At 39.3% G+C, this 124,804-nt stretch overlaps 2 protein-coding genes and 1 long non-coding RNA gene across 5 annotated transcripts in view; 2 read left to right on the top strand and 1 right to left on the bottom strand.

The window, feature by feature from the left end:
* The first annotated feature begins 9,228 nt into the window (after positions 1-9,228).
* Positions 9,229-13,203, top strand: LOC118556672. Its single transcript, XR_004927286.1, has 2 exons — positions 9,229-9,593; positions 13,048-13,203. It is a non-coding gene; the product is annotated as an uncharacterized LOC118556672 (long non-coding RNA).
* A 5,227-nt stretch (positions 13,204-18,430) lies between these two features.
* Positions 18,431-108,100, bottom strand: srgap3 (SLIT-ROBO Rho GTPase activating protein 3). Of its 2 annotated transcripts, none has more exons than XM_036124757.1 (22): positions 107,451-108,100; positions 80,959-81,154; positions 68,721-68,883; positions 60,183-60,245; positions 47,144-47,329; positions 43,270-43,398; positions 38,991-39,212; positions 37,327-37,428; positions 36,612-36,809; positions 36,345-36,429; positions 32,692-32,719; positions 29,901-30,003; positions 28,407-28,467; positions 27,757-27,834; positions 27,515-27,649; positions 25,821-25,926; positions 24,793-25,020; positions 24,596-24,669; positions 20,691-20,871; positions 20,437-20,586; positions 20,021-20,339; positions 18,431-19,173 (listed from the first exon to the last, which is right to left on the bottom strand). In XM_036124757.1, exons 1-22 carry the CDS (start codon positions 107,512-107,514, stop codon positions 18,727-18,729), a joined length of 3,318 nt encoding a protein of 1,105 aa, XP_035980650.1. In that variant the 5' UTR covers positions 107,515-108,100; the 3' UTR covers positions 18,431-18,726. The 2 variants fall into 2 exon arrangements, with proteins under 2 accessions (XP_035980650.1, XP_035980651.1); XM_036124758.1 differs by lacking the exon at positions 29,901-30,003 and adding an exon at positions 29,395-29,425 and having other exon boundaries at positions 107,451-108,097.
* An 11,129-nt stretch (positions 108,101-119,229) lies between these two features.
* thumpd3 (THUMP domain containing 3) overlaps positions 119,230-124,804 on the top strand; it is a 20,851-nt gene continuing 15,276 nt past the window's right edge. Inside the window, exons 1-4 of one of the 2 annotated variants that reach the window (XM_021317143.2) lie at positions 119,230-119,342; positions 119,637-119,941; positions 123,849-123,926; positions 124,003-124,449. In XM_021317143.2, coding sequence (XP_021172818.2) covers positions 119,702-119,941; positions 123,849-123,926; positions 124,003-124,449 — 765 coding nt within the window. In that variant the 5' untranslated portion in view covers positions 119,230-119,342; positions 119,637-119,701. Of the gene's footprint in view, positions 119,358-119,636; positions 119,942-123,848; positions 123,927-124,002; positions 124,450-124,804 lie in introns of both variants that reach the window. The other variant, XM_021317144.2, reaches the window with a different exon arrangement.

The following is a 124,804-nucleotide window of genomic DNA, read 5'->3' as shown; positions in this document are numbered from 1 at the left end:
GCTGCTGTTAGTCCACCGATTTTTATAAACCCCAAAGTCAGCGAACCACCAAGAAATTTTAGAGCACTTCCTGCTTCCCTCTGTTGCCAAGCTTCATAGAGATAATGGTTTATTTTTCCAACAGGACTTTGTACCTGCCCACACTGTCAAAAGTGCATATGACCATTCTATCACTGAGCTTGATTTGCTAGGTAACTCACCTCCCCTAAACCCCATAAAGAATATGTGATGTATTGTTGAGGGGAAGATAAAAGACAGCATATTCAGCACTGCAAACAAAGAGAAGGCTGACACTTGGGTCTCCTTAACACTTCAGCAGAACCACAGGGTGATCTTCTCCATGCCACTCTATATTGATGCAGTAATTCCTGCAAATGCAGCTCTGACCAAATGATGAGTCTGTTTGCTGTAGAGTCTGTGAAGAGATCTTTCAGTAACAGTCCTGTATTAAAAAGTCCTTTTATTGGTCTTATGTGGTATTCTTAATTTCTGAGAATCTAAATTGGGAGTTTTCATTAGCTAAAAGCTAATCAAGAGTAACAGAAGAATATGCTTTAACGAGTGTCACTTCTTGAATTGAGTTACAGAAATAAACTTAATTTTTCAGACATCGCAAGGTGTTGAGATGCACCAGCAAATCAGAGCATTTGCCAGAGATTATTAATAACAGATGTTTTAAAGTTTTGGTATTTATGTAGTTCTTGTGCTAAATAAACAATTGAGATCTAAAAATAATAATAGTTCTTAATTCAATACATTGATGACACAAATGCTTGTAGAAGAAAACAGCATAATTAATTGTAAGACAAGAACAACAACAAAAAAGAGCATTTGCATTGTTCTAGTGATGTAAGATTTTTCCCTGCAACTGATTTTGAGATTTAGTTTGGTTGATTGTTTTTAAAGACTTGCTGTCATTATTGACAAAAATAACAGTTTTTGCCTAGTTTCACTAAGTGGACTAAATGACCAGTATGACTACTAACTTTTTGTCACTATTTTAGCTTTATAAGTCCTTTTTTGTATGCATTGGTGCTGTTAGGGGAAAAATCAGAAAAGATGTCATCACTCAGTCCAACCAGGAAATATGAGTATGGAAATTTTGGATTCCAGAGCAACTGGCTTTGATTGTTGGCTGGACTGTGACAGCCTTCATACTCGTATTTTATTTGTTAAGGAGACAGCTGAACTGGGATGACATTAAAATGAAACAGAAGTATAAAACGTATGATAAAACAAGTTCCAAGCTGACCATCAGAAACATATTCTACTTTTGCGTGCCTTTAGGAGTTGTCTCAAGTTCTCACTGCTGAACCCGGGAAAGCCATCAGTAAATCAGCCTCACCCTTAACCTGGAATAATGTTCTAGCAAATTCAAATAAACCAACTTTTTTCCCAAAAATGAAAACTGGGCCACCAAAACTGTGCATGAGTTGTTGTTTGGACAAAGCTTTGAAGCTTTACGTCCCTTGTGTTTTCCTGTTAGGTGCATACAATCCGATCACTCTTTTTTAGACATATTGGGCAGGGAGCTTGGAGTTCATTTCCTCTGGTAATTCATGCTACTTTTTGATGGGTACTGGGCTCAGCCTTATTCACAAATTCTATCCAAAACTTTTATGAACAAAAGTCTTGGAACAGCAGGTGGTGGAGGGTTGAGTTTGGACGTCCTTGGATTTCAGCTTTGCTTTTTGCAGATTTTCTGTCCTTCTCCATCTGGAGAACAGGTGAAGCACTTTTCCCTCAGCAATGCAAAGCTGTTGTGTTTAAAATTATTAGTTTCCTTAAGGAAGCGAGGCTTTACTACAACATACAGCACAGGTATGCAAGCTCTAGCTAGTGATGCCTATGAAACAGCAACATGCAGTCATTTGTCCACTTAGCTGTCCTATAAATTTGTTGCCAGTTTGATTTTGACTCTGTGGTGGCCTCAGCCCTCCTCCCTGCTGTCGTCTGCTGGACCCCAGGCATCGCAGAGCGGGACAGAAAGCGGCTAAATAAGCTGGTGAGGAAGGCCACTTCTGTCCTGGGTTGCACTCTGGACTCGGTGGAGGAAGTGGCGGAGAGGAGGGTGTTGTCCAAGTTCACATCCATCATGGACAACACCTTCCACCCCCTGCACCAGACTGTAGAGGAGCTGATCAGCTCCTTCAGTGACAGACTTAGACAACCTGTTTGGAAAAAGGAGCTCTACCACAGGTCATTCATCCCTGCTGCTATCAGACTTTACAATGCTGCACTATAACTGCAATAACCTGTGCAATAACTAATGTGCAATTACTATTTAATACCCTGTTCAATAACCTGTGCAATAATCCTGTTAAATAAGTGACTTCAGCTGTTATAGTTATCTCACTACCTCACTGTTGTTCTTTACCTGGTGCCACTTTAATGTACAACGTCAAATCCATATGTATATAAGTAACCTTAAATGTATATAAGTCACCTTAAATCTCTCCTTTATTTCTTTTTTTTCCCGATCCACTGTATATATGTGGACGCACTGTATATACCTCGTGCACCTTTTCCTCCTGTTGGCACATTCTTTTGATTATAAGAGCCGATGTGACATGTAAATTTCTCCACTGTGAGATCAATAAAGTCTATCTTATCTTATCTTGTCTTATCTTATCTTATCTTATCTTATCTTATCTTATCTTATCTTATCTTATCTTATCTTATCTTATCTTATCTAACACTGCACACATGGTGCATAGATTATTATAGTTCCTGCTGGATGAATTAGTGAAAAGATGCTTTTACAGATTCACCAATTAATGTATGAATAGATGCATGGAGAGAGGCGTTTAGAAATCTGTGGATAGATGCTTTGATAGATTTCCTGACGGATCATGGACATTGATAGATGCATGCACAGATGTACGGTTATATGGATAGATCACTGGATAGATACTTTAAGAGATCTATTAACCAATGTCTGTATTAATCCAAAGATAAAAATGTGGATAGATCAACTGAGAGATCATTTGATAGTTCACCACCTGGATAGATGTTTTGATGGAAGTATGAATTAAATAATTAATGAATTGTCTAACTAGATAGCTAAGTAAAGTCTATGTTTAAAATGGATATACATATCACATCAGGGTTTAGGCTAAGTTTACAGCTCCTGATGGTTTAGTCTAAAACTTTATATTTATTTATCCAAGTGCAGCACTGGAAGACATGATCAAATTATTTCCACAAAAGTAATCACACTTTTAAGATAGCATTAAGTGGAGTTTGCAGAGGAGTCGGGTTAAAAGTTTATTGCTTTGTAAGTACGAAGCCATCAGATAAAATGCTGACCTTGACAGTGAAACTCCAGCATTGGTTCATTGACTTCACCAATTAGCTGCGAGGAAAAAAGAGCTGATGTAGTTCAACTGCTTACTGACACTTTTTAGCTTGTGTAGGCCTTACAGACTCCAGTTCCATTGATCGTGTATCTTTAATAAGGCACTTAGACTTTCTCTGTTTGATTTCTGGGGTCCACTGCTCTCAAGAGATAGCTGATATGTTGGACTTAAGATGTTTTTTTTATTCTCTCTGTGTCATTAAGGAGTAAAATTTAAAGGAATATGCATCGCCTTTAAAACATGCCATCAGTGGTAGTTGACCAGATTGTATTTTAATGTTTGCATCCTTCTGTCTGTAAGCTAAGCATAGTTTTGTGTTGTGAAGACACGCATCAGAATGCAAAATTATAAGAGCTGACCTAAATCAAAGCATTTGGTTTTGCAGCTACAGCTATCTATAAAAACTTAAAACTAGAGTTTGTGTTATTATTATGTTTATATAAAGAGATTATTAAAACACTTCACATTAATAACTATACATAAAGATAATGTAGATCTGGAATTATAGATCTCATGTTACCTTCCAGGGTTAAAATGAAGTAATAAATACACAAAACATGACTAGACATTAGGATGTATATATCTTCATATATGTCTGTCACGTTTCATGATGGGAAGCATTCTTTCAATCAGGCAGAAGTAATTCATACGCAGAACTTCACTGTCTCTGCTATGCTGGCAGCACTGCGCCTGCAGCAACACAACCAATTATTTAGCCTTCAAGGAGAAGCACTGAATCAGATATTCACTGATCGTTTGTAAAATCATTTGGCATTTATCAGAGCAAATGGGACTGAAAATAGTAAATGCAAGCAAACCGTTGTCATTCGTCTTTTTCTAAATGTACATTTAGTTATTGTATTAGTAGACATTATTTTCATTATGTACAATGTTAGTCCCACAGTAAAGCAAGAATGCAAAGAAATTTCAAAACACTGTGTAATTACGACCTTTTATATTAAGTTGTCTTAGCCTTTATGGACTGAAAACAGTGCTGTTTATTACATCCTACCAATTTAGGCAAAATAGGTTTTTCATGTTTTAATTTCAGTTAAGTTTTAGCTTGTTATTTGCCTATATTTTGTCACTTAAAATGTTTTTTTTTTCTTTATTTGATAAGGTCATAATTTATGTTCCTTTACAAGATGTTTTGTGTGTGTAAAGTGTAAGACATGTTATAAGGAGGACATATCATGCAAAATTCCCTTTTTAAACCTGCTTTTGTGTCTATAATTTGGACCCTCTGCATGTAAAATTTTGAAAGGATTTAGAGTAGTTTATATGAACTCATCCATATTCAGGTGAGTCATATGTAATGAACAAAAAGGCTAATTTGCTTTAGTGGTTTTAGCTGGAGTCTGACCAACAGCTGTCCATTTTCAGCAGTCTATAGAGACACACCGATGGGACAACAGGAGTGTTTATCCATTGGTTTATGCTAGCTAGATGGCATAATGCATTAGATGCCTGTGTGTTTAGACTCCAGGTTTCAGATTTACTGGTATTGTGTTAAATATTAAACCAATTTCCAGGTATTATTTGTTGAATCGGCTCCTTCCAGAGTTTCCAAACCATTTTTAAAGCACCAACCCTCTGTGTTTACCAGTTCTTGATGGTTCATTAAATGTTGTCTTGTATATTTTTACTGGAGTCAACCAGTGACTGGTTTTCTGAATATTTTTTTTGTCAGTTTTCTACTTTTGCAAATGGAAAAAAAGATTACCATGATACGGATCAGTGGTGGTCTGGTTGGACTTTCCAAAAAACAGTAGAGTGAAATCCTTTTTGATGTATTTGAAGCATAATCCTGACAGCTGCCATAGTATTTAATCTGGTCTGGATCGATGTGATTTACTTTCTTTCTATTTTATTTCACTAAATGTGTGGTGGTTTAATGCATTTTGTTTGGATGATGCCATACTATAGGCAAAATTAATAAAATAAAATCAATGTGTGTGAGATATGTTTTTGTACACAAAGAAAACATTCATATATGAATAGATCTAGATTTTGTGTGTACTTTGATTTAAATATTCAATTAATTATTCATTATTAACTCTCTTTAAAAAGGACAGTTTTAATCACAAGAAATACTATAAGAAATTACAATAACAAAATCATAACAAATGATTAAGGATTCAAAACGTATTTTTAATTTCAGAATATTTCTCATATTGTTGACAAAGGACGTGCCTAAATCTTTTTACCACTTTCATTTCAGAAGATTAGTATTGGAGTTTTCCAAATTTCAGTAGCTATATGAGAAAAGACGAGACGACAGATGGCGAGTAAAGACAACCATTTATTCCCAAAGCACTGTGCATATTTATAGACATTCAGTAGTTTTGTACCTGATGCATACAGGTTCATATCAAGAGGCACCTGTGGTTAATGCTTGTGTCTTATTTCTTTGAACATATCTATAGACATGGCTGAGATATAAATAAGAAATCTTGTTAAGCTTTTTCCACATCCACAACGCAGCAAGAACCATTCATAAGAATTATACAACGCAGAGCGTTGTCTGCAAGAAGAAATGTTTTTGCACCACTTTTGTTTTCTGTTTTTACCTAACCATGTAGTTGCTGTGCAACAGCATTTGATTTTCAGATATGGGAAAGTAGGTCTGTTGAATCCAAACACAAGCAGCAAAATGTTGAGAATGTATAATATCTACTTATATGGTTGCTGAAATCTGAAATATGGGCTCGTCACGCTTCATTTGCAGACCATAATTTACTAGTTGAGTTTGCTTGACAAAGTGTCACAGTGCTGTACTTTGCTTGGCCTTATCAGTGATATGCTGTTGTTTCTTCCAGGCTGGTGTGTCTGTAGCTAATGAGACCCTTAGCACTGAGTCATCTAGCCCCGTGTTGCCCAGTGCACGAGGCCAAACCTGCCCGGCATCTTAACGACGGTGGCCGCTGTGGAGAATTACAGAAAACAGAGGAAGCCAGGGCTCAGAAATACCAGCATTGCATTCTTGTATCCAAAGATCCTTAGAAATGAAAACTGCTTGAGCTTTTTTTCTCTCTCCTTCATTTTCGTCAGGGTATATGGCTTTTTAATTATAATCATATTCAATTAATTAAAATATGTGTTCCCATAAGGCTCGTTTGTCAGATTAAAAGTCCCTTTTGAAAATAACCTTTTAACAAGCTATTTAACATACTTTTCATTAAACCCACTTTTGTTTATAAAAATGTTTTTATTGGTCTGATAAAATATTCTAATTTAAGAAATTAAATGTTGTGTTTTTATTGGTCTTAAGCAGCAAACCATCCTAATTAACAGCAACAAAGGCTTGAAAACGCCAGTCTGTGTGTAATTGATCTGTATAATGTGTTTCGCTTAGCGAATTGAGTTCTCAAATAAATTAACTTTTAAAAAATTTTATTATAATTTTTCTAAAGTTTGTCTTTGTTTCTATATTGATCTGTCTGAATTCTGGTTATGTGACGTAAAGTTTACTACCTGTTTTAATTTGTTAATATTTGTGCCTTCTACAATTAGATACATCAATTTCCCTTTCTTGCAGCTTGTTGGAAAATGTTATGTATGTGCTCATTTGATCCTATGATAACTAAGTATTGTTGGAGACAGACAGAGTAATATGGGCTCTGTGGGTGTGGAAACTTTCCTGAGAAGTCTGGAACCCCACATAGCAAAGTTTGAGCATCTTGACTAAAAGGCTGGGATCAGAACCCCAGATTAGAAGGAAAACTGAGCAACTAACAACGAGAACAGGACAGTTTACTGGAACATTTATTAACTTTTGGGATTTTACATAACCACATAAATACAAAATCCTCTCCAATAATGTTGTTAAACATAAAATCCTTTAATAAGTTAAATCAATTTGACTAGCTTATCTCAGAACATTTAAAGTGAATAGTAATAGAACAGAGCTCGTTTAGCACTTAATACTGTTATGCCCATCTATCCATCCATTTTCTGACCCGCTTAATCCCTCATGGGGTCGCGGGGGTTGCTGGTGCCTATCTCCAGCATTCACTGTGCGAGAGGCGGGGTACAGGACAAACAACCATTCAGGCACACACTCACACCTAAGGACAATTTCGAGGAGCCAATTAACCTAATAGTCATGTTTTTGGACTGTGGGAGGAAGCTGGAGTACCTGGAGAGAACCCACGCACGCACAGGGAGAACATGCAAACTCCATGCAGAAAGACCCAGAACCTTCTTGCTGCAAGGCAACAGTGCTACCCACTGCACCACTGTGCAGCTACTGTTATGTTATCCTCCAAAATACCTCCATTTACTCTACTATGGGTCAATTAATAGCTACAAGAAAAGCATCAGAGCATCGTATGGAAAAATGTGGTCTGAATGAACCCATACATAAGTCTTCAGGGGCCAAATCTTGTAGCAAACATGGGCGTGTACATTTTGCATTGAAAGGATCTTTTCAGAAGCTAATCAGTTTTTTATTTTAATTTTCTTTATGCACAATTTCTGCCCATAATCTAAAGGTAAGGAAAGTAAGAACATTTCAAGTATATAGCAAAAGTTGCAATAAGATTTTATGGAAAACTGCTAATAAACAGCCTACAATCTTTAATCATGTGACAATGATCATCATGTTTTGGGCATTTCTTAAACCTGCACAACCATTTTACTGACTCACAAAGTCACATATTTATTTATTTTTCACTGTATATCCACCATGCATATGTTCCATGCAGTTTGTGCCTAATCTCCATTAATATGTGTGCTCATTTTGTGGTGCATGTAGGATATCGTTTATTCTTTGCTGTGACTAAAAGTTTGCTCAACAGTGACAAAAACGGGCCTGCTCATCTGTGACTCAGTATCCCCAAGCTTCATTTATTATGCATGCAGTATGGACAGTACCCTGTTGCACTCCTGCACTTCAAAGAGGCAGGCATGGCAGGAAATGTCAGAATATGGAGCTTTTGCGGTTCTGCTTTGACCTTGAAGGCTACTGAAGGATTTCAGTTAAATCTATCACCATAAAGCAATTTTATTCATACATGTGCAAACCCAGATTTTCTTTCTTTCTTTATTTATTAATATTTTAGGTTTAAGAGCTTAGTAAAAAAAATAAAAAGGCCTAACATATGAACACATCAAAGTTATGTTTACTGATCTCCTTAGCTCATTTGATGGATTGAATTTGCACTCCGATCTTTGTCTGATACCGCGAGACTGCAAAATATGAAAAAAGACCTGATGTTGATGTTTTCACAGAAATGCATCTTGACCTGGTCTAGACTATCATCTGGAGAGTCTCTGCTTTGATCCCACAATGCCAAATATTCTCTAACACTAATCCAATGAAAGCAAGTAATTTCCGTCCGAACCCTGAAAGAAACCAGAAGTTTGACAGAGACCCGATTGCAATAAAGTAACTCTGACTAGTTATATATATATATATATATATATATATATATATATATATATATATATATATATATATATATATATATATATATATAATCTAAGGTTCATCACCAGTACTCCAGAGGCTTACACTGGAGAGTGTTTTACTGTTCATTATTCTGATGTGGATTAGATGAACAAAGAGGTGCAGAAGGCTCAACCTAGAAATAATGATAATTTAGCTGTACTTTGACTCTTGGAAAGCAGTAGCGTGTTATTGATGTGCTGGCCTTCATTTGTGCGTTAATTATAATGAAATATACTCGCAATTAAGTCACCAGAGAGGACTTATGTAACTTTTTTTCCACAGCTGCATCTGAACTTGATGAGGCATATTTCATTCCAGACAAGCAGAAAACTAGTATGTCTTTGAAATTACACAGAGATGTGTTTCTTGGTTGTTGATTGTTTTTTTTTTAAATAATCTTTTTTCCTTACTGCTGCCTTTTTTTATATAAAAAGGAAGTGTTGAATTATTTTTTTAAATAGTTCTGAAATTAATCTGTTATTTTAGAGTCAACATCTCACATTTAAAACAAGAAAACCCCAAAAATCTTGAAAGATGGGAAACATAAATGTATCAGTCCTTCTATTGTTTGTCAAAGCTGTATGTTTGTTTGCTTAAAAATTCATCTATGCAGGAATTGTGGATGAGCTCAGGGGAAGTAAACACGAGTAGGAAGAACTGATTTCTGGTTCCCCACCAAAAACAATCTTTCTGTTGGAGGCACTTCTATACCCGGGGCTGTGAAACAGTTTAAACCTTGGATATAGGAACCAGAACAACACAAAGCTAAAGGACTTACCACGGTAAGCTAATGCAAAAAAGCCACCAAGTCCACCAAGTATTGTTTGTGTGCAAAAAGTTAAACAAGTAAAAAAGACGCTTTCTTCAGCAGTGGTTTTTACTTTTTGAGTCTCCTAAGTACAAAATGTCTGTTGATGTCCACAGTTTACATTAATAAATAATTATTTAACTGCTCTCCACAAATGTTCCTACAGCATGTTTACCTATAATAATAAGAGGCAGTAGCAGCTATTTCTTTCTCTGTTTCAGGCAAATGAAGGAGGCGCTTGCAGCTGGCGTCAGAGTTTTTCTTATTTCTCTCTCATTCATGACATGTGTAGCTCTAGCTTGTGGTGACCTTTTAGGGGCAACAACATGTTGTGGAGAAACAACTGCAGACAATATTAATGGCACGATGCACGGTGTCCTCAGAATACAATTTGGACAGCTACAGCAGCTGTAGAGCACTGATTATGTGTAAAAGCGACTTTCACAATCACTCATTTTTATTTTGGCAATACAGTTGTTGGTAGAAATTGGGGAGCCTACATCCGTGCTCTTCAGATTAACAATTGACAAAGAACAGGCACATATATTGCAATGTCCATCTGAACTCTGGCAAATCTTTTGTTTTTTTGCTTTACTTTTACTTTTTCTGTCACACTTCTTAACCCTTCTCTCTGTTTTGCTCATAGAAATCTATTTAATTATCGCCTTGCTTTACGTGTATTTAATACCCATGTACACAGATGTTTTGATAATATGACGGAGGAAGATCCCTTTTAACTTGTCTGCCAGTGAAATACCTTCCAGCATGATGAAAAATGTGAACACAGCTGCTTGTTTTACATGTTCCTGTTGAGCAGGGGTTTCTCAGGTGGAACAAATTGAATTTTGTTTGTGCCGTGCTCTGCTGGCGAGGGGGCTCTCATCCAATGGACCAGAAAGCCAAATCCGCACAGAGATGTAATCAGCTGATTTATGCAAACTCTGTTGCAAAACTCAGGGTGTAGCCGTAGCCACCTAACATTTCACTAAACTTCAAGGAGCAAATTATGATTGTCAGCAGTTTAATGCTGACGTTCATAAACACTTTCTCTGTTGCGGTTTCTCCATCGTGTGGCGAAGGGATGAACTGCACAATGTTTTTTTTAGCATCAATTTAATGTGAATTGTTGAGAAATGAATCTCAGTATGACTGAACAGCAAACATGCATCCTCCTCAAACTTATCCCCGAGGATGAGAACACGAATGGCTAAAATATCTAAAAACAATTACAATGTCCTTTGATTGTCCTCTAAGCCAAAGTTAAAATTACATCTGATAAGAATGAAAAAGCACACAAAGCTTTTCTTTTACTAAAGGAAAGCCATAAAGCGCTATAGGCAACATGAAAAAAATACACTTTACTGAAGAATTTTCAATAAGCTGCTTGTAATCACATGTGCAATTAAACTGATAAGTTTGTGCGCTGTGGAGATGCCCCTCTATTGAAGTTATATAAACATTGGTTGCGGCTCTTTTCATTAAAGAATGCAGGGTGTGAGCTATCTTAAGCTTTAATGTGTACTCACTTAGGAGTAGCACAAAGCTGGAAAATGGAGACCAAAAAGCATTTTAAATGAGGGCTTATCAATGCTTAATAAGAGAAAGAAGAAAATATGGTTGTGTTGCTAGACTTAGACGGGAGATCCTGCAGATATCAGACCCAGAGTGCAAAACGTTACCCTGAATGGCTAAAAGCCTTCCCCGTGAGTCTAAAACACACAGAGGACTAAATGAAAAGCATGTGCATCCTGAGAAAATTGAAAAAGTCTGTTTGGATACTATACCAAACACCTGGTGCAACTTTGCTATTCTTCAAGGATAATGTCTACACCGTCAATGCCAAGACTCAGTTTAAAGAACAGCGAGGGCAACCACATGTTGTAAGTCTGCTTGGAAACTCAGTCTAATATTGTTGAGTTTGAAAATGCCCACAAAATTGTCCAAAGAGATGTCAACAATTTTTAATTTAGGAGAGGTGAGTGAATGATGTTAAAAGCTCTTAAAAACATTTACATTTAACTTCCATTAAATGTAGCTTTTATTCAGTGGATTTTCCATAATCAAAATGTTAGTGCTGCAAGGGATAAAAACTAAACTTTAAGGTATAATAGAATAAAATAATAATAATAATAATAATAATAATAATATATATATATATATATATATATATATATATATATATATATATATATATATATATATATATATTACAGTGATTCAATTTAATAATTCAATTCAAAAGGTGAAACCATATATGTAGATTCATTACACACTGAGAAATACTGTATATTCTGTTCATTTTTCTTACGTAATATTTTGATAAGGGTGGCTTGCAGCAAATAAAAACCCAAAATTCAGTTTCTGAACTAATGTAAATATTGTCAATCTGATATACAGTATGTACATGTAATAGAGTTATCTCAAGACATGTATCACACTCAACTTTCAAATATAATGCTTGGATACAGAACTCGTCAGCTTCTTAAGCAATAACCTTCTTGTGTCTTACCCAACTTTTTATTTATCATTAGTCCTGTATAATATACAGTTTTGGACAAACTGAACTTTGATTTTTCTAAGCAGTAAGATAAGAAAAAAAATTTGTTCTGTAAACAAAAGCTTAAGATAATTGCACAGTAGTTACTGTGGGCATGAGTGTATCATTGAAGAACCTTTAGTGATTAATTCATGCAACAACACAGTAATCCATATCGTTCGCAAAGGGACTAATATCGGATTTTTTGGACTCAGATAGCCTAGACTTCCTGAGACTAAAGCTTCTCAGGAAGTCTGTTTGTCAGTGCAATCAACTGACTCTATCTATCTATCTATCTATCTATCTATCTATCTATCTATCTATCTATCTATCTCCCTCTCTCTCTCTTTCTATATATATATATATATATATATATATATATATATATATATATATATATATATATATATATATATATATATATATATATATATATAAATATAAAGTGTGAAAATATCATGTCTGTTGTGCCTGCGTGTTATATGTCGTCCGTGAACATCCTGAACCAGTGTGTGTTTCAAAAAGAAAGTCACCATGTGAACACACATGGTGACAATAGTGTCTTTAGTCTTAATAATCAAAATGAATAGAGATTAAAAAAAAACCTCAATCAGGCTGTGTGTAGTGACTCTATGAATTTCCTTTTTCAAATGATCAAGTGAAAAGAAAAGAAATTCACCACTGCTAGCCATGTCAATTGTTTTTCTTAGGTGTCTAAAAATGTATAATTTTAACATGTAGATAAAAAGAAATTAATTAAGTTTTAACAACTGAAAATATTTTTTTATGGTAAATACTAGGTCTGTTATGAATAATCTTTTCCCCCACAATCTTCACGTTTAGCGTCCTCATTGTTTAGTAAATAATATCATGGTGGAAATTTGTCTTACAGGTTGGATTCTCAGTCAGGAAGCAGAGATCACAGAGCTTTACGGTTTTATTTCGACACAGGAGTTTTAAACATCCGGTCAGTGGGATCAAGTACACTACATCACAGGTTTCAACCAACCAGACACTCATCAACAAACAGCATCACCAGACAAACAGGTAAAGGAGAAGGTAAAACAGTGCGACAGTAATTCACCCACCGGTCCTAGAGAGGGCCTCGCTCTTTGCATATAATCGCTCTTTTTGAACCACAAGTACATCACGTCACATGTATAGGGAAAATTAGAGCGCACCGGGTGCCTTGTAGCTAACACACAACAGAAGTCTGAATCAGTTCAGCTGTTGCCAACAACACCACAACAACTTATCTTTAAAATGAGCTAAAGGCTCAACCACAGCACAGCCATATCACAGAGAAAATAATAATGATAAAGAAATATTCTGAGATGAAGCTATTCAATTTTACTTGTAGTTCATGTTTACAGCAGTTATCATCTTCAGTTTCCCCTGGGTTTACACAAGTCTAGATGAGCATTTTAATGAGTCCTCAATGATTCATTGTGGCATGATAGCTGAATAGCCATAGAAAGTAGGACAAAAAGGAAACATCTCTTTGAACTAACATGACAAACAATAGGCAATGTATTACAGTATAAAAGTAAAAAAAAGAACAAAAAGCAGAATTCTAATAAAAATTGATTTTGTGCACAAAAGGCACTCAAATGTTGTGTTCTAATAGCACATAAATAAAGACAATGTGTTAAATATGCTTCATTGTATCTAATTATGTTCTTTATGAAACTCTTTCCCCTTTGTAGATTTAAAAAGATCAAAAAATAGCATATTAAATGAAGACAGTAAGGAGATGTTGGATCAGTTCAAGCATTATAACAAATTCAGGTCATTCCCATCATTCCCTGAAAAGATCACTTGACAGCTGTTTTCCTACATGATGATGTGATTCCAGCAAAAACCAGAAGAGGGCACAAATGCTCTGTATGTCTTTAAAATGCAGTGTCGATTTTGCCTTTAGAAGATCACTCTTCTGAACAATCACCCCACAGAAACACGGATACATCCAATAATGAGCGTTAGAAAGTGAAGAAAACATCCAGCAAATACTTTCAGTCTGCGTGGTGTATCTGTGGTCAAACTGTGAAATCAGTACCCAGTTTAGGATCTGAGTCAGGTGTGAGCAACTTGCCACCCAAACTATGGAAGTCCAAAAGTGCCACAATTCAGCAAATCATTTGTCAAATAAATATGTATGTATGTATGTATGTATGTATGTATGTATGTATGTATGTATGTATGTATGTATGTATTGTATGTATGTATGTATGTATGTATGTATGTATGTATGTATGTATGTATGTATGTATGTATGTATGTATGAATATTTTTAAATACACAACTTTGATGGGTAAGAAAATAAATTCACAGTGTTCTGCCAAACAGAACTACAAAAAACTAAAATATGCCTGAAATAATAATCTGAGCTTAAAATGTCTTACTTAAGTATTTACAAAGTTAATCATTTATTATAAATTCATCAAGACTTATCTATCAAAGCATTAACTTCTAATTTGATGGAAATTATTACATTGATAAATATTCATTTTATGATGTACTTACTGAATTGTGGCACATTTAGCACAATTTCCCATTCACTAATGCACTACAAAAAACATTTTGTTTCACTGAGTGTTTTCAACCCTGTGAAAAGAGGACATTTTTAGTCCTGACGGACTCAATCTGTGCATCTCACCATGTCAGAGCACCACAACGCAGCCTCCGAGTCTGATATCATGAACCCCACATTACAGCGCAAAACATGCAGAACTGAGCAGGCTCTTTGGGTTGCAGGTTACAAGGTCTCTGGACTAAATGTGTCGAAAGACAAGAGGTACAGCAGATATAAATGCTGACATATTCTAATGTGGTTTAAATCCAGCAGCAACAAATATTGAAGGGCGTACACTCTGAGCATTAGAGTATTAATCATATAATAAACACAAGGCTCAATGTAAGTAGGATAGCCTGATAACAGTCTGTTAAAATAAAAAAAATAAAAAAAACTCTCACATTACACAGGATTATGGGGACCTGAAATGCCATGATGTAGTAAATAAATAAATCTTTATTTATTATTTTTTCTTTTGTAATATATAAGTGATAACTGAAAATAAAATTGGAAATGAACAATAGAAAAATAGTTGTGCCTATAAATATGTAAATGTAACTGATCAAATACCTAATTAACATTAAAATGAAAACTGAAATTCATAGATAGATAGATAGATAGATAGATAGATAGATAGATAGATAGATAGATAGATAGATAGATAGATAGATAGATAGATAGATAGATAGATAGATAATTAGATGTAATTACTTTACTATTAGTAAGATGTTTTCAAGGCACCTTTGCTACAGTGCACCCAAAAATAATTTAAACTTCCCAATGTGGTTTGTCAAATAGATGCCCACATATGATTGGTTAACCTGCACAGTACATCAGCTTCAGTTAGTTCGTTGGGAGCCATGTCAGCCCTGAACACCTGCACTGGATGGGTAAAGGCCCCCACAAACTTGCGCGGACACAAGTCTGCAGATACTCAAGGCAGAGCTCAATTTTTACAGCAGCGCACGCAGAGTCACACTATAAACTACTCGGTGGGAAGAAGTCTTCACATTAAACTGTTTTATATGTAACACCGAGCTTGATACACAGAGCTGCTCTAAGCAGGTGGTCTCAAGGATGCACACCATCACAGTCCCTCTCTGTTCACCCTGACATGTGTGCAGTGGGTGCCTGCTGGAAAAGAAAAGGCTCTAGGCACTCAACTATCTAATCAAACATTTTACCATCAAATTTAGGAATTTGTCACAAGAAATGTAGGCAATAGGTACACTCGACTATAAAGGGTAAAAAGTCCTCAGAGAGTCTGCATGGCTCACAGTATGCACAGTACGCCCAAGTATGTGGGAGCCTTAAGACTGACAGATAAAATAAATTCATAATGTATTACAGTACACAATTGTGCAAAAAAATTTAATAGTTATGATTCTACTAAAAAATACATTTTCCAGACATACCTAATTAAATATGTCTAATAAGTTATCGATGAAGTTTAAATTTTTTCTTGAAAAAAATTAAATAACCATTCAGTGATTTATTTATTTAGTCAATTTTGGCATGTTCAGACCTCCATACTGACATGTAGAGCAATGTTAACTAGAAAAAGATTATTTCTAAAAAATAATTCAAATCTGATTTTAACATGAAACCCTCCAGATGAGAATTATGTCAAGATTGAAAACATTTCAAGCAACACAAAAGAAAAAAAATAATCATTTATTCAGCCTTTGCTCTTTAAATGCTATTTCCAAACACACTAATTACAGAGTACATGGTAGAAGACCTAAACTGTATTTTTCTGTCAAATAATTTCCTTGTAATTTAATGAAGAGAATAAACAGGTGTTTTAAAATCTAAGCGCAGGTCACCCCAACTCTGCATTACTTTGTTTTAGCCTGTACACGATTAAACACTTACAGATTACCAACTCTACATTCTGTACAAGTTTCCTACAGGATTCCGTTGTTCGGTGGTTTGTTAATTTTCTGCATACACAGCACATGAGAACAAACCATGGACAGGGCCGTGGTCGGTTAGCACACTGTCCAACCATGCATTACGGTGGGAAAATATTTTGTTGGAGTACTGTGGCACTGATTAGTAAAGTCTCTTCATGCCAAGATGCTTCATCTGCTGCAGTGCTGCCACACTCATGCCAATTTTTAAATCCAACAATGGAAGATAACAAGGCTTTCTATTTCAGGAATTTTGGATACTTTAAGCTTGTCACATTTTTTCCATCATTTTGAGTCATATATAAAGTTTTCTTTTTTTTTTTTACAATGGTTAACAAGCACCATCCACAGTTTTCCCTTGTTCCTTCTATCCAGGCATGCAGAAATGCATGTCACTATGGCATCACATTGTTCTTATAGTAAAACTAGAAAACATAGTGACATTAGGTAGGTTTTTAAAGGTGCAGCTCAATAAATTAGAACATCATTGAAAGGTACATTTATTAAGGTAACCAAATTCAGAAAAATGAAACTCGACAGAGATTCATTACACACAAAGTTGGACATTTCAAATGTTTAGTTTTATTTTGACGATTATGGTTTATAGCTGATGAAAAGCTACATTTCAGTTTCTCAAAAAAAATTTAATAATCCGTAAGACCAATAAGAAATATCCTACATCCTACAGAATCACGGCGATTATTGCTGACTAGACATTTTTGCGAGTCAGTCACTGACAGCCTACAGAAAGAGGATAAGCAACAAAATGTCATTGCCACAGAAGGCAAATGCATCCAAGCTTGCTATTCAAAAGTTATTTGGGAGGAAAAGCTACTAGAGGCAAATGTACTAAGTTGCTTGAGGCCAGTATGTACAGAACAGTACAGCTCTGCAAATTCCTACTGGAAAAATTCCTACTATCCCCCCCACCACCACCACCACCAAAACTGCACACCATGGGCGACAAAAGGACAGATTTTACAACGTCTAAATTAATTTTTGATTTTACAGTTTTTGGTTAGTGCTATACTCTGCAGTTGCAAAATGTAAGGTGCATTGCAAACTCAATAAATAATTGTTAATATACTATGAGCTGTCCAGTTGTGATGATAAGGGGAGCAATGCCATCTGCTGGCGTCTGTCCGCTCCGTTTTACTCAGTCCAAAGCCAGCCCAACCATCTACCAAATTTTAGAGCCCCTTATCCTGAGAAACTTTATTGAGATGCTGATTTAAATTTCAAGCAGGACTTGACACCTGTCCACGCTGCCAAAAGTAGTAATACCTGCTTTAATGATCTTGGTGTCAGTGTGCTTGATAAGCCCGCAAGTTCTTTTGCCCCAAACACCACAGAGAATATACGAAGCACAGAGAAGAGAAGGATGAGGGACCCAAGACTGATATATGCAAACTTTATCATAGGCTGACATCTCTGTATTAAAAGCCTTTTATTTCCAATGTAATATTCTGCGAGAAACTGAGCAGTAAGCCACAATCATGTTAAATAATTAACAGAAACAAAGACCTGAAACACACACCCCTCTCCGTGTAATGAATGAACGAGTTTCACTTTTTGAATTGAGTTACTGATATAAATGACCTCTTGCAATGATGCTTATTTATGGAGATGCAGCAGTGTGTAGATCCATGAGGCCTGCGCCCTGCGTGGTAAACAGAGGATGTGTTGAAGAGGTTTTTATGCTCGTCCATGTGAAGTGTTTTCAGACAGGAGAGATGGAAAAACATCAGCTGGACTGAATGTTACGAGTGGGAATCAGAACTTTTTTATAATTTTTTTTGACATGGGTATATTGCTTCCCTGGCCCTCAAGGAATCTCTGAAACGAGATATGGCCACAGATTTGTGTTGAAGCTGAGGTATAGCTGAAGTCTGCGTAGTCTCATACACAGTAGGTCAAGTTTCAAAGAGCCGTACGGCGTCAAACCCGTACAGCGCCGCCTGATGCTTTGTCACCACGGTGACCTGGAGATCCCTGTACAGTGACAACCATATTTTTCTCTACTTTCAGGAATACTTTATTTTTTTTTGATCAGCTTTTCTCCATTTTAGAACAGATCCCACCTCTGCTACATGCTGGCAGTCTTATCCCCGCCATCACCTGAAACATTCACATTAGACCCTGAAGCGGAGCTGTTACCAGGAAACAGTTTTTCAGTGGGAGTCACGGCGGGGCTGCCAACCCCCGAAGAGCTGGAGCTGCTGGAGCGGTGCTGCGTCGGAGCGGGGCGGGCCGGCCTCATGGTCGGGGGGCGCAGCTGAGCCCCAGCCAGCCGGGCAGAGAGGGCAGGTTTGAAAGTGGTCATCATCTCAGACGTGGAGCTGCTGCTGCGCCGCATGGCAGCGTCCGGGTCACGGATCATGATGGTGTGAAGCGGGCTGCCGGGCTCTGAGCTCGCTGGGTTCTTCATTGGCTCTAAGGTGTCCAGCACCACATCGGGGGCCTGCTTCACGGCGTTCTGTCGCTCCAGCTCCCGTAGCTCGTGGAGCGCAGTACTCATGGTCTTCTCTATGTCCTGAAGAACGAGAGAAACAGGACAGGATGTTCAAGACTCTTAAAATAGCTTGAAATTATAAGTACTTTTATCGACAGCAATTCAAAATTTTAAACTACACTCTAACAGTATTACGGTACTCTAAAAGGTATTCATACCCCTTAAACCTTTTCACATCATGCTTTGTAGAACCAGCTTTTACTGCAGTTATAGAAGCATTATGAATATAGAAGTATTTTGAATGTCGTTATTACCATCTTTGCACATCTACACACATTTTCCCCATTTTTCTTTACAGAATAGCTCAAGCTCAGTCAGATAAGGGGATTTTGAGAACAGACGTTTTCAAGTTTTTCCACGGATTCAGAATTGTTTTTAGATCTGGACTTTGACTAGGCCATTGTAACACATAAATATGATTTGATCAACTGTTCCACTGCAGCTCAGGCTGGGTGTTTTGGGTCATCATCCTACTGGACGTCTCCTCCCGCCTTTGCTTTGGATCTCTGCAGATTGACCATTGGCTGCTTCTCTGATGAATGCTCCCCTCGTCCAGCCTGCTGGTTTAGGTGGACATCCAAGTCTTGGTAGATTTGCAGTTGGTCTTCATGATGCTGTTTGTTCACTGATGTTTTCTAACAAACCTCTGAGGTCTTCACAGAACAGCTGAATTCATTAAGTTACATGCTGACAACTTTTTTCTATTTATCAGATAACTTTTAAAGAGGCTTATTTAGGGGGTATCAGAGTCAAGAGGACTGCATTCAGATGCATGATATCCTTCCAGATTTTGATTTGTAAAAAGCACATACAAATCCAAATAAAACCCTTGTTGTAAAGTAAAGAATGTGTTATTAAAAAGTCTTACCTCAGCCAGAGCCTCAGTCTCCAGTGTTTTGTGGTCCCCCAGGCTGCTGTGGCGAGTGGCCCCCGCCAGTGGTCTCAGTGGGTGGCCCTCAGGGTATGCCTTCCTTTCCGAATAGTTAATACTGCCTGCACTCCCAAAAGTGCCAAGTCGCCTTTTTTCCGGGCTCTCCATGCGAGCCTTGCTGATGGATATCTTGTGGGGACTGCTTGGACAGGCTGCGGCCCGCGGTGGAGTGTCAGGCACTCTGGTTGGGCTGTGGGTCTCCGCGCCGCCGCTGCGACGCCGCGGGACCGCAGCTCCGTCGGATCGTAGCCTGACCCTGGAGAGAAGAGGGGCCGAACAAACCAATCAGGAAAAAATGTCAAAGATTTCAGACCATTATGATGTAACATGTGCTTGTTTTTCTTTGTAGTCACCTCCCCATGACTCCTCCAAAGTTGTAATCTGGTGACTGCTCGCACGGAGACGGGATGTCATTTTTGGAAGAACCCTTCTCTTCGAGTAACGGTCCACTGCTGGCTTCACTGTCTGCTTTCTGGCTGAGGTTGTCAGAGAAGGCATCATCCCTAAAACAGCACAATCAGCAACGTTCAGTGGTCCTTCATAAAAGCTATGCAGAGACAGACTCTCTTTGCACACAAATGCTGAAAGTGGCGGCATTGTTACGTACAAATCCTGCACAACAATGTACTGATGAGGGATGAGGCCGTCCACGCCATTGTGTCGGCCCTCCCACCAGTCCTCAGAGGCCCTGTGATACAGAAGCAGAGACGCTCCCTTCTTGAAGGACAGCTCCCTGGGACTGCGCCCCGTGTAGTCGAACTTGGCGATGGCTTCAATCTGCTCGACCTCTGAAATCACACACAAGCAAAATGACATGGAAATATATGCCAGAAAATTAAGCTATAGAGCTAATAGAGCACTAGCCAAAATAACATACAAGAGACACAAGGGAAAATCCAAAGAGAACGGGAATGTTCAAAAATCCCTCTTAATATTGTCAAATTTAATTAAAATGAGAAAACAATGTCATCCTGAAACTGATGATGCTATGGAAGAATTTAAACACATTGGTATTAATGAAGAGAACTTGTTTTGACAAAAGTTGAGATGACTGCAACAAAACACCGAAGAAAAAAAGTGATGCCACAATGATCTGGGTGATATCTCGTCTATTAAGTGTTTTGGATATTCTTTATATAAACCAAGAGACCGTGTGGTTAAATAGCTTTTAAAGAAAAAAAAATTACATTGGTAAAAAGTATTGTGCAAAAAAATGTCAGTAAATCAGAGGATTCCTCAAACAGTGATCTTTTGTCTTGCAAAAAGAAGCCCTAGGTTTGAATCTCAGCCAGAGGCTTTTTTAAGGGAAGCTTACGTTTCTGCTCATGCATTTGAGGGTTCTCTCTGGGTACTCTGGCTTCCTCTCACCATCCAAAACATGTATGTTAGCCCTTTTGGCCACTCTAAATAGCCCATAGGCTATAACCGCAAATTAATTGTTATTGCAATCTCACTACATTGAAATTAAAATTGCAAAAAAGCTGTCTGGTCTGTAGTAAGTACTAATTATTTGTATATGCAACATGCATTCAAGCTTGCTATGCCTATAGTATATCTAGTGATGTTTTTTTTTTTTTAATGAAGCAGAACATGTCTCAGGAAGACACTATGATGTCTTTATTTTCCAAGACAATGGACGTAGTCGACAGTTTCAGTAAAATGAATTTGCTGAAATGGAGCCAGATAGGATGCTCACTATATGAGGTCTGTGTCCAAAGCAGGCAGACAGAAGACATTAACACCGTTTAGAGAAGTATTTGCTTTTTTTATGGCTGCCATATTACAGTCAACAAAATTATGGCATGTCTTCCTAGTATTGTGCAGCTCTACCAAGGTGGCTTAGTGCACAAGCATGGCTTTCTGTTCTGTGTGTCCCTACGCTGCTCTGTGATGGACTTGTGGCCGATCCTGCCTCTATGCCTGCCTTAAGTGGTTTTAGAAAAAGGATGCATGGATGTACTCTTCTGAATGCCTCTTTGATTGGACACATTTCATTACTGTCCTTGCACTCTCGTTCATGCACAGACTGGTGGGCAGTTTGGGGTTAAGCTGAAATCAAACTCATAGCTTTATGGTTGCAGGACAACTACTAGCTACAGTCGCCCCTAAAACCCACTGGTCTTGACCTAGAACCTTGAAACTTGCTGAGCTTGCCTTGTTTCTACTCTGGATAGGCTCACAAAGAAAAGCTTAAAGGCGTTTAAAAATCCAAATGTGTTTGTGTTAATTTCTTGTCGTTATCATGTGTCACAATTTTCTTTGAGTCACATTTTATGAAAAGATTGCCACAAACGCTTCCTGGATCTATGAGTGTCGTCCACAGCTGAAGAAGTGAAGGAGAATTTAGCTCATTATCCCAAAAGGGAAGAATCCATGTCAGCGTGAGGTACATTCATTGTAATGGTTACACATCTTGAAAAGGACTGATCAATACCGACATTTCTTTACACTTCAGTTTGTGTGCAAAATGTAATTATCAGATGACAATTACTGGACATGACGTTTTGCAATATTGTACATTTCTGTGTTTGTTTGATCTATAATATCTGTTCATATTTGTGTGGAAAAAAGGGACAATTTACTTTAATTGTAGATTTTAGGATATATTTTTTTCTATTTATTGCACATCTATATATATATATATATATATATATTACCATATTTAATTAATTTCTTGTTTTTGTCCTTACTGTACTTAATATGTGTAACTTACTGTATTCTATTGTGACCTTGCTGATGATACACTGTGAATTTCCCCACTGAGGGGAAAATAGATTATTCTATTCTATTTTTATTATATGTACTACGTTCATTGTTACTTTTAATGTGTTGTTATTCCGTCTGATTAATAGTGTCCTTTAGGGTTCTGAAAGCCGCTTTTAAATACAATGTATCGTTATTGTTGTTATTAATTAAAAGGCAACTAGACTGATCCTATGGTAAAGCTTTCTATAGCGAGTGGTTGTCTTCATTTACAGTAGGCACACATTATATATAAAAATTTAACAAATCTAGACGTGAAATTGATTTGTTATAAACATTTCAAATGCTGTCTGGCTCCATTTTTCAATATCATTTTCAATACTTAAGAAGTAGATGAATTAGGGTTTAAATGCATATTTTTGCAGCAGCTAAGGTTTTTCTTTCAGTGCCCTGCAGTTTCACCCACCAGGCCAGCAGGGGTCAGTCAGAGCTAACTGTTCAACAGCGGTCACGTGTGAGCAGGAAAAAACACAATTTAAAAGGAAAACGCCCTGAAAGTTAAAGCCTAAACCCACCAGGGCTGGATGTTTGAGCTGCATTTTGAGGCACAATGGAACAGAGCCATAGATCAATTGCAATCTAAATGAAGAGACAGAGGCTGCCCTCATCACGGCAGGGGGATACGCTCCCAATTAACACGAGTCTGTTGTGCTTTCATGAAAAATGAGCCACTACCAGAGGACACTAACAACTCTTATGTATAAAAGGGAAACCAAAAGGTTCCCTTCCTTTTCCCAGTGAGAACAAGAAGAAAAAAATGCTCAGGTCAGCACTTTTTAACCGACAAAGCCATCTACAAAGCAGAAATTTAAAGAGGTCTTCACTGACAGCGCAGGAGATATCATTCGGTGTATAACCAACACTTTGGCTCCTGTGCCTGCCCCCGTTATGTATTCAAAGCTGAGAGGATGAGCGGGGAAACACTATACAAAGGAGAAAGTCCCGAGAGAATCGCTGAATAACACAGAACAAAGAGCGAGCGGGGAGACGGGGGGGAGCACGCGCTCACATACACACAGCAACACGGATCAAAGAGGCTACACTGCATGCCAGCACTGTTTACTCAAGTTGCCTTCAGCTTCAAACCATCACATAAGCCCTTTTGCCTTCAGAAGCCCGCCGCAGCTCATGCTTCACGTACTCAAAACTGAGAAAAAAAATCTTTAATACAACAGGCCAGTTTACACTTTAAGGTATTCTGCACCAAAAAGGCTCAAAACATGTTCTCTTGACTGAAATCAATGTTGCACAGTGCTCTCCATACTCAGCGGCACCCCTGGTAAAGACGTGTAAAGAGCCTGAGAACAAACCCGTCTATTATTACAGTAGCATAACCTCACACCGGAAGAATTTGAGTACATTTATTCCATGGGGAAAACATTTCTAAATTTTTCTTTGTTTTGTTATTTACAAAATCACCAGACACACCCCTGGTGTTTATCACTTGTACAAGCCCTTTTTGCAAAAGAACATCACCCAGCGTTCTTGTACAGCCTTTCACAAGGTTTTAGCAGACAGAGAGAGGGATCTATAGCAACGTTCTCCCCCCGGGGCCTTCTCTTATTCTTCTCTTCAGCTCACTTCTATAGGATTTAGGTACTGGCACTGAGATGGGAGGAAGGCTCAGTTTTTGTTTCTACCCACTGTAGGGGCTTTCCAAATTGTTTCAACATGATAAAAGCTAAAAACATGCACTGATAATGATGCATCTTCCTAGTAAACAGTGTTGGAAGTTAACTGGGTGTTTACCTTCATCACTGGTGTGTGGCTCGGTGCCATTATCAGCTTCATCAATGGTGCCCGGTTCACTGTGGGGGCTGTCACTGCACAAAGAAGCGTAATGTGAAATTTCATAGTTAATATGTTATTCAGCAAAAACTATTCTAAATAATAAAATTTAACATAGTAGAATGTCAAGCCGATACCCTGATTAAGCCACTACTCACCAGTACTCTTCCCCGCCTGTCATGCACTTCTCATAGACCGGTCCATCCAGCTCGCGCTGATTTGGGAAGATGGCTTCGTGGTTGACGATGATGGTCTTGATGACTTCGTTGACGTGCGCCTGACACGCCACGGGGTCCTGTCCGTCCGGGATGGGCATCAGCGTCGGACCGAAGCAGATGGCCAAATTGTACGGATCCATCATGTTTTCGTCGCTGTACTGGGAAAGACTGAGGAACAGGAAAGCAGAGGTGCGCTTGTTGTCGAAGAGACCGGCAATTTATTTATGAAAGTCTGATTGGAAAGGTTAAAAGGCTGTTGTGAAGATCTGCTGAAAGTGATATATATTTCTCTCAATGGAGGATAAGGTTTTAATTTGGGAGAGATCAGAGCAGTTCTCTGAAAGGAACAGTGTTGCAAAGTAAAAGAGAGTGACATTTTTTCAAAGGAACCCAGTTTCAAGTGCTTCATTTCACAGCCGTGACGTTCGCTTTAAAAGCATTGCAATCGTCCGACATATTGAAATCCACTTATCCAGTATGCGCCACAGAGTAACCCTGCTTTGTAACCAAATCTTTCAGTGGTGTAACAGGAAACCATAATCAATCTTTGCACATTATTAACAGGCTAAGTCTGGGGAGAAGCTGTGCAGCTGGAGTAGCTCCAACTGTGGAGAACATAAAGTCAGTGCCTTTGTTCTGCAGGAGGCAAGCAATGGTAGCATTAATAACATCTCTTTTATTAGAGGAATATTATACTGCTGCAGAGGGATATGAGTTTCCAGACCTGTGCATAACATCCTTAGACAAACGTAGCATTGCATATCTTGTAGTTTGAGTCTCATCCCTTTACCTGCAATCTATTTGGTGTTTGCTCAACACGGAAGAGAATCACATTTGCATGCAAAGTAAGGTGCGAGATTCAATGTCATATCCTCCGTAGGGATTATGCAAAGCAGAAACTCGTGTCTTGCACGTCGTTTGTTACAGAGCAGCATGTGTAACTTCAGTTGTAAAAGACTAAAACTCACTGATTGAGAAATGCAAAGAGGTATCTCATGACGATAATGACGGTCCGAGGGAGAGTCACGATAATCTGCTGGATGTGATGTGCTCTCTCCGCTTCTGACTCCAGCTCTGAAACACAGGAAGCAAACGATGGTAAACATCCCTTTAAAATGAAGTATTTTCACTTTAACATATCCTGAGAACAAAAGCAATTTTTTCAGGAACACAGGATTCCTACAGATGCTTGTTCTACAATTGCACTTTTTGCTTTTTCACAGTTATTATTCAGGTAAACGGGCAGAAACACGGATGAATGGTGGGGCAAAACGGCCAGACGGGTGGAGAGAAAGATGGACGAATAGAACAGACAGATGAATGGATGGATGGATGGATGGATGGATGGATGGATGGATGGATGGATGGATGGATGGATGGATGGACGGACGGATGAATGAATGAATGAATGAATGAATGAACAGAACAATGATGGATGGATGGATGGCTGGATGGGTGGATGGATAAACAGAGAAATGACGGATGGATGGATGGATGGATGGATGATGGATGCAACGATAGATGGATGAATGGATGGATGGATGCAACGATAGATGGATGGATGGATGGATGGATGGATGGATGGATGGATGGATGGATGGATAAACAGAGAAATGATGGATAAATGTAATTTCTTGATAATGGGATAGGACACTGAGAATATTTTTTCCATGTTTGTTTTCTTTTTTCATACTTGTCCAGACCTTGAAAATAAGTCAAGTTTTATTTGTACAGCACATTTCAGCAGCAAGGCGGTTACTTAAATTCAAATCCATTATCTTCCAGACCGTGCATGGACCCTGGAAACAGCCAGAAACCTATTCTCTGGTAACCTGCACACAGCAAGTTGACGTGGATCAAACCATTCGTATCAGTCCTGTCATGATTTGGGTTTGGTTATAGTTTTTGTTTGTATTGGATCAATTACTTCACTCTCCTGCCTTAAGTTCAGTTTCTATTTTTGGTTCTGTCTTAGTGTTTGATTTTGTTTTAGGTTATAAGTTTATCCGGCCTGCTCAGACCATTTCTGTCACCAGTCTAAAGTTCAGTTCACCTGCCAGCATTCTTTTGTCTTCCTGTCACTCCCCTTCACCAGTCACCATCCAATCCGCTTCAGTTTACTCCCAAGCACTTCCCTGTTCCCGATTAGCTCCACCCATGTCAGTAATTAGTTTCACGCCATTCACCTGATCAGTCCCTTACTTATACCTGCCTCTGCCCCCTGCAATCTGCCACATCATTGTTTGTTTTTGGTGCCAAGTGGTGAGTCTAGTCCAGCTTTCTTTGCCTGTTTATCTGACCCTGTTTGTCTCTGGATTTCTAAGTTAGCCTGTCCCCTGTTTTTGTCAATAGTTTTGTCAGTGACTGTTTTTTGTTATTTTGGGTTATTGGATGCAGTCTTCCTGTTTTTGGCTTGATGCCCTTTTTGGTTTTTGGATTTTGTAAATAAATGTTCTTTCACCTAACCTCTGCTTGTCTGGTTGAATACTGGGTCCACCTGTCTCTGGTTCGTGACAAGTCCGGCTCTTTGAAACCCATCAAACTCTAGATGCTGATGGTACCATGAAGATTATGTGCGCGGCCTTATTTCTGAGAAAACATAAGATGTGCATTTTCCCGTTTGATCTTGTCACATCCCATCTTGTCTTTTCTGTCGACTCACTGATGGTGGAGATGAAATCCAGGAAATGCTCCTTTGGGAAGAGGGGGTTTTCCAGCCCTCTGAAGTACAGCTTCAGGACCCCTGCCACTGAGTTAATGTCGTGATCATTCTGGTCGTCAATCAGGGGATCTTCGCCTAAAAGAAAAACATCTGTTGAGCCAAACTATTGGCTAAATTTGTTTATCCTCTTTAAATGATTTGGAAAGCAAAAAACAAAATGAAAACATGGAGTATGGACTCACCTCTCTCAAATGAGTTTTTGATGTCGTTGACTTCCACCTGTGATCCTGGCACACGAAACATCCCCTGCTGCTGCAACCCTAGGAGAAATCCAAACCAGATTTCACTGATTTGGATCTACGCTAGCTGTCACTATCTTGAAACCACATCCCCGGCTTCATGACAGAGCTTTGGAAACATATAACACAGGGCAGGAAATGTAATCTAGTCATAAAGAGAGAGATGCGTATTTTTTCCAGGCGAGGGCCCCTCAGTGAGCCGGCAGCATGTGGTTTTAGTTAGAGGCTCCTAATCAGTTTTCTGTAGTTTCATTAGGTCCAGATCCAGAGCAAAGGCCTGCAGGCCACAGCAACGAGCCCAAGACAGATGTGAAGGTAGACGGGGAGGAAGTGTAAAGAGGTTAGGGGGCGGACCGAGCCCGGCTGAACAAAGACCAGTTGGAGTCTGAAAACTCTGTGTGTGATCTGTCGTCAGATTAAAGTTAGGCAGCCAAGAGCTTCAGGGGATGGACGTCAAGTCAGTCTGCACTTCTGAGCATTTTCTTCTCAATTCTTCAGGTTAAAGAGGAACGTGATAAACGTTTTTGGCTGATTCTTTTTACTGCCTTTTTGGCTCTGAACTAACAGTGAGAAAAGCCCAAAGTGAGACTTACCGTACAGATTGATGTATCTGATACAGCTTTCGACAACAAGCGGAATTGGTTGACCTGAATCCTGAAATAATGTGAGACAAAACGTAAACACCAGCCATGTTTTATCAAACAAGCAATGCATATCTTAATTGTCAATAATGTTTTATGTTGAATGTACGGTGCAGAGCCAAGAATTCACACCCCTTGAAAAACACAAAGTAGTGAATGGTGGGGAAGCAGGAGAAAAGAAAACAAGGTTTTAATTTGCTTTAGAAAAAAAACTGCAAAGAGTGGCATGCAGAGGTATTCAAACTCTTTCTACTTTCAAAATACAGAATGGACGGTGCTCCGTTAGATGTTCCAAGCTTTTACAGCCTGACCTTCATCTAAACCTCCCAACGAGTTTATCGCTAACCTATATAATGAGTTTTGTGCTCTTCACGATGCTGTTTGTTCGCTAATGTTCTCTAAAAAGGCCTTTTAATAATTATTTGACTTCTAAAATTAACTGGTTGCACTGGATTTTATTTAGGAATCATAGTGTAAGAGGGGCTCTGTTCAAATGCATGTGAGGCTCTAAATGTTTATTTGTGAAGAAATTAGAAAACCATGTTGTTTTTCCCCCAATATTTGTACCACTTTGTGTTGTTTAACCACATATAATCTGATCAAAATCAATAAAAGTTTGTGATTGTTGCATAAAAACTGTAAAAGATTTCAACAGGGTATGAGAGAGATATGAAAACCCAGGCAAGCACCGTAACTGAACTGGCTAGCATGCATTATCAGTCTTAAAGTGTGACAAGCACAAGTATTAAAACATGCTCGGTTAGATGACTGAGGAAAGTGTAAAAAAACAACAACAACTAAAGTCGCACAAAATATTTTACAAGTTCAGCACAGCAGAGGAAAGTAAGTAATGTAAGCACGCACAATCTAAGCACGTAATGTGAACACATTAGTCTGTTTTTTTCTATGCAGCCAGCTCTACATTCAACAACAGTGATACCTGAATGCGTGTACGGGCATTCCTTCTTCCTCTGGGGTAGAAAGCAGCAAAGCACAGGGAAGCAGAGGAAGAAGGGACAGAGAAACCACAGAGTTAGAAAAAAAAAGCCCAGATTGTTATTGACCCTTCTGGGGGTTAAGGGCGGTTAAACACAGGGACAGTCTGGACCGGGTGCAGAAAGGGACAGAGCAGAGACACTGTTCTCTCCTGTATCTCAGTCCTCATAGAGTGACTGGGTCGAGAGAGGAAGCCGGACATGCTAAATCGTTCTGCAGGGGAAATAAAGGGACGGTTGACAGCCACTCTCTGTCTGTCTATGCCAGCAGGACGATGGAAGGAAGGAGAATTAGAGGTTAAATTAAGGCGTTATATCAACACCAAAAAGGCAGCTGGAAAAGGGAGGAGCGGAAAACTAAAGCGCGGAAAGAGAACAACAGTGAAGGCTCTGGCCGCCTGCCATCCGTATCCTCAAGGGATGCTCATACGTCACCACCACCAGGGGGTACCTTGATGAAGGTCTCCATGTTGCCGTTAAACAGCTTATGGTTATACATGGAGCGTGGCCTAGGTTTCCGCATTTTCTGTGGTTTAGGGGGAAGGGTGGGCGGCCTGGGAATGATTGAGAAGGGGGACAAAAATACCACAATGTGAAAAGGTGTAAACCAAAATAAAACACATGCAGACATAGTCGCTAATCCCAAGCTATGCATAAACAAACAACTGTACTCAAAATTGACAGTAATAATGTAATAATGATGATAGCTGAAACAAGCGAGATTTAAGCTCCAGGTTTATGCTAAGAAATTGAAAAGGAAAGCTAAGAAAAAGGATTTATTACATTTTTGAGTTAAAGGCCCAGTTCCACCGGCTCGTACTGGCCGTGCACCGCACGGCTCCGCTCACTTTCAAGTGTTTCAGGGCCTTTTTTTTTTCAGAGCCAGTCTGGGTTCCTTCGGCTCTGCTGAAGAGCAGGAACCTTGCTGACTTGAGAGGAATTTTGAGCGAACACCCCTCTTTTCAGAGATTGGCCGTGGCGCGAAGACAAATGTTTTCTCAGAGGAAGTCCAGAAAAACGTGATGACATTAATATTAAGGACCACTATAAACAGAGTGGGCCAAACCGCAATATAAGTTTATTATTTTCAAACCATGAACCACGCCTGATGGGTAAAAAAAAAAGGACACTTTAGGTTTCTGTTCCTAGATGCGCTGTATCAGATCCGTGGATTTATCATGTTTTTTTATTTTCTCGTTTTACACTGAAAGTTGTTAAGTTTTGTCTCTGAAGTTACCATCCAGCCACGTCATGCAGTACAAGGCAGCGCCTGTTAGCCTTTCCCTGCTGCCCACCCGTCTTTCTATAATAAGCACCCAGGGGATCAGCGGGGTGCTTTCACAGTGGGGGCCAATGAAAGGAGCTCTAGCTCAGTCAAGCCTCACCCTCCCTACGCTGACAGCACCTAATCTAACCCCTAAAAAAATATTTCATTGCGGTTAAAAATCGTTTAAATTATTAACGCGTTCTCACTCCCGCCATGGCTGAGACAAAAGATCTAATGTAGAGCTTTAAATTGTAACCCCCGTATTTTTCGGATTATAACTCGCACTTTTTTTTATAGTTTGGCCGATCCTGCGATTTATATTTAGGTGCGACTTATATATCACATTTAAATGGTAATTCATCTTGACCAGCATAAATCAAGGAGTAAACATTACTGTAAAAAGCTTAGAGCAACGACAGGTATTTACCCCGTCCTGCCGCTGTCCCAACGTAGTGGAAGAGCTGAGTTGAACGCGCCTTACCCGCCCCGTCGACATTGCAATCATGCAAAACAAACCAACCCCCCGACAAAGCTTATCAACAAAATTAGAGACATCCCCAGTTTTCGTTAGAGAAATCTGGTCACCTTAACTTAAAAATGTATTTAAACATTAACTTATGTACAACAAAGACTGACAACATGTTTGGATGTTGTTTCGTTGTTTCAGTCTGCATTCATGCAGCAGAGCATTGCGTGGTGCAGCTCGATGGACCCAGACTGAGACAGAACCTGTTATTGGGCTGTCAGTGAAGCTAATAACAGCTAGCGCTAGCTTACAGGTCTGTTGTCAGGGTGGGTTGCAACTTCACTGATGCTGATGCGTACAGTCCAGTGCGACGTATAGTTTGGTGCGACATATATATGTTTTTTTTTCCCTCTTTATGATGCATTTTTTGAGCGTTGGCCACTCCAGAGAAGCCCGAGCTGGAGGAGGTCTGACAGCTCGCACCGCTGAGACAGCTGGGGGAGTAAGCCCGTGATTAAAAATTGTATTTATGTTTGATTTATAATGCTGTATTTTTAGCATTTCTCGCATATTTCTTTAAAGTGTCAACAGGAGTGGGGGATGGGGACGGGGACGGGGGGGGGACAGAAAGACAGGAGTGTATGGGGTCTAAAGCAACGTCCGTCTTCCAAGCTTTTCTAGGCTGGTGGAATCACTAAACCGGGCGAAGATAATCCGAGTAGAGAAAAGTCGAGTAGGGTGGGCAAAAATGGGCTGGCCAATGGAACTGCGCCTCAAGAAATTTATCTTTATTTTCCTTTTTAGAAATCAAACTTCAAGTCATAAAATTACAAGGTTCATAGATATTACTGTGTCAAACATTTATGCCTTTCTAGAGTCAAATGTCTAGAGTTCTCAGTGCCTTCTGGCCTTATGAAATGAGTTTTACAAGTTTTCTACATTGATCAGATTTTAAATAAATTTTAAAAAACCTGGAAACTGTAAAGAAGAAGCAGGAAGAGAGGACTGATGGATGGATGGATGGATGGATGGATGGATGGATGGATGCATGGATGCATGGATGGATGGATGGATGCATGGATGGATGGATGGATGCATGGATGGATGGATGGATGGATGGATGGATGGTAGGAAAGCTTTTCAGAGAAGGGGATAGGTTTGAAAAAGTCATATAAGCTTGTTTTGAAAAACAATTAAATACAGTTCCATACTTTTCCAGACTGTGTAGGAACTGTGACCTCATAAATAAATGTGCAAAAAGCTTGAATGCTCAAACTTTTTAAAAAATTATTTAGTCAGATACAGAAAAGAATTGAATGTATGACTCTCAACAATTAAAAATAAAAGTTACTGATGAAAATATTTTGAGGAAAATAATTGTGTTTAAACACACTGTTTTATTGTTTTTTTGTCACAGTGTATTTCCATCGTTTATATCCTCCTCACACTGAATGGAGTGAGCAGATGCTTTCGATGGCGGTAAAGCTGGAATCAGAAACAAGATCTTACCTCGTGGTTCCACACTCAGCTCTTTCCCCTGAGGAAAAAACACAAGAGGGTCTAGTCATATTCTTTTGTCTTTACGCTACACATTATTCAGAGTCCAGTCAGTGTCCTGTCCCGTTTAAGGGCTTCACAACAGACAACATCACTGCCGAAGACAAGATGAATAGAGCTGTGCTAACACAATTCAAGGGACAAAAGCAGTAAGCAGTCATCAGGCCCCAGGGGACACCGGAGGCCCCCTGAAAGGTCTCAGACCTTCGCTCAGAGCAAATGAAACAGGGGTGTGCATTTGCTGCAGCGGGTGCTGGTTGTGGAGGGAGGGGTCTGTCTGTGGTGAGACTGAAGGATGCCAGTACCGGTTCACTGAGCCTTTTGTTGTGGCTTTCCAACAACACATGTGCTGATTGCTTTTATACAGATGTGAAAAAAAAACGTGGTACATCACATTAAATAGTCACTTCTTTCAAAAGAAATCTTTATTTAGTCACGTCTAACTGTTTGTTAAAAAATATCTGTAACAGAAAGCAATCTAATTACAGGTAAGTGCTAATACTTAACCTTGTTTTTTTTCTTTAAACTAAAAAAATAATGAAAAAAAGTTTTATGAGTAAAAAAAATGTTAGCACACCCTACCCCTTATAGCTATTTATGCCCTTTAGGCTAAAAAAACGTTTGTGAAACGCTTATTTTAGCCATCTACTAGACTCTGACATGGTCTAAAGAAAAGTTTTTCCTGCCCCTCATTTTCAGCTGTGATGTGTTAAGCTTGGTTTATGCTTGACACGGCATATACAGTAAATGCTGCAAAAGTTGTAGGCTTGATTCAGTGCGTCTCATTTCTACAGAGCATATGCATATGCATATGCCAAGCTTAAGAGGTTCCTTGCATTCACATGTCAAAACAAATGAAGCAGAACTGGACTCTACAACAGGACAATGATCCAATAAAAGTATTAAATCCAGAAGAAAATGGCCAGTTAAGCTATGCTTTAACGTTTTTACAGATTCCTTCTTACTTACCTGGTATTAAACTTTAATCTAATTTTCAAATCTACAGTCCTGTATTGACACCTTAGGGTTTTTGGAAACTTCTCTTCTTTGCTTCTTTTCTCACAGTCTGCTTTCAGGGTGAACTTGTTTATAAGGGTCGCAAGTCTCTGTAGCCTTCAAAACTCCACATTTTCACATTAGAAGATACACCAAGAGAAAGCCCTTTCTACGTTTGACCCACCTGCCTTAAAAATCAAAGATGCTTTCAAGCTTTAGAAATAATCAGCTAATTTTATAACAAAACATCCCTGTTCCTATAAAGACCTAAAGTGACACAAAAAGACAAAATATTCACCCTAAATGGTGTGTATTATATATATATATATATATATATATATATATATATATATATATATATATATATATATATATATATATATATATATATAAAAGCTTGATATGTTCGTTAGCACCGGCCCACTTGGTGCCAAACCTTGATATTATGTTTTTATTATTAACACACAGCAAGATGCAAACACCATGTGGCACTAGCCAGTTTCATCCCGTTCCCTCTGTCATCCTTACGCCACCCACGCACATGCACAAACACCCTGTTTTGAGTGTGAGGCGGCCAGCTAATGAGCACGACTGAACCGTGATTTATCAACTAAATAATTAAACATGGTTGGTACCTTTTGGGTACCATATGGTCCCCTCCGGCGCTCTCTCAGCTGCTCCGCTGTGGACACTTGACCACAGAATAAAGTGTTTCTGGGTGTAACAAAACTTAGATTTTTTTTTTTTTTTTTGCTGGCTTGGAAGCAATCAAAAGGGCAACTTGACGTAATAATGAATGTGTCCTGTGTTTGAAATATACCAAAACATGCTGAGTTCATGGGAGCAGCTCAAGGTCTCAGCTGGACGTTTTCATATTGGGTGAAACCCTGATGGAGGAGCAGCTGCAGGAATGGGCCCTGGTTTGATCCAGCTGATTGATTGGGCGTAAAGCTGTTCATCACAACTGAGGTGACAAGGAGGCCCCTTGGGAAAAAGGTGGAGCCAAGGTAATCCCATTCCTTCCAGCCTGTAAATGGAAACCCTCCTGGAGACTACCGAGCATAGGCACTAAACAGATAACACCTCTAACCAGCCTTGATAAGCACAACAAGGAATGAACACCTCGACGTAAATCAGGTCTGTTTCCAGTGTGATAGCACTCCCTTTGAAATTCACTTCTGTTTTCTTATACTGCTGCCTTTCAAAAATGTATATTGTGTAAATACAGATGCAAACTAATGTGTTGGCAACCCCATTAAAGAACAATAAAAAGCCTTAAAGGGGCCATATCATGCAAAATCCCATTTTTAAGCTCTTATATACATTTTATTGTGCACCTGGCGTCTCTAGGAGTGGAAAAAAGTTGATTGTAGTCTGTCCAAGAGCTGCATAGATATCTATATTTCCTATTGTTTTCTATTACATTTTTTGAACAATTACGTCACGGTATTTTCTGCAGAGCTGCTAAATAAGGTCATGGACTTCTGGCTTACCAATTTCACGAATCTGCCATTTTTATAGATTTATTTTGTGGTCCAAGCAGAAGGATGCCGAGGCTACAAGGCTACGAGTGGGTAAATGAATTTTTTTTTTTTTACTACACCATCCCCCAGCATACTACAAAAATGGCTGAAAGAGGTGAAGTGGAACACTCTGCTACCTGGAGGGGGTGGGGTATAAAGTAGTGTCTCCTTTGGATTTAAAGGTATATAGCCACGTTATATGGTATATAGCCACGTTACAAGCTTTAAAAAGACCAAAAATGTTTTAAAATGATAAAATAAGGTCATAATCACCAAGCCTTCATCCTGATAATGTTTTGTGGATAAAAAATAGCCCCAGCACCGGGCGCGATTAGCAGATATAAACAGATGTGGCACCATCTAGCGACAGTATCGCAGAACTACCATAATGCCGGTTTGCTTAATTAATAAATCTAAATTAGACAATGCCTCACAGTAAAGCTGCAGCTCAGCGTGATCAAAGATTAATCGTTGTTAATTAAATACACTGATCTAACAGCCACTTTTAGAGCCTCATATCAAAACATTTACTCATGTCAATCAACTCTGTGGTCACATCTGAGCGAACAACAGGCCTAGCGTCCGCTTCAGTGAACACCAACGTTTATACTGTTTCCCCGGTGACATTCCGGTGTTTTACCTCTTGCAATCATATTTTTTTCCACTACATCTTGGACCATTCTTCATTATTTTGCTGGGAGATGTTAATAGCCATTAGCCGCTCCTTTGTTTTAACCCCCGCTGAGCAGTATGTGCTTCCGATAAAATCGTAAATAAACAAACAGACTGACACGTAATGATTTCAATGGGAAAGGGAAGGCATTAAAAAGCATGATATGCCACCTTTAAAATAAATTAATCAGTTTATTCTCACACCAACGTTTTTTGTAAAGTCTATCTCTTAATGTAACCATATTCATGCGTTAAGAAAAAACAACTTGGGCTAAGAAATAATATTTTAACTAAATCACCAGTGGTATAATTATCGGTGACCCTAACAATGCTGTTAAAAGAAATGTAACTGAAGCCTGTTTGACCTGTTTAAAAAAAACATCTGGAACGAGTAAAAATGAAGTCTTTTTTCACCTTCTCCCAGCGTCTGCTTCAGTAAGTCATGCTTCGCCTGCAGTTTGATGATGAGGTTACTCCCATTCAGGTACTCTTTAAATTTCTAGGAGGGGGAGAAGGACGTAAGAGTGAGTCAAAAGGAGCTAATCCATCACTACATTAGCTCAGTCAAACAGTGCAAAGTCAAAGAATAGGCAGAAATGAAATTTTGAGTACGGCTCAAGCTCACAGCAGGCCGTCGCTCATCAAGAGTCTCGGATCGCAGACCGGTCGACACAGACTTACCGAAAAGTAGAAGGTTTCAGTCTCTTGCTGGTTTGCTCTCCTTTTGGCTACATTGAGCTTGCTCATGTATGACTCAGAGGCCACCGACTTGATGGATTCAGTGGAGCGGCTGTGCTGAAAGGCATCCGACACGTCAAAGTCCTCCACTGTCAGCATGTCCTGGAGGGTTTGCATGGTAGCATCCAAGGTCTTCCTCACCTGGATACGGGCAGGGTGTGGAACGGAGTGAAGATAACAAAATTGTTGTTTTACCAGTAGTTCAAGTAACCGTATTCAGTTCTGACAGGGTGATGGTAATAATAGGTGCATCAGAATATAATCAAGGAATAAATTGAGAGCAGCCTGCAGGTCTAATATAAACCACAATGTTTTTGACATGACTATGAGGCTCTTTGATTTATAAATGCCATTCCCTGTAATAGCACAGCAGTTCAATTTTCCCTGTTAACACAACACAGGAATGGAGGGCTACAGAGTCATTACCACCTCTGTTTACATGTGTCTGCTCTTTATAAGAGAAAGCCTTGGCTTCAAGACAAAACAGCCAATCTCAGGGACATACAGGGTTTGGCTCCTGCGGAGCTGGGGGGATTGGGGAGTAATTGCAATGAGAACAGATGGTCATGTGGATATTTTGCTTTGTGTTTTGCCCTTCGGCGGCATGATAGCTCTAGGGAAAACGAGGAGCCGGCAGAAAAAGCTCATAAATCCTTACTTCTTCATTCTCGATCTTTAGTGTTGCTAACCGAGACTGCAGTTGGTGGTAACGCATCAGGAGCTCAGTTTGCACCGGCTGCTGGGCGCTGACCTGGCACACCTAAGGAGGATAAACAGGCCGGGTTAGACAAAACAACCTGAAGAAGTGTTTAAAGTTACTTTGTAACAAATAAAGATCCAGGAGAGTAGTGAGGGAACAGAACATATCAGATCTGACCTATAAAAACTGCATTTTTCCACAGTCCCTCTAAAATATATTTGACAGTATTTTATATGATACTTTCAGCCCTGATATGTTATCTTCAAAGGAAGTCTTCTCTGAATGTTTAGCGATTTGTAAATTATGTCTTATTTTGCTGACGCAGAATAGCTTTTTAATAATATCATTGATGATAATAATAACGATTTTAAATAAAGGCACATTTCAAATACCCAAGGTCACCTAACGGAGAAAAAAAATTATAATAAAACAATTGAAAAAATTTAACATTTTAAGTAGACTGTCTCTTTATTCCTGAAAAAGATTACATATTTGAAACCTTGAATGTGAAGGAATTCTAAACCAAGATAGTTCATCTACAGAGTTAGTTTATTAACATTATGGGTTTCTCTCCTTTTTAAAGAAGGAGGTAGGAAATTGTTTCAGAGTCCAGTAGAATTTGCTTTTGGCAGACTATCACAAAATAGCCCCACGCAGTTCAACGTCAAGGTCGAATTGGCTGATCAAGCCCTCATGATGGCTCCTTTTTACAGAGGCTACAGGCTTTCAAGGCAGAGAAGGAAATAACTACAACGTTAGCAAGTTGTGTTACTCAGCCAAATCAGAAACTAACCCTTTTTAAAATGTGGTTAATTTGCTCAGTTTGTTTAGTGTAATTTTTCCTGCAAAGATTATTTTTGTTTTCTCTCCACCGCTCTCAATGTCCCTCAATCACTTCCTTTAAGAGCCTTTTTTTTAGTTTTATTTTCTGCCCACTTTTGATCTAAAGTGAAACAAAGACAACCCAGCTGCTACTTCCTTTCAACAGAGCAACCCTAAGGCCACTTTAAAGAGCTGCTGTGCTATGGTTTGGTTTTCTGGCACCGGCACAATTGACATCTCGCAAACTATAAATCATCACTCTTCTTTTTTCCTTTTGAAACTCTCCTCCTTAACACTAGGATTTAGAAACTTGTGATTCTAGGTCTTGGAATCCTTTCTTTAAACTCCTTACACTGATAAACATTTCATTAAAATGAAACATTTAATCAGCTTAGGCAACATTATGAGCGCTCAATTTCTAATTCATAAACTCCCCCTCTTTTCTGTAGCAGCAGTCTAGGTTTAGTCTTAGTGTCTTTGGTTAATTTAGTTTTTTGTTGTTTTTTTAACCTGTTTTTATCATTAGAAAAAAGCCTTAGTGGGATTAACAGCAAATGCAATCTTTGATCTCAGATTATTAACTTGATTGATGTTAAATAAATCCGACAAATCCACAGAATTAACCTACTTCTGTATGTGTTATAACAATTTCTTACTGGGGAGGAAAGAATTGATTCTTCAGACACAACCATAATCGATCCCTGGACGGATTATATTTATGATTTGCATACATTAATATATTAACAACGTTTATCCACCGCTATAGCCGAAAGAAAAAGAAAGCATTTAGGTCCTCTCACCTCATCTCCCATGTGTGGCAGGTATTCAAAGCGCATCGGAGGACAGAACACCTGGTTATGCATATCCATGATCTTGTGCTTGTCACTGCGAGAGTCCAGGTTGTCCACCGCATTCTCAATGATATCCAGTCCCTCGTGGCGCGACGTCTCCAGGTTGTACTCTGCAGACAAGTACGTCCTGAAGGTGCGCGCCAAGCTGGCATGGTAGCCCAGATCACAGCACTTGGACGAAAAAAATAAAGGACAAATGACAATTTGAAAAAATTATAATTAGGTACCAATAAGAGGGACATCAAAAGGGGGGGGAAAGGTCACTGAAATGTTCTGGTGATTAACAGCTTCTTTAAAGAGTTTCAACAAGGCGAGAAGTTAAAAAAAAAAAACTAAACTGTGGCTTCAGTTTATTTAGAGGGTCTGCGACAAGAATGGATTGGTCCCCATTATTATGGTAACCAAAAGGTTTGAAGAGGTACATTTTCAAAATCGCAAACATTTTCTGTGATAATGTTTCCTATATGTTTTTGTACCATAATGAGATCGTAAAAAAGTGCAAATTCACTTGGAATAGGCCAGTGCCATTACTAAGGTGCACCAAGGTTTATTTTTAAGGTTGCAACGTTTCAATAATTAAAATCAATTTGCTGAAATAAAACATTACTGTTAGGTTAATTGGTCTCTCTAAATTCTCCTTAGGTGTGCGTGAATGGTTGTTTGTCCTGTCTGTCTCTGTGTTGCCCTGCGACAGACTGGCGACCTGTCCAGGGTGTACCCTGCCTCTCGCCCAGTGAACGATGCGACCCCATGAGGGATTAAGCGGGTCAGAAAATGGATGGATGGATGGATGGAACAGAAAAATGGCCTCAGTGTCTGAAGTTTTCTCTGGCTCCCGTTGCTGCACACTGCCAGTCAGATGACTGAAAGTAAGCCATTAAACTTAATTTGCTTAAGAAAACACAAATTCAGCTGTTTAGAAATATTGCAAAAACAGATGGTAATGGTGTGGCAGCTGAAGTAGCATCAAGTAGCATCACTGCTATTAATGTAATACCATTTTAAAACTACAATTGGTCAGCTACATGCAGCATGTGTATTTTGCAGCTGACTGCAGGCTGGCTTGAGCAGATAGACGAACCAGAACATCAGCATGTTAAAACTATGTTATTCCATAAAGAGCATAACAGCAAAACGTGATTATATTGTGTTTAATAAGGACTTCAAAACAGCTATTAAATATAGTGAGCATATATTTTATATTTTGCTATTAAAATACCCAAAGCACGTCACTGATAAAGTTACTAAAACTGTAGCATACATTATCTTACATAATTACTGGCAACAGAAGGCACAGCTACTGATTTTCTGTTTAACTAAATCATACAATAATTATTTTCTGAAATTGTGATACCATGACAAACCTTCTACTGATCCCTGTCTATTCTGCAAATAAAAATGTAAGCATTCCTCTCTGTCATAATAGAGAAGGTCCTTGATCAGTACTGTACATTATTTAAAGCACCTTAGAGGGCATGTTAGCACAATTTTAATCGACTAAATACCTAATCATGTCCTGCTACATGTTAATGTCTGAAGATAGAAGTTGGTGCTCATAGAATTACAGGAGCTGGCACAGCGCGGCACCAGTGATAATTACAGAGTCTTATCACACAGAGCTGTATGAAGTAACCTAATTAGGCAGAGGATGCTACTGATGAAGTTTAAAGGGAGCTGGGGGCAGCTGACAGCACTGTAAATCACCAAGTAAACACTCTTTAAAACTCTTTAGCGCCGAGGAAGTTGTCTCACCCCCTTCTGCACAAGCGTCATTTCGACTCTCTGTCAAGTCGGCTCAGCAGACCCAAGTCTAAAGGGAGTAAATTGGCCTTTTTTTAAAACAAGCACACACAGCGAGGATGTGTGCATACAAATCCGGAAGCAGCTGGGTGTAGAAGATGAGTGGAGCAGCTTTAATCCAAGCCCTGTCGGTGTCTCTCCTTCTCTTTGATTCTTTACATACAAATCAGCTTAAGCTAATTTCATCTACATCAGATTAGTTTTCAAGATATTTTGATATCAACATTACAGCTTGACACTACTAAGTAAACACCCACTGAGGTCTCAATTTATTTTCCTTCTTGCAGCAGTAGTAAAAGCATTGCAAAGGGTGTTATTCTCATGTCTTTTCGTTGAGTTTAGTTCTCTGTCTCCATGAGGGGAAGAACCATAAACCTTTGCAGGTGGGGTCAAAAAATGTTATAGTTTGAGTCCTAGTGCAAAGTGGACATCTGGTGTTAATCAGACATGACAAACAATGTGTTTTTTCCCCTATTGCTACCTTCCAGTGGTGAAAAGATCAGCAAGGATTACAGTTCAAGTAGCTGCAGCGCAGCAGGATTTGCGATGACACGGACCATTAAGTGTCCAGAAACCGGATCCACAACAGCGGCCCAACAACAAGGCAAAGAGGCGAATGTTCTCAAAACTTTCATCTATCATCCTCATATTATTAAGTGACAGCAAATAGCTTGCGGCAAGTCTTTTAATAAGCCGTGTTCACTGAATTATGACAATGTTTCATTACTGACTGAGCTCTAGACTGACTTGAAGCAAAAGGAGCTCCAGTACTGTGAAAAAAGTATTTGCCGAATTTAATTTTTTTATTTTTTCTTACTTTTGATACATTTAAATGTTTCAGATCATCAGATCAAATTTTAACATCAGACAAAGACACCAGAGTAAAAGCATAAAAAGCAGGGTCAAAGTTAAGTGGTTAATCAGAGTTAATTTCTGATTTTACAAGAGGAGCAGACCCAGATGGATTTGGATCGCTTTCTTACCTTAATAAATTAAATCAGCTTTTAAAGACTGCTTTTTGTGTTTGCTCCAGTTACTGTCTGATTAGAATTTTTTTTTTGATGATCTGAAATATTTAAGTGTGTTAGAAAGGCAAAAACAAACTACTATCTCAGGAATTACATACTTTTTCACAGAATATCAACATGGCTTTTTATGGGCAATATACACGTTTAATGTGGGGGGGAAAAGAACAATATTAGTATGAATTTTCTGATAAACTTCCCAAAGTAAACCTGTAGGAGCACTGAATGTAAAATGGAGTATTGGCCTTAACATTGCATCTAATAAATAACTGGTAACAACTATTATATGAGATCAAATTAATTATTTTTTCCACCCATAATCTTTAAAGTTTCCAGTCAGCTCTGCTGCTGCTTGTTCGTCATTCTGTGATCTGTCACTTCTGCTATACCAGTATTTATACAGTTTATAAACAAGCTTTTCCTGCTTTCAGCTTACATTTTCTTTTTCACTCTGATGCCACATATATCTGAGAGCAAGCACTGAAATGGACATTTTCTTGCAGAAGCTAAAATGAAAATTGGTTAAACAGAATGTCCATTGCATGGCGTATCATACAATAGAAAAAGGTGTAGGAAAATAAGTTAGAATTCAGTGTCAGTAATGATTTCCATTTATTATGACTGTAGTTAAACGAATTAGGCTGTGGCAGAATGGCCACATAGTCTGTAAATTAAGGGGAAACTTTGATGAGAATTTAAATAATGAAACAATGTCGTACCTCCCTGAAAAAGGTGTGCTGTGTAGATAGACAATAACTTAAGAATGATTTTTTAAAAGGGAATGTTTTCTTTTTTTAAATCCTTTATTAATCTTCTGTTTTCGGTAGGTCGACAGGCAGCGCGTCCCTTTGTGCTGAGCAACCAGAGCCGAACAGTTAAGCCTGAATTTAGAAAGCCCTTACACACAAAACACCGCAAACTAGTTTATGGCATTGCTGCTACTCTAAACTTTAAATACCACTGCCTCCTGTGAATTTTTCCGTACCTCTCGGCATTCGCCTCAGCAGCAAACCCAATAGCAACTAATGTGCGAGAACGAGACAGAGACAGACAGAGCAGACTTCATCTTGTCAACACTGATGAAGCCTCTTTAAATCATCGTGGAGAAATATGCTTTACATGGTGGCGTGCTGAAGCAAGGACAAATCTGTCCCGCCAAAAAGCCGACCGTCACCAAAAGTCTGTGTCAAGCTTTATTACGCAGCAATTAATAATGAATAAATGGCAGCATCTATGTTTACCGAGGCCAATGGAGCAGCTTGAAAACAAACAGCGAACAGGCTGAGAGGGAATGAGACATGAGAACAGATGGCGAGAAAAGTGACAGTGCTGCAGAGTTAAATCAACACAAGAGGTCCCAGCCGAGAGATACAAACAAACACATGCTCCGAGCGCATACTTACATCAATCATGTCGGAGACGTCGTGAATATAATATTTTGCCACCACTGCATTGGTTGCTGCCAGGTTCAACAAATAGTCATTCCGGGCTTTTGTGCACTTCAGCTTATTCTCTGAATACTTGGCTTGCCTCTGAGGAGGAGAGAAGAGAACAGGAGAAGTAGATAAAGGGAAAGTGCAGCTAAACTGAGCAACGGATGACTTTCCCTGTACACAACAGAAGCCTGTCTCTGGATGTTGAGACAGGAAGGGATGGCCAAGAAAGTTTGAAGAACAGCTCCAGAGAATCTGCCTCTAGACAGCAGGGCGTGCGAAAAACACAGCAGGAATTTGCATTTTGTTAATATTATTCCACTCTGAAGATTTTCCGCTGATGGGGTTCTCGGTAGTTTACCAAAAAGTCACATCAAATGGCTTTTAAATGTCACCTCTATTATGTCCCATTCTCCTTACGGAATATTTAACTTTTCCATAGATGACTGCAGAGCATCAAGTCACTGATGGTGTATCAGTGTGAACACATTGCAATGCCAACTTGTATTTTGGAACACTGAAAGGAGCAACAAGCGTGGGATAGAAATGCTGTGTTGAGCAGGATCCACAAACCCCAGCTGGTGAAAAGACCCAGAAATCCTAATAATCAGAGTTGCAAATGTTAGACATTGGTAATTTCGCTCCTTTCCATATCGTACTGCTGCCGTTTTGGTATTTTTGTGCCCTGCCGTTTCGAGTATGGTTGAAGAAAAATAGAGTAATTTGCCTCACAGGTTTTGTGTAAACCTGTTTTTTTTCAAACAACAATTACATTTTCTTTTTTCATATTTCACTGTGATAGCCAGCTGTAAGGTAAAATGTGGTAATCTAACTCCAACAGGTATCATCTACCAGCCAGTGGTTACTAAGGCTACGTTCACACTGCAGGTGTTAATGCTCAATTCCAATTTTTTTGTGAAATCAGATTTTTTTGCGTGGTCGTTCACATTTCCAAATATATGCAACTTGTATGCAAACGAAATTTCGTTCTGTATGCACTTTGTGCATACAAAATGACAAATAAAGATGTCTAAGTCTAAGTCTATCTCTTGTGTGAACTGAATGCGTTTAACCTAAGTGTCCTGCATGCGCACTCGAGGACGCGATGACGTCACACGTAGCAAGCGTCCTCAGTGTTTGCAGAAGTAAACATGGATTATAATGCTGGTGCGCATTTTGCGGTCATTAATTTATTTTCTAACCGGAGCTTTCTCTCCATTGACTGCTCTTCTCATTGTAGTCCCCCATGGGTGTCATCTCTCTTCCCGCTTCTGCATAGCAGGACGCAGAATAGTGACATTTGTCGAGTATCGGTGACGTATAAATGCGACCCGGCCGTACAGACACCGGTCGAATTTGAAAAGATCAGATACGTATCGGATTCAGGACCACATATCCAAGTGGCCTGGGTCGCATTTGAAAATATCCGATCTGTGTTGTTCAGACTGTCATAAAAAGATCAGATCCAGGTCGCATAAGGGCAAAAAAAAAAAACGGAATTGGGTCACTTCAGGCTGCAGTGTGAACGTAGCCTCAGTTAGCTGGGTTTATTCAGGGGCCCTAATCTTTCTAACTTCTTAAGAGTTAATTGGTCATTATGGAGATAAAAACCACATCCCACGGAAATATGGTGTAATTTAAAATCTTCATAAAATAGGAAAACAATTGAAATAAATTGCACACTCACCAGTCACCTACTTTTTCAAACAAATTATAATATAGGCTACTCCAGAAACTGCGGACCTAATGGAGTTTTCACACACAACTGTCTCTTGGGTTTCCAGAGAAAGATAAAAAAAAAAAAAAAGAATTTTGGACATATTTGGACATAGAAAGATTGGGAAAAGCTTGTTTCTATCTCTGAAACATTCAGACGGCAGGATAAGAATTTGGCCAGCTCAGGCTGGTGATTGCGTAATCATATGAGGAATATAGTCTCTCACTTTGGTCACATAAAAATGGTTTATGAGATCACTGTACCTCTATGGCCTCCACAGTTACCAGATCCTCATCTAAGAGACATCTTTGCTATGAGGGGAAACAGTAGATGTGCTTCTTGGATGTGAGAGAATCTGATCACATCCTGTCAATTTTGGACCTAAATCTCTGAGGAACGTTTCTGACACAAATGACACATTAACCGCCTGCTTTAAGTTGTTTTTGAATAAAGTTCTCTGCAGTGCATTCGGTATTATTTACTACAGTCCTGTTTGTTTTAAAACCACTTCTTATTCTCATACCAACTTCAGTATTTCAGCTGAGAACATTTCAGTTTGTTGATGTTTCCAACAGTCTTTGAAAAAAGAAACAGCTCTGTACTCTGAGCAGGAAAAGAGTTAGTACTAATACATGTAGCACCCAACTGTCTCTCGTAGAAACAGAATAAAATGTAACATTAGCCCTAAACCAGCACTGGAAAAACTTTAGTGGTACGTCCTCTTTATGCTGAGTAACACGATACAGTTATTAGTTTTCAATAATACTGAACAGGTTTATAAATAATTGCATGAAAGAAATATGTTGAGATATTCTTGATTGCTGTCTAACATTTAAATTAACTGAATTTGAGCCGAAGATGGAGGTGCAGGGTGACTATATCTGACAATAGAGGTAAAAAAAAACAAAACTAGAAACTCCATGTCCAAAGTTAACAGGTTTGTTTAAAATTCTGTTATGGTTTAAATATGATTTAAACTGAGGTTTAAGTTAAAAGCTGGGAGTTGTCTTTTAATTCAATTTTTCAAAGTTACAATATTTATGCTACACTGAGTTTGTAGCATAAGTTTTTTATAGTTTTCCATATATTGCCTCATTAAAAAAAATTTTTTTGATTAGGTTATTGCTAAAAGAAATTAGTTGTACTGTATTTTATTTAGGGTTATCAAAGTAAAGTGAGCTGAATACAAATGAGTAGATCAACCCATGTATCCTTTTGCTTCCACTTAATCACATAAACATAACAAATCACATGTATTGTAACAACAAGTGGGGTCTTTTTGATGGCACCACAGCTGAATATTTATTAAGTAGGCATATATGCAACAACTGCTTACCTTTTCAGCGCTTAAATTGTTTGACAGATTAAAGTTACCCGCTTTAGTTCTGCATTATTGATTTTTTACATTGCACAATGACATCGATGAGTTTTCTATTTTCTGTCTCAAAAAGCTATTGTGCCAATAGATGGAGGGAAAAGTGAGGAACTGATTCCCCCCCCCCCCCCTCCCCTTGCCTTCAACCCACTTCCACGCAGAGTAATGAGAGAAAAGCTTAGAGCTGAGTGACAGGGAAATGAGAGACGAACTCTCATTGCGACTCTGCCTTATAAATAGAGCGTTGCTACCGGGGCAGGTGGAGCCACTGAAGTTAGCAGCCTGACGATAAAGGAAAAACTCTAACATCGTCTGTGTTTTGATTTCCTGCACCTCAGAGATAATAGGAGTTTCCATTTTTGCATAAAGAAATTCAGGAGAGAGCTCGAAATATAAAATGCATGGCAGCATCTGAAGGACAGAAGGCTGCAGAGACTAAGAGCCTGGCTCGGCTGGCAGAGAAAGCTGAAATCTGCATAAGCTGGAGAGGGAGTTGGGTTATTGCTCAGTGTGCATCTGGCTGCAGACCTCAGACTGCTCCTAGGAGTGTCTGACATTATATTGCTGTCTCTCTGCAAGTCTCTTCCTCTTCAGGGTTTCCAGCTCAAACCATAAACATTTAAAATTGATGAGAAGCTCTTCAAAGTGTTTTCAAGCCTAACTCCTGAGTGGATAGGTGAGAATTTATGTAGCATGTACGAATCCCATGTTCGACGTAATTACACGACACTCCTCGTCTTACGCATGCTTACCTTTTCTTTCATCTTCTCAATTTTTCTGACAGAGCTGCGCCTCGGCTGGCGGTCTTCGTGACGTAGAAGGTTGACGTTAAGATCTCCTGACTTGCTAAACTGCTTTTCCTCCTGCTTTTCAGCATCTTTCAGCTTGCTCTCTGCGCTGATGCTCTCCGTGTGGTACATGTGGTATGTCTTCATCACCTGCGAGACGACAAAAAGACACATTTATCATTGTTTCAATCATACGAGTAGATTGTTTTCTTTATTTCTCACAGCAGCAATCTTAACTCATGTGTGTTTATGAATTTCAGAAGCGCAACTCATCAAAACACCTGATTTTTTTTTCTCAACACGTCAAACTGTCTGTCGTGAGCTAGATCTGTCAATAGAGATTAGTTCTCTCAGGAGATTAGCTGGAGTAGCACAAAACAAGACAGTTTCTGCCACCGTAAGATTAAGCCTTAAAAATGTATAGTAGTTCATATGGCAGCCATTTTCTAAAATAGCAAACCACATCACTTTTAAAAGAAAAAGTTATTTACACAGATGCGATATGTGATTTAAAAAATAAATAAATAAATTTTTCCTTTAACGTTAAGTTTTTTCATATTTGTTTAAAAAAATTATGTGACTTATTACAACCATTTAATCATTACCATTTAACTACAATTATAATTTAATTAGTTTGAAGTATGTTTTGAAAAAGCTGAATTCCTTTTGTTTAATAAGTTGGTTGTTTTACAGCAAAGTAAAACCACCCAAACAATATTGAAACAGCAACAACAACAAAAACAACTACATCTAAGGTTTTGCCATAGATTGCACCTCATACCACAGCATGCAGTGCATATAACCAAAGAGACAATAGTCAACACTAAGTAATGCAGTAGAAAAAGATGAAAAATAGTATTCAGTTGAAATATTCTTGATCTAGCACTCCTTTTAAAAGACCAACGCTCTGGCAAGCCGTTAGCTTGACTAGCTTGACTATTGATTTTTCAAACTGAAATAACTCCCCGCCTCAAGTAAGATACTGATTGTTTAAAATCCACAATCCCCAATATAAAAAAATAAGAATTTCAAATCTAATAGGGGGCACTGGTACCAGAAACAGAATATGGCCAGCACAAATCCAAGTATATTAACGAACCCTGATCTTGCTTTATGTAAAATAAAGAATTACCTTTGTACTTTAGGTTTACTGCTTAAATTCTTTTTATGTCACAATAAATTGGCAATATGTCAATGGGTTGCTCAGTCAAAACTTAGAGTAGAGAGAGCAAAGACATCATCACTGTACACAAAACTAAAAAATAAGGAAAAAACAGAGAATAGAACGAAAAACTTGTTAAACTGCTGATTAAGTATTTAGATGAAACAACATATCAGTTTAAAAGGTTATCAGCAAGAATTGTTCAACGCAAAATAAAAATAAAAACAGATTTAGCATTGTTTGAACCCCCCCCCCCCATTGAATGTGTTTTTATAGATCCAAGATATTAAAAATAGTTGAAAAACTAGTTGAAACTGAAAAAAGACAAATGTTGAAACTGAATGTCAAATATAAGATCTTAACATATTAAAAATCATAAGTGAAACAAATTTTTCTTTCATGTTTAGATTTTTTTCCTTTTTGTTTCAGTTGCAGATTTTTGTATTTTCAGATTCAAATTTTACACTTTCAAGTTTCAAGCTCAGATCTGGCGAGGGGGTCTGGGCATTGAATCAGCTGTGGGAAGATGATGGACAGCAGCCCCCACAAATGAAGTGTCATCCTGCGTCACGTTGTTTTCATGAATTATATAGGAAGTTTGAACAGTTTGCTGGTTACGTTTCAGATATTACTGTATATAAACTGTATTAGCATATCTGCCTTAGGAAACTAGCATTAAAATTTGCACTGAACTAAGCTTTGTAGTTGGTAATTGACAAAGTTTAGCAGGAAAGGATGAAAGTATCACATTTTCTTAAAAATGAAAGAAACTTTAGTAAACCTTTTATTTTAAATATATGCTTTTTTCAGAAGGCAGTTTTAATTAGGTTTGTTTCAATGATACAATAAATCTGACCATTTACTGGCTCCATATATTCTTTCTTCTCATGGTGAATATGCTGGGTAGTACATATAAACAAATACAAGCTCAAACGTGGATTAATAGATGTCACTTGAGGCCTAAAACCAAAATTGACAACACACACAGCTATGTGCTGTCTTTATTTACACACCAGCCACACTGGTGCAATGAAATGCAACAGTGTTATTGTTGGTTTGATGCCTCCTTATCTCTGCCTGCAGTGTGAATAAGAAAAAAAATCTTTAAAGAAAATGTCATCTCTCTCCCAGAGTTTACGTTTTTGAAAGTCTACTTTGATTTTTGCCTTTCCGATGATGCCTGGTGGATCTGTTTGAGATGTAACAGACCGGAAAACACAGATGATTCAACTTGAGGATTATTTAAATGGATCCAGGGTTGTTTACAGTTTAGTCTCATTTGTCAAATCTTCAATTTACCGTCTCACCCCCAGCTCTTTTCCAAGTGTTGATTTTCCATGTTTTGTGCAATTATTTTGTTACTTTGATCTCTTCTAACACACTAAAAAGATTACTTCCTCCTCAAAACATAAAAAAAGCATAATGAGACAAGAAAGAAGTCCCTTCAGTATGTCCTAACCTGTCCCAGATGCTTGTCGAGAGGCGCTCCTCTTAAATATTTAAGCCTCTAAAGGACAGTCCAGATGCGAGGAACATCTTCAAACATCTCAAGTGGAAGTAATTTTCTATAAGCACCTCAGGATGTTTGACAGTCAATATAAACAGTTACCGAACATCCAGGATACCTTTTATCTGGAAGCTGCACATAAAAGATTTCTGTTGGGTGACGCAACTACAGTTTCCCACTACTTCTTCTGTCACACTGTTTGGTATCTGCCTTTCATTTCATGAGTGTATAAAAATATTAAGTTTAAGGTCGATGACCTTTCTACACATCTGATTTCTCAGCATATATGTGGTGTGTTCAAATTATGGGGCAGCATCCGTCAAAGGCTAGATTTGTTGGTCGATTTAGACAAAGCGAGGCAATGAAGGTTCCTCCAAATATGTCCTTCTTTTCTCCAGATTTAAAGGATGGGTCCAGTGTACCCTTCGTGGCCCGTCAATTAATTATGGGATAGCCCATGATTTATTGTGAGTCCAATTGTTCAAACAGAAAGACTCTCTCTTCCACCAGAAAAGAAGGTGGAAGAGAGAGTCAAAAACTGGATTCATCCCCTTTTGTGACACAAAATGTATTTTTACAATGTTTTTAGGCATGAAAACCTCAAATACCTGCTTGGTTTATCAAGATATCACTTAAATGGCAAAGCGCTGCAGTGTTTTCAGAGACGTCCGTTCCCGCTGCGCTAATAGGCAGCTCACCTCACCTGCTGTCAGCTGACCGAGCGGTTGAGGCTCGCTATACTCAGGGAAAACGTCCGACTCCTAGCACCTTGTTTTTAAACTCCTAGTGGCAAAGCTGACCCAAAGCGCAAACAAAATAAGCCGCTGCTTAGGACCCTGGAACCAGTGGGGGTCTGACATAAATGTTTGAATTTGAACAATTACCTTGGATCTAAAACTTTTTTTTAGATCAAAAAAAAAACAAATTTTTTTATTGAGATTGACAATACTTCTAAATATCTGTTGATGGTTTCAGCAGAAATAAACTTTAATGGTATTGCTTTTTTACTATTTAAATTTAATATTTAAAGGAATTAGCTCGTTTACTTTGTAAAAGTGTAATCTTCACTCTTCAATGGTTGTGTTACCATAGCTACAGTCTGATGATGAGTTTAATCCTTTCTTTGTGACAGCACGGTTCGCTCACATATACATCTCAGCAAAGAATAACCAATTATCACTGACTGCTCAGCCAATTAAATGGGGCCCCCCTCTCCCCGATTCCACCAAATTTGTGTTGAAATGCTGTTTCATGGGGCCCCAAATCTAATTCTGCTTAAGCCACGCCCGATTCAACCTGGCTTTCAACACAGCGGGGAGGTTAAACACAGATATAATTCAGTCTGGTGATATCTAATGTTTCATGTTTGGTTTATTTCTATTCTTCATTTGTTACTGAGCAAACCTGGCTTGGCTGAGATTAAAGTTTATCTTCATCACAGGATACTTTTATTTAACTTTATTGTCATATTTGATATTTTATTTAGAAATGAATAATTCACTCATCTTTAACACATGACTGAGATGATGGCACAACTGCTGGAAATCCTCAACGATTAAATAATAAAAATGGAGCAAAGGTTTGGGCTTCATCATCAACGGCTTCACAGCTCTGTGCTTCAGGCTGTCACGGTTGCTATGCAACAGCGGTTACGCTAAAGTAAGGGCGGGAACGGCTCTGATGTATGCAGCCCCTGAATTCGGACAAAGCTATCATGTGATCTCCAGCTGTGCCAGGCTACCACAGATTTTTGGCATGTCCAAAAAGTCTCCTGGGTGAGGAGCATTACTCAGACTTACTACACATAAACAACCCTGCAAAGAAGTTTACGCAAATGCAACACAATTTTGTACAAATGGAGCAGCATGTAAATGTGGATACACTTTGGAGTCTATGCTATTTCACAGTCTGACAGTAACACATCTTCAACAGACTTGTGATGGGTGCAATGCTCCTGTAGGGTCGTGTCCTTGCTGATCTATCAGAAGCTTGTGTAACCCTTACCTGGGACTGTTTTCCCATTCCTTTTATTATGAAAGCCTCAGCTGGCATATGTTACCATTCCTCTGCGCTTGTTTAGACTGAAAGTGTTAAAGTATAGTTTCTGTTTCGAGAGTAATTTACTACTAAAGAAGTATTCAACATATTCCATGTGTGACCACTTCTTCGGGACAAAATAACTGGACGAGACACAGAGGTGTCCAACCGCTGACAGGGGCCGATAACATTTGGTGCCGAAACCCGAGCCCCGAAAGAGGAATACCACGTTTTGGTCTAGAGACCACAGAGGAGATGACATCGCAGCCCGGCCGGCCACAGAAACGGAGGCGTGCCAGAAAACAGTTGAAAAGCACTGGTATATAGGAACAAGGGTTGTGGTGTCTGAGAGATAAAGAAATATATCCTCATGGTACCAGAGCGTAGGACTCCGTGTGAGTGTGACAATGACCGACGTGTCGAAATCGAAAGAGCTCCCGGAGATTTTCTTAATGTGCAAATAGGATTACATCTGCTTATATCAGGGGTTTAAGTTATTGCTGCCCTATCAGGATGTGCAATGTTTGATCTCAAACTAATGCAAAAACCAAATAAAGCAGATGCTCCAAAACATGCATTGGTCAAGCGGGACAAAGTCATTATAAGTGGAGATCTAATAGAAAACATACAACCCCTCTCTCTACAGATATGGAAGACAATACAGGAAGGATGAAAAGATCTTCCATGTAAAAATAAAAGTATTCTATATCTTGTGGAAACAATACAATACTGGAGGTGATCTATGTTAAATATTGGGATAGAAATAAGACTTCACGCTTGTGTGGAATCCAGCAACAGATTGTATTAAATGAGGCAAAAATATATTTAGAACCACTTCAATACATGCAGCATAGAAATTCCTAGCCTGGTTATAAATACATATATATATATATATATATATATATATATATATATATATATATATATATATATATATATATATATATATATATATATATATATATATATATATATATATATATATATTTACTATAAAATCTTATCTCCAAGTCGTCTCCTGCAATTACATTACTATACCTGCATAATGAGGTGTAAAAAGCTGCGGTGGAATGATGACCTATCCTGGGAATATGCCGCCTCTCTTCTAATGGAGGCCTAATGTTCACAACATAGGAAGAAATGATGCACTATTAAATAATACGCTGCTGTAAAAATAGCCAGGCCTCCTTACAGAATTCATTTGTTTTTGCCTTTTTTCACTCTTAGGTGTGCAGGAGCCTCAAACTAATTTTTGCATCAGATATAGATATCCAAAGGTAATTAAAAAAGCAGTCGTCAAATGCTAGTTTTAGCTATTTACTAAGAGAATCTACCTAACTAAGTTAAAAATAATTTTTAAAATGGACCCTGTTCATGGAACTAGACCATACTAAGAAATCCGCATAACGGAGCTACCAGCTTTACAAAATTCATAAAATAAATAAAGTTCAATACAGCGCTAATGGGCTTATTAAGAAACAATAAATTAGTCAGAGCATGAACCAAAAAATTACAGCTGCATCAACACCCAGCACCTGCTACAGAGTCTCCAAGTCAGTGTTGATGTGGTTGTTGACAAAAGAATACCTGTAAGTGAGACTGACGCGCCGATATGAGGCACGAGGTGGTGGATCAGAGAGAGATAAGAGGAGCTCAGTCTTTATTGATCCCAGGGGGAGATGTTGTCGCCACGGCAGGAAATTAACACAGGTAGAAACCGAGAGAACAATGTTTAACTGATCCATGTTGATGACACTAGCGTCAGGAAGTGCAACTTTTCCTTCATTTTCTCATGTTATTGCCACTGCTAATATCAAGTTAAATATACCTACAACAGAACACATTAAAAAAAAAGGTAAATGGCTGCGGCAGTCAACAAGAAAGCTATAATTATGGGGCTATTTTGTGTGGAAGGCAAACACAAAGTAGTGCATAATTGGAAAATGACACAGAAATATGAAAGTGAAAGATTTGAACCACCATCCATCCATCCATCCATTTTCCAATTCCCCTCACTACTGGGGTCGTGAGGGGTGCTGGTGTCTATCTCCAGCTGTCAATGGGCGAGAGGCGGGGTACGCCCTGGATAGGTCGCCAGTCCATTGCAGGATTTGAACCACCCTTCACTATAAATGTAGTTGCACAGCTTTTTGTATTAGTATTTTGTTGTTGTTGTAGTAGTTTCATCTTTCAGCTGACCAGACTCCCTTACATGACAACACGATTCAAGTAGGGGACATGCGTTAGCTGTGTACATGTGCATGATCCCTGCCAAACTGCAAACTGAACTCCTCCAGGCTTTCTTTTAACAACAGCTATCTTTTTGTCTCCCTCCAATAAAGAATGGGTTTGTGGCATGCAAAACTAATAGCTGTCCTGTCAACAGACTCTCCAACCTGAACTGTGCATGTCTACAGCTCTTCCAAAGTTACCATGAAGCTCTCGCCTGCTTCTCTGATCAATGCTCTCCTTGCCCAGCCGGTCAGTTTATGTGGGCAGTGATGTCTTTGTCAATTTGCAGTGGTAACATTTTCAGATGACTGACAGTACACTTAGTATGTGGTTTTCTATACTAATCCTGCTTTAAACTTGGTCTCCATGAGGCTGTTTATTCATTCACATTCTCTCTGAGGCCTTTGCAGCACAACTGGATTTATATCAAGATTATGTGAATCAACTCAGATGGACTCGATTTACTAAGTGTGCCTCTTGAAGGCTAGTTTTCATCTAGGGCCAAGTATGTACTACTTTGTCGTTCACAAAAGTCCCCAACAAAATACATCGAGATTTGTGGTTATAATGTGACAAAATAGAAACAAGGGTAAGTGGTACAGATACGCCTGCAAGCCACAGAAAGTACTAACAAGAGTACAGTGAACCAATATTTTTTTTAAATATACAAACACAAACGTATCTGTCTTATAAGGTCAACCTTTATGCAAATATTTTAAAAAAATTAAGACTACTGTAACAAGCCAGACAGACGACCTGAAAATTCAACCACAAGTGAAGAGTGTTTAAACAGATTTATTTTGATTATTAAACTGCTGGGAGACAGGAAACTTGTGGAGGCACCAGCAGGAATCTCTGATAGACAGGTCAGAGGCTGAAGAAGAGTCTAGAATGGCAAAAAAAGACTCAGAAAAAAGCCACTAACCTTTTTCAGAATCCAGACAGGAAACTTGGTTCTGTTAGGTTGGGTCTGTGTTGGTAGTGACGTCACAGAAGGCTGCGACTTGGAACAAGGAGTGCTAGCTTTAAACACTGACACAGCATCATGCAGAATGGCAAAGATCAGCTCAGAATCAAGAGACAGGCGAGGGTCACACACAGGTAACCAAAGGCTGGCAGACAAATCCTAAGCTCGTAGGTCGGGGATCAGAAACAAGGTTGTGGTCCAGAGATCAGAAGCCTGGTACCCCTGTACAAGTCTGACAAGCTAAAAACAGGGAGATCCAGGAGATGGGATCAAGGTCCTAATGTTGTGATCAATCAAGGAGGTGGAACGAACGCTGGACATCCACAGGCAAAAGCTTTCGACAATCTGCTGTGGAATCAGTGGAAGTGGAGCACTTAAGTCGTGCAGGAAACAGGCGCATGGCATGAAGCCGACTTCAAGGTAGAGACATGAGGCTGATTACAGCGGAGCAGGAGGCGTGGCACAATGCAGAGGGCAGAAAAAAAATCATGACAGCTATATGGCGGCACAGTTGGTGGTCAACAAAGTCTCAGGTTTGAATCCCAATTTTGAATCTTGCTGAATATCCCTGTGCATGCGCGAGTTAATTCCAGCTTTCTCCCATAGACCAAAAACTGGACTGTTAGGTCGTGTTTGTGTAGCTGTCTGTCCTGTGTGTCTCTGTGCCACTCTGTGATGGACTGGAGACCTTTCTGTTCAGGATATGTCCTGCCCAATGACCAAAAGAGAGCCCCCCACCCCACCTCCTATGGTCAAGAGGTCATTTTTGATGGATGGATAATACAAATAATGATGCTAACTAGCTAAAAAGTTGTTTGCTGTGTAATTTCTTCAGCTAATTTGAACAAAATGGCCAAAAGCTAGAAAACACTTAAGTCCAACTGAGAGTTGGACAAAAATTAAATTAGTGAATACCTCAAAACACATTCTCTATGCACTAAATGTATGGAATGAAAACTTGATTAAGAAATATTTTTTCTGTCTTAGCTGTAAGGTTTCAAAAAACTCAATCTGTGCCATCCTAATATGGACTTTCAGCCTGATTTCTTATAAATGTATAAGGAATCAGGCTGAAAGTCCATATTAGGATGTTTAATTATCCACCAGATCTCAGCAGAGGCCAAGTTGAGTATGAGAGAAGGGACCCTCTGAGTTTTTAGGATGCTTTCTGGCGGGAGAAAATTGATTGAGTGGCCAACATGTAGAGGACAGAGCAATCGTGTACACCTAAAGCAATTAAAATGTCCTTGTTGACAGCGCAGGCACCTGATAATCCTGCTTGTTGTTGTTGTGGTATTCGAACCTACAGAGGGTTCAATCAGGGAAAGCTGCCAGGGCTGCCCCTTGGTTATTTACTATTATCACACTGTTCAGATGAATAAGTCAAAAAAGTCAGCTCTGCCCTGACTTCTGTTTCACCTCAGGGGTGCAGAAGATTGCTTAAGTTGCTTGGATCCTGTCCAGTTTTGGGCACTAAGCCTCTCACAGTAAAAACAAAAAGTGTCAGAGCAGAAAACAGCACCCTGTGCGCTTCTCCCCGAGATAAGAGTCGGCTATGGGTGGATTCCCCCACAGAAAATCCCTCTGTTTACAATCTATTTTAAAACTATACTGTATTTGAGAACAAAAGTATACAAAGCACGATCTATAATCAAAAATTACATTTTTGTTTGTGTTGTTAAATGATGACATAACACCACAGAATGCAGCTAGGCCATGAAATAAATACAACAGAAAAAAATAGGATTCCTCTTATCAACATTGAATAAATATTCTGTGCTGATGTGTTTCCGACAATAACTGCTTACAGATTATTTCAAGTTTTATGAAAACATCCTGTCAGGTTTAGATTCAGAGCAGAACCCCAAATGCACACATGCAGGCAGGAGTAGCATGGTGAAAAAAGAAAAAAAATTATGAAAAAAAATAAATTAAAAAAAATAAAATGATCAAGACAAAATCACAGAACAGACACAAGGAAAATGAGTTGTGGAACATGAGCAAAACTGACATAGTTGGGCAAGTGAAAAACAATCCAGCAATGAGGCAATAGCTAACAGGAGTTTAAGTAGTGGGGAAAACAGGTGAGTGGCATGAGAGATGATGAGCTCTAACAGGTGAAGTGAATGAGAAGGATTGCAGGGTGGCAGAGAGAGGGAAACAGAAGGAAAAAAAGATTAATAAACATGAATCAAACTGAGTAGGAAAACCCAAAGAAAATATGTAACAGAAAAAAAAAAAAAAAAAAATATATATATATATATATATATATATATATATATATATATGCAAAGAACAGTGGAAAACTGGGAAACTATAGAATAACCTAATCAGGGAAAACTCAAAACAAATGATGAGCACTGAAACGTAAAATTAAAGAAAGCAAGACTTAAAAAGTATAACAATCAGCAAGGAAATAGTCCAAACAAACAAACTGAAAATGAATCTCCAAAGACCTCAAAATCATGCAACCAATCTATTTTATGAGATCGTGAAGGAGAATCTATTCATCAATAACTCCCATGTATGTGAAGAACCCACAAGGTCGTTCGGTACTCTCGGGCACTCTGACTTTATGACAAGCATATGGGAAGTAACTGCAGGTACAAGAGAGCTGTGTGCTGCTGATAAAAGTCGAATGTGTTTACAAGTTAGACGGGCCAGATATGAAGATGCATCTAGAAACTAACTGGCAAACCGTATAAAATACTCTTCCAGGTCATGCTAGCAACAACATTCATTTGTGTGGAAATTGTTACTGAGCAGGACACTCAGATACCTATTTTCACTACCACTAAGGTCTTAAAATCAGAAGTTTCTGAAAACAAAGCTGCTATGTGAGCATGTCGGTTGTTATAGCAGGGACAACTTTGGAAAAAAAAAATATTTTTTTTTAATCTTAGGGTAAGGATGAGCTCATTGAATTCAGTGTATTCAAATGTCATATAAAACCCCAGAGCAGGGTGAGCGGACGCTGAGGCATGTAGCGTGAAGACTTTCTGCAGTCAGTTGCTACAATTCTCCAAAAAACTTTTTTTATGACTTTCACATTAGCTCGAGAAAAGTATGCAGAGAGCTTTATGTTATGAGCTTCCGTGACCAAGCAGCTTCATCCAAGCTTTATATCACCAAGTGCAGTGCGAAAGCGTCAAATGCAGTGGTGTACAGCAGGCTGCCACTGGACGCTAGACCAGAGGAGATAAGTTCTCTAGAATGATGAATCATGGCTCTCCATCTCACAATCCAATGGACAAGTATGGATTTGTTCATTGGAGAACAGCATAAAAAAGCAACTGCATTGCAGCAAGTTTTTGTGTAGTTTTGTGTTTTGTGCAGAAAGCATTCTGGTGTGGGCTGGTAGTAGGGCTCGGCTCTTCACTACCAGTCAAGGGAACTCTTAATGCTTAAGCATTGCAAGACATTTTGGTCAATTTCATGCTCCCAACTTTGTGGAAACAGTTTGGGGATGGTCCCTTCCTGCTCGAACAGGACAGCACACCAACGCACAAAACAACGTCCATCAAGATAAAAATATTTGTGGAATAAACTTGACTGGTCTACACAAAGTCAATATGTGTGTGAAAAAACGAGGAGGAAATAAGTTTTTGTACTGACCATGAATCACACAGGAAAGTGGTGGCATCTAAAAGAGCGATTTACAAAAACAGGAAAAATTATTCCAATGGGATGAAAAAACGAGACTCAGTAGATGTGTCATCCCTCTACTTCCCAAAAACAGTTCCCACTTATTATCATAAATCTAAAATTGACAGAGCTACACTCACCTTCGTTGTTGTTATCGTAAATTGTACGTCAGAATTTATTTTTTAAAACATTATCTATAAACAGAGGGCTTATTATGCTGTGCAGCAACACATGTGATACAAAAAAAGAAAAATAAACCAAATTTCAGAAACAGTTATTGTTTCTGTAGGAACTAGTAGGTTAGGAACAACTTGCTTTTGATCGCGTGTTTTTCATTGATTGAGTTCAGCAAGTGTGAGAACCTTAATAAAGTCAGATGGAAAGAAAACAACAACGATCTTAGCAGTTATTCCTGCCCTTCAGTCTTCAATTATCTATTTCTCAAAATAAGGGGTGATTTATTTATTTTTTCTTTTGCTCTTAAACAGTAATAACCCTGTGGCTTCCAAAAATATTGTTGAAGTGTCACAAATAGTATCAAATATTTTTCTTAGTATCGGTATTGAGTTTGAAATGTTAGTATTGTGACAACCCGATAAGCGAAACAACTCATCTCATTATCGCATCTCATTTACATGAGATGTAATAATGTTTCACAATATGCACTTCCATTCTTCATATTTAGACCCATGTTACATTTCCTTTAGATAAGTAATAAGATAGGAAACAGTGAAGTAGCAAGCTATGCTCGAATGCACAAAGATGTTTCTTTAGCCCTGGATCTTGAAGCTGGTATGAGCTCATAGTTTGCCCAGATGTTAAAGTGATTATAGCTCAGGAAACCACAACTTATTCCTTTTAGTCATTCACAACTACCTGATTCCTCTTCTGCAGTTCATCATCATTCATCATCAGCTCATTTTGTTGGTGTAGATTCTCAGTCATTTAGGGCGTGACAATCCTAAATGCTAAATCGAAGACAACTGGACATCTTCTCATCAACTCAGTTTTGCTAAGCCGGTATTAGACAGGTTTTAGTAAAACAAAATCAAAGCAGTGCTCCTTAGTGCATAAAAGTGTGATGACGAATCAATTAAATTTAAAACCAAAGACCTTCAACAATTTCTGCAACCAAGCAAGACAAAAGAAAAAAAAAACTAATAATTTCAGCAGTACGAGAAAATATGGCTGACTACAAAGTTAGCTTTCTTACAGCAAATCGTTTATTTGCCTTTATACCTAAATTATTGTTATCAAAAAGGCAGAAAGGACAAGATAACAAACACAATAGGTAGAACCAGAAATGTGAAAGAAGAAGGAAAAAGACAAAAATCAAATGGCAAACAGGACAAAGCGTCAGAAAGACAAAGTGAGGATGAAAAACTTTGACCGGCCTCGGCGATGAGATGAGGTGTGAGAGATAAATCTGCGGGAGATGCAGTCTATTACTCACAGTGTAGAGTTCATTTGTCACCTTCACCAGCTCCTCGTGCATCTGGATCCCAATTTCTTTGCTCTGGAAAACAACAAGGAGGGGAAAAAAATTGTTTGTCTGCAGTGACCTGATGTTACAAGCGCAGTCGATTTTGCTGACAGCAGGACTTTAGAGAGTCAAACAACAGTAACCACAGCAGGCTTGATGGTCTCCAACACCAGTTCAAAGGATTTATTTAACAGTAATACACTTGAAAAACTGCAACTTTGACTCGTCTCCCCAGGCAGTTCCCAACTTCAGACATATGACCAAGACCACTATTATGTTGACTTTGTTAGGAAGCATTTTACAAGTGACCCAAACCTGAAGGATGGTTAGGTCAGTGACTCATGCGATCTTAACGGCACCATTAGTGGGATTGTTCTGACTCCAACAAGCCTGACACTTTTAACCCGTGTTGAAAACAAGTATAGTACTGACAATAACCCAATGAGAACAACATATGGACTGCTCAACTCCACAAAGGGCAGCCAGCTGACACTGCAGCTTAAATTTGCTCTGGGGGGCAGGGGTCTGCAGGGCAGATTGCAGACCCTATTCTGCACTTGGGTATAATGGAGAAAAGGAGGTTTATCAGTTAAGAGCATGCATCGTTTTACTTTTTATGTGTGCAGCACAATTCATCAGCAGATGTCTTTGGATTACATTGTCAAATACGTCAACATCCTCTTTCTCTAAACTTTCCTTGTGCATGTTAAGGATGGTTAAGCTAGGTTTATACTCGCCGCAGTGAACAGGACGCGAGGGTGCGCGTGGCAAAAGTGACACAATCATGCTGTCCACGCACCGAGCGCGGGCCCAGCAAGCAGATGTGCACCTCCAAGTTTTGTAACTTGGCACGAACAAGCAAGCCTCATTCAAAATGCGGGGATTCAAAGGAGCCCTTCACAAACTGGTTTGCTAGTACTGAGATCAAATGGCCCAGAAGTTTCAAGCAGCACAACTTTGTTAAATGCTATGTTGCTACTGTTAATTCTGTGACTGAAAACAGCATACACAATGTACTGGAATACTTTCAGAGGTGAGTATATTCATTGGCCAAGTTTGTGGGTACAAAGAAGAATTTTAATTTCTATTTCCATCACCAGCAGTGTAAATAAAGTCTAAAACAGCTACTCACAGTATGTAAAGCAATCAGCTTTTATTACGGACAGGCTGTATTCCCCATCTTCCTCTATTCATGTCTTTCTATATGCAACAGGTGAAAATACCATATTTCTCTAGCCCTCCATTTATTGTTGTTTAGCTGTCATAAACACATCAACGATTGTTTACAATACCACTTGTGGCCATTCAGGAAGTGTGATGTGAACGGTTTCTTTTCCTTTTCCTTCACCTGTGGAAAACATCTTTGTGTCCCAAAGAAGAATATGCTTTAGTCCGAAATGTGCAAACCAACTCAAGAACAAAAGCAAAAGATCCTTGTGAAGATGCTGGCTGAAGCTGGTAAGAGTGTGTACCCATCCATAGTGAAATGAGTACTGCACCGACATGGGCTGAAGGGCTACTCTGCCAGGAAGAAGCCATTCCTCCAAAAGAAACACATAAAAGCCAGACTACAGTTTGCAAATGCACACAAAGACAAGGAAATACATTTTTAGGGACATGTACTGTGGTCTGATGAAATTAAAACTGAACAGTTTGGCCATAATGACCATTGTTAAATTTGGAGGACGAAGGGGTAGCTTTTAAGCCTGAGATCACCATCCCAACTGTGGAGTACTGGGGGGAGTGGGGGGGGGGCAACATCATGTGGGGGGGTTGTTTTGCTGCAGTAGGGACTCGTGGACTTCACAAAATAAAATGCATCATGAGAAAATAACATGTGGAAACTCTGAAGCAACATCTCAAGACATCAGCAAGAAAGTTGAAGCTTGGGTGCAAACGGGACATCCAAATGGACAATGACCCAAAGCATAAAGCCACACTGGTTACAAAGTAGCTTAAGGATAACAAAGTCAATGTTTTGGAATGGACATCACAAGCCCTGATCTCAGTCCTATTGCATATTTATGGGCAGAGCTGAAAAGGTGTGCAAGCAAGGCGGCCTACATACTTGGGTCAGTTACACTGGTTCTGAGCCAAAGGTTCCTGTCAACTTTTGTGAGAAGCTTGTGGAAAGATATCCAAAACGTTTGACCCAAGTCATACAGTTTAGAAGCAAGGGTACCATCTATTAATAAAATGTATGTCAACTATTAAAGTGTAAGTAAAATTCTGGTTTCAGCTGTATTTACAAACTCATAATAATATCAGACAATATGAAACAGACGTTGACCTCCATCTATCAATGATCCTCAAAGAAATCTTTGATATACAAAATTCAAACTAATTCATGCTATGATCCACTTGCGAAATATAGCATCTTAAAGGTAGGGTCAGCGATTCTTCCGGAAATTTCCCCGAGTCCCTTTTTGAATAACTGCGCATGCACAAAACTGTCTTACCTGCTCTTCCGCTCCTCAGGGAGATCATGTGAAAAAAATCTCCCAAATCCACTCTGATCTTATTCTTCCTCTTCTTTTCATAAACGTGTACGCGGTTTGCTTCTTTGGACTCTCAGCCATTTTCAAAGTATACAGTGAAAGGAGCAGAGCTACAATGAATGGCTAACATCGAAGCTAACCGCTAAGCTAACCGGACACATAAACACTAGAAGTGCGCAAGCGCAGCCAGCAAATGGAAACTGACGGGGAACCTGCACGCACACTGATGTTACGTGAGCGCGTCAGAATGATCAGCATGTGGGACAACCAATAGATAAGGAACTTGAGGGACAGAGGGGAGTGAGGGAAGAACCAAAACTCCGACCAATCCCTGCCATTCGGACCAAATGGCAGGGATTGGTCAGAGTTTTTACAGGCCTGCAGCTTTCACAGAGATCTAATTGTTTAATCTCCTTATTCTGTGTTTACTACTGTCAGGATTTCACCCAGTATAACAAAAAACTATAGCTTTAAATGTGTTTTTATTCTTATTATTATGTTCAGAAACCATGTTAACCATGTTAAACCATTTTAATTTCAAGTTTGAGTCAAAAAGCAAAAGCGTAAACGTGTAAGGTTTCCAATGAGGCAATACAAGAGATGGATACGATCTGTCACATCCTTTGATAAAATACATAATTAAATGTGGGACAAATAAATTTACATGGTAAATGTTATCAGTACCGTATATACGTAGGTTTAAGGCTGGAATTCATTCCACCAAATGTCTTAATCCCCATTAGAGTCAACCTAACACAAACACTTAAACAATAACACTCTTTTCATAACTTTGAACACATGCGGCTTGACGTCTTCCCAGTAATCAAACTGCACAGCATGCTTCACATTCAAAACCCCTAAGATATATTTGTCACAGTGAAAGTAATAATTGTCTGTGTGGGAGAGGCAGAAAGCCTATCTGAAGTGTGAAAATGCACAAACAACAGCAGGAAATGTCAATGTGATGGTGTCACATAAAAAAAGCAAAAAGACAAAACACAAGTGTCACCTCTGCTAACACAGCATACTCGTTTCACATTGTCGTGACGATGATAAGGAATGTCGGCGTATGCTGATCTGATATAAATTCACTCTGTTCTTCCACACAGTTTATGTAATAATCTAATTTCTGGTCTAATGATGTTTTTAAAACCTCAACTCTCAAATCTTATTTGCATTTTCTTTTAACTTATAACCATATGGTGGAGACCTAAACATAAAAAAAACCCCAAGGAAAGAACATGAATGCTACTTGTCCATGTGACTGACCTATGAGCATTAATTTGGGCCCTTTTTTTTAATGGAATACAACTTATGTTATTTTTACACAAGGGAGGCAGGAATCTGGTGTGAAAACAGATGAGTAATACAAGCACACACCACATCCACCAACGGTTCTGAGAGAGAAGTTCGAAGGAAGGTGAAAGTCTGTCTAAACTCTGCTCGAAAACAACTAAAGCTTCTAGGTCTGAAACTAAGCCAGTCATCAATGTAAGAAAACCGGGTTTCCCTACGTGTGTTTTACGTGTGAAATCGTATTTCAACATTTATTCATCAAACCAAAAAATAATAAGGAAGCGGTTTTGGTTATAGAGATAGGAAATGTATCAGGAGTGCAAGCATTAAGTTGTGCTCAAACCAGCTTTTCTGAACTTGATAAACATGATGCGTCCTCTGAGGGGCCCCAGCAGCTGGTGAACAGCATCTGTATGCATCAGTGGCTCTGAGCTGAGACAGACTGCAGCCTGCACTGCAGAGGTTTATGAGCAGGGAGGGTTCAGCCAGCAAGGGAACAGCCGTCATGCAACACACTCTCAGAGCTGTGGCAGGTGGGATGTAACAGCCTGTAATAGTACATTTTTAGGAGCACAATCTAAAGGATGTAGAAACACAGAAGCTTCACATTGTATTTCTTTTAATATTTTTTGAAGCAAGACTAAATGAGCACATGGGTGGGAAAGGGTCCTTCATACTTACTGTAGGTAATAATGCATTTATTGTTCCTTTGTGGAGTCTTTTGATCAACCCCCAAACAGGTACAGTGAACTGTTAAAATGGGAAAATTTAATATTTCTTGGTGAATTCTCCCTCAGCTTTGGTCTCATTCAAATTATGAAGCTGCTATAAGTAAGTTTGGATCTTAACAAACCAAACTAGTCACAATAAAACAAAGACAACTGATTAAATATATGATCAACATGATACGGGGCTACAACCATTTATTACGCAACTGGAAACGATTCCTCACAAAGAAAATTCTGAAAATATATTTTTTAATGTTTTCTTGAATGAACACAACTGCAAATTACTTTGTGGTTGTATTTCAAGGGGACAATTATTAACATTGCACAAGATGTTTGCAGAGTGGTTGACCTTCATAAAGCTGTGGTCCGAATCACAAAATAACAAGCAGAAAATGTGTTTTAAAAAGCATGTGTTTAACCATGTGTGTTTTAGCACTAAAACGTAAGGTCATCAGTGATTCAGCATAATTACTTTTATGGTACAGAGGTTAGATGAAAGCCTCTCCTCACCAAAGGACACATTGCAGTCTGCTCGCATTTTTTTAAAAGCACCGTAGAGACTGTGAGTCTAGGAAAAACAGCATTGTCTGGTCTTATGAAACCAAAACATAAATGTTTGTCCAAAACCACCATGTCTGGAGATCAACAGGGACTGCTCATCACCTGGCAAACACTATTCCTACCGTGAAGCAGAGTGGTGGAGGTGTCATACAGTGGGGATGTTTTTTTCTCCGGCAAGCAATTCACAACTAGTCTGCACAGAGGGTAAAATGACGGCATTCAAATATAGATATTTTCTAAGAAACCTGCTCCTTAGTGCTCTAGAACTGAGAATAACAATTTCTCCTTCAACACAACAATAACCCAAAGCACACAGTCTAGATAGTACATCCAGTTAACATCTATAAATAATTGGCTGCCTATTGATAGAAAAATGCCCCAAAGCAGGTTGGCCAGGTTTGCAGAGACATACCCAAGAAGGTCTGAGGCTGTCACTGCTGCTTAAGGTGCTTGAACAAAATCTTAACCTGGGTTGAGCTGATATGGGTACAGCTGTTTCTGCTGGTCATTATGGGATACTGTGCAGAGATCTTTGAAAAAATTTGCAAATCTATATTTTGAAATTAGTCTGATTGAACAAACATCAGGAAAAAGTTACGTTTTGTGAATAGTGTCTGGAGGTACTGTACTTCGGCACTGATGGAAATATAAAATTGGCTCCAAATTGGTTAAGTATGTTAAATTGTTTATTGCTGTACCATGTACCTGTCAAATAAAGCTGCAGCAGAGCCACCCATTTAGCCTTCCATACATGAAAAAAGACACCCAAAAGGGGCCGCTTGCTCCGAAAAGACACATTGCCTTTTCAGGTCTGGAAAAGGTGTCGATATGCATACATCTGAGTTTTAACCTACAGGAAAGCCTGCAAGGTGAAAACTGTGTTCTGGTGTTTGGATAAGACCCAAGTTATTCCTGCTATGTGCTGACAGTCAGCCAGATGTTGCACACACTCATAGGGGATGTAGAGTTTGGGGTAATAAGAGTCTAAGCTCTATTCCCCACCAAGAGGAATGTCTTTTAAGGCTACATAGACCAAGTAACCATCAGACAGGTTACAAATATAAAACACGTGGCCTGCACTGTCAGGCTTTTTACTACATCAACAAAACCAGACAAAAACAGCTCTGTGTCTTTACAGTAATAGAAAAGCTTAACAATAAATGTCTGCAAACAAGCTTACATGTCGTTAAAAGTCACACAACTACACAATTACCATTTACTGAGTGTACAATTTAAAAATAACATTATCTCACAATAAAATGTCAGCATATTCCTGCAATAAATGGCTTTTTTTTTTAAATGTGATGCTAGATTTCTCTTCAGGGAGTAGACTTGCATTTCACTTTTCCATCCTTTTCCTGCAACATGTCTGTCACTTTTGCAGAGCGTGTATAAAACCCCCATGTAATACAATAAAATCTAAGTTTACAATACAGTTATTTGAAACAGCAAATAAAGGAACGATGTGGGGAACAAGAGGAACTGCCCTCTTCATATAAGAAGAAACTGTAAAAATCTTTGCAACATGTCACAACAGTAAGCATGTTTGTTGCTAAAACCATTTCACAACTGCAAACCATTATCCCATGAGTCTTACTAGGAGCATGAAGCATTGTAAAAAATTTAAAACTCCTGCCAGTTATCCCACTTTAACTACTTTACCCCATTTAACTAACTGGTTGACATGATGACCTGACACACTGCATGCACGGTTCTGAGCTCTTTTGCATCATGAATTGTTAGACTAAAGAAGCTAACACCAGCCTCTAGGTTTGTTCATTACATGATGCAACGCGGGGGGGGATCTTACAGAACATAAATCTGCAATGGTGTGAAGTGCTGTGCAACACGCTGCTAATGCTAGCAAGTGGCAACATTTTCAGGGTGTTGTTTCTTTAATGTATACAAGAAGAAGCACCACACTTCATTAACAATTTTAGCTGCTGTTCAAGTGAAAAGTTCTCTACTCATAGCTGAAATTAGGGGTTTTGGAGCATGTAGGATTGGTAAGAATAAAGTGCTCCAGCCATGGGTGAAATAATATTTCCACTCAAACTCTATAAATAGACATGATAACTGCTTAAACATCATCTGAGAAAACATTTTTAAGATTTCCTCTAGAAGCCCAACCTTGCGCAGGAGCTGCTGGTCATCTTCGACGCGCCCATTATTCAGTCTGTGCTATGTTGATCTGTCACTGTGTGGATAGTACAGACTGAATAGTGTATTATGTTCATGCATCACTGTGTGGTTTGGCGCCTTCACAAAACAGGATCGGTCCAAACAGCAACAAACAATCAGCTCTGCAGAGAGGAACTGACCTTCCCTTCATCCAGGACTTAACACAGGTTTAGGGTCTGGAAAAGGGCTGCTAGCTGCAGACCCAACACATCCTGGACACAAACTTATTAAACCTTTTACCCACAGAGATTGTTTACAAAAAATAAAAACATCCGCCACAGAGACGGTTTCTTCCACCACGCTGTGATGAACCTGTCAGAGTGTTCAGATCAATACTATGATTATCTGCAGCCAAAATGTTGTCACCACTTTGTGTTTTTCGTCAAAAACAACATCTCATATGTGGATGTGTCTCTGTTCTTGCATCAAGAGAACTTATTCCTTTAGACAAAATAATTATTTACAATTGAGCCCAAACATATTCATGGCCCCGGCAGATTTAAAGTTATTTTTCAATCAAGCAAGATATTTGTTTCTGATTGGAACAACTCCCAGAAAATAAGGTGACATACTGTACATGGCAATTCTGTTTTTATTTAGATTGTAATAATTTTAAAAATCAAATGTCTAAAATGATTAAAACCTCACCATTTAATGGATAAATCTTTATTAGCTTTACATTCGTCAAACCCTTCGTATAATTGTTGACTACCTTTCTGTTTATTTCCACTGGTATTTATCCTGAACTACGTTCACAGAATAAAAGGTTAAATAATACCTACAGGCGGAAGTAACAGTTAATACAGTTAAAAGATCCCTTAAAATCTAAATCTGCCAGGGATCTTAATAGTTTTGGACTTAAATGTATATTTTAGGCAAGAATATAAGACCGCTTTAAACAGTCACTGCTAACTAATGTGTTGTACATAAATAACGTTCAGCTTTGAGCTCAGGCTATTAAAATGATTAAAAGGCTCAGTGCAATGCTGCTGTGCTTTTCTACATGACGTGTGTGTTGAAAATACTTTAATACAAACAGTTGATGAATGCAGTTTTCTAGAGCGTTGATAAAACAGAAGGTCCACCAAAACACACGTAATCAGCACCACACTGAGGGCCACAGAGTCCAGCTATGAAAAGATCCAAACAGTCCGCCAAAAACTGTGCTTTATCTCTGTTTTGGTCCCTGCATTCAGACACTGCTGTGCACTTGCTAGGAGCGGTGGGGTAACAGTCGGACTGACCTTCTTGAACAGGCGGATGACGTCCTCGCTGATCTGAGCCAAGCGAAGGATGACGTTGTTGGTGTAGATGTCGCTGAGCGTGGCGTGGTCTCGGCTCTCGCGTCTCGTCTGGTTCAGCAACAGATACCAGCAGTTCACCGAGGAGAGCAAGTGCTGGTCTTTCCTGCAATGGTAACAACAGAAATACGGGCCCGTCAGAACGTTTCTAAGAATCGAACTGGGGCTAGTAAAACACTTGATATTAAAATAACTTCACCCCTCCTTTGTTCCCCGCAGTATTCATAAAACATGGTTAGCAGAGAATACATCTTTAATGCTGCTGACCGTAATAATCCAGAGAAGTATCAGCACTTACTGCTGCATAATCAGTTTAAGCTGTCTTTGCCTTGGGTGGTTTTAAATAGAAAGAGCAAAGTGCATTTATAGCTACCCAGACAGACGCAGACACAAACACGTGATCATTTCAAACCCGTCTCGAACATATCGGGGTTTTATTCAATCAACCAACATGGGGGGGAGGGCCATAGACAAAACAGGCCAAGGGGGGAAACGAGAGCAAAGGAGGAAGAGAACCAGTACAGGGTGGGGAATTGGGTTTTATTGTGAGGAGAAATGGATAAGCACCACCAACATCAAAGGCATCCTCTTCAGAGAGCTTTCAGAATGCTAATCACATTGAATGAAGCTGATAATTGGCAACTGTAATGGTTTCACTATTATTATATCCGGCAGAAAATAGATCCGAAAACCAGATCGCCCTACAAGTATCACTCTAACACAAAGGAGGATTTCCATTCTAGTGTGAATTTAATCAGTTCACTTATTTCTCACCAAAAAACTGCTCTGTACTGAGGTCCCTTTCCCTCAAATATTCCAAATATGAAAAAATAATAATTTTAAGCAACGTTCTGATAAACTGCTCCATGCTTTTGAACTCTCAGACAGCCAAGTAATTTTCAAAACAGAGGCACTGAAATAACATGACATAAACCACAAATAAAGATGAAAGCAGTGCATGATGGGTAGTTACCAAGGTCTCCTCTAACCATAGCTTTAGAAGTCCAATCCATCTGTTTTCTATACTTACTAAAGCCTCACAAAGTCACGGGGCACCTTGTGTCTACAACACTGAAGTGTGGCCTGCACATGTATTAAACGTAGTCATTTACAGACAAGATGAACCTGCTTCCATCTAAACCCTTCCATAGCAGCCCTGGCTGTATATTGTCCTGCTGGAGAGGGAACCTCTTTCCACCACCTGCTATTTTTAGTTGTTAGTCTTTTGTGGCTTCTAACAGCTTTCCTACCAGGATTTCACTTTATTAAGCGGAATCCCTCTTCCCCGTTTCCTCGAACCAGCTTACCTGTCCCTGCTGAAAAAAAAAGCATCCCCAGAGGATGATACAGCCACCAACATGATTCAGCATGTGGATCGTGCTCTCAGGGTGGTGAACAGTGTTACTTTTCCTCCACAAACCCTGTTTCACGTGTAGGCCAGAAAGTTAAAATATGGTCTCCGCGCTGACCAGAGTGTCTTTCTCTGCAAGTCCGCTGTGTCTCCCTCATGGTTCATGGCAAACTGCAAATGGGACTTCTTCTGGATGTCTTTCAACATTTGGCTTTCTTCTGGCCCTCCTCCCATAAAGGTCAGGTTTGTAGAGTGCTGAACCGCCCTGTAAACATTATCCAAGCTTGGCTTCTCAGCAGCTCCTCCAGACTTACCATGGGCTTCCAGGGTGCCTCTATGATTAATACTCTTCTTACCCGGACAATCAGTTTAGGTGAGTGGCCATATTGTTGTAATCGTGCCATTCACTTTCCATGTTTCAGATGATGAATTGCACAGTGCTCCATAAAATGTTCAAAGCTTGAGATATTGTTTGTAATCTAACCCTTTTTTTAAGCCCTTCCTGTCTGGTGTTTTCCTTGACCTTAATGATGCCGTTTCTTCGCTGTACCCTAACCTCTGAGGCCTTCACAGGACAACTGGCTTTATAATGTGATTAAAATACACACCTGCATGCTCTATTTAGTAATAAATGGAATCCTGAGGGCAAATTTTATTTGGGGTATCAGGGCTGCTCTGAAAAGAGGCACAATATGACATGGACAGGTCACCAGTCTATCACCAGTTTATTACAAGGCAAAATCAAACCTCAAGACATTTTAGATGAACCAGTTATCTTAACAATCATGTTTTGGGCTATGAGAGGAAACCAGAATATGCAGAGAGAGAGCACATGCATGCAAACTCTACAGAGAAACGCTCCTGGTAGGGGGTGAACTCAGACTTCCTTGCTGCAAAGCAGCAGTGATATATACCACATCAATGTCCAGCCTTCATTCAAAGTAGTCTTACTGAATTTCAAGGTTTATTTGAGGTCTTTCTGATGCATCTGTTTCAAGGTCTGGTTCGGTTCTCTAGAACGTTCACTTACAAACAAACGTGACACACTGGTTAAACATCCATCCATCCATGGTCTATAACCGCTTATCTCTGCAGGGTCGCAGGGAGGCGGCTGGTGCCTATCTCCAGCGGTCACTGGGCGAGAGGCGGGGTACACCCTAGACAGGTCGCCAGTCTGATTAAACATGTAATTATTAATAAAGTTTAAACAGAAGACCAAACATTGACCTATATTTGTGTTTTTTCAATAATATCTAAAGGCTAATTTAAATAAAACAACAAGCTTAAAGAAACGTCGAATTGAAAGACGATTCAATTCAGTTTTCAATTTAATTCAGTTTAATTATATACAGTAGTGCCAGTCCACAACATGTCGTCTAAAGGCACTTTCATAAGTATTGAAAATATAGCCCGACCTTGAGACCTTTTTGATGTTATCACAACACTCATTTCTATATGTTGATATCCAAATGTTGTTTAATCAATATTTTCACATTTATGCTTCCACTAATCTCAAACTTGTACAAATTATTTTTTTTAACTCTTTTATTATTGCTGCTCCTACTGCTTCACTCACTTAAACCAATACATAAGATGTGTATACCAATTACAGCCCCATCAACAGCTTATTAAAGCCGTTCAAGGTAAGCGCTCAATTACAGTAACTGGAGGCTGTGTCCAAAAGTCATGCATTTATTTAGCTTTTTGGACCACTATTTTATCAAATAAGTATTTGTGGTACTATTTAAATACATTTTTCAGCCTGACGTTACTGTGTTGTTTTAACCTTGTGATATTTCAGCAATGTACCCACTTATGAGGTATTTATAAAAAAACAACAACACTAAGTGTGCCTTGAGAGATGTGACAAATACTTAAATGAAACCAACTATTAAATTAAAGGATAAAAAATTATACGATGTGGTGTCAGGATGAGAACTAAGTTCAGGAGTGAGGAAGTCTGAAATGTGGTGAGTGCGAGTGCTTCATATGGAGGAACGAAAGCTGTGAAGACATGAAAGAAAAAGAGGACACGAAATCTGTTGTTCCCTTGCTGCTGCCCTCATTTCACAGAAATTAGGAGCAGAGGGCCGTTAATTAGGCCGGAGTGCCGTACCAGCAGCGTCTCTGGGAGCCGAGTCTGTTAACATTGTACTAATTGTAGCTCTTTGGCTTGTTTTATGGCCCTGAGACAGGCCCTTTTCTATGTCTTCAGGGGACTGTCAATCACAAAAGACAAACTGCAGGACAAATTCCCTCCTTCCTACTTTCCTCCATGTTCTCGTAGACAACCTGCAGACTGCGTGTAGTCTTGTAACCAAGATATCAGCGACAACCCAGACAGGACAGACGATGAGCTGGTCTCCGGTGACGTTTGAGAGAAAACAGGGAGTTAAGCTCAGCCTTGTTGTATCTATTGCATTATTTTCATCCAGCAAAACTGTTTTGAACTTTTTCAACTTTTGTCATATAAAAACTCGTAACTTAAATATATTGTATTGGGATTTTACAAAGCTAGACCAACACAGAGCTGTTCATAACTGGGAAGTGGAAGACAACGTAACTAATAAGAATCTGAACTCATGAAAGGCATCATGTTGTATTCAGTTTACTTTACTCTGATAACCGAAAATAATATCCAGTGCAAGCAATTGCCTTTAACAGTTACCTAATTGTGTATAATCGTATCTCAGTATAAATACAGCTGAGCTATGAAGGCTTCAGAGGTTTATTAGAGAACATTAGAGAACATCATGAAGACCAAGGAACACTGCAGACAGGTTAAGGATAAAGTTGTGGAGGAGTTTAAATCAGGGTTAGATTATGAAACAATATGCCAACCTTTGAACCTCTCACACAGCATTGTTCAGTCAATCTTTTTAAATATTACTGAGTGGACTCTGTTACTTTGGTGTCTCTGGACCGTTTCTGTAGTCTGTGGCAGGGGCCAGAAGGGGCAAAAAAAACATAATATGACACCTCATAACTCAGAGATGCTTTTGTTTGACCTGGCCCAGATGTTTAAATGTTTCAAAATGGCATTTTATGCTCCTTGCATTGCTATGGGATGCCCCAATAATATAACTAATGGACAATCTCTCCGACCCCATGCATGGAGCTGTTGCAGAGCTGGAAAGCTCTTTCAATGACTGCTGCACCCCAGATGCTCAAAGGAGCGCTTCCATAGGTCCTTCATCCAAGCTGCTGTCAAACTTTATTATCTCTGCTGCTCACAACAAACTCAATAAGTCTTTCCAATCTGATCTGATCATGAATTGTTTTCACCAGTGGTTTTCATTTCAGGTCTTCGGGACCCATTATCCTGGATGTTTTAGGTGTTTACCTACCTCAACGCACCAGTCTTAAATAAACTAGTGATGAAGAGGTGCTGCTGCTTGGGAAGTAATGCAATCACTTGATTCAGGTGTGCTGGAGCAGAGACACATCTAAAACATGTAGGACAGTGGATCCCGAGAATTGAAAATTGAAAACCACTGGTTTACACAGTCTCTCAGGTACTGAGATACACACTGAGATACTCAGCTACTCTGAGATGCTGCTGTACTATCTTACATATTGCATATTATCTCATATTGTTCTGTAATAAGGCCAGTGTTTTTCCTGTTTCCTGTTTAACTTGAATATTTAATATTTTTACCTGACTATGCCACATTATTAATAATGGTGCAATACTTACTCTGGTATTTATTTATAATTTTATTTTGGCCTATCTGATAAAGCTCATCATCTGTTGCTTTAGAACTAACTTTAGCTTTTTTTTTTTTTTACCATTACTAAAAACTGTGTGTAACTCTGTGTCACACCAAATTTCCCGATTGTGAGACAATAAAGGAATTTCTTATCTTATCTAAACCTGTTAGAGGTTGAGAGACTGAGGTAGACCTTCCACTTCTATCAGGAAACAGACGCATAAAGTGCAACTAAAGCTACAATGGAACATTTATATCAAAACACATGGATGGTCTAGTCAAAGTCAAGACGTAAGTCCAATGAAGAGTTTCATAAAACCCAAATAAAAAAAAAAGTTACAACCATGTCCAAATGTTACAACCATTTAGCCATGGTTGTAATATGACCAAATGATATGCATTCATTTGCAAGGCATTGTTTGCATGTTTTGCTTGTTTTCAGAAATATTTCCTGTACTTTACTCTTCATGAAAGGCAAACCTTTAATCAACATAGAATGATCCATAAATACCTCAACTAAGACAACATAAAAAATGTGTGCGTTTGGAGAACAACGCCTTCACACAATGATAAACAAATACGAAGCTGCCTCTATAATGCATGCAATCAGCATTAGTGTTACTGCCTTAGTTATGGTTGTACTGCATTCCCCCCATTCAATCCCTCAGAGCCTGTGATGTGTCTGAACCAGGATTTCCAGAAGGAAGTCTGTATTTATTAAACCAGGAACCAGCTCTGTGGACCCTTTAATCCCTTTCACTCTGCCTCATTTCCACTTCTCAATGAAACAAAGACAAGAAAAAAAAGGAGACAACAGCAACATGTGCAAGCTTTGAAAATAAAATGAGCTTGGACTCTTTTTTTAAGAGTTTAAGTTGCTTTAATATGCTGCAAAATTCACCATTTCAATCTTCTTTTTTGTAAAGGGAAAGTGTTTCATCATTTGACATCGCACAGCTGTAGAGGCACACAGGCCAAAGCAAGGCGGCGTATGGAGCACAATTGGTGAAAACAAGACTGAAAGAAGGATTTAAAAAGATACAGAGGGAGAACCCATAATAAGCTGCATACCAGCTGATCTATTCATTGTCTGTGAGCTGACTTCTGCCAGCTGGTCTCATCAACCTGACAAAAGCCGAGTACAGGCTTTCCTGTTCAAACAAGCAAAGCCTGGTGAGATATAGCTCAACCTCTTACCCTTTGCCCTGCAGACCACCAGAAAGGAGCCATACTTCAAGAAGATAGTTACACTCAATGGCTATATAGCTGTACAAGCCACTCGGTGTCAGTGTTTGAAGCACCATCCAACAGCAGCAAACATCATTCTGCAATATAACATTGGGAGTAAAGAGGATAACAGCACCAATAGTCTCTTCAAACCAAAGAAAGCCTCTTCATGATAAATATAATGCACACAGAGACATCAATTCAGTGGGGAAAAAGTGATTTTATACAAAAAAAAAAAATACTCATGCATGCCGGTACTGTAAAACGGCCAAATATAGTTTGATGTAGGTTTTCATCCACTCATCATGTGTATGAAAGTAACATTCATTTGGGGCTTTTAATGCACTTGGACCCTTGATTTCCTGGCTAGAATAATTATACAATTTATAACTTCAATATTTTTTAAAGCAAGCAAAAGTTTGGCTTTCTAAGGAGTCTCTCTAATGCATGCATTTAAGCTCAAAAACACAACTAGACCCCATTACTTTTCAATTAAATGTCTCCTAGCAAGCTGGATCCTAAACCAATTTATGAACCAATTCACTAAGGACCATCCATCTAAATATTATTAAGGCTGCAGGTATGTACTTGAATCTGTAAGTATACATTTGACCCCTTGTGGATTAGAGAAAAACAAGATTTGTTTTATTTTTTGAAAACAAATAAACAACAGCTGGCATTTTAACATCACTGTTGAATCAACATCATGTAGTCATTTAAGATAACTGTTCAATTTTGTTTCGATTCTGCAAATCTAATCAACTTTGAAATAGCAAACATCCTTTCTACATCAAAACTAATGTTGATTAGACATACAACTCAAAATTGTTTAATATTTTAACGCTGAATCTAATGGAGAGTTAACAACGCCATTTGAACTGTTTGGTGTTCAACGTTGTTTTGACGTTGAATGAATGTTTTTCTCAAACTGACATTATTTCAAAAGCCGAAGTTAGTATGAAAACGATGAAGAGTGTCTGAAAACCTCCAGACCAGAACTCTATATTTACTTATGTGTTGCATATTTACAATTCTCCCTGTTTTTTTCCACTGAATACCTGTGAGGATTGTATATCTGCTGTAGGAAATTTGTTGTAATTTTATAGAGTTTTAAAATAAAACATAAAATGCATAGAACATTTCCAAAAGGATGGATACTTCCTATATGGGATGTTATTTGTGGAAAATTATGTAAAACACAAAACAAACAAACAGTTTCTGACCTATAACATGAGAAATAGATGTAGATTTTTTTTTTACTGGTGCTTTTAATGTCATTCCATTGTGGAAATTAAATGCAATTTTAAAAAAAAAAAACCCTGCATTGGTTATATCTATATTCAGAAACATGAATTGGTTCTTTACCATTTTTAGACATTGTAGGAGGTCCAAAGAGCCACTTGGTGCTTCTGAATCGCAGGTTGCAGACCTGACCTAGAGAGTGCAGCACGGGGCAGCTAAGTTATCCTAAAGTATTTGGTTTCACTGTTGCAAATGAGATTGAGAGGGAAAAGCAAAATGATCCCTGGCTAGGTTTGCTGCGGCGTGGCTATAGCTGCAGTCACTGTAAATCACCAGAGGCTACAGCTTGCTAATGAATCAGCAGTGGAGGGGTTTGGCCAATACACTTTAGGCTTGTATCCAAGACATATGCAAGTCCATCCCCGGTGGGGATGATGCTGCTGTATTCTTTTGTCCCTTTGGAAATATATAATTACTGTGCATACAAGTTTAGCTACAAGCATAAATTAAGATATCATGATAGCTGCTGCACAAGTCAGGCTGCAGGCAAAAGGATAGCTCAAATTTTCCCTTATTGTACATTGAGACGAAGAAAAAAATTGAATGCTTTTCATTTCTTTACTGATGACACATAGAGCATATTTGGTCCGTCTGTCAGCTAACTGTTCTGATTGGACAAACGCAAGTAGTTTTCATGTCTGGGCTTATCTGGTGTTTTTGGTGGTTTACCATTATCCTAACTACTCCTATGTGGGAAGAAAGCTCCAGTAATGGGTGTGTCCCAGGTGATTACCAGCATCCAGGGTTGCTTTGCCACAAGGCAAGGCAGGTCTATTTGTATAGCACGTTTAAGTAACTACACAATTTAAAGTGCTTTACATGAAACAACGCATAAGAAAAATAAACACACAGAGGAAAGCATGCTGCAGTGGAATAGTAGCAGCAGGTCAAGATAAGTTGTACTACAAACTTAATCTAAATGATGTTTCCGTTAACTGCAAAAGTTTAAATAAAACATTAAAAATTAAGGCAATGTTAAACAAATTTAACTCTAAACAAGGTTTTTAACGTTGCTTCAAAGGAACTCATGGTTTCAGCACTTTTACAGCCTCCCACATAATTAGAGGATAAGAACTAAATGCTGCTTCTTCGCGTTTGGTTCCGGTTCTGGGAATGCAGAGCAGACTTGAGCCAGAAGACCTGAGTTGTCTAGAGGGTTGATACACTGAAACAACATGCCTGTGATGTATTTTGGTGCTAAGCCATTCAGTAATTTATAGACTAACTGAAGTGTTTTGAAGTCTACAAGGTATAAGATTTCCCATGCTTTTTGTCACGCTGCCAAGAGCTCATACACAATGAGTGGAAATTAACCAGTTAATTATAATGGAGGCAGGTCATTTCCCAGGAATTGAGTTGCATCCATCTTACTATCAACACGGAGCAGCTGCTCTGTCCCTTCTAAAGAAGAGCATTTCCACAGCATGATACTGCCAGCACCACTTTTCACTCTGTGCACTGTGTTCAGGGGGATCTGCGGTGTTAGCCTTTAACCACACACAAGGTTTTCACTTTGATCTCATGTGGCCAGTGCACCTTCTTCCACGGGTCACATGTGGCGAACTTTAAATAGTACATTTTACTGTTTTCCTTCAGCAATGGTTTTCTTTTTGCCTTTCTTCCATAAAGGCAAAATATGTTGAGTGCACAACTAATATTGTCCTGGAAAAGTTTTATTTAAACACGCCTTTAAGGATTATGAAGTTTAAAATTATTTTTAAGTTTTCTGACAAGTGACCCTTGCTAATTGGAAATGGTAATCCACAGATTCCAACGGTAACACTACAGCGGTGCATCAGAGGCAGGACACTTATTTCTACTATAAGTCAAGCCTTTATTCCTTAAAGCCATCTGGGATCAATTATTGCAGTACATTGCTGTGAATTTCACACAAAGAGTAGTAGTCTGCTTGTAATTTCTCTGCGCATGAGCTCATAAAGGATGGACCAAAAGTCAGCGGACAGATGTTCTGTGGTCAGATGAGCTTACATCTGCATCAGCGTGCTTTCGGCAGGAACAGATGTCAGGGTTGTGGGTGCCAAAGAGAAAACACAAGCTAATTAAAAGAGCATTAATGAGTGCATAGGATGCAGCGTTGCATGTTGCATGAGTGACATGCGAGTGTTGAAAAGTATCATTGGTGTAAAGGGGGTTATTGGATTTTCATGTATTTATTTTTTTTAGAGTACATGCGCTTCTACAATGGTTATTTTCAGCAGAACAAAATCTGTACAACTTACAACACAATAGTGCATTAGCTCGACTGGCTAGAAAATGTATCCCGCATCATGAGGAGCAGAATCAGACACCCCGACCACACACTGCTGAGTAGTTGAAAGCTTGCTTTATGCAAATGAAATGGACACAGGTTCTCCTTGCAAAACTGCAACAGTTAGTACTCTCAGTTCCCAAACTGTCGCTGGGGAAATGTGATGAAATACAGTGGTAAACACTCTTGATCTGACAGTTTCTAACAACACATTTAGGATACGTTTGTATATTTTAGACATAATATAGTTGGTTGGAGAAATTGAATGTATTTTATCGGACATTTGTCTGTTTCTAAAACGAAAGCTACAGGAGAAATTACTTATGCAAATTTACATTTTGTTGCGCTTTAGAAAACTTTTCAGCGTCTTGCCTTTAAGATTATATTCCCCTAAATCAAGTTTTGGAAATTATGCATCTGGCCGATATCAATTTAAATCTGTTTCTGTTTGGCAGTATTTAGATGTTAAAATAAAACACTACTTTCAAATCTGCTCAATTAATCTGTGACTTACTTTAACCATACTGAGAATGAATTCTGGTCAGATCAACTATGCCCCTTCCCGTTACAAATCAACTTTAAAATGGGATTTAAAAAAAAGGCAAATCATGAACACATCCATTCCTGCTTCATTTATTTATTTAGAGCATATTAATGCAGGTGCAGACTCAGGCTAGAGAACTGCTGCCAGCTCGCAGCTGGGCTGGTGCTCCCATTACCAGACGTAGTAAGCTCTCCTGCTTGCCGCAGGTATTCAATTTGGAGAGCAGTGGGTCTTAATTTCATGCCCCGCATGTGTCAGGTAGCAGTGAGTTGGAGGGAAATTTTGGCCAAATTGAGCCAAATGTCTTCACTGGCAAAAATTTAGTATGTTAAGAGCTGAACAATCTAAATGGGTCGTGCCTTAGACAATCAGATTTAAGCCGGATTGCATACAGTGTCTGTTTTTACCCACTCAAGACTTCACTTTGCTGTTTTATTTGTCTTGTATACACTAATTAATACTAAATGTAATTCCACTTTTTCTGTTTCATTTTAGCAAAAAATACTACTTCCAGTCAATAATTAAAAGGTGTCAGTATCGATAGAGTGTAAATATACAGGTGGATATTGACCTACTCACCTGTATATTTACAAGGATTGAAAGTCGGCTGTTCTTACAAGAGACGAAGTTAGGAATCGGCTGGGGACCAGAATTGGCTGATTCCCAGCTTGATCAGCCCTGTCCAGCGACCAGTCAATCAGAACCTGAAGAAATCTGATCTTTTTTTTTTTACAGGTGAATCCTTCATATCTAAGAAAAACCAGGTCAGACTGACAACCAGACTCTTCAGCATTGATGCTGATACTAAGGGGCGAAGTTAGATCATTTCAAAATAAATGAAGTCAGAGAAAGTACAAAAATGCATGAAGCAGTTTGACAGAAAACTATGTTTTCCAACAAGTGTAGGAATGTCCTGTGACAGAGCGAGACTTTCAGCTGATCACGTTAAGACTAAACAGAGTTCTCTCATTCTGGGCTTGCAGCCTCTGTCTATTACAGAACCTGCTGGATTTGGAGATGCTGGTTTCCTTTTGGAAAACTCAGAGTTAAGGTACTGATGTTAATTCTCAGGAGAATACAGAGAGAGAGAGAATGCTGTGCTAGCAGCTTGAGCCATGTTAATCAGTAATATAGGATGTTAAATATATTACGAAGTGCAAAATCTATGATAATTTTTTTCATTTTGAAATAATCGTAAAACACTTAGAGCAAGTGCTTTTAAAAAATACAGTCTTTCCTCCGCTACTATAATGATAATTGTGAACACTGACAAGCAGAATAGTTTGGAAAAAGATTTTTTGTAGAAAAAAAGCAGTTTTTTTGTCTTCTTATCATAGTTCTTAAGGAGGAATCAGAATCAGCTAAAACAGGACATCAAAGCTTTTCAAAAACCAGGAATTGTCAAGAGAAATCTTATCACTCTCTGTTATAATTATTATAATATTTTTTGTTAGCCGAAAACCTTTTGTTTTCTTATATTGATATTGCCTAACAGTCTTAAATGTTTGTCTTAAATATGATCAAAAATAATTTTTCTTAGCATTGGTATGGAGTCGGAAATGTTTATATCATGACAACCTTAAAGCCATGTGTGAGAGGCAGTGATAGTTTCTAAAACAGGCTTAATGTGTACACAGACAAAACACTGTTTCACTAAATACTGTTAAAAACAAAAAGTGACAAAGCTATGCTTTTCCGTCAAATGCACGAACAGATCTTGCTGTGATAATGCCAGCTGTAAATCAACATGTGCAGTCTGCAGGGAGGGGAAAACTCACTTAAACTGTTGGTGTTCCCTGGAGCTGCGGATCTTGGAGGAGAACCTCTCAGCCAGTTTCTCCAAGCTGCGAGAGTATTCCAGTTCGATCTCGGCTTTGCGTCGGAAGAACTCCTGCAGGTCCTGCAGCAGCTGGATGCGAGACTCTGACTGCTGCTCCAAGCATTTGAACTGCTCCACAAGCTGGTTACGGATCTCTGTCGGTTATAAAACAACAACAACAACAGAGAAATTACATTATTAAACAATTTAAACAGATAATTAGCGCAATTGCTACAGTCATCGTTAAAGAGGGAATTAGTTTCCTAAGTATAATGTAGATGACATTAAGAAGAAAAGTGAAAGACAGTTATACAATCAAACATATGCAAGTTGAAACGATCACTAAGTAGATAAAGTTTATCAATTACAGTCAGATTTCACACACACACACACACACATATATATATATATATATATATATATATATGTGTGTGTGTGTATGTGTGTGTGTGTGTGTGTGTGTATGTATGAAGAGCCACTAGTTAATTAGCTGATCCTGTTCCCCTGTGTCTCCTTATTTTGCCCATAGCTGGCACTTGTTTTCTCCATTATTTAAGTCTTCAATTTTCCTTTGTTTGTCACTGGGTTCTTTTGCTTGCCTCCTGCCTCCATGCCTGGTATTCTTGCAGACTGTAAGTTGCTCTTTATTAATTAAAAGCCTTCACGCTTCCCATGCTGCTACCAAGCCTGTGTCTGCAGGTTGGTCCAGAATTACAAACCTTGAAACACATTCCACAACCTGGAAGCAGCAGCTTTGTCTGCTTAGATATGTTAAAGATGAAGAAATATTTACAGTAATTGAAACAACAAACTGTGCAAAGTTCTAATACTGAGAAATATAAGACTTTGACGCATATTTCAAGAGTTCGTTTTGGTCTCCAGTATGAAAGACATGAATGTTTAAAAGAGTCTGCATGACGTAAAAAAAAAAGAATTGGGCTCCTTGCCAAGCCCGTCGGATGACCAGCAACAATAACTTCTCATAAATGTCCCCACTCGGGATTTACAGCGAGATCAGACCGATCTAATGAGAAGGTAATGCACTCCCACACTCGAAAAACACAAGTCACATTTCTCCTTAAGAGGACCCTGACACTACCAGGAAGAGTGAGGATCCTTCATGCCTGTGGCAGCCGTGAGCAGAACCTGATTCCGCTTTTTAGTGCTGTCCTCAGCAGCAAGACGCCTCAACTCATGAGCACAGACAGACCTATCCCACAGAGCAAAAAAAAAAGAAAAAAAAGAAAAAAAGAGAACGATGAAGGGGATCTACCAGAGAAAGAACGATGGGTTACTTCAAAGAAGGAAGGAAGCCTTGCAGGACTAATACGAGAAATGTCTCCTAATCTGATCTGAGCTTCTGCGATAAATGCAAAAATTCAAAGATGCATGCATTTCTCTTCTTTTAAATCTCCCTTTTATTGCTCAATTCACGAGGCACCAGATTCACGCAGAGATTTATTTTTTTTACATTTCCCACCTATTTTTTTTTTTTTTTGCAAAAATACTTTGTTCCTTAAACTTGTTGTTACGTTAACATCACCAATACAAACTTGAACTTTATAATGAGAGTCACAGCGTGTTACGACACCCTTCTGTTGCAACACGAGTCACTGCAAGTAATAACCTCTGAAAGAACAAGAACAGGGCGATTTTTGGCAGGCGGGAGCTGCTAGCTGAACGATAAAACCACACAGACTGTGTTGTCATGCTGTTGAGGGTGCAATTTGGTCAGAGCCAAGCCCTCATCACAGACCAGGCTCTGGGATGAGGAATCTGTGCTGTTGTGCAACAGCAGCCTCTGTGATGTCGTGCCGCCTGGCCTCGGCCCTAAACGCTGTGCTTCACTCTGTGGTTAACCATTGTTCCTGTCCTCCTCTTTATCCAGGGGCCTCCTTTTCTCCCCACCATCTCAAAGAGCTGAAAGCTCAGTTTATTGTGGAAGCTCGGAACCAGACACCACTTTGCTACTCCGGTCCTTTTAGGACTTGTGGTGCCAGACGTGCCGTTGTGTTCCCTGTCTTTTTTTTGTTCTTTTGGCAAGCATGGAGGACTGCCTGAAGAAAATGTGACACTGACGCGCATGAGTGACAGGATTTACTTCTGAAAAAAAAAATCATTCTTTCTGAAAAGGCAAATCTAAACCACAAGCTGCAGCCTCACTTTTAAAAGATGCAATTCAAGAAAGAAATAGGTCACACACACACACACACATACACACCAGAAGTGTGCCTGGCCCTCTTAGAGACCATGAGCAATTGGAGAATTATTCCCCAGCTATTCCCTGCCCTCTGACAAGCCTCATTCCCTGCAGTTTATTCAAAGAGAGCGAGCCCTCTGGGCTGTTGCTCAGTCTTTGAAGAGGAGAAAGGTTGTGAGTGTGTGTCTGTGGTCAAATTGATTATGCATGTTTGTTTTATTGAACACCATCAAAGCAGGTTCTGTCATTCTTGTTGCCCATTCACAGAAGAAAGACTTTCTTCAATGGTTCTGGTAAAGAAAATGAACGAGTAGAGTAGACTCAACAAGGCTGATGTGAATACAGCTGTCAAAATAACATTTATTGTACGGGAGGTGTGGTATTATTGTATCTATAAGATGTCTGTATATCTGCCTTAGGCGACGTCCTTCTATTTTTACCAAGGGCTGTCTTGATAAGGTTGGTTATATAAGTTTGATATTAGACTGGACTACTATAGTCAAAAAATGTAACTTAGAGATGCACCAATAAATCGTGTGCACTTGATACAGTCGACCCAAACCAAAGTTAACTTTTGATCAATGCAGAACTGAGCTTGTAGTCCTCTGTAAATATACAATTTTAGTGTCTAACAAGAAATGGACATTTTCACTTTCGAATGGCCCCAAATTTTGCCCCAACCCAACGGTCACACTCGTACTCTCTTCTGCAACGTGGATGGGAAATTGCCATCAGAAATAAAGTTAAGCTACACAGCACTGTTCTCCGTGACTGCGAGAATGTGCACAGACACATGTTGTTTATTGTAGCCAACAACAAAACATTTGTCTTTTCCAGCAACTATTGTACATCGCATAAAACCAGCTGACCAAATGTGCTCTTCTTCAAAAAATGAAGCTGCCAGAGCTATGCTGAGCCTGCTGGGTCACACCGATTGTGATGTAATAATCGGGAGGTTTATGAAACGGCTTGTTGTCCAGACACCAACAAAACATTTTCTTATTGCAAAAAATAAATAAATAAATAAATAAAAAACATCTGCATGCTTTTGTCTTTTCTTTTTTTTGAGCTTGGACTGTACCTAGAAGCAATAGAGACCCAAATGGAAATACAAAAACATGCAAAAAGTAAATTTTTCATAGTAGGTCCCCTTTAATAGCCTCGTGAGACCATCCTGATCTCGCGAGCTTTCAAGGTTTCACTCGCAGATCAGTCTGACTACTCTCCGTTAAAGAAAATTTGGAGCCGTTCACCAAACGAACGTCCAATCAGCGTTGGCTTTGAGGCGGGTTGAGGTGTGACGCAACGAGAAGCGTGACAGTTCAGTCTAAAGAACATGGCGGCTTCAGCCGATGAAACTAGCGTTAGCGTGGCTATCGAGCAAGTTTTATCAGAATTACAGAGTATTTCTTTGCTGAGCTAACGAGCCTTTACCTGCAGCAGCAAGAGTAGCTTGGCTTGTGGTTGTGTTTTCGTCGTCGCTCTGTTACGAGCGACCACAAATTTGATTGGTTTATTTGGCCCGTCTATCACCAACATAGGCCAATCAGCTAACCAGTATTTTCGCCCCTTCCCAAAATTACTTCAACGGAAGGTTTCCAGATGGATATGCGAAGCAAATCTATCTGGCGGCGTCAGGTTACCCCTTTAATAGTTTATAATGAAATTTGGACAACCATTGTTTCATGAACTCATTATTTCCTTTATGGATTAACAAAATATTTTTGAATTTCAATTTGAATTTGAATTAAGAGACGTTTGAATGACCAAAACTGTCATACCGGCAGATTTATTTTTCAATACAAAGCTATACAAAATCGGTCAGCAATTAACCACACGCTCTGATTTATGTATCACTTCTTAATATAACTTGGTTGTTTGCAGCAGCTCATGTAACATTTAAAATTTAAAAACAGAGCTTCTGATTATACTATTGAATAAGTGACAGAAAAATCCACAGACCTCCAGTTTGGAATGAGATTATCTGGGCAATCAACCAAAAACATGATTCCTCAAACTCAACATGAGTAAGTTGAGCCTTTTAATGTTACTGCTTTGTTAGTTCGTGTCATCTCCAAGCAGCGATGCAGCCATCTGCTCTGTTTTTGTGTGGGTTTCTTTTCTTTAATAGAAAAAGGGACGGATGTGACAAGAGGCTGACTGAGGGTGGAGGGAGAAGAGTATCTGAAACATGATTAACAGTCTAGCTGGCTCACACAAATGAGGGATGCATGTCTGTTTGGATAAATTTGCCTTATACAACCTTTGTAACAACCTAATTAGAATTAGCCAGCACATACGACAGAGACAGACTCTGATGATTCATTTTTGCTTGAGTAGTCGAGCGTGATTTGGATCTTTTTTGAGACAAAAGTACCTTTCTGTGTTATAAAACAACTGTTTTACATTTTATCTTGTTCTAATACTACTCAATATTCAAGTATTATTGTTACGTTGATTAAGGTCTGCAGCATCTTAATTTATATGTTTACAGTTTTAATGTATTGGTGATACTACTTTGTATTTATCATAGAAGACAGTATGATAAGTTTGCAAACAACACTGCAGAATAACAAAAAGTGCTTCTAACATTTTGTACAACAGACCATCTAATGTCATCTGCTTTTCCAAGATTAGTTTGCGGTGGACCTCAAGAGAACACCCCCCACACTGCCTCCCCTCAACATCCTCAACAATATGGATGATAGGAACCACCTATAAAATGGTCCTCACACATTAACACTGCGGCATCTCAAGAAGTACTGCAAGGAACATTATGGGGGCTTACCATCCCTCCATGCACGGACCTGCACAGGTCCATGATCAGAAAATGCACAGACCCCACACCTCCTGCACACAAACCTGTTTAGACTCTTACCTTTAGGTAACAGAGCATTATTTACTAAAACCAAACACCACAGAGACAGTTTCGTCCTTCAGGCCATCACCATGCTTATTTACACCAATCCAGGCCTCTTTTGTTAAAATGTACATAGTCATATTTACAAGAAAAATATTTCTATTTACCTTTTTTCTATATAGTACTTTAAATGTCTTCCTCGAGAACAAAGTAGAACTAAAGTCAAATTCCATGTTGTATGAAGCAAGTTGTTGATTAAAAGTTGGCTCACATGCCCAAAATACCTAAACTTACTGCTTTTGATGTAGAAAAGCAGCAGATGTATTCCATGGTGCCGCATGGATGAAGGAACTGACCCTGGAAACAAAGGGAATAATAGCATGACCTCAAAACTAGAGAAGCTGGCCATCATGTCAGTCATTCACGCTCTACTGCAAGACCCTCCAGTGCTGACTGAAGATCATAGACGACAATTGATGCCATCTGTAAAAAGATCAGATTGATTTCTACCAATAAGACTTGGGATTCTGTCAGAACCTCTCAAACGGGATCATTGAGAAGAATCGGTTGCCCCGACAGAGACCAACATCCACTGGGAATAAACTCGCCTTTGTGCCGAGAATGAGGAGACAGCTCATGCTTTCACAATATGGATGGAACAGCCTGCATAAGTGTCCCCTGCAACCCATACGCCCTCAGATCCACACCCAAAATTGCAAATAGGAGATGATTTTATGGTATAGATGAGCTTTTGCATGGAAACTGAATCGGTATTTCCCATTATAAAGGGCCTCTGAATAGACATTATAGTTTCACAGTGACCAAATAGAGAGATTCAGATCTTTAATCAATCAACGTCACTTGTTTATGTCTGCCAGTACTTCACACTTTTAATGATCGTCATTCTTATGGTGGCTCTGGTGCCTACACCTGCTCCACAAAGGGATGCCTTTATGTACATGGAAAGCACAGTCAACATATGGATCTTCATAATACAGGAACAGGAAAACCTATAAAACAGTAGTAGGATGTCAGAGAGGTGTGAATTTTGACCCTTGATAAGCAAAATTCTGCAGGGGAAACTGTGCTTTTCTGATGGAATTTCAAGCAAGTTCAGTAATTTACAAGGTTTACATTTCACAAAGCTCCTGTGAAAGTTCTGAAGAAACAGTCCTAACATAATTAAAGCTTGTGAGCAGCCATGTGAGATGGGCTGCAACAGCTAAAACTGATGCCAGACCCACATCTCCAAATGTTTGGTGTTCAGGCTTTCAAATGTGTGTTGAGCATTTTTCTTCGCAGTCTTTGTGCAGCACAGTCATCTGGTTGAGAGCATCTGCATCTGAGACTTCCTCTTGCCGATCCGCCTGACTTCCTGTTGGCTCCCCAGCAACAGAATGGCAACAAAATTATTAGCAGATGCAGTGCTTCAGCGCTTTTCAAGTTTTTTACTAGAGCTGCCTCGAGAGCAGCGTCGGCAGAAGTAGTTAGCACTCTGACTTATTGAAGGTCACAGGTTCAGGTCCCAGCACCTTTCTGCTGTGATTGTTGGGCCCTCAATCACAGCCATTAATCATGAGGAGGAACACGTTCTGACTGACCTTGACTTCCTAACAAGCCCAAATAAACCAAACAACAATTTCCCACAAGGGTTCAGTTAATCTAAAATAAAGTTAATTAAATGTGGATCAAATGCAGATTTGTGGGCCTCTGTAAATATTAATTTTACTGTCTTATCCGGCTTAGATTAGCAAAGTCGCTTTCCAGCTGCCTTATGCGAGTATTCATACAGTTTATTAAATGTTTTCACATTTTGTTGCATTACATCCACAAGCTTAAATGCTGGGATTGGAATTTTATGAGACAGATCAACACAAAGTGGACCACCACGCCTTCAATTGCTTTTCACAAATAATATATGTACAATCTGATGTTCATTTAAATGTACCACCTTTCATTTCCATTAACCATATGGTTTGTGTATATCAGCTTTGAACATCTAAAGACCAAAATCTTTGCCATTTTTTTCTTCTTTGCAAATAAGCTAAAGCTTAGTCAGATTGGATAGTCAGTCTCATAATAGCCTTTTATCTGTGTTTAGGTCTGGATTTTGATTGTCCTGGTCTAACACATGTGGTTTGATTTAAACATTCTCCATTGTAGCTCAGACTGTAAGTTTAGTATTGTTGTCTAGATTGTTGTCTCATTTTCAAACATTTTGCAACCTCTAAGTGTCTTCCACCATTGCCCTGTTTAGTTCTGATGGCTGTCTTTTAACAACAACTCTAATCCTGCCACTTAATAAAAACCAGATGTGTGGAGTACACAACTAAATATGGTCCTCTAAACAGATTATCCTATCTGAGCTGTGAATCTCTACAGCTCCTCCAGAATTATTACCATGGTCCTCTTGACCGTCACTCTAATGCGCTCCTCATCAGTGCAGATGGACAGCTCAGGGACATGAGTGGAGGGATTAACTAAACATGACCAATAACTAAGAATGAAACCAAAGCATGAGTGATAATATAACTCCAACTGCAAGGCTCCGTGACATTTATAACCTAAGAGGCTTTGATGGATGCTTTATGTCTACTCTGTTAAAATCCATTAAACTTTTTTCTCAGCGGCTTAAGTTGCTTTCTAAAGTGCAACTCCCCCTGATGTAAAAGCATAACCTCAGCCTCAAAGTAATTTTGAAAAATGGCACCAAAGTGGGCCATGCCAAGAAACCCTGAGGGTCAGGGTTTTTGTGTGGGGATGAGCGGGGGGGTGGGGCTTAAACAGAGGCGGGGGGGGCTGGTCAGGACGAGGGAAAGTAATATGTCGAAACATGAGTATCCAAGGTGACAAAGCCCCCCCCCCCCCCCAACAAGTTCACATGAAAGTGTAAAAAATGAAAGTGTAAAAAATGACACAGTAACATTAATAGCATCCTTATCGTCCAGTTTATAGTTTAAAAAAAGTTGATTATGGGGTAAGTTACACTTTAAAGAGACCATGCTGCATTTCTTTCAGAGCAATACGTCTTGTGTTTTACTGATGAATTGAACATTATTTTTGAAAATAAATAAGCATAATGGTGAAAGCATCTTTAGCTTGCAGATAATTGCAGTTGGGAGCAGGAGTCAAAGAGCCTCCTCCATGTCACCATGTTACAAGAGAAGCTCACAAAAAAAACAACTACGAGCCAAATTTCCCCGACCTAATCCCCAACTCCAGCTCTGCAGCATTTCGATTCTACGCCTCAGAGCCAAATTTGTGTGAAAAGGAGACACACAGAGGAAAGCAGCCCTCATCCGGACCTCTATTCACTCTGTCTGCCCCTTATATTTAGTCTCAGAGTACAAGTCCCAGTTGCTTAACAAATCCCCCTGCTTCTCTGTTCAGCTTTAATCCTCTACTGATTAGTGCAATTTTGGATTCGTGGGGCCATGCAGCTGATGGAGGTTCTTCGCCTGTCTCCATCTAACCCGGTCCCTGTTTAGCCCAGGCTGCTGCAGCACGTGTGCTCAGAGATAAGAGAACTTTAGCTGAGCCCAATCAATAGCTGGGTAGAGATGAACCGGTGGAGCATCTTAGAGCAAGATGTCAGCTGTCAGTTTCTGTGTTGGTCCTCCTGATTATCAGCTGCTTTATTGGATTTTCCAGTGGATGTTCTGTCTGCTAAACTAAAAATCAATCCGGACTGAGAGAAAAAAAAAAAACGACAGATTGACGTGTGCATTATTTTGAGTAGCCCCAAGCTTTCCCCTCTTTGCTTCTCTTTGTATTGAAACTATATAGTAGCAAGGCAAATGGCATTAACTGCAACAATAATCAAAAACTACACTTGCATAACAACCAGACAGCTCATTTATCACTGTAAAACCACATTGAAGAAATCAATCAATTGATGATGACAAAATAAGTCCTGTTGTTGTAAAATTAAAAAAAAATAATAATAATTTCATCACTATATGGGATAAACCGGCATGAGTTAAAGAATCCCACCCAGCTTCAATCATTTACTGCTATCCAGCTATGCAGAACCAGGTTGTGAGGTGTCTCCATGGCAACATGGGCGTAAACCAGTCTCAGGGGAGAAGCTCTGGGAGGAAGGGGTTAAATCTGGAGGACTTGGATAGGTGGCACGCTGAGTGCGGTATCGTGTGGGGTGCGTGCCGGACAAAGAAGGATGATGCCGATTTAGGTGTATCAGAACGCAGCAGCATAAGATTACAACAATAAGACAGATTTTTCTCCTATGCAGCATTAATTATGAGGAATTAAAGCAAAATACCCAGTTGCATACAGTAGAATAGAGACAGCAAACGTTTTAAGGATTTAAGTACATCTTTTTATCAGTGTGAGCCTCAGAAACAACACCTGAAGTTGAAACAAGGAGAAAAAAAGACAAAGGGGAGACAACTGTAACAACCATGCCTTGTCACGTCTTTGTAATGTCAGTTATCAGGTTTTTGTTTAGCTGGAGAGCGAGAACTTTAGCGAAGCCCAAACACACACACACACACACACACACACACACACACACACACACACACACACACACACACACACATGTACGCTGAATTAGTTAACAGGCAAAACTAAGTAGAGAAATGTTGGTCTTAACTCAAATTCAAAATGGGTTTAGCATTAAAAAAATGCAATCAATACCAAAGGTAAAGCAACATAATTCATTATTTCTTAAAAACTAAACAGTGAAACGCCACAGTTTTGCTCTTCTGAGATAATGCCACCTTTGATCCTGTTTCTATACTCAGCGGTGTACAAGAGGGACTGGAGAGCTCCAAATAGGTAGTCTGTTTAATTATCTAAAGTCTTCTGTGGGACATGCTAAGATAAAGTTAATCTAGCATTTCTGCAGCTTAAAATATTACCACTTAACTAATTGCTTCGTCAGATAGTGCGCTTTGAGAGACTTTCTACCTTTTTTGGCAGGGCCACCTTGTTTCATCTGTTGCTATGGTCACAGTGGATAAATGTTCTCTTAGAAGTTTTGAATTCGATCAAATCAGTCGTGTTGTCAAGGGCAGTTTTATTATCTTAGCAGTAGAAGGAACTAAAACTGCTTTTACTCTCAGAGCCGACATGCAGAATTGCATGTTAACATGCCACTGGCACAATTGGAAAAACTGTTCTAAGAAACAATTTCCAATGCAATCGTCTGTTGCTTTATCTTTTCACAACCTTGGGAATCTGGCAGCATGTGATGATGTAACATCTCTATTAAAAACCACTGAATACACTCAGTACAATAATTATCTGCCTCAATGACCTTCAATTTTTAAACGACTACTTTTCTGCCCCTGCTGTGCTAATGGCAGTTTGCATGTAACCAGCAACTGTAGGTGAAGATTTGGTTTAGTTGAACTTAGCTGTTAGCATCTCCCCTTGATACAAAATATAATGTTGAACAAATTAGTAGACTTCTAAAACTTCTACTCAGTGTTCTCAACACGAATTTTCCTGTGGAAACGTCTCAAGCACAGATATGTTTCTTTAGTAATTCAGAGCCTCAGAGAGCAACTTCCATTATAGTAGTCGCTAATCTCCCATTCTGAAGCAACATCAGAAGCTGTTGCTTTTCTAACTTTCTGCAGCAGCCGGCTGTGCTGCATTGCAAACGTTAGCTTGTACGTGAACAAAAACACATGAAGACTCATATTAAAATGAACTTTTGACTGAATCTGCTCTTTTAAGGGTTTTCAATTACATATTTTTGGCAGTGGACCCTGGAAATCGTGTTTTACTTTTAGATAGGGCTGGGCAATACTGCTTAAAAATAGAATCTCAGATTTCATTATACCAAATCCGATCAATGGACTTATTCCCCTCCTTTTCATTTCACAAAAATAAATTTTGTAAAAAGAAAGTTTTTAAAAACTGGCTTTTATTTCAAATATTTCATCTGGGAGTTGACCTGAATTCAAAGTGCAACTAAATACAAGCTGTGAAACATACTTGTAAAATTGTAAACAATGAAAATATATCCAAATGTTTGTGACTAGTGGTATTAAACAAGGAGCTAAGAACAGTAACTTCAAACTAACTTAAAAAAAAGTTGAGGAATAAATTCAATTATCTCATCTTATGGAAAGAAACGTTTCCTCTTTACAATATTTTGACAACATATTTTCCAAAACATATATTCAGGATTTCATGCTATTCCCTTCATGGAAGCCCACTGAGTGCAAAACAAATTCCAGATTTTCCTAAAATTAAATCTTAATAAGTTGTAAATTCAAATGAATCGATTAAATAGGTTTATCGCCCAGCCCTACTTTTACATTTAACTGCTGCCTTTTACACAGTGAGCCATAACATTCTTATCTTCAGACCGGAGCAGTGGGTGGGCATCACTAACTCAGCCTTCCAGTGGTTTTGGTCCTACCTCTCAAACAGGAGCTTCTGTGTTATGATGGAGAATTTTACCTCTACTTAGGCATTTAGTATTTAGCCATTGTGTGCCTTTTCATTTATATGGTGATGACAGCCAAGTCTATTTCCCTTTAAAACATGATTTTCTGTTCAGCTTCCTTATTTGTCTCTTTGACATCTGGGGATGGATGCACTGAATTTCCTTAGTTCTGGAGAACAAAAAGACAGAGCTTATGCTTTTTAAATCCACCAACCCCATCAATGTCCCCTCCTTCGATTTCTCCTCTTTGGCCCCTTATGAAAAACTCATCATCACTAATTTAGGTGTAAAAAGACACCCCGGTCTAAAACTTGACACATGTAAATACTGTGGTTAAGTCCTCTATCTTTCAGCTGAGGTGGATGTCAAAAATTAAGCCCTTCCTGTCTAGACGCTACCTTGACACTGTGGCCTATGCTTTTATTACCTCATGGCTGGACTATTTTTTGGACCCAAATGACATGCTTTGGGTTTTTGTACTTTTCATTCACTCTCACTCCATGGCCCACCCTTCCATGTCACCTTTCCTGCCTCCACTCAGCACTTAATCAGCTCCATCTGCCTTTGCCACTAATTATCCCCCAAGTTATTCCATGTGGTTTGCTCTCTACATATACCTGCTTCAGTCAAGGGCCAAGGCCGTAACGTCTCGCCTTGTCTCACCACCTGCAATGTGTTGTTCGCCAGCGTCTTCTCGTTGCTTTGCCTGTTTGATTCCTTGGACCTGTTCTCACCCTGCCCTTGCTAGTTTGTTAACTACTGCTTGTGCGCACCGCCTAGTAGAGGTCTCTCCTGGGATTTATGTGTTTCGCGCTGCCCACGCTGGGAAATCATCGGCGGCTTCTAGTCAAGTCTGTTACGGCCTGCACATTCTGGTCAAGCTTGATTCTGTCAGAAACACCCATCTGCACAAACTGTTCAAGTCAGTCTTTGCCCATATCATCTGGTCTCCTACCCAGTCCTGACTGCACCACCATATTTGGCACCTATTTAAAATAAACTTTTTAACACTACTCCTCTGTTGGTTTGAATATCAGGTTCGCTACATACCAGCATTGCGTATATTTTTTTTTTCATCACTTTGTTCAACTGTTATGTTGTTGTCAAAGTACTTTAGAAATAAAGTGGTATGGTATTAACAGTGTTGCCTTTAAAAAACGTTGATGCATTTAGCAGATGCTGGTGTAAAGGAACTGTTGCTGCCTTTTGAGTAAAACATGAAGCTGACTGTGTGGTATTATTGACTTTTGGGGTTTGCCTCCTCACTTCCTGTGTTAACCACTCACATTGCACAAAAAAGTAATTTGGACAATCTTTTAATGTTAGGCTACTGTAGCTCTGTGATGTGTTAATTCAATAGGTAATGATTCTATGTTTAAAAGACTCAAAGTTTCAGCTTCTCAAGAAAAAGTGCATCTGTTTACCTTTTAAGATACACTCTTTAAGTAATATTTTTCTTATCACTCACGTCCTTATCACACGAGATGTAGAAGACGAGCTAACCGCAGTTTCACAATTTTATTTTTCGGTTTTAGTATGAATTTGCTGTTGTAAAACAGAAAGATAGAAGCAGTTATCATCAGTGTTGATGGTGCAAATTTAAAACCTAATACAATTTCTCATGTGCAGTGGTGGCAATAAAAGAGAAACACAGACAAGGCAATTTAGTTTTTTACAGATCCATTATAGGTTTGAACAAAAACAAAAGTAAAACTGTAATTCATCTTTAAATTCCCAGTACACTGCAGTCCATTACTGGACAGGGGCTAAAAGTAACACTTTTAGTCGGTTAAAATTGGTTCCAAACGAATCAGACGACTAAAATGAGAAGTGAACACTTGCACTGGCTGGCACAGAAATAACCCAGATAACGAAGACGTTTGTCTGATTAAAAAGAGCCTTTGTCAACTTCATTAATGCCAACACATGAATTGAGGAACTATTCAAACGCTGTTAAATGATAAACAACACTTGACAGATCTGCTGTGTCATAAAAGGCTGATTATATCTCCAAAACTTGTCAAACGGACAGAACAAAGTATCTGTTAATCAAGCTGCAGCTGCATTCATCACACTGAGCTTCCAGAGACCAAAGAAAAGCCAGTTCTGAACTCTGAAGCAAAACTCCAAGATGACAGAGAGGGATTATGCTGTGCACAAGCATGATACGACTAAACTTTTCTTTTAAAAGGTGAAATTAGAGATTTTTAAAAAAATATTAGTTGAATTAGAGACGCTCTAATCATAATTTTCAAATCATAATTTCAATTTAACATAAGTTTTTAAAGAAGAAAAACTGTACAACCATCCAGGGGCGCCGTTTTTTGGCTTTCCACATAACATACTGCTACGTGATTTGCTCGGTAAAATTCATGTCTGCCACGGCGAGTTCACAGACAAGCGGAACCGACAAGCGGATAGAAGTCCTCCTAATTAATGATGCAGTGAAATGAGCTGGGCGAAACTTCGCTGTGTTGTCCGCACGTTGTCAGCATGAATTGTTTGCGAGATAGAGGCGAAATTTCAAGCATCTGACGACAGGCGATGAACGCAAAAAATTTCACCTTGTTCGTGTTCGGTGTGAATATACCTTTAGTTTTACAAAAAAAAATGTTTTGATATACAATTTTTACAGTTTCTTTTTCCCAGTTTATAATCTGACACACGTAATACGACTATGTGATCATTTTGTTATTTAGAATAAAAGATTTGTTTTACTAAAAATATCCCCTTGCCACAATATAAAAATCAGGCCCTAAGTGTTCTGTCCTGCTGAAAGTGTATGGAAAATCATAAGTGTCAAAGTCCAATAAATAATTATAAAATAGATATAAATACATGTGTATTTAACATTTCTGGTGTTGCAGTCCCTAATGAGCTAACTTGTAAATCACCATAGCTTCCCCAGTAGACTCTAACATCAGATTGGTAAATTAACCAATCATCTAGAGCTGTTGTAGCCCCGCCCACTCACTTTAATGGTTAAAGATGACAGACTAAATAAATATGTGATGTGTTGTAGTGCAGGACCATAAATAAAGGGATACTGAAATAGTGAAATATCTCTTTTACATGAAACTATGATTGATGATTTAATTATTTATTCATACATTTAATACATTTTAAGCACATTCTAGGATAGAATTACTTATATATTATTCAACATTATGTGTTTCCAATTGAATTAAAATTATCACAAAGCAATAAATTTGACTGAATGACATATGAATTGATCAAATAAAATGGAATAGGAAAGTTGATGAGAGCCAACAGACTGATTAGGAAATGTAGATGATAATTTGGTGCAACTAGTTGGTGTCGTATTTTGATTGCTGCAAAATTCAGTCTCTGTGAGGTGAGATCTACCTCTGAACAGTCATTAAATTTGGTATATGTTCCTGTGTTGTAAATTTATTCATCCACCATCCACTAATCTATCATATGACAGCCACTTCTTAGATAAAAACATGCAGTTCAGAAAAGTAATATAGCAAAAAAGATTTTTAAAGGAAAAAAATAGGAAATGGAGGAAGACAAAACAGATTTCACAGCGCCCTAATTAAGCTACTAATAAAGCCCTGCAGAAAATGAGTCTCCACATGAGAAAATCTAGCTAATCAATCTTTTTTATTTTATTTTAAACAAAAGAGTAAATAAGTACATTTACTAAATGCTCCTTGGTGATTAATAATAGGAAATCAACAGAAGCAATCTTCAGCTTTGTCATGTTTTAATAACACGCCGCAGTTTCACACGGACCAAAACAGCCCGGAGAGAAAGGGAATTTATTGGACCGTACAATAAACAAGCTGTCCCAGTCAAGATTAATGCCCTAACAGCAAATTAATTAAATTTCCTTCGCCAATGTTCACTTAGCCTGCAGCAGGTTTGCCCAACAAGCAGGAAGCTGGAGGATCCACCACAGTAAATGACTCAGCGTGACCAGCTCATCAGTCCTCTGTTTCTGCACAGCAACCTTCACGTTGCCTGGGAGGGTCTCAACAACTCACCAAACTAACCAAAAAAAAAAAACTACCTTTCAACTAGGATTCCACTAAACTTACCGTGCCATGCAAAAGTATTCTTACCCCGTGAACATTTTCATGTTTTCTCATGTTATGACCACAAACTTCAACACATTTTATTGGGGTTTTTATTTGACAGAACAACACAATGTAGCATATGATTGTGAAGCAGAAAGAAAATGATGTGATTTTCAAATTTTCTACAAATCTGAAGTTAAAATAAGTGCTGTTTTTTGTTTTTTTTTACAGCATACTTTACTTTGTCATCACTCTCGATGCAACACACCGTCTTCTGCCGTTGCCTCGTTAGTAAACAGAGTCCACCGGTGTGTAATTTAATCACCGTATAAATTCAGCTGCTCTGTGAAGGCCTCGGAGGTCTGTTAGAGAACATTAGTGAACAAACGGCATCATGAAGGCCAAGGAACAGAGCAGAAAGGTCAGGTAGAAAGTTGTGGAGAAGTGTAAAGCGGGGGTTGGTTAATAGCCCAATATCCCAAGATTCTCACGGAGCAATGTTCAATCCATCATGTGAAATTTAAAACAGTATAGCACAGCTGCAGACATAACAAGAATGGCCCTCCACCTAAACTCCCAGGCCAGCCAAAGAGAACATTAATCAGAGAGGCAACAAAGAAAAGCCATGGTGGCTCTGGAGGAGGTATGGAGACTCAGAGTATGCGCTCCACAAATCTTTCCTTTATGGGAGAATGGCAAGAAAACCACTATTACTGAAAGAGCTCTGTAAGAGCTCCTGTTTGAAGTTTGCCACATGCGGAAGAAGGTGCTCTGGTCAGATGAGACCAAAGCTTTTTCTGCCAACATGCAACACTCTTTTGTGTGTGCATAAATCTAACAACGCTCAGCCCACTGAATAATACATCATCCCCTCTGTAAAACATGGTGGTGGCAGGATCAGGATTTGGGAACAGGCAAGCTGGGCGGGGGGTAAACCTGAAGATGGATGTAGCTAAATGAAGGGCAGTTGTGGATGAAAACCTTTTAGAAGCCACTGTCCAGTAGCACAACAACTCTAAACACACAGCCAGAGATCAGAACTATTTGATCAGAACATATTCATGTGTTGGAATGGCCTCGTTAAAGTCAAGATTTTTGGAAAGACCTGAAAACTGAAGGTCACATCAGCTATACATCTAATCTGATATGACTGATTTTCGGTTATTTTACACAGAAGGACGGGCCAAATTTGCAGCCTCTAGATTGTATAGAAACAAACCCTGAAAGACAGGCAGCTGTAATTGAATGTAAATTGTTGATTCACAGGGCTGACTCAGACAGCTGTGGTTTCTGGGGTTTGAATACTCATGCAAGGCCCTGAAAAGTATCCTACAAATTCAACTAATTTTACCTCAGTGAACACAGTTTTCAGGTATTTTTTAAAGAAATCTCAGTCCTCTTTGACTTATTTGCTGACAGGAAACATTACAGTGGGCCGTATTTTTGCATTTATCTTCCTCTGCATTGCAGCTGCATATGGTGTGTTGCAGCAACAAAGTGACACCCCCGGGGCCTGGTGCATAAGCAAGGCATAAATCTAAAAGCCATCTGTACACATGTCCTTACTACACACAGACTGGTGTTTGCAGATAAATGATAATGATGCCATGATCATGTCTGTATGTTTTCTTTTTGTTTTAGACCAATTTAGGAGTTCACTTAGAGCTCGATATAGTGACTCTGAACCGGAAAATGATTGGTTCTATTAAAACATGACACTGTGGTAATGATTGTGTGTAAATGTGGTTCCTCTGGCAATTCTCTATTTGGGGACTTTTGCAATAAAAAACAAATCTTTCCAGATTAGTTTGATTAGCTTGTTAAGTGCGATAGTTTGCCATGAGCCTCTTACATGATCCATTTAAAACCATTAAATGAGACATATTTTCCCTGCATCCTTCAATTAAACACTAATATAACTCCATATTTAGTCTAAATGTACTTCTTTCTTGCCTTGTCTTTTTAAATCTATGAACAATGTTTTTTTTTATTAATAATAATAAGGGCAGTGTCTGCATCGATGAGTCTAGCAGGGGTGGAAAACAAGTTTGTGTATGTGCATAAAATCTAATTTATTAAAACTGCTCAAATTAATGCACAACTACATTTCTGCCTTTTATCACGGGCACTATTATATCATAAAGCCGGGTTTATACATCTGGTCTGAAATGTCTTACAACATTCTTGCCAGGACTGGAAAACGTATAACCCTTTTAAAGAATCAGAATAATGATGAGATCTATTATAGTATGCAGGTGTAATTACAGTAATTTGTAGTTCTGTTTGTAAATGTATGCATGTACTCTACAAAACAGCCCTGGACACATCAAAGGAGCCCTTAAAGTTATGCTTCCTGCTTCCTTGTAGTGTGCATGTTTGACTAGCTTGTCATTACTTTGTACATCTGGAGGAGACTGATGATTTTCCTTGAGCTGTTTCCTAAATTAATTCACCAACTCAACGCGGTTCTTTAGGATGAACAAATAGCCAAACTAGAAGAATTTCATACTTGCGTAACTTTCGTCATGTTAAAACTCATATTTTGTCATGTTACAAGCACAAACCTTCATGTATTTAAATAAAAAAATAATAATTAAACATCATTGATCTCACAATGGAGAAATTCACCTCTGTAAATTTTAACCCATCCCCTTGGGGAGCAGTGAGCTGCCACTGTGCGGCACCCGGGGAGCAATATGGGGTTAAGGGTCTTGCTTAGGGACCCAGAGTGCAGGCTGCGGGGATCGAACCGGGTACTTGCAACCTTCTCAGAGCACACTGCTCTAACCACTAGACCACCACCCCCCCCAAATGGGATTTTATATCACAGAACAACATGAGTAGCACATAATTGTTAAATTGAAAAAAAAAACGTATGTTTTCTTTTTTCTTCTTCTTTTACAAATATAAATGTGAAAGGTATGACATCCCTCCTTTACTTTAATACCCCTAAATAAAACCAAAAAACCAAAAGCTTTCAGAGGTCATCATTATACATAAATCTACAACTTGCAAAATGCTATGTGTGGTGGAAAATACTGCACATCCTTCGCACACCATCTTCTTTATCAAAATGATGGTGGCAGCATCCTGCTGTGGGGACAGGGAAGCTGTTTACAGTTAATGGCAAGATGGACAGAGCTAAATAAAGCGCAATCCTGGAAGAAACAATATTAGAGGCTGCTGGGGAATGGAGGTTCGGTATAGCTTCCAGCAAGATAACTACCCTTTAACATATAACTTTACTTTGAAGGGATTGTTAAGATCAAAGCAAAGTCATGTGTTTCAATGGCCTAGTCAAAGTCCAAATCTAAATGGAATTGAGAGTCTGTGAGAAGACTTGAAAATGAATGTTCACATACACACTAAATTGCATCCGACCGAGCTTGAGCTATTCTGGAAAGAAGGATTCCTGCCTTGAAAGGTGTAAAGCTGTTTAACACTTTTTAGAAATGTGATACCTTTATAACTTTAAAAACCATGTATAATTTTCCCTTCATTAAAAAAAGCTCATTGTGGCATTGTGTATTTGTAACATAATAAAAATGTGAAATAGCAGATATGAACCTTTTGCAAGGCACCGTAACTGATTTAAATACAGATTTAGTGTTAAAATTAAACTACCAATGAAAGAAAAAAAAAGAAACAGTCACGCCACCCTTTGCAGGTAAAACGGCATAAGAAAAACCCTATTATTTGACAACACCATGCCAGATGAAAACAGTAGGGGCGAAGCTTTACTGAACTCCTTCCAGTGGAGGGAATCGGTGATTAATTGCCGCGTGGGACTCAGGAAACACAGCCAACAGTTAATTAAGTCAATTTAAAGTGCAGCAAAAGAAAAAAGGAAAAAAAAAACAGACCCGCACACTACAGTACTGCTGAAACAAACGTTCTGCTGCTTGACTGTTCAGGAATAAAGCTTTGTGATATATCACCACCAAGCTCCAGTTCTTATCAGTTTTTTTTTTTTGTTTGTTTTGTTTTTTACTTTTTAAAGCACATATGTGTATTTAATAATGAGGGAGCATAGCTTTACGGCCACAGATTTTATCGTAAATGTCAAGCAGCTGCTGTTAGTTGAGCCCACTTCACAAGCTGCCGGTAAAACTTGGCAAAAAGGAGGCGGCAGAGCTGCAGTCCAGTAACCACATGGTGGTTAGCTACAAAACAGAGACCAAGCTCCTCAGCCAGTCTCCCTCTGTGTGTGTGTGTGTGTGTGTATGTATTCAGGGCTGGAGCCCTCCTCTATTGACATGCAAATGAAAGATCAGCCAGCTGAACAGCTTGCACAAAGTGAACACCCTCACCCAGGGTCCTTAAGAGGTCTCAGCTCTGGCAGCCGGTCTCAGGGGTCGTCAGGAATTCATCAATGGCAGAGGGTTAAGATTTTAGCACAGCAGTTTGTAGCTCTATAAGGGAGGGCTTATATTTCATGTCATCTGCAGCTAGCGCGGTCGAACAAGCTGATTATTTATCCCTGACGAATGCACTAACAGTTTTTTACACTTTGTTGTATCGCTGAAACCGGCTATATTTCTGTCACTTGTCTATTAAAGCTCATACATAATAAAGCAACCCCGGCGTCTTGTTACGACCTAATCAGTGACACTTGGATGAAATGGCCCCATCTGCCATGTTGACTGCACATTAACCATAGAGTAATAACTCACAGTGAGACAGGTGCAATTTCCAATCTGAATATCATTATGGCTCACTCACTGCCCTCTCCGGCTCGTAACGTTGCCTTTTGTGTTTGTGAGGTGTTGGCAAAAGAGAGAAAGAGCCCTCCCTGCGCCCGCCAGCTATGTGCGACACACCAGCTGTGAATGAGAAACAAGCCGCAGTCTACGTGAATCAACGTCCACAGTTTGACGGGGTGCTGCCTGACGAAAAAAAAAAAAAAGGCTGCGAGCCGAGCCCCGATCCGTGACACGGGAGCAGTTTGGCCACTACGCTGTCGGATCTGAGCTGAACAAATGATGCCTGAGTCACCAGAAGTGGCCTGGAGAAAGGTAGAGAGCGAGCAGGATTGGATGAGCGGTGACATGTTTACACAAATATCTCTCAGGAGCCTATATTTTCACCACAAAGCAAAGCGGCTCAGTTTTTCAACTCTTCCAATAGTTCCAGTGGAGGGTGAATAGGGATAGTGTAGGGATTAAGGGAAAAGCATTAGGCTGGTTTAAATCTTATCTGTCGGACAGATTCCAGTTTGTTCATGTTAATAATAAATCTTCCTCAAACTCTAGGGTCACTTGTGGAGTACCACAGGGTTCAGTCCTTGGACCAATTCTATTTACTATATATATGCTTCCGATTGGCAAAATAATCAGACAGCATGGGATTAATTTCCACTGTTATGCTGATGACACTCAGCTATATTTATCCATAAATCCTGATGAATCCAATCAGTTACTTCGACTGCAGTCATGTCTTGATGACATCAAAAGCTGGATGACTTTAAATTTCCTGCATTTAAATTCTGACAAGACAGAAGTTGTAATCTTTGGGCCAGAGTCTTCAAAAAATAAAGTTCTTAATCAATCCCTTAATCTGGATGGCATTAACTTGGCCTCTGGTAATAAAGTTAAAAATCTTGGTGTTGTTTTCGACCAAGACATGTCATTTAAATCCCATATTAAACAGGTTTCCAGAGTTTCCTTTTTTCACCTCCGGAATATCGCCAAAATTAGAAACATTCTGTCCAGGAGTGATGCTGAAAAACTAGTCCATGCATTTGTTACTTCAAGGCTGGACTATTGTAATTCTTTACTATCAGGAAGTCCACAAAATGCAGTTCGAAGTCTTCAGCTGATTCAAAATGCTGCGGCAAGAGTTCTGATGAAAATCAACAAGAGGGTTTTGTCCAATTTTAGCTTCCCTTCATTGGCTTCCTGTTAAATCAAGAATAGAATTTAAAATTCTCCTTCTAACGTATAAAGCCCTTCATAATCAAGCTCCATCATATATCAGAGCTCTGATTACCCCGTATGTTCCTAACAGAGCACTTTGCTCTCAGACTGCAGGTCTGCTGGTGGTTCCTAGAGTCTCTAAAAGTAGAATGGGAGGCAGATCCTTTAGCTATCAGGCTCCTCTCCTGTGGAACCAACTCCCAGTTTTGGTCCGTGAGGCAGACACCCTGTCTACTTTTAAGACTAATGTTAAAACTTTCCTTTTTGACAAAGCTTATAGTTAGAGTGGCTCATACCCTGAGCTATCTCTATAGTTATGCTGCTATAGGCCTAGGCTGCTGGAGGACATCAGGGTCTAATTTTCTCACTCTACTGATTTCTACTGTTCTTCAGTCTACTGTTCTCCAGTTTTGCATTGTATTACATTGAAATGACTGTCGTCATTTCAGCTTTTAACTTTTTGCTCTCTCTCTTTTTCTTCATAGTAGGTACACCTGGTCTGGCGTTCTGTTAACTGTGACATCATCCAGAGAAGACGGCTCACCCGCTACTACCATCTAATGTAGAACAGATTACTAGATCAATGTGTGCTTCTGTGCTTTTTTGTCTCTCTTGTTGTGTCTCTGTTCTGTCTTCTGTAACCCCAGTCGGTCGAGGCAGATGACCGTTCTTACTGAGCCCGGTTCTGCCGGAGGTTTTTCCTTCCCGTTAATGGGTGGTTTTTCTTCCCACTGTCGCTTCATGCTTGCTCAGTATGAGGGATTGCAGCAAAGCCATGTACAATGCAGATGACTCTTCCTGTGGCTCTACGCTTCCCCAGGAGTGAATGCTGCTTGTTGGGACTTTGATGCAATCAACTGGTTTCCTTATATAGGACATTTTTGACCAATCTGTATAATCTGACCCAATCTGTATAATATGATTGAACTTGACTTTGTAAAGTGCCTTGAGATGACATGTTTCATGATTTGGCGCTATATAAATAAAATTTAATTGAATTGAATTGAATTGAATATGAGCAGAGCCTTTAACCCCTAAAAATAGGAGGTTAAAGAGGAACACTGGCAAATAAGATGATAAACAAATATTTGTAAATAGCGTCCCATCATTCAAACCAACATTTAAAACAGAAATGTATAACACAATCTGAATGGAACAGAATATTCCAAAAGCCGCGAAACCATAAGAACATAATGAGTGCAGTTACGATAATGTAATAAAAAGGATTTATACATTGAGATTGTAGCTTATTTAACAGAACTAAGCAAAATAAATATACTAAATGTTGTTTTTTAGAGCTGATTGGAGAGAATGATAGCTTTGTAGTTTTAAAACAGTGCTGCCTTAACTAATGGGTTTTTATTTCCAGACTGTCTGTGTTGTTGAGAAACTTTGAAACTTCAAAATGGTCAAATTTGTCTCCTAGTTAGTCCAGAGAAATGTGAATAGACCTCTCATAGCCTTGCACCCCCCATGGCATCTCATTAAAATATTAGCAGTTTTAATATGAGAACTTTTCAAACAGTTACCTTCATACCAGTAATTTTCTAATATTTAGCATCAAAGTCAGTTATTGGGGATTTAAATTAAAAAAAAGTCACAGAATTATAATTTTTTAACTTTCTCAATATATCTTAAAATGTGTGGAGTGACACCACTGTGTTTTGTTTGATGTGACTTTAAGTTCTTCCTAATGGGCAAAAATAAAGTAGTGCAGTAAAACACTGTAAAATCTAGCTTCACAGACTTCAAAATAGTCTGCTATTCTCAAACAGCTTTACATATATTAGGATAGAGGTTTGTTTTGTTATGTCACAAAATATTGGTCGACTGATGTGTTCAGCTTTCACCTAAACGTCTTAACTTCTAAATTTGAAGTAGGTAAAATAACACAAGAGTCCCTAGAAGTCAGAGATCAGAGTGCGAGTCAGAGGTTTCTCTCCGTACCCGACCTCAAAAACCAATGTGGCTGCCTGGGATTTATTTGCACTTCAGACAGTTTGTATCGAATTCAACCGGTCGCCCACACAGTACCACACAACTACCTGAATGAACATGGTGCTATGGTGTTTGGAAAGGCAGAAAAATTCTATGTTATTCGCTTTTATTGCTAACAACAGTTAGCTTGGGCATTGTTAACATCAATTTACTCATCCAGCAGATTTTCAAACTTGACAGCGGAATATGATTATTCCTGTATCCAGGTTTGGATCAAAACTTAATAACAAACACAGCGTATCTGGCCAATATCACTTGTTCCTAATTTATCATTGCCCTCCACATCCCACTTACTATGTTAGTATTTACCTTGGAAATAAATCCAAATATTTCATTAAAGTACCACTAAAGGCAGCCCAATGGGGTGTTTTACCACAGTTTAGGTAACATTGATGTTGTATATTTTTATATAAGTTAATATATTATTAAAAACCCAAATACATTAATAGAACTGTTTACACAGCCTAAACGAGCATATTAAACCATGCATGCTTACATTAGACAAAGGCTATAACATACTCATGATATAATGACGTTGAGTAAAACTACCATGGTTTCAGTAACAAAATGTACACAAAACTTTAAAACAAAGTAGAACACAATTAATTTTATTTAAATATGGATATTTAGTCCTATTGCAGCTATAGTAAAATATGTATTATTAATAATATTATTATTACACTGATAATACAGTTCTTTTTGTTTTCACACAAAGACTTGAGCAAAAATACTGACTAATTTTACCGGCAGGTATGGGGGTGATCCGATCCAGTATCAGTATCGGGTTTTGATACCAATGTATTTTATGAATCTGAAAATTCTGATCCAATCCCCGCTTACTTTTCTGATCCATAAGCTAAGTCTGAAAAGTCTGCTGAAAAGTCTGCAGAGTCTCTGTCGGTTGCTCTTCTAGCTGATGGAGGCGGGTCTCATGGGGGGGCGGAGTAACACGGCTCCGTTCAGGAAATCCGCTCCACAGTTAGTAGCAAGCTAGCAGAGGCGCATTGAGCCTAGTACTTTAGCTGACCAGGTTTTAATCACACCATGTCTGCTGTGTGGAAATATTTTACACTACAATCACTGCAAAACATGACCGCAACATACATTGTTTACAAAGCCGTTGTACCAAGAGAGCGGGAAGCCATTCAGTGATTTATAGACTAACAGAAGTATATTAAAGTCTATTCTCTGGGATACAGTTTAATGACTTTAGAACTGGGGTTATGTTCTTTACTTTCTTGGTCTTAGTGAGGACGGGCAGCAGCGTTCTGGATCAGCTGCAGCTGTTTGATCCACTTTTTAGGCAGACCTGTGAAAACACCGTAGCAGTAATCAGTTCTACTGAAGATAAACGCATGGATTAGTTTTTTTCCAGATCCTGCTGAGACATTGGTCCTTTAATCCTGGAAATGTTCTTCAGGTGATAGAAAGCCGACCTTGTAATTGTCTTTAGATGCTTTTGGAGGTTCATGTCTGAGTCCATCACTACACTCAGATTTCGAGCCTGATCGGCTTTTATCTGCGGTTCCTAGCTGAAGCATCTGAAGCTGTGTGCTAACTCTTGATCACTCCACTATCGGCCTAAAAATTATTACTTCAGTTTTGTTTTTATGCAGTTGGAGAACACTTTGACACATCTATGCATTGATTTCTTCAAAGCATTTACTCAGTGCTTGAATGGGTTCATAGTCACCTGGTGACATGGTGATGTAGAGCTGTGTGTCGTCTGCGTAGTCATGATAACTGATGTTGGTTTTTATGATCTGAGCTAGAGCGAGCATGTAGATATTGAATAGAAGGGGACCAAGAATGGACCCTTGGGGAACCCCACATGTGATTTTCGTCATTTCTGATGTAAAGTTACCTACTTCCAAACACAAGTTAAACTTCCACCACACAACGTAACATTAAAGAGATTTATGTAAATGTTTAGTGTATTTGCCTTCTTTCAGCCAGGTGACCAGCATTGCACAGGAACAAGCAGGATTTGGTTTTCCATCCATCCATCCATTTTCTTACTCGCTTTATCCCTCATGGGGTCGCAAGGGGGGATTGGGTTTTTACAATTTCGGCCATTTTGATATTGCAACTTTTTAAGCCTTTATACAATTGTAACTGGCAAAGCCTAGTAGTAAGTTTTCAGTTGGCGGCTCAACAGAGATGCTATTTATATTTAACTATAACTTTATTACTATGTAATTATGAAGTTGTTTTTTTCTACGGTTTATTTTAACCAGAAATATGTCAAGCAGCCACATTTGTTGTTTTTTTTCCCAGGTAGCTGATTGGCAATGTGCAGTGACAAACTGAGTAGGGGCGGTGCTCCAAGAAGACCAGTCTCTCCAGCCCTTTATTTGGCATCTCATCGAAAGGGCTTTAAATCATGGAAACAGTAGCTATACTAGAACATTTTAGAGGTTTTGAAACAGTAACTTTTTATAACCTACCAGTGAGAACTGGTGATCTTCATGGGGGAGAACAATGTGTCAATGACTTGTGGATGTAACCATAGCAAATAAGATTTAAACCTTTAAACTGAACTATCAATCCTTGCATTGTAATAATTTGCATTTTATGCTGCTGTACGCATTTATCATCTGTTTTGCTCCACACTCACATTAACCACATCCAACCAGAACAACAAACCGAATCCAGGCTCACAGAATCAAAGAAAGCAAACCGGACCACCATCCTGCAGTGGTTTCCACTCACGGGGATCATTTCACCCAGCAACAAAGCGCGCAAAGCCACCTTCTACCCACAACCAAATGCAGCTCCACGCAGAAACCCCACCGGCTGACGGCGAATTAGTGAAAGCAGAAAGAGACACGGGAATTTTAGCTTGAAGGCGAGTTTGTGCGCTCTAAGGTGCAGGCATGCCAGCACATTGAGTGGCTGTCACGGATTACCTGTCACCTGACCGGAGCGGTCTACAGTACAAAGGTGGCGGCATTCAGCGCGTTGGAAGAAAACACCAAAGAGGACTCATCAACACCGGATTCCTCACGCACCTTTCACTTGGGTCTCATACTCCGCTATGATCTCCTTATCCTTCTTGATTCTGGTGGATGACATGGCTCCTCAGGCTTCAGGGTGAGACCACCCCGTTGATCGAGGACTCGCTTCAGCGTCGATCCTCCTTCGACTTGCAGAGCTGCAGCGCGTTTTCCTCCGTTTTTCTCTTTCCTTTTTTTCCTCTCCTTCTTGTGGCCTCTAAACAGGCACGGAGGGCTTTTTTCCGCTATTGTATTCCTGCAGCCCAGAAATCAGTGTATGCACAGCCCCCTGAGCATCGGTCCAATCAATGCCGCATGCTTTCTTCTTTCTTTCCCCTCCTGCTTTCTCCTCCTGCTACAAGTCCACTTAAAAGGCTTCAGCGGGAAAAACAAAACCAAAAAAAAGAGATTCGGACTAGAGCAAGAACATGATGATGGTGAGTGGGTCTCAGGCAGTCAGGCAGGTCCTTCTGTGGCAGGAATCAACAGACATGCGTACGAGCAGCGAGGCACCACACACACGGACGCACGCACGCACGCACACACACAGACGAGGCTGACAAACTGCGCTGCAGGGAAACAGGAATTTAAACAGATTATCACGTGAGCCTGCTCACATTGCCAACCAGCCGTCGTTTCCCCTCCACATCACTTCTAAGGGACATCACATTGTGAGTTTCCCGAAGCCTTCCCTGGTCCTATGCGCCACTTTTCACATGCATGTGTCACCATTTCCGTAAACCGCGAATCCCTGCATCATAGGCTGTTAGTGTAATTAAGTGTCACAATAACATTAATTATCAGAGGTGGTTTAGTAAAAAGCTTTCTCTGTGCACTTCAGCTGTCACTGCGACCTGATATCCCTTATCCCCCGCTTTACAACCCCTAAAGTAGTTAAAAACCTATTTGATAAATCAACACCAATTAGAGTCAAAATACTTAATGAAAATGTAAATCTGAAAAGTGTGGCATGCATTTGAATCAAAGCTTCTTCCTTTTTACTACTCTACTGAACCACATTTCACTGTAATTAAGACATTATCTGTAATCTTCGGATCCACATGCAGGAACATAAGTTTGTTCTTATATTCAATGTAAAATCAGCGAAAAATAATGAATAGTTGTTGGCAGTCAAGTGACCCGAAGGTCTCAGAGGGAGATGATAAACAACAACCTGAGTGATTCAGGAAGGTGGTTGGGATCTGGGCGTCCAGCATCAGTGTTGGTTCTTGGTAATGTATGATCTGTTCCTTGGCAGAGTGGAATCAGGAGATGATGAGACTGAGCAGTTTCTAAGGGTGGGAGAGTGAGCGGGAGGGCTTAGCTAAATCCACTGAGCTGCGGAGGATGACTGTAAAGGATGTGATTTCCAGAGGCAAGCTATCTGGGTCTGATTTGCCAGGGTTATCCAGAGCTCAAGGTGAGACAAAACCCAACAATGTGGGACCATCGGCCAAAGAATGGTTGTACAGCAGCCCCCTAAATAGCGGTGGCATGATGAGACAATTGAGCCCAGGTGTGCTGCCAGACTGCAGCAGCTCAGCCACTCCCACCTGCAGCAACCCCCCAGAGGGAGGAAGAGACCACTCACACTCACACACACAAGCACACCAGGATCCTAACAAATTAATTTCGAAGTCTTTCAGTGGGTTGTCTCTGTAGCCTTTGGACATCTGGAGATGGAACATTTTGGCCAGTTTTTCTTCCAAAGTAGCCCAACTTATGTCAAGTTGAATGGGTATGTATGTATGTATGTATGTATGTATGTATGTATGTATGTATGTATGTATGTATGGATGGATGGATGGATGGATGGATGGATGGATGGATGTATATATGTATGTATGTATGTATGTATGTATGTATGTATGTATGTATGTATGTATGTATGGATGGATGGATGGATGTATGTATGTATGTATGTATGTATGTATGTATGGATGTATGTATGGATGTATGGATGGATGGATGGATGGATGGATGTATGGATGTATGGATGGATGGAGGGAGGGAGGGATGGATGGATGGATTGGTGCATGTTCTTACAGCTTTGAGAAACTCTGTGGGTCACTAGGCTTCTTCTCTGAACACACATACATACATGTGCGTACTGTATATGTCTATGTATGGATTGTTGGATGGATGTACATTAATGTTTCAAGTCTTGCCACAGATTCATATAGCTCCAGGCTTTGACAGGGCCATAATAACACATGAGTTTGTTTGATATAGACTATTGCATTACATCTCAGGGTGTATGTTTAGTGTAGTCCTGCCCAGCATTTAGCTCAACCCATTCTCTCCTAAACTGTTACCCGCTTCTGTCTTCCTGTTGGAGCGAGGCATCATGATGCTGCCACCACCATGTTTCACCTTGTGGAGGCTGTGGCCATGGCAATGTGAAGTGGTGTGTTTGCACCACACATAGGGTTTTGCTTCTAGAGCAAGATTCCTCTTTTTGCTCCTTATTTCATATGTTTTTGTGTTCCCTATGTAGCTTGTGGCAATCTTTAAACCTGACATCTTATGGTTTTCTTTCAACAATAGCTTACATTTTGACACTCGTAATAAAGGCCAGACGTGTGGGGCACATGACTGATGGTCGTCCAATACATACTTTCACATCAGAGCCGTGAATCTCTGCCGTTTCTCCAGTGTTACTGTGGGCCCCGAGGCCTGTTGGCTGAACTACGTAGTTAATTACCCGCCTAACTCCATATTTGATGATTTGTTTATTAATTGAATGAGACACTGTTGGACCTTCACATTTCCAGTACAATCTCTTTTCACTGTGCTTCCATATAGTGGTTTGACTATTTAAATACTGGATGAATGAAACAGGATTTTGAACATATTTGACAAGAAAGAGCATAATGTATAAATATAGGGGTAAATATTGTAAATCAAGTGTACTTGCAAAATACATTTTTTGCCAGTGTTTTCAGTTTTACAAAAAAAAAAGGATAGCAGAAAATGCATCTGCTTTCAAGTTTTTGGAGTGATAGATTATTTTTTGTATCTAACATAAAGTATACTGAGAGGATGTCATGAAAAAGAAAACCCTTGCGAGGAAAATGGTGACAGAGACAGATCTCCCCCGACCCCTACCAGCAGATTGTGTCATCTAGATGCTTCACCGTTTTTTTGGGGGGGGTTTGGTAGGGTGGGGGCAGAGAGTAGTAGGTGAGGGGGTGACATTGTGTTTGTTATCTGTCACCTTAGCTATTCTCAGCTAAAAAAGGAGCATGGTGTCAACTCACATCCTGTGTCAGTGGAAAATGACATACTGACACACACGTGATGTTTGCATACCACTTTTATCTGCAGCTTAAGATGGAAAATAACAGAGAAATAAAACTTTAGGAGAAATGTATTTTTTTTGCACCTTTCGCACTTGCACTAAAACATATTTGACCAATTAAAATGTCCAATTATGACCAGATCCAATTAATTATGTAATAGTTTATTTATTTATGAGATTTTGGCACTTGTGTTAATCCATCATTACTGCAACAGCCAACAATCCCTTGAAACAATACAAAGCATGAAGGTTCTGCATTTAACATCTGGTGCAGTTCCTTAAACAACAATAGGCCTTCTGCTACCTTTTCATTTAGGCTCATACAGGTTCTTCTTGCAGTCAGGTCACCAGCAGAGATTTGAAAAACGTGGCGTTCTTTATCCTAGATTTCATACCTCACAAGATATGTACTGGCTATTAAACACAGTTTGCATGAATCTCTTCTCAAGAGTAAAAAAAAAACCTCCAATGAATTTGACAAAGTTCCTGCGAGTGTGAAGTGTCTGTTATCCGTGGCAGTGACTGACACAGATTTATCTTGTGTTTGTCTGCATGAATCACACTAAAGCTGGCACAAGCTTTGTGTAGCTCTGTGGTTCCAGCGGCGAGGCCTAAGTTGTTTGTCAACTTTGTGTGCCGGTGACACGTCTGGCCCGTGAAGAGGGCCAGGGAGGACACGTCACTCGTGACAGAGGGCTGAAGTCACAACGTTCTGCTTCTGTGTTTACCTCTCTGGCGCCCCTTGTTCCGCTTGGTTTGTCTGGAAATAACCTCATGCAACAGATGAAACAGACACGATGCAAATTACAGTTTCTGGAGGTTTTTGTTGTGTTTGATTTTTTTTCTCAAAAAGGCATTTGAAATTTTTATAAAATTCAACTGCTGTTTCCATGGTTACAGATATAGTACAAGTCATGGGGAGTGGTGGCCTAGTGGTTAGAGCATTGCTCTTGTGTCCTAGAGGTGTGGGGTTCAACTCCCACATACTGCCACTCTGGGTCCCTGAGCAAGACCCTTAACACCAGCATGCTCCCTGGGTGCCGCACAGTGCAAAGCCTGGTCTATAGGAGGGCAGCAAAGAAGCCTCTTCTCTCCAGGAAAAACATCATGGACAGACAGATATTCTGCAAAAGCTACAGGGAGTGGACTGCTGAGGACTGGGCTAAAGTCATTTTCTCTGATGAATCCTCTTTCCGATTGTTTGGGACATCTGGAAAACAGCTTGTTCGGAAAGGACGAGGTGAGCGCTACCAGCAGTCTCGTCTCATGCCAACTGTAAAGCATCCTGAAACCATTCATGTGTGGGGTTGCTTCTCAGCCAAGGGAGTCGGCTGTCTCACAGTCTTACCTGAAAACACAGCCATGAATAAAGAATGGTACCAGAATGTCCTTCGAGAGCAACTTCTCCCAACCGTCCAAGAGCAGTTTGGTGCTGAACAATGCCTTTTCCAGCATGATGGAGCACCTTGCCATAAAGCAAAGGTGATATTTAACTGTCTCAGGGAACAAAACAGAGAGATTTTGGGTCCATGGCCTGGAAACTCCCCTGATCTTAATCCCATTGAAAACTTGTGGCCAATCATCAAGAGACGGGTGGAAAAACGAAAACCTAGGAATTCTGACAATTCATTGATTGTGCAAGAATGGACTGCTATCAGTCAGGATTTGGTCCAGAAGTTGATTGAGAGCATGCCAGGGAGAACTGCAGAGGTCCTGAGGAAGAGGGGTCAAAACTGCAAATATTGACTTGATGCATTTACTCATTCTAAATGTCATTAAAAGCTTTTGTTACTCATAAAATGATTGCAATTGTATTTCTGTACGTATGTGATGACAACATCTGACATACACACATGAAAACCAGAGGGCAGCAGATCATGTGGAAAATATAATATTTATGTCATTCGCAATACTTTTGGCCATGACTGTATATGTACCGCTGACCTTTATTACTTAGTTTTTTAATCATTAGTACAGTACAGCACAGCACAATGCAATAGACAAGATACTGACAAAAGCTCAGTTTGTTGCATATAGGAGTCAGTTAAGTCACTTTTTGTTGGTGTTCATTTTTATAGAGGACTGAGAACAGAATAGAATAGAATAGAATTGAATTGAATTGAATAGAATAGAAACGTCATTTGTCTGACACCAAGGCTGACAGAAATTTTTCTTTGACAGGGCCCGACGTCACCTTATAGATGTTCAAAAGAGATAAACGCAATGCAAAAATACAGAAAAATGAACTTAAAATACACACATTGATGAAAATAAATAAATCGCTATATGGTCAGTGAAATTCTTTTGCTATTAAGAGGTGTAATAGAAGTTGGAATGAATGTGTTTTGGTTTCCTAGCCAGTGGGGCTTTATATCTTCTGCCTAAATAAATATTATATGCTAGCTTGATTTGTTTCACGAGTTTTCAAGAGTTTTATTTTCTGTTTGCTCTACCATGACTTGATATTTAAGGTGAGAATGGATTCTATAAGTGACTGGTGAACCATGATTTAAATATTTTTGACGTTGAAATGCCTCAGCCTCCTGACAAGTTGAAATTCTTGGATGGCTTCATCATAAATTGTGCCGGAGTGTATTTGGAAGGAAAAACAGGTGTTCAACCTGCTCTCCCTGAATAGTAATGGGCTCAAAAAGCTGAGAGGTTGTCGCTGTTGCTCTGTCTCTGCCCACACAGCACAACTCTTTGTCTTTGTGACATCAGGTTCAAGTGATTTCACACCAAGAATTGTGACTATAGGTCATTGACAGCCAGTTTGATTCTGGGTAAGAGCCTCCGTACTGTGCATGTGGGCTACCAGCACAATGCCATTAGCATATTTAAAAAGACTCACCCCCTCCCTGATACAGGTGATGAGGAGACTACCAGAATTACGAATACATTCTGATCTTTCTCAGTATTAATTGCTTAATGATTGCACTCCAAACTATTTCAACAAGTATAGTTTTTCAATTCAGTTAAAAAATATCTAAAACTGAAATGGATATGTTGGCATTTTAGTTTAAGGCTTATAAAACCTATATAAAACTTTGGTGCACCTATTTAGAACTATCCTTTAATATTTTCTTCATAGTGACTTTTATTCTGATTTCTTTCATCATGTATTTTCATCTCTGTGCTTACCTCTGTATGGTTTCCATATTTATAATCCCCAAAGCACATAAATTTGGATTTTACTTTAATTTTACAACTTTTATTGATTTATTAACAATATTTTTAAGTGTTCGATGGGATTTTTTCTTCAGTGATTACCCATGGCATTTTCTCCTCCATTTCATTATGTCAATACATCCATGTCTCTTCTTTAGATCTTTTTTCCACTTTTCTGTGTGCATCTCTATGAAGACCTTCATACCCTTTACATCCAACTTCCCATAGAAAGAACAGGTACATTTCCAAAATGGACAACTCACAATTACAACTGTTATGATGAGTATAGATTTACCGGCCATATATTTTCACATATCCTGTCTGGCAGTGTGGCATTAAGAATTGTTGTCTTAATGCCACAAAGAGCCCAACAGATTTTACCTGTTTACCTGCCATATTTTTTTTTGTTTAGAGCCTCTCCTGAAAATATCATTGCAAATATGATATCTATGCATTTCAAACATTTTTATGTGTAAAACCTCATAAGGTACCTTGCAAAAGTTTTCATATTTCATATAATATTTATTACAATCTGTTGCATCCAAACTTCAGTGTATTTTATTGGGATTATATGACAAGTCAATACAAATGTGGGCTTGTGGAAGAAAAATTATTTATGATTATTACAAATGCTTTACAGACAAAAATCTTTTTATTAAAGCCTGGGTATGCCTACATAAAAATACAGCGCCACAAGCTGCCTTCAGAAGTCATTGAATTAGTAAACTGAGTCATCTTGAGTGCAATTCAATCTCATTATAAATCTATATGTTTTCTGGGAGCCTCAGATGTTTGTTCGAGAACGTTAGTGAACAAACATCAGGAAGACCAAGGAATACGCCTGACAGATAAAGCTGTGGAAAATGTTACAATAAAACAATATTATGCATTTTTAACATGTCACAGATTACAGCAAACCTGCCAAGATATGGATCATCCAGCTGAGCTGGCAGCTCGGGAAAGGAGACCTTTAAGCAAAACCCTATATGAAATGGAAAACTAACTCTGAACAAACCATTCCTGCAGAGAAAGAACATGTTGACAAGCAAAATTGGAGATTCTTGACCGAAAGATGTTTGTTTTTGTCCACATCTTTATGAATTCACTGCTATAAGATCAACAGTAGGTTTTCCGGGCAGTGTGTTATAATCACCTATCATCTGAGCAGATGGATTTGTTCTCAGCACCAAAGAATAGTCTGTTTCTCACATCTCCTGCTTTTTTAGCTTGATACTAAGCTATGACTGCTGAAAGCCAGCAGAGGCTTAAATGGCGGGCATTTGATCAAGTATATTTTTTTCTTATAATTGCAGCAGTGCAAAACATTCAACTTAAAAAACACCTTTACTGTGGTTTGGCATCTGTCACTTGATGCCATCAATGATTTATGAGCTACATTTGTCTCCACAGGCAGCAAGGCTCGTTTTTCTGCAGGTGATGATTTGAGCATCCTATAATCCTTCATTTGTTGCAGTAAAAACTTTAATTTCCCACAGTTTAAGCAAGAGACTGCGTCTTATCTTTGCTCCAAGTAGAACAAATTAACATGTAGTTAGCACCGCCTGCAACTCATCCGCTCATTGAACAAATGCACGCATTATTTATGCACTTGATTTTTGTTATTGCATACCAAGTAGCATCATTAAGCTGTCAGAAGTTTTCTGCAGGATGTGGATGTACTCTGTGCAACACTGGCCATCTGCTGTGCAGGATGTTTCGCTCCTCATCATGAGCAAACACCCACTTGTCTCTCAGGCTTCACACTTACTAATCCGTTGACCTATAACAGTAAGTGAGAAAGTTGGAAAACAAAAAAGTCATTTCTTTCAGAAGTGCAGTATATCTCATGGGAAAGGCATCAAATAAACATCAGGGCTGTCTTAGTTCTCGTCTAAGATGTTACACTTAGATTTTACTTTATCTAATGTTTACGACAGCTCTTCACTTGTCCCTGCCTTTAGAGACGCCATTAATCACAGAGAGAAAATGTGACACAGGGGAGAAAACTGTTATGCTTATCATCACCTTGAACATAAACTTCATTAATCATAAATGATAAATGGGAAAAGGAGATTATGGGGGACTACACTGAGATCTCTGCAGTGGCCTGGGTGATTGAGAATGATATTCAAGAAAATACTAAATCAGCGGTAATGGATGTGTTGTGGGTGTAAAAGCATCTTTAGAGGCAAGATGTAACTGCATATTGTCATCATGAGTAATTAGTTGTATATGTTTTTGATTCTAACATACCTAATGGTTTTGTAGAATAATCAATATAAACACCATTGTCAAGATATTGCTGTTCTGTTAGCCCATTATGTTTAAAAAGACTTCATATGGGTTATTGCTTGTATAAATGAGGGGGGAAATATTTTTTAAAAATATATTTTTATTAATAATTTACTCTACTCTAAATTTCCTAACGATTTTGATACACATTTTATATGTATTTTTAGCGTCTGTAGTCTGTTTTAATATTGTTTGATTTTGTTCGATGAACTTTGTCTCTGCGTCGAGTATCGTGTCATATCGCCATCTGCTGGCCACGAATGTGAGAAACGCCGGAATATTTTAAATTGATGAGGAAATACAAAAAAGGTGATGCTAGGAACCGTGGAGACAAATCCCACCCACCAAAACCCTAAAAACCACTCCTGAAGCTTTCCTGACCTGATCCAACCAATCAAAGCCACTTTTATCACGCTGCAGTCAAACTCCAATAATTTACCAGTAGTCATAGTCTTAAAGTTTCAAAACAAAACTAAAATAATGAGTCGGCTACTATGTCAGATTAACTGTGTATGAAAATGTCTCCGAAACAAGGCTGATGTCGGACCCTTAATGTTTTTTTGTATTCTTAAATATGGATTTGATGTATTTTTAATTGTGTAATTTTTCCCTATTTTATTTAAATGGTTTTATTTCCCTAATCTCATGGGCTGAGATTAGAGTTCTCTACAGAGAAATGTTTATCACCTTGAACCTTATCCTGCTGATTACTTTCATAAGAACAATGTGTTGAAGAATACAAATGGTTTAAAGTGACTTTTTCCAGTTTTAAAACGAGGTACTTTGTCAACGAAATAGGAAAAGTCTTTGAATATTTTACAAAAGAAAGTGTCAAAAGTGGAATCTAAGTATATATGGAATCAAAATCAGTCCTAAGTCACATAAAACTTAATGCTGTTAAGGATTAAAAATATATAAATTTTTATCTGATTGCATTAAATAAAATGCTATAGGTAATAGCATTACGGTTATAAACGTAGTACGAATGTCTAGAATGTAACCTTTAAGACTTGGAACAAAAAAATGTAGAAAAAATGCAGAAAATATCTATCTATCTATCTATCTATCTATCTATCTAGTCAAAAAAATTGCAAGAATTTGCATTTTGCACTATTGGATCTTAAGAAGGTTCTAAGTAGAGCTTCACAATGTTAAAAGGACAAATCAGTGCAAGAGACAAGAACATTTGAGCAGGGAATTGTCTGAAAACTGCATTTATACTGAAACATGATTTTTTTCAGCTGATCAAAAGTTTAAGACCATAGCTCAAAAAAACCCGAAACCCCCCCAAAACAGAAATCAAAATGTCAAAAAAAAGGACTCAGTAATGAGTAGCTCCACCATTCTTGTTGATGACTTCAAACAATCGTTTAGGCATGCTCGATGCCAGTGTTTCTAGGAGGCTAGTGGGAACGTTGCTCCAAGTGTTGAAGATGGCTTCACGAAGGGCATCCATTGTCTGGAACTGATGTCCATTTTTGTAAACTTCCCTTGCCATCCATCCCCAAATGTTCTCAATTGGGTTTAGATCCGGGGAACATGCAGGATGGTCCAAAAGAGTGATGTTATTCTCTTGGAAGAACTCCTTTGTCAGGCGGGCATTGTGAACTGCAGCATTGTCCTGTTGAAAAACCCAATCATTACCACACAGGCGAGGGCCCTCAGTCATGAGGGATGCCCGCTGCAACATCTCCACATAGCCAGCTGCTGTTTGACGCCCCTGCACAACCTGAAGCTCCATTGTTCCATTGAAGGAAAACGCACCCCAAATCATGATGGCGCCCCCACCACTGTGCCGTGTAGAAAACATCTCAGGTGGGATCTCCCTGTCATGCCAGTAACGTTGGAAGCCATCAGGACCATCAAGGTTAAATTTTTTCTCATCAGAGAAGACAACTTTCTTCCACCTTTCAATGTCCCATGTTTGGTGCATCCTTGCAAAGTCCAAACGGGCAATTCTGTGGCGTTGAAGAAGACGTGGTCTTTGAAGACGTTTTTTGTTTCTGAAGCCCTTCTCTCGCAGATGCCGTCTGATGGTTATTGGGCTGCAGTGAGCACCAGTAATGGCCTTAATTTGGGTAGAGGATCGTCCCGTGTCTTGACGGACAGCCAATCGGATCCTGCGGCTCAGAGCTGGTGAAATTTTTTGGGGTCTACCACTTGACTTTTTTGTTCCATAACCCTCAGGATCATTTAAAAAATGCAAAATGACTGTCTTACTGCGTCCAACCTCAGCAGCGATGGCACGTTGTGAGAGGCCTTGCTTATGCAGCTCAACAATCCTACCACGTTCAAAGTCAGTGAGCTTTTTTGCTTTTGCCATCAGGAGGTCTTGACAGTGTAAAGACTTCACAGAAAATGACATGGAATCCAGATGTTTGCACAGCTTTTGGCTTTTAATGACTATGGTCTTAAACTTTTGATCAGCTGAAAAAATCATGTTTGAGTGTAAATGCAGTTTTCAGACAATTCCCTGCTCAAATGTTCTTGTCTCTTGCAATGATTTGTCCTTTTAACATTGTGAAGCTCTACTTAGAACCTTCTTAAGATTCAGTGTTGCAAAATGCTAATTCTTGCAAATTTTTGACTGGTCTTAAGATTTTGATCAGGAGTGTATATACTGATTCCAGTTATTAAGGATAAAGTAGGTATCGTGTGGGAACCTTGGAAAAGACAAGCCTAAAGCTTGTGTTAGCGTTATGAGAAAAGCTTTATAGATAGTCTTGAAATTTAGGATACAAGATTTGATTCTAAGGGAAACCAGTCTGGCTTGAAGGATCACCATGGCACTGATCTTTGCATATATATTTTAAAAGAAACATTGACAAGGTAAAGGGGACATGGCTCTCCTCCGTTATCTTGTGTTTTATTGCTTCTAAAGCTTTTGACCGTGTGAGTCACAGTAAGCTCTTTTGTTTTTTCTTTTTTTATCCCCTGAGTCACAGAGGGGCGGCTCTGCAATGTATTACGAACCGTGTGAATCACCGGACATCACCGTCATCCCCACAGTCACACCAGCGGCTCATTCTCCAGACTGTCAAAGCGAACCGGTTTTACCCTGGACTTTTATTCTGAAAATATTCCACCGGAAGCCAAGCTGGTCTCCGCTAACCGGAAACAACTCGCTGTCGCCGCGTGTGTTGCAGGTTGGTTTCATGCAGGTCTGCAGAGCATTTGAACATATCAGCTTTATAGTTCAGTCTGTGGGCTCGTTGTAACACGTTAGTGTGCGACAATGGTTTAATTTAAAACACGCACTCTTAGCTTACGTTTCATTTCACTTTTAATAAAGAAACGTCCCATTAGTCTCTTGAAGCTAACGTTAGCCGGCTAAGTTAATGACAGATTTATACCCCCCGCGGAGTTGCTGTAGCTCCTTTGCCTCTCCTGGTTCTTAAAATAAACAGCGGTAACAGGTAATGTGCTGTGTTTGTGTACAGGTGAGCGCCTGATCAGTCGCATCCATACCTGTGCCTGGACAGAAGCAGATCCTTCCCTCCTCAGGATGTCCTCTCAGGGAGAAGAGTCTGCAGAGCAGACCTCCAGCACGGTGGAAGCGCCCACCCCCGCCGAGGCTGATCCCACCAGTGGGGGCCTCATCACCGTCACCATCGGAGCCACCGTGCCCACCGGGTTCGAGCACACCGCTGCAGAGGAGGTCAAGGAGAAGATCGGGGTCGATGCGCGAATCAGCAAAGATCGAGGCCGCATATATTTTCCCATCACCACCGACAAACTCTCCCAGGTAGGAGTCCCCGCCTCCCTGGTTCCAGGTGCAGTGCAGGGTGTCCTGTGGGCAAAAGTCTAAACTCATCCCTCACTTCTTGGTGGGTTGCTTTCAAGAAGCAAGGCTTTCTAATATTTTCTTTTAAGGTTGCTCCTTAAGACTTCAGCTGTGTTTCTTTGTGTCGTGTGTGTAAACATTTTCAAAGTGACAGTTTGTGTTCTTATTAAGCCCATTAACTCTGAATCGAGCATCGTTAAGGCGGTTGAGCCTGCGTTGAACGAGGACCCAGGCAGAACCTTTAAACATTTTTTTTTGCATTCTGGCTCTAACAACACCTGCTGAACTGTGAACTTGCTGAACTTAATCACTGAGCCAGCATCAAATTCAGTTAAACACAGGGCGTGTTATTTTTACCTGTCACTTCAAACGACTCTTCCAATTAACGAAGTGGTTTTTAACATGTGCTCACCGCTGTTACAATGGCAGGTTCTAGAAATATACACAAATGACACCATCATCAACCACACATATGTCATATATATATCCTTTATAGTTAAACTGGAAATTCAATTAAGTTTTAATTATATAGCACCAGTTCACAACACATGTGAACTCAAGGCAATTTGCAAAGTCAATTTGATCAAATCACACAGACAGACTGGTCTAAAAGTTTTCCATCTAAGGAATCCCTGGGGATTACATCGAGTCATTGACTTGCAGTATTCAAACACGACTCAGGAAAACAAATGTATTAAGGAATGTAAACGATTGAAACACTGCGATAACCTGGTTGCAATTAATTTTGAGCCTCTGCTGAGCTGGGGACAACAACGCTGAAGGAAGAGCAGGACTTTTTACGACTGATTTGGTTGCGTCCAACACAGAACCTTTCACCACATCTTCATTCTAAGGAGTAGGTTTGTGAAGCAGAAAGGCCTTTCTACCAAAGACGGCTTCCAGCCAGGCTTGGCGTTACGGTCTGACGAAACTAAACTTGACGTTTGTAACTACAATTTAAAAAGCTATGTTTGGCACTAAAACAACATTAAACGTCACCAAGTGAACACCAAGCCTGCAGTAAAACATGGCGGTGGCACCATCATGCTCTGGGGTCACTTTTCTTCAGCTAGTACCAAGGTTTTCGTTGCAGGGAATGAAACCCCAGATCTATATCTTATTTCAGGCAAAGAGGGATTTTATTTTTTTATTTTGCAGTACTAAAAGCCCAGGCATGAAAGTCAATTAAGATTTTAGAATGAACTAAGTTCTGAGTTCAGAATTAAATCTACCAGCAGGTTCACCTTAAGAGGCCTCTATGGCCCAGACATGTCCTTACAATCTCAACCTTTCCAAGGCAGAGTGGGAGAATATCCTCTAAAGATTGGGGAAGCTGACAGACTCCTTCCAAAGAATGTCATCAAATCAAAGGTTGCTTCAATAAAGGTTTAGTTTAAGGGTGTTCACGCATATAGTTATACCTTATTCTGGACAAATTTGAACTGTGAGTGAGGAGAACAATTCAATTCAGTTTAGTTTTAACTGTAAGCCCCGCCCCCAACAATTTTTTTCCCCACCAATGAGAAACCCTCAAGATAAGATAAGAATTCCCTTTTATTGTCCCGCAAAGGGTAAATTCGGGTGTGACAGTGACAAGGACATAGACGGTTACACACAATTATTAGCAGTGGGGGAAAAAAGAGAAGAATAATAAACATACTAGTCTAATCTAGAGTTAGTTCTAAAGAATCCCCAAGAATGCACGCCTACATGCAAGAAACTAAGGACACACCTCGTGTACAATCCTCCGGAGGAAACAAGGCTTCAGCGATGGACTTTTCTTCGTTTTCTCTGACATTAATGGCTACATCTCGGGTAGATTATATTTTCTCACGTGAAAGGTCAACACTTGCATGCATGTCACGCTGTTCTGTTTACATACCCTGTGGTGCACGCGCTGCAGGAGCTGCTGCTTAGCAACGGCTCTGCACCCCCGTTGTGCCATCGGCAGAGAAAAGTTGTCCCCAGTGAACTGCTTATTCCTACTAAAAAAAAGTCTGGACTCGATCTATCATGCAATCAATTGGTCAGTTGTTATCGAATCACTTCATAACAACTGTCTTTTAACTCATAATTCATTGCGTAAAAAGCATTTTCCTTAACCAGACAAAAATAAATACAGGTATAGTTCCTTAAGGCTCGCCTCCTTTAGCCTTAACAAAAGGATGGAGGGACACGGTTGAAACAAACGCAGCTCTTCATTGAGCATTAACAGACCAACGATCACTGGGTGGAGTCAGTACGTCAGTACTGTCAGCATAGGTGCGTTGTGTGAATGAATGCTGTGGCATGTTATGTAAGGAGGCTGAAATCCAAAATAAGCAGGTCAAGATCGCAGCCCATGGCAGCTGCCGTGTCATGATTTCTCAGGGTTTAATTTTTTTTAGCCTCATTAAAACTTGTAATTTTAACACAGATATGTGGACTGTAGTACCTAAAATAAAGTGCTCATACTGTATTGAACGTTAATATTTAGTCAATTCTACAGTGAAAATGCGACAATTTACTTTGACTTTTTCCAGAATGTGAAGCCCATTTAGCAACTAATTTACCCCAGATGAAATCCATCTTACATCGTAGTACAGTATAAAAGAGATTTCCTTTTTGAAATTCAAATTAAACTCGACAGCCACATGTTCTCAGACTGCTGCTGGAAGTTAAAAGGCTAAGTTAAGGCAATAACCCAAAAACACAGCAGCACGTCGTTCTCTCTCTGGATAGATGGCACCTTACTTTTAACTAGCTATAATCCTCATGTGGCATCAAGCCATTAATATTAAAGACAAACTTCCGTTACATGAAGTTTTGTACTTTTTTAGGAGTTTATTAATATTATTGATCATACTACAGTCCCCAGGTACAGATCAAACAGCAGGGGGTGCTGTTGTCACATTTAGTATGATTGAGAAGGCCTATATTGTCTGGACAAAGAAAGATAAGGCTGTTCTTATGCCGCTAGGGGGCACGCCCCACTATTTGAGAAGTGCTGGATCAGCGTAATGATGTCTTTACTGGTCTCTGTAAAAACAGAGAAAACTCAAATCAGGCAGCTGTGGCTTATGCTGATCACCACCAGGAAAAAAATGGTCATATCACACCAGTCCTGAAATCTCTGCACTTGCTCCCTATTTCTGAAATAATAGGTTTTAAATCATGTTATTTGTCTGTATAACACAAAATAATCTTGGGTTTACTCCGATTTAGAGCTTCTGATCAGATTTGAACCATATAGATTCCTCTGATCACTGTGATCGGATAAAGCGGTCTTCCCAGGACTGGAAGCGAACATGGGTGAGGCAGCATGTAGTTTATGTGCTCCTTCGCTGAGGAAGACATTCCCTGAAAACGTGAGATTTGCAGAAACATTTGGCACAAAAACCTTCATGTTTACTGTGGCTTTGCAGCTATTTATTTCTGAAGTGTATTTTTTTGTACCCCAATTCTGTAAATAATTCTCTTTTATTGTGATTTATTTAAAGGCTTTTGATTTACTTTGTATATTAATTGTGCTATACAAATAAACTTGCCTTACCACCAATTTCTAAATAATTGTTCGCCTTAAAACTGGAAGGAAGGTCGACTGCCTGATGTCTCTCAGATCCTACGTCGGGTCTTTGCTGCATTCTGTGTGGCTCTCGATGCTGTTCTTCACTATTAACCCAGAGATCTGTAAAGGATTACAGAAAGGTCTGTCTTAGAAGCGTATTTAAAGCAGTTTGGACCTTTGCATTACTGCATGTTGCTTTTGCCTTTCTGTTTTTCAGAATACTGTCATGCTGTTTTGAAAAACCAGCGCATGCCTTTTATACAGACGACATGTATCTCAGATTTATGTGCCGTATCTAATTGGCTTTTTTCTTTGTCGCAGGTTCATCTTTTGTGTTCTGTAGACAATCTGTTTGTTGTGGTTGAAGAATATGATCATTACCAGTTTAAAGAATCTAAGGTGAGCCTGTTTTAGCTCTATTTTCTGTATTTAAGGTGCAGATAAGGCATTTTCTTATTAACATTGGTTTGTACAGGAGGAGACGCTGAACGAGCTGCAGGAGCTTGCCTCCAAACTTCCCTGGACTAATGCTCTCGAGGTCTGGAGACTTAACAGAACCCTAAAAAAGAGGAAAGGCCACCGGAAAGGCGGAAACGCCACAAGAGCAAAATCTAACGCCGAGTTCAGTGATGTGGCTGCTGCTGCTGAAGCTGAAGGAGCTGAAAGAGCGCAGCCCGAGTTACCTCAGGAGACGTCTCCAGCCGACAGCGGCACACAGGCTGAGATCACGGCGGACTCAGAAATGTGCCAGCAGGACTCGCAGGAGACTGCAGCCGAGGCCAAAGTCATCAAGTTCCGTGTGACGTGCAACAGAGCCGGTGACAGACACAGCTTTTCTTCCAACGAGGCAGCCAGAGACTTCGGCGGGGCGGTGCAGGAATTCTTCCAGTGGAAAGCAGATATGACAAAGTTTGACATAGAGGTAGGCACCCTTGTTCAGACCTAACCAGGGACGTATTAAATTCCAGCTCCCAAGCCAAGGAACGCTCTGTTCACCGAGATAAGTGTTCAAGGAATTAGCTCATATTTACTTTAGGGATTTTCAACAGATCTTATCCCTATAGGATTGGGTGACATTTTCCGTTTTAGATATGCAGCTCCATTTTCTGTGAAAAAACTGAAAAAAAAAATATGTCCGTGTAGTAGAAGATGTGGTTGCCTTTTTATATTCAAGGCTTAAAAATTTTACAGTTCCCAGTTGTTATGGTCCCTAAAATTTAAAGTCCCGCCGCTGCCCCTTATGCACATGTTTCTGTGCTCTGGTGGTCCGCTGGTTG

This window comes from Fundulus heteroclitus, chromosome 20 (genome assembly GCF_011125445.2).
Source record: "Fundulus heteroclitus isolate FHET01 chromosome 20, MU-UCD_Fhet_4.1, whole genome shotgun sequence".
Lineage (NCBI taxonomy): Eukaryota > Metazoa > Chordata > Actinopteri > Cyprinodontiformes > Fundulidae > Fundulus > Fundulus heteroclitus.
This window is presented reverse-complemented; position numbering and strand designations above follow the sequence as displayed.

Excerpts from the sequence above, each read along its gene's own strand:
- srgap3 (XM_036124757.1), bottom strand. The coding sequence starts at position 107,514 with ATGTCATCCACCAGAATCAAGAAGGATAAGGAGATCATAGCGGAGTAT. Across the intron at positions 47,330-60,182 it reads TGACAAATGAACTCTACACT|GTGATGAAGACATACCACAT; the intron begins GTGAGTAATAGA and ends GTCGTCTCGCAG. Across the intron at positions 36,430-36,611 it reads CTGAAACCTTCTACTTTTCG|AAATTTAAAGAGTACCTGAA; the intron begins GTAAGTCTGTGT and ends TCCCCCTCCTAG.